General features: G+C 39.8%; 1 protein-coding gene, 1 long non-coding RNA gene and 1 pseudogene across 2 annotated transcripts; all 3 read right to left on the bottom strand.

The window, feature by feature from the left end:
• Window positions 1-29,238: 29,238 nt before the first annotated feature.
• On the bottom strand, window positions 29,239-31,344 carry LOC117761285 (annotated as a pseudogene).
• A 5,026-nt stretch (window positions 31,345-36,370) lies between these two features.
• Window positions 36,371-102,460, bottom strand: LOC117761284. Its single transcript, XM_034585010.1, has 4 exons — window positions 102,420-102,460; window positions 101,077-102,068; window positions 37,387-37,522; window positions 36,371-36,517 (listed from the first exon to the last, which is right to left on the bottom strand). The coding sequence occupies exons 1-4, from the start codon at window positions 102,447-102,449 to the stop codon at window positions 36,371-36,373; spliced, it is 1,305 nt and encodes a 434-aa protein (XP_034440901.1). The 5' UTR covers window positions 102,450-102,460.
• Window positions 102,461-106,331: 3,871 nt separating this feature from the next.
• On the bottom strand, window positions 106,332-121,845 carry LOC117760940. Its single transcript, XR_004613762.1, has 3 exons — window positions 121,835-121,845; window positions 118,266-118,270; window positions 106,332-106,616 (listed from the first exon to the last, which is right to left on the bottom strand). It is a non-coding gene; the product is annotated as an uncharacterized LOC117760940 (long non-coding RNA).
• Window positions 121,846-144,179: the final 22,334 nt, after the last annotated feature.

The raw sequence follows: 144,179 nt of genomic DNA, 5'->3' as shown, positions 1-144,179 counted from the left end.
GTTTAAAAAGGCATAGAGGTAATGATGTCTGATCTACTGAGCGGGCCACATGGCTTTCATAGTACTGCCATACAATCCAGTAGCCAGTCAGATTTACCTTTAGCCTCAGCGTACCCTCAGATTAGGCATGTAACGTTAATGTGATTAAAAGGCTGAAACACCTGATGAAGCTATGGTACACAAATAAAGATGTGTCCTGAACATCCGCTGGTGGTCACTAACATCTGTTATCATCAACTGGTATTTGGCTTCTTAGATAGTGTGGTAGACTTCAACATACAAGGGATATTCTCTGTCCTAGGCTCTTAAATACAACCAGTACCATCATGACACCCTCTTGGAAACCCTTAGTTGGCACAATCAGTACAACCTATATCATCTAAGGCAGTGGTTCTCAAATGGGGGTACTAGTACTAGAAGGTACTCCAGGGGGTACATGAGATTTTTTTAAAATATATTTAAAATTAGCATCCATTCAAAAATCCTTTAAAAATTGTTATTTAATAAATATTTAATAAAATATAAGTGTTTAATAAATCAGACACTGATGGCACAGCGCTGTGTATTACATCTTTTTTTCAACCAAAAATACTTTGCGCTGGTTAGGGGGTACTTGGCTGGAAAAATATTTCACAGGGGCTACATCACTGAAAAAAGGTTGAGAACCACTGATCTAAGGTATATACACTCTACAAAGGGATTGTATCACGTAGTCCTGAAACGGACTCTTGCATCGTGTCTCTCTAGGCTTGTTCCTCCCAGTTGGTTGGTCTCATGTGTCTCACACTTGTGCTAGATTATCCCCTGTGGATGTACTGTACTGTCCTGCTCCTGTCTCCTCCTCAGTGTCCTCTTGCCCTCTCTTTGTGTCTCTGGCTAGCCGTGTCTTCCCTCTTTCTCTCCTCCCTAGCATATGTCATGCTCTCTGTATTTTCTTCTGTGTTGGTGCCTTGCAGCAACGTTCATCTTTGATTAGCTGGAGGCAGCATCTACCAGTGGAACAGAGCTCAACAGGTGCAGGTCATTTTATCTTACTGTGGTCAGTAAACAATGACAGGAAGTTAACATAAACAGCATTAAACACAAGTCCATTTCAACCTAAGAAAAAACTAATTGAACCTAAAACCAACACAACCTTATGAAAACACTGAACTATTTAATACAATATGTAAAAAAAATGAAGCAGGTAAAAAAACATCAGTGCTTCCACTGTGTGACATATAAAGGCTATGGGCTGGACTCCTGAGGGAACTCCCATGATGCGCTCTCTCTCTCTCTCTCTCTCTCTCTCTCTCTCTCTCTCTCTCTCTCTCTCTCTCTCTCTGTCATGTCTCTCTCTGTCATGTCTCCTCTGTATGTAGATTTATTGCTACACTGGAGGAAACAAAGTTAAAACTGAAAGTTTAACAGCCAAAGAAACTGTTGTGACGTGTTCTGTTTGTCCTCTGCTCCGTTTCAGGACCATGGACAGCACAACACAACATGCAAAACATAGTGCAGTTTTTCCTATGTTACCCTTACATACATAAAATAAAGAGAGGGGGCAAAGAATTTAATGCATCTAAAGTTACAATCAGACCCAGAGTAGACAACTACTGGCTACAGCCCTGAATTACTGTGAGGTCTCAAGCTGGCATGCGATTTCAGGAGGAATAGAAATAGAAAAGTATTACAATATATGACATTGCGATGCAGCATAACAGGGAAAGACATTAGACATGTCTTTATTTGTGTATACATACAGTATGCACCGAAAACCTGGTGTGAAAGGCCACCCTAGGCCGTACACTCAAACAGGATTACTGTATCGTCATAAAGGTGAACCACCAGATCTCCCTGGAATCATATTTTATTTGCAGAAGGTTTTTGAAACAAAGGATTAGACCCAACTGTCCCTCTCCAACTGGTCTTCACATATAATGGTGAATGACAACTCAGAATTAATAAACTATTCTGATTCTGCTGAAGGTTTATTTTCATCATTAAATCTTGATAGTTGATCAAACACATGCTATTTCTATAATTACTTTTAAGTTAAGAAAACTTTTAAAGTGGAGATGGAGATGATGGAACTACAGCTAATTTTTAAACTAGGGACAATCCTGCTTTTTAAAATTAGTTGACAAGCCATGCTGCACGCAAATATCAACTCATTCTGAAACACTCAGATGTGTTCCCCATTTTTTCTTTTCTCCTCTGCTCACCTAATTTTACTTCCCCCTCTTTTAAATGATATGTGTCCAACCATTTACCATTTTATTTTTTTTTTCTCAAAACAATCTTTGCAAAGTAAATTAATGGCATGCATTCATACTTTCTTAAGCTACCTTTACCAGTGGGTGCTCATCTGTGAATCTTAATAAACCATGAAATATATGGATAACCAAACCTTAAATACACGGCCGAAATTCAAATATCATCTAATAGGTAACAATTAATTAAAGTGATAAATGAACTAATAATGAGATTACAATTCAATAACTAAAGTCTGGGTCAGCCCTCATGTTGGTTTACTGGTTAAACTCCATGTCCAGTGCTCTTGGAGGCAGACAGCCATACTCTGTGGCATCCTATCATCAACTAGACAGTGAATGAGAGGCCTGTGCAGCAGCTTTGTCAACTGTCACCAGCAGGGGGATTTGGCGGAGCAGAAAGACCTGGGGTTATTGAGTCTTTTTGATAGTGTCAGTGCACAGAGAGCTTGTAATCTGTCTCCACAGCACCACCCTGTCTTACCCAGGCGCTCTTACTCCTCTGCCCGCCAGGCTGGTAGTTGGTCACACCAGCGAGCCAGCCCTCTCTGTCAATTCTGTTCACTTATTCATCAAACCAAGGTATTTACTGCTGCAGTTTTCTGTCTATATTTACAGAGTTGTCTATATTTACACCTGTTGGTTGAATATATTGCAATGAGCCATGTATTGTCGTGTTTTTTTTCTAAGGAAATACTACAATTCTATTACAACGTATATTGTTCTTTCCCTCTAATTGTTCACAGGAATGCATAGATTACATAAATAATCACTGATTATTGAAGTTGCACAGATCCATCTATCTATCTATCATCAAAATAGTCATGAATTATTTAATGACTACAATTAATTTTTCCAAAAAGTGACATATAAAGAGAGAAAAGGAGAGGACCAAGAACAGAACACTGTTAGAACATTTTAACTGAGCGCTAGGCCAGCGAAGCTTACATGGTTCTATCTGAACTCAGACAGAACAAGTTCAAGAAAATTTCTGTTAGATATGTGAACTTAAAGCTGCTCAGACTCAACTCTTTACAGTACTTTTGGAAATAATGGAAGTTTAGAGACTAGTCAACAGTTTCTTGTGTTGCAAGTTAAAGTAAGTTTAATACTTTGGATTCAGCATTTGTGGTTGTCTGAAATATGGTCAGATCTTCATGTGTGTTACAATTTGAATCACAAACAAGTCATTTTATCATCATTCAAACATTTACAGTGTAGGTTGGAAATGTATGTGGACACCTTGGCTAACAACATTAACAGAAGCTAACTGCTGTTATGAGTTAGAAAACCTGGAGTCCAACCAATGACTCAAGATTGGAGGTTTGTGTAAGAGCTGATTGCTTAAAAAATACTCAGTCATTTGATATCAAAAATTGTTGATTGACATGAAGCTGGAAATATTTACATAATATTATGAAAGACTTTAAATAGCTAGTTAAATGGTCCATTAATTTAGAAGTGGGCACACAGCCAGAAGCACAAAACAAAACAACACAAAGGCACAAGCCAGATACTCAATGAGGTTAAAAAGAATTCAACAGAAGCAGCTTAAGGCTTAAAAAGAATAATTGGAGCTGTTAAACATTTACGTTTATGAATCTCTGCCATATGCAAATCATGGTTGCATGGAGACTGGAGTCCAACGTACCATTAAAAATCTGCACCTGAAGTTTGCTAGAGAGAGAAGCTCGACACACAGTGAAATGTTTTTTGCACTGATGAAACTAAGGTTGAATTGTTTGGAGAGAATATGCACCATTATGAATGGAGTATAAAGCGAACCACATACCTAAATAAAAACCTCACCCCAAATGTTGGGTGGAGGGAACTGCTGCCTCTGGAAATGGGCAGAGAGCTGTTCAAAGCAGACATCACGAGCTGAAGCCACCCTGCAGGAGGAACGGTTGAAAATTCCTCCTAAACATCCAATCCACAAAACCAAAAGAGATTTGTGTGTTATAACTCAGATGAAGATCAAATCACACTCTATGACCAATTCAACAGGGTTAGCAGACATCAACTGTAATGCCTTGACATGTCTGAAAACAGATTATCTGAGCTATAACATGATGTTCATGACCATGATCTCATGATGGCCTGTACCACTGAAAGGAAAGCAAGCCTTTAAAGCAAAAACAGCTTTGAGAAGACTCTCGAAGAAGCTTTTGAATCAGTTTTGCTGCAGTGTCAGAAAGAAATGTCCGGTTATGTTAATTGGTACTGATTAAACATGCAGACAGACCATGCTTTTGATTCAGTACACACTCAAACCATTGAGGTCGAAAGCTTCCTTTTTCTAACTTGATTCAGCAACATTTCCTCTCCTGTCTCCTGCAGCCCATTTGCACATATGTTACACGAATAGGCCACTATTGCTTTCTAACTGACAAAGGACCAGTTGTAAGGGAAGCGATGGGGGGTCAAAGAATATGGTCAAGGTTGTTACCGCTCCAGTAAGAGGGTTCATGCACAAACTGAGTAAAGCAGAGCTATCAAGTACCAGAAAGACTTTAAATAGAGGACCAGAGGCCTTATTCAGAAGAACACCGAAATCAGCAGTAATCATCAGGATGACTGAAATACGATAAATCCTCACTCTACAGAGTACTACAAGGAGAAATGCCTGATGTTCTGGACAAATGAATTTATAGTTGATGCAAATGGTTTTATTTCCAAGGCCTCAAAAGAGTTGTAAGCGGTATAAACACCATAACCTTGTTTAGGAGCCCAAGCCACACTTGTACATACTCTTTGCCCATGACAGTTCCTGTGCATGTGGAACTTTGGGCCTGTCACTAAAGAATTAATGTACCAAATTAATGTATGTATTTATTTTCGTGTTGGTGAAGATAGACTCTTCTTAGTTTTGCATTTTGATTGAACTATTTTTATCGACTCCAGGTAATTTCTTATTTCCAATACAAATACAAAATATACAAGAAGGTCCAATATCCTGAAACTTTCCTGTTTTCCCCATTGGACTGTATATTATTTGATGGAGTTCTGTTTATTTAATGTGAAAATAGTCACATAGCATGAAACAATTAGCACGTAGTTAAGGAACCAGGTACATCTGTTTTCCTTCTACATGATACAGACTTGTTATTTTAGTTTGCTCTGCTCTAATTGTGGACTTAAAATTTAAATATTCAAGTACACGACCGGTTTAGAAGTGCACAATGGGTTAGATTTCACATGTAAATGAGAAGCAATAGTTAAGTGTGAAAGCAGTGTTATTAGTTTGTCCCTGCCTTACCCCTGCAAATCTGCTCTCTAATGATGAAACAACATTGTGTTAACTTGTGTGGATAGGACTGGTTAAACATGTGTTACTAATGTTTTTTTCTAAGGTAATCAAAGGAATAAGTATACATTCAATCCTTAGATCTTAGCACTTCTTGTATATAACATGCGCAAGGATGATTTTTCCTCGAAAAGCATTTACCCTCCAACAGTGTAAGATTCTCTTTCATTTATGTAGCATGCTTTTATTTTCTCATATCAATGCCTCATTCATTACACACTATGCGACTTGTCTAAGGAAATTAAACGACAACATAAACAGAAGCCAAATAAAAACTGTGAATCCACATGTGCAACCAGTCTTGCGATATTTAACTTTTGATGTTTGGGGCAATAAAGATCCCATCTTTTCAACATGACATTTTAGAATGCACAAAATCAATCATGTTGCCATGTCTAAGGTTTAGCTTGAAGTTAGCTTTCACTACCCTGTAGTGTGTGTGCGGTGTGCGCGCAAACGTGAACTCAGCTCCGAGGAGGATTACAGAGGACATTTAGGCTAAAAACATGGTGTAAATGACACTGTTTCGAGTCGAGTTTGAATGTTGGGGCTTCTGGACACTTGGATGATACCACACGAGCAGTATGGAGGCATGTTGGGCTTTTTTTTCCTGTTATTTGAAAAATGTAAGACCAGTTACTTCAATTGTTTTGGATTTGGCTGCAACGCTGTTTACCCCTGAAACTTCAAAAGTGTTTTGTGGACTAAAACACTTCACCCATTATCCCATTAATGGAGACCTACATCATTATAAAATAGCATAAGTATAATGACCTGTCCATTAAATCCCTAATCTCTTACTCATTGTGTTTATTGAGATTGTGTTGTGAGGTTTTGAATGGTGAACACCTGGAAACAATACAGGATGATGTATTAGCTTTAATATAATATATCATCATATGGTCATTTACTTTATAAACATATGTGACGAGAGCTGTAGTTAATTCAAAAGTGCAGTAATCTCTATTTCATGAATATACAGTTAGTATGTAATGTTTTCGAAGAAAAAAAAAACAAAGCTTTTACTTCCACATAAATGAATGGTGTCTATTCCCATTGTGATTTGCAGAGCAGAGATGGGGCCAATCACCTCCACCTTATAAATACAGTGCAGAGTCTCTGAGTGCATGGAGAGGGGCCTGTAGGCGGTGGACACACGGGCAGAGTGGGTTACACTTACAAATGACATGTAGGGGCATCTGTATCTGTTGTGAAATACACTTAAGTAAGCCTCCCAAGGCTGTTACTGGGTTGTATAGAATTAAAACGGTTTGCCTGAACACCGCAAGGTAACCAAACGTGTTATGATATGCTTTTCACACCGTTGATTGAGTCTCCACCTCTTAAAGGGCCCATATTGTGTCAAATACATTTTTTGGGCTTTTGCAATTTGTAATTACTTGAAGGGGGTCAGTAGGGAGCCTCAAAGTATGAAAACAGTCACTCCACGGACTTTTTCACTCAGTCCATTCTAAGAAATATGTTATTGAAATGTTGTGTTTCGTACTTCCTCCGCTGTATGAGTCATACGGGATCACACTCATCTCTCAGCCCCACCCAGCCGGTATCAGTCCAGCCTCCGAACCCACCACCCCCGCTCCCCACCACCACCATCACCCCTCCACACCGAACGCGACACCAAGCAGACTTGTTGCTGAGCTAGCAGCTTGTTAGCTACCACAGGCTAACCACAACAAACAACACTGAAGAAACACTGCAGCGTGGAGGGATGTGACAAACAGAACAATGTGACTTTCAGCTGTGTTTACCAGAGATCGTCAATGTGCCAGAATGAGACCGGTGATAGGCCTGGTCGCCTGTCACTCAAAGTGCAGTCAGCCAATCAGAGGAGGGGCTCAAGAGGCAGGCGAAAACAGCCTGTTCTGTCTGCAGCTCCAGAGAGAGGCAGAAGAGAGGACATGGAAATCCACATTGCAGCAGTTTGTTTGACTTTAAACCACTGATATGTCATCTTAGGGGGACCAATACCTCAAATTAAAGCCCAGAAAGGTGTAAAATATTGGGCCTTTAAATTACAAATTTATAGTTTCAGACTATTGGACACATTTAGTGCAGCTCTATTGTCTTTATATTTCCACTTGAAATTGACAATAAACAAATACATTGGTATCACACATCATCGGGGGGCTAGAGAAGTCTACTCAGTCAGCTGGTCCTGAGACTACCTCAGGACCACAACACCAATTTAACCTGAAACCAAATTATCAGCCCACAAAAAAAACAAAAAAACAAGCAAAAACATATATCACATATTGGAAAGAAACAAACAAAACAGAGCACATTAAACCGTTGACTTTGGTTGTAAAAACTTCAAAAACAAGATTCTGTACAGAGCTGGCTGTTGCAGAATAATCTGCTCCATGTGGAACAGGCAAGATGCAGAACTACACTTTCTCACCTCAAAATCACATCATTTAGTACCATTATCATAACAAAATCCATATCATGTGGGCTACAATATGTATAAAAATAAGCTACAGGTTAGGTGCAAGTTTGCTTGAGTAATCCTATACACTTATATGCGCCACACAAATAACATAAAAATGATAGTGAATGGATTTAAATAGCGATTTTCTTATCCTCCCATAGGCGGTGATTGTCTTTTGATCAAAATATCTGTTGGGTTGGACGTCTGCAGACTGTCGAGTGTCCACGCTTCAGCTGACTGACTTCTCTCACACTCATTCCTCTCTTAGAATCATTTGCTCTTTAATTTTTTCACACTTCAGTCTTTTTGAGGTCCTCACCTGTGACATGTGAAATCCTGGGCCTCACTAGGTGTGTGTGACAGCTGCATCACTGATCTGCTGCATCTCGCAGGCGTCTGTTGTTCATACGGAGAGTGTTTCTGCTGCGTGCCTACCGCTGAGCTGCTACAGCTGTTTCTGATATGACTAATGTATTTCCTCTAATAAAAGTATGTACCGAACTAAATGCTTTGCTATGAAGCAGTGCATCTTCCTGTCTTTTTATTAATGATAAAAAATTTCTAAACACACAGAGACGCCTGAATGCTTTTATTTTAAAAGTGACACTTTGGAACCATTTGACTTTGTCTTGTTCCAGCAGCTTCACAGTAGCAACAAGGCTCCTTCACAAAATTCTCCCTGTGAATGAGGTTTCAGCTTAGGGGCTCTTTTCACTCCATAAAACTTGCCTCTGTAACGTTATCTGTGTGTGAATGTGTTTATGTGAAAGCTCCACTCCAACTCCACCAAAGAGCTTCAACTTTATCCAAGAGCATTTGTCCGTGTTACTTTAGTTCAGCTGCATGTTTCCAGCTGTGATGATGTTGAGATTGGACTTTTCATCATTGTGAGTGCGTCCACACAAGCTGTACACAAAGACTTGTCTTTGCCAGTTTCTCGTGGACAGTGACACATTCTGAATCTACTTTTCTTTTCCTGACCGTCACAATGATCCTTGTCAGCGATGGCACATAACAGCTATGTGTGTTTTGTCCACCCTGACCATGACCAGGCATGCTGCCAGAAGGAACCTTACTGAAGGACATGATGATTACTATTTTATGTTATTCTCTTTTATTGTACAACACATGAATTGCTGTCATGAAAATGTATTTGTATTTTTTGAGTTTGCCCATCCACGCTTAATTTATTCTATTTAGTTGAACGGTATTTTATGTGTTTTTCATGGCTTTATGGAGTTGTGAGTCTTCAGTGAAGCCCCCACATTTCTCACCTTACACACACACCCACACACACACCCACAAATGAAATTTAAATGATTGTACAAATCCCAAGTCAGAAAGGAAATCATTTATTCACCAGGCATACTACTCTTATACGTACACTGTATGTGGAAAACTGAACATCCTCTGCAGTAAAGGTCAGAGCTGCACAATTCAGATGAGAGAACGCACATCCACTCCTAATATTCTGTAGTTCACAAGAAATCTGCAGACAACCCTCTGAGTAGTGTGCAGACACTCTTTAGTGTGATGTTGAACTGTAAGTAAGATTAAATTGAGTCTGCTTCTCTAACCTCTGTGCTGCCATTGCCCCCACTTTAGCAAAGTTCAAGCTTCCGAGTACTTGTACTGCTCTTGTTCAACAGACTGGGTATAGAGTATTAATTAAAAAGACTACATCAGCATGTAATTAGGGTTTTTTATGGGTGAAGTCGAGGGTCATAACTTGGATCACCAGAGGGCTCCAAACTTTCTTTTAATGTCCCTGCTGAAGTTTAACGACTTGCCAGCTGTAACCCTGGAGCTCTTTTCTGATCATAAAGCTGTTCTCCACTTTCTTACCTGTGACACACAGTGACACTTATCAAGGCTTGATATGTCAAATTTTATTTATATTGCCCTATATCACACATTAGCCTCAAGAGGCTTAACGTTCTTTACAGCATTACACCCCTTGTCCATAGACCTACCAAATAAAGAAATACTCCTTAACAGGGGAACAAATAGTAGCAACCACAGCGAGAGAATCATTATGAAGAACATGATATAAAAGGATATTGTACAAATTCAAGGTTCATATTTTTCTTCAGCTTAACCAACGTTGGGTCGCGTTGGTATCATCCATCCATCCATCCAACTATATGTTTATACATATAATATGTTCATCAGATCTTGATGAACAAATTATTGAATTTGAAAATCTTTACTGATGTATATTCTATAACAAAATTACGTAACAACGTTCAATGGAAACCAAAATTATCATCCCATCAAGGGCTGGATTAAAAATCATACCGAAAATCAAAGTAAAACATTGAAATCACAGGCTGACCCAACTTGTGTGAATTTCATCATGGCAACTCATAATGTGACTCAGTAGTGTGTATGGCCCCCGCTTGCCTGTATGCACTCCCGACAATGTGTTGGCCTGATGATTCGGTATATGGTGTCCTGGGGGATCTCCTCCCAGACCTGGATCAGTGAGCTCCTGGACAGTCTGCGGCTGTACTTGGCGGCATCAGATATACCAAAACATAGTGTCCCATAGGTGCTCAATTGGATGGATTTAGGTCGTGAGGGCCAGTCAATGGCATCAATGCCTTCGTCATCCAACTGGAACTGCCTAGCAACTCTGGCCACATGAGGCCAGTCATTGTGCTGCACCAGGAGTAACCCAGGGCCCACTGCACCAGCGTAAGGTCTGACAATCGCTCTGAGGATTTAGTCCCCATACCTAACAGCAGGGTACCATTGGCTATGACATGGAGTTCTGTGACCCTCCTAGGATATGCTTCCCCAGACCATCACAGACCCACCGCCAAGCCGGTCATGCTGGATGATGTTACAGGCAGCATAACGTTCACCACATTGTCTGCAGAGTCTTCCCCACATGTCACATGTGCTCAGTGAGAACCTGCTCTCATCTGGGAAGAGAACAGGGCGCCAGTGCAGGACCTGCCAATTCTGGTGTTCTCTGGAGAATGGCAATAGAGCTGCACGGTGCTGGGCTGTGAGCACAGGTCCCACTAGAGGATGTCGGGCCCTCATGCCACAAGCATGGAGTCTGTTTCTGACAGTTTGATCAGAAACATGCACATCTGTAGCCTGCTGGAGGTCATTTTGTATGGCTCTGGCAGTGCTCCTCCTGTTCCTCTTCACACAAAGGAGCAGATACCGGTCCTGCTGCTGGGTTGATGCCCTTCTACGGCCCTGTCCAGCTCTCCTCGTGTAACAGCCGGTCTCCTGGTATCTCCTCCATGCTCTTGAGACTCTGCTAGGAGACACAGCAAACCTTCTTGTGACCGCATGTATGGATGTGCCATCCTGGAGGAGCTGGACTACCTGTGCAACCTGATTGGGCTGCAGGTATCACCTCAGGCTATCAGTAGGGACAAGGACACTAGCAGAACACAAAACTAGATAAGAATCCATCAGGAAGCATAAGGAGAGAGCAATTGTCTGTGGCCACCACATGTAGAACCATTCTCTTTTTGGGGGTTTTCTTGCTCTAGCCTCTCCATTGCACCTGTTGTCACTTTCATTTGCACCAAAGCAGGTGAAACTGATTCATTATCACCTGTGCTTCTTAAATGGACACATAGATATCCCTGACGTTTAACTGACTCAGTTTTATACTGAGAGGATAATTTTTTCGGTAACACGGGTCACCTCTCAGTCAGGCATGCCCAGAAAACCTCCAATGGAAGGAGCTCCATTGGCTCCCAATCAGATGCCTTGAACACCTTAACTGGCTCCTTTTGTGGCAAAGAAGCAGCAGCTCTACGCTGAGATGCCTCCACATGTCCAAACTCCTCACACATCTTCATGCTGAGCCCAGACAACCCTGTAAAACTCTCATTTTAACTTAATTAGCCTGATCACATCACTTCAAAGAGTTGAAGGAGTACATTTTCATGGTTGCTGCTGCCTGCAGCGCTCCATGGGCTAATTCGAGGCTCTTGTTCTGTGGCTGAAAATAGGTGTTGGTAGTCATGTCCTATAAAGTTTCACACCAATTGTCAGACTCATGAGCATATTTACCTCAAAATGATGAGACCACGCTGGTAAGCATGCTGCCAAGGGAAAGACGGACTTGTGTCCTGATCAAAAATAGGCATCAGCTGTGGCTCAGCCTCAGGGAATAAAACATGCTCTGTTTCAGCACTAACATTACAATTTGCAACTAGTTTTTAGAAAATGTAATACATTTTCTAAATTAAATAAAACACTAGTATTTTGAAAGTAATTGTTTGTATTCCTCTATACAATACCTTTTATACCTTACTCCAAATGGTTGCATTCTATTTCTCTTCATAAAACACATAATTCAAAAAAGTGTCCAATCAGAGGGCCACACGTTCTTCAGAGTTAAATTGTATTACTTCCTTAGTCTCACTACTTTGCACACTACTTTGTCTTCTTTAAGGAAGCAGAGCATTGACAGGTTTCCTTACATTTCCACGAGATTTAAAAGTGGAAGTGTGAATTCACCCTAGTTCATCAGTGATATAAAATATATTGTTTTCGAATGACTGTCAGTAATTCACTTTGTATGTAAACTAGCTGTGGCCAATTAATCAGATACTTTTCAAAGTGTAAGAACAGTGCAACTTTTTTTCAGAGTGGAAAACCATAATGAAGTAACTTTATTGATTATTTTTTTTTCTATTTGTCTTTCTTCTCAATTTTGTCGTTTCCTTTCAAGTGGCAGAATAAAGGGGAGTCTTTGATATCAACCCAGAAAAACATGAGCATCTGGGAGATGCTGAGAAACAAAACACCATTTGAATTATTTGGCTTTGAAGCTCCATTCATGAGCACTTTTCACATATCAGCCGGTGTGACTCAAGCTGCATCTCGCAACTTTGTTGTTAGAAGAACAAAGTCTCCATGCTTTTGGTTCTGTATTTATGTCCCTCTCTCTTTGTGTTTGTTTGTGTGTGTCAGCATGTATGCATATATGTGTGTGTGCGTTTGCATCTGCGCACATGTGTTATGCACACTTGTCTACCCATGCCTATGACATGTCTACATGACCCATCAACACATGACAAGGATAGTTTTGACATTAAATCGGCGTCTTAACAAATACATCTGGCAAAATAGAGTCTGCGAGTGGTAAACCGTTGTTACATCTATCCCTGTGATGAGATGATCATAAACTAGTCTATCTGAGGGTACCAAATATATAAAAAGGAAAATGTATTGAGTAAACAAATGGAGCGGGGGAGAAAAGGGGAAGATTGACTTTTCAAAGCTGAAGCAGCAGGTGGTAGGTTTAAGAATACAATGAAAAGAGAACATGACTTCAAAGCTGAGACGTTTTTATTTACAGTAGTGAGCCCAGATATGACACCAGAACCAATTTAAATAAATTCAATTGTATTTTATGCTGAGTTGAAAATGATTACAACCAGTCTGTTAAACCAACAGACTGGTTGTAATAATAATAATAATAATAATAATAATAATAGTGATATTTAAAGATGTAATATTAAAGCAATATAAAAGCAAGATGTAATATTAAAGCAATGATAGAAGCACAAATTAATAAACGTAACAGCTAAGTATTAGGGATGGGACAAAGAGAGAGAAAACATAACATGGAGGGAGAGAGAGAGAGAGAGAGAGAGAGAGAGAGAGAGAGAGAGAGAGAGAGCGCATCATGGGAGTTCCCTCAGGTACTTTTTTCAATTTACTTAAATATCTTTTGTACCTTAAAAAAGTGTAAGGGCCTCTTTTAAAGGCAATCAGACAGTCCATATTCTGTCACTTCTTTGGAGGACTTGTTCAGCCACAACAAACGTTAAGTTGCAGAGCTTAAGTGTCTTATCTTTAAGCCTGGAAATGCCCAATGCTGCATCTGACAGCTGAATAAGCTGCCAAACAAGGATCCACCAGGTAAAGGGCACTTCTACTGTCAGTTTGCTGGCTAGGTAGCTCATTAGCTGCTAAGCTGCAGCATATTTAACAGCTTAAAAACTTACCTGCAAATGCCAACATCTGTCAGCTCCTTATTATTCAAAACCCACTGAAGACAAAACAGCATCTGTCGTCGGTTTGAAAGAGTTACCACAGCACGTTTTGACTATTTTACACTGAGCCTTGGAGGCTAAAGGAGAATTTCTAGTTTTACCATTGACCTCCCATCTTTTTTCAAGTGCTTGACAAACAACAAATATTGCTAACTCACAGCTCTCTTTTCACATGCATACATCACTTGATTGCAAAAGGGACTAGTCGTGATTTCTGTGAGAAAAGCTCTTGCTTATGTAATTTCTCTCAGGCATACGTTGTACTCCCTTCAAGACACTCAGACGTTTTTGGGAGTCATCTTGTTTCTTACCCACTGTCAAATAAAAAGATCAAAATCAATTTCATCTCAACAACGTCAAAAACAGAAAGAAGTGGGAGTTGCTCGCCTGACTTATCTCAGCTGTCCTTGTTATCTCGAGCTTCCCTCCCAAAGTGTCATGGCCGTTTCTATAAGCTATTTTTCACACACAATTTGCAGTGATATTGCTTTGATTACAACACTTCTAGACAGGCAGAGCCTCCCACATCAGTCCTTACAGATTTGTTGATTTTGTTAGTTATTTTTAGTGTCACTCCTAAGATAAAAAAACCATGTCAGTTTTAGTCCGACAAACCATATGCATTTCAGTCCAGTGTCTGCCAATACAGACACAATACATGTCAGTCTTATCTAAAGACATCCTACGTTTAGTTCACAAAAATTTTAGTCAAGAATAAAAAATTACATTTTCAGAAAAATTTCAGCAAATTGCTTTCAAATAAGATTTCTTACAACAGATTTTATGGCTTAGAACATCCAATGGAAATTGGCCTTTAGGTGACAGGTTGTATGACTGAGAATGCGGCTTTGCAGAGAGGGTGTCTTGACTGATGTTATTAATTTAAGCAATACATCCAGACATGAAAGAGGATAAGAAAATTAAGTCTGGAATGATGCAACAACATCAAATCCAATGCAATTCAACTCTTGCAATATGAGTAAACCATTGCTGTGACCTTAACTTTCTGTTTGATATCACAAACCCTGAGTATCCAGAGGCCAGAACCCTGTACAACAGCCCTGCAAAGAATCCTTCCATTATAATATTCAGCTCTGACGCTAAAATATATTTCATTTTGTTGATTTGTCCACCCGGTAGTGTTGTATTACACTGTGGTAAATCCCCCCCAAAAATATATATTTTTGCACACAAATGAAGCGAAGTACCAGACAGCTGCAGTAACTACTGCTCAACAGATTGTAATCAGGCCTAAACATAACAATCTAAAATAATTAAGCTGTGTATGCTTTAGCATATTGATAGAATGTTCAGCACACACAAACTTATTTTAAGCAACATTTTACCAGCTTAGCTGACTCTGGGCAGACATTTCAATGTGACCAAACCCCTACATGGGATCCCACTAGCTACAGTATGTACTGTTTGTGAGAGATGGTAGTACACATATTACACCACTGCTTTTAGTCCCTTAAATTCACTTTATTTAACATTTTACCTTTTTTATGTGGTGTGCCGTGAAGTGTCCTCAGTCTTCTGATTTGTGGTTTTCTTCCCAGGGATTGTGTAGCCGCAGGGCTTCTCTCCCTACAATACTACACTCCCTTTTTCTCTCAGCAGAATTATATTTGAAGTGGGTCCAAGCTCCTTGTCGTTGCTCTTACAGCTGCAGTGTTACAGTGCATGCGTTACTTTGGTTCAGGCTGGCACTGTTGGTCGTGCTTTCATGGTGTCACTGCTGCTGTGCAGCGTCACAGGGAAAATGTTACAGGGGCAAAGGGTGAGAGACGTGCTGTGATGCCATTCAAAGATGGACACTGGGAGTATGTCCCGTCTTTTTTTTCCAGAGTGATTTTATTGACGTTTTCATTTTCAAACTCAATTTTAACAATATTGTATCCTGATTAAGTTACACTTATTATTTTTTGATCCATCTTGCCAGCATCTCATCTTTGTTATAGAAAACACAAAGGTAGTTCAATATATTTCTTCACAATTTACACTATGCTACCTTACAGATTTTTACATTTAACTTCATTCAATACCCATCAGCATGTAACATTCATAAAATCCAACATAAACAGGGCTTTCTTTAAAATCTGTTATGTTTACTGCAGCCCGAACGTGTTCTGCCAGCATGTTTCTCAGCCTCCTCTCCTCCATTGGTGCACACAGCAGCATATTTGTTGTGAATAATGGATCTCATAGCACTGCAATTTGACTTTGGCTTGAGGATTTGTTGTGGTTTTTCATTAGAATCCGTGAAACAAGCAGGGCCTCTTGCAAAATGAAATGAAATGAATGAAAGACAGAGTCTTCACTGCTGAGAATGCAAGGCCACGGTGTTTAATGACAAATGAATCAGACAATTTAATTACTTAATCCATGCACAACTTTCCTCCTTATAAATGCATGTTTCTTTCAAAGGGCATCTACTTAGTTAAGTAATGTTTCAGTGGTTTGACCTTTTACTCTTGTGAACTTTCAAAATCTCTTTGTTAAAAAAATGCTGGCCCCCGTGCTATTGCACACTATGACTTTTACTAGATATCAAGCAAATGCTGCATTCTATACATCTGTTTTGGATTAAACTTGATACCATGTTTGATATTTTTTCAAAAACAAAATTGATCAGTTTCAAAAAGTGATGTGGAAACTAGTTGTAAGGTTTCGTACTAGAACTGGGACCCAATAGCAGAACTCGCAGACAGAGTTCAGTTTTCAAACAGAAGTGGTCTTTATTACCAGGCAGGGTTCGGTACACAGGGAGTCAGAATCATCAGGTAAAGGTATCTGAAACGTGAGGCAGAAACAAGGTCAAACAATCAGGCACACGTGGTGGAACAAACATGCGATGAGACAAGACTTGGTGAGATCGCTGGACCGCTGCGTGCAATACGAGACGCACTGGCACTGGACAAGGGGAAGACACAGACCTTATATACCACCAGACATCAGCTAAACTACACACAGGTGAAACACATGAGGGAGGGGAAGCCATTCTGTGAGACACATGGGGGTAGGACTGAAGCTTCCTAGAAGAAACAGAGACAATCAAAATAAAACAGGAAGTGACATAGAACATGCAACAGGAAATGGTGTGAGTGTAACCATGACACTAGTAGTGGTCATTTTTCTACCCTGCACCCCTAGTGCATATTTTCAAAACAGCTCAAACAACAAAGCAACAAACATGATCTACTCTCACCAAGATGAGAGGACTCGTCCATGAGAGTCAATACAAACCACTTATAATCAAGTACTTGATCAGGATTTCTTCATCCCTCACTGTCTGCAGTCCTGTTTAGCAGCTGTGCACTCTCTGCTGCCACTGATAGCCACAAGATGCTGCAGCAATACTCTAATGATGATAGGCTCCTCTAAATATAAGATATTGGTGACATCTTGTTGACAGCACAAAGTCACAGCTCTATCATGGTTCTCTGAAGCATTGGTTGTTGGCATCCTCACATACCTAACCTAAACCTAATTCTAATTTGAACCTTACAACTAAGTCTCACGCCCGGGTCACACTGCTGCGTGTTGTGCATCGTGGACAATCTTGCTCTTCATTTTGGTGAACATGTAACCAGGTTAGAGTGGCTACATAGCCTGCGGGTTTCTCTCATTTTTATGATCTCAACCTCAAGTGCTTTGAGATAATGATTGTTTTGATTTGGCACTATAAAAATAGAATTAAATTGAATTGAATAGAATAAACGTCTAATTGAGCTTTCCTCATCCCAGTTTCTCAGCTCATACTGGTTGATGATTGAACTGGGACACTTTCATGTGCATCTTAACAAACATTATCTGGAGATGCAACTTATACAACATATGCTACTCGAGTGAATGTATCTGTATAATGTTCTCTCACACCACAGGCCTTGTTTACTGGCAGCTTCTGTATGTCTGAGTTAAGACCAGCAGTCATTATTTGAGAATAGATCATTCCTATTTATCCCTCCGTAACAGAGCCAGATGTTGGTGCTCAGAATGTTCTCACATTCACACAGCTGGTGTCAGTTTAGCCCCGCCCGTCTGCTGCTGCTGCCTGTCCTTTTGGTTTGAGTTTGGACCGTGCAGCTATTAACCAAGGTCAGCAGCTGGTAGAACGCCGGCGTGCTGACAGTTCCTCATGTTCTCCGTGACCCTTGTGTCACCCGCTCACCCTGGATGCCTGTAGATGAGCCGGGTGACACAGCAGTGTGAGGATGCAGTGTCGGTGTCATTAAAAAGGAGGTCAGAGTGCTATAATGACTTCCATACTAAATAGCCTGCTTCCAGTCAGCAGCACCACAGGTCATCAGATACATCATCATCATCATGGGACTAGCTATTTACTCTGGCCAGATAATGTCAGGGCTTCATGGAGCGCTGGGTACCACTTCAGGTCACACCTCCATTTTTACTCTAATTACACTGGAATTAAACAAGAGGAAGATGTTAACCACAGGTGACCTGTACAACTCTCCACTGCTGGAACTCAACATAATATGACAATTTAGTACAGAAAACACATCTTACCCTCTCAGAACAAATTCAAATGTTCAAAGTTGTGTTTTAAGGACCCAACTCGTCCTACACCAAGAAGCTTTTGTCAGAAAACAAATGCACTTCCTTTTATCATTGTAATAATGTTTTCTGTTGAACAGAGACAGAACCCTCTGTCAAAGATGACATTATGAAAAGTCACACATTAATCATGGTGGACACTATGCACTGCAAGTCTCTATATATGGAGAGTAGTGCAGTATTATGTTATAATTTACACCAAAGGATATTCTTAGAAAGGGCTTCAGACATTACATATAATGTATAAACAACAGCGTTAGGATTTAGTGTGAAAATTGTACAGATCATCAAGGCACACATTTGTAATACAAAAATAAACGACAGATCAAATGTAATGGATTAACTAACACTTGCAGATTGAGACTCTTAAACATCAAACCATTATTTGAATTACAGGGGGCACGGGGGGGGGGGGGGTCTCAAATGGTCTCAAAAGTGATAAATAACCATTAACATGTCAAATTCTACAATAAACTATAAAAGAAATGTTGAAAGCTAAAGCAAAGTCTGAAATCAACCAGTGTCAGATTTGATCTACCTGTTACCTGACTGATCAGAACATGTCTGATGTCTTATTTATTTATAATGGCTCACGGGCTTGTTGATTGATCTGTAATTATTTGGCATTATCAGTTCTGAACGACCTGCTGCTGATGTGCACCTGCTAATAGTGAATAGTAGCCTCTCTCTCCTCTTATCAGCTCCCTTCTATAGCAAATGTTCCATGCACTTATATAATGCATTAGTTGTGAAACTAGGAAAAGGCCCAAATTTCTTGTGAGGTTTTAATCTTTCTATTTTCCTCCTTGTGTTATTTGGTTTTCAAGGCAGAAATGGCTTGAAGATGTTCCTCTCCCTCTTCTCTCCTGAGGTGGTCCAGGATTCTGAAACCGGAGGTCTGGCCTGAATAGGGAATAAGCCTCAATGCAATGCAGACCCAGTTTGTCATGTTTGCATTTGGTGCCTGCAGGATTTGAATTAAAACCTGTGACTTCACAGTATAATTCAACTGTTATGTATAAATTCATATAGCAAAGTAACACTATTGTCATCAGGCCAGTATTGGTAATATCAATATCAATGCACTTAATTCATGCTTTATCATCTCCATCACCCCTTTGGCCATCAGTTGACGAGTACCATTGTACAAGCTGGACCTGATTTTATCTCATTTTTACTATAACTATTTTATCTAGGGTGCCATCATCTTTTGCTGCAACTCTCCTCCACCTCCACCTATCTGCTAAGAATGTTGTGTTATTGACTGTACTAACGTCTAATTCCCATGTACATGTATGTGTTTGTTGTACGGAGAATCCTTACAGCTTGGATTCATTGAGAGCTCCCACACAGAGAAGAATCATGTAGAACTGTAGATGTTCAATGATTTAAGAGTGACCATGACTATGACTGACACTAAAAAGATGTTAAAACAAACTGAGCAAACCAAAGGTTTTCCAATGCATTAGAGTTAAGGGTTGTGTTTGCACAAAAATCGGTATCAGATATCTAGGCTAAATAAAATACAGGACGATGAAGAATATGATGAAGCCTTTTGTGCTCCATACAGATTCTACAAGGAGCTCAGTTAGATCAGCTGACTGAGAGATCAGAGTTCATTCCTGAACCTGGAAAATGTAGTTTGACAAATTAATCTTGACACCAAGTCCACTTACTAGACCTTTACATAGCTTTCAACACGGCTACATCTCACAGTTGTCATCAGTGGATTGAGTTTATTCAGCAAACTTTAACGCAACTGAGCAAGCAAAGGATTCAGCAATATCAATCAGCTAATGAAGACAGTGAGATGTAGTTTAAACCTCATGAGGAAGCTTGTAAGATAATCTTATCAGACATGTGTTTTAATAAGGGAACAGCGTACTTCCTTATGTGACACTGGAAATCAAGACAACAGAACTTCTCTTTGCTGTGAACTCTGGCGCTAACCTCCCTCCAGTCATGAACTGAATACAAAAGGAGTCAGACTGAGAACTTCCCTTAAAAGACTTCTCAATCATGCATGCGTCTGCAATATTTAACTAGTGTCTCTTCACCCTGGGACATTTAAAAACACAATGAAGTGAGTCAGCCCATGGCCGTTATTGTGCATTTTAATCTGGAACACTTTATTTTTGGATGAATACTCTGGGAGTCGCCACAGAGGATATTTAAGGAGAATTAGAGCAGCTTAGTACGTGTTTGCTTTCCACCACTGAGCTGGCAGAGGCAGGATCCTGAGTTTTCTGTCCATGTGCTCGTCATCATAGCTGGGCAGGTGGGTTAGTGAACGAACTGGGAAGCACAGGAACATAGCAGGTCATATTAGCCATTTGTTGCTTAACATCGAGGGCAGCACTTTGTCTATGAGGGGCCAATCTGGGTTCAGTATCTTGCCCAAGGACACTTCGGCACGCAGATGGGGAAGACTGGGATCGAATCAATAATGTGGGCAAAAGCACTCACAAAAAGACTTTATTTGCTGCTAGAGCCTTTAATAAATACATTTATCCCAATAACATTTGTATCTTTGTATGTAGTTTGAGGATACACCAATAAGCCTCAATGTTGTGTGTTAATACTCCGATTCAAGATCCAGAATTGTCACTAGGAAAATGTCCAGTGGCAACACAACTGATCAGCTGATCTGACACTAATCATAGAATGCAGTACAATATTTGATATTACATTTATATTTTCAAAACAATATAACAAAACAGGCAATGTGCATGATTGCACCAGGTCATTTCCCCACAGCCTGGTCTGATAGTAGTATAGATCACACGACTTGGTTCAGGTTATTTATAATTATGTATGATTCGCTGATCAGGTAATAAAGAATTACTTTTTTTAATTTTTTTATTAGTTTTGCTTGGCTAACAATGGGTGAGAGTCAGGGTGAACCCTGGCCATGCCTCCTGTAATGGAAATGTACTTAATAACGTCTTAGTTTATGCTCACAGCAGACATTTCAATCTAGGGTACAGTTCAACATAAACTTTATGGTGCACCCACTGTCTAGCATGTGAGCCCATTGTCTATTCATGTCAGAATTGATCCTGAGATCACCTGAATTCAAGTGACCTTTTGCTCTGCTCTGGTTTATCTGTGTTTGTCCTTTGTTCGAAGAACTCAGCTGACTGACACAACACCCTCACCATACATGATACTATTTCCTCTCCAACACATTTAGGATGCAGTCTATAAATCACACCTTTACAGACGATAAGTTCCAGACACAGAACGATACATTCACACACCTCCCTCTGCGTGTTTTGGGGTCAGGAGGTAACCCAAACAGAGACACTTAAATATGAGCACAGACACTTCACTTTTCATCTCACTTGCAACCTCCACCTTGCCTGTGTGATCTGCAGAAAGCTTTTTACAAATACATTTACAAAGACAACTTGTCTCAGAACCTCGCTTGTTGACCAAATCTCCGCCACACTCCAGTCCATCATAGAGACAAACAACCATTCATGCTCACATTCACACTTACGGACAATTGAAAGTCTCCGATGAACCTCTGCTGCAAGCCTCTGGGCTGAGGGGGAAGCAGGAGTAGGCTCACTGGAGAAAACCCACGCAGAAAAAACATACAACCTCCATACTGAAATGCCCTTATTGGCGATCAGATTCAAACTGCTACAATGCTAACCACTGCACCATTATGTCGACCTTCAGTAACCTGATATAAATTCATAAAACAAATTATTCTCTTCATTTGCTGATGGAAGAAATGGTGTATGTGCTGTTGTTTTTAATATAATATTAGATACAGTGAGTGCTGTAAATCCCTGACTGATTGTGCTGTTGCGTCTCAGCAAGAATCTGGTGAAGAAAATAGTCTTGTTGGTGGCTCATGACTACAAACACACAACGACAAAAACAAGCCGTGCTGCTCAAAACACATTTCATTCATTCATCGTGTGTGTGTGCGTATGATCAGTCCTGTGTTGACAGCGCACAGGTGCTCTCTCCACTGTTTTCCTCTTCTTTATCTCCGTCCTGACCTGCTCATATAGCTGGTAGTTGGTGTGCAGGAGACCTTGTGTCCTCCTCATTCTACACTTCACTTCCGAAATGTAAACATAAACACTGTGCGCACCTTTTCTCAACAAATCTGTTTATTTCCCAGCAGACTTCAGCTACACGGCCATCATGGGGGTTGGTTCAGTATAAACGATGTAACAGCTGAGCCACAGCATTTATGTCATAGAAGCTGTACAGCACATGTGTGTATCTGTCTTTAGAGGCCAATTTGTATCTGATTAGTTTACCACTTCCTGACATGCTTTTAGAAAACTTTTTCTCATTGTTATTTTTATTGCCTGTAATTTCCTGGCACCAATGCGTTTGCACTGATGTGGGAGGTGAGATGCAGCTTCAGCTCTGTTTTTGCTGATTAGTTGGTGCTCAATTTGGCACCAAATTGCGTTTGCATTAAACCCTCCTCAGACCACCTCTTATCACAAATGCAGACGCAGAGAATTTCCTTTGCTTTTCTTGGCTGGGGCACAAACACACAGACTCTCCAAAGTCAAAGAAATACCTTTCAACAACGTCATGTGGCCTCTTTCTGTTTGCCACACTTTTTTCCCTTTCACTGCAGATGGACAAATGCATGAAAATACATTGCTGATGACCTTACCAACAATATTATACAAATAAACGGTAAATGTTCTGTATTTATATAAAGCTTTTCTAGTCTTGATGACCACTCACAGCGCTTTACAGTACAGTTTGCCATTAACCCATTCTAGCACACATTCATTCAGTGCATCTATTAGCAGCCACAGCCTGAGGGGCAGAAATAAGGCTGTGACGTGGAGTTCTGCAGAGACGTCAGCTCTTCTATGTGATTACCAAGCATCCTGCATCCTGTCGGATCATTTCTGTGTTGTTCATTAAACATCCGTCGTCATCACATCAACAGCAGAAATGATGCGTGTTTCATCAAGTGTATGATGGGGATGTTCATATCCATACAACAAAATAATCAATCTGTGACCAAAGTAAACATGCTAGTGAAAAATGGGTCAGTCTGTGAAAATGACCACGTAGTAAAATACTGTAGTGGAACCACTGTAATCAACGGCTTTCGACGTGACAGATGGGTATAGGCAGCACGCCCTGCTTTTTCTTTTCATTGGATGATTTAGGATTAGTATTTTGAAAATACATTCATATAGTGTCTAGTATTTTCATTTTGCAGAGTAGCTGCACCATTTGAATCAATTTGTTATGTTGCACAACAATAAACCGCCAAGCTTATATTCCAGCAGCTGCTGCACCAGTATACATCAGCTGCCTGTTAATTCATTGACAGCTTATTTGGGACGATGTACATTAGCATTTTTTGTCTGCTTTTTTTTTTTCTATTGTTTGGAGCTTCATGGAGATAGAGCGTTTTCTCTCTCTCAGAGATTTGGGGAGCACAATTCAGACCTGAAGGCCCCTTGTGTGGTTAGCCCTGCGTATTCAGATCACCGTTTGTTAATAAACACACTTGTTTTAAACCTTCCTCTGGCACTCTGACGTCCTTTTTAATATGTTACCGGCCACAAAGTGAAGCTTTGTATAACAACAAACAACTGAGCTGATATCCCAGCAGCTGCTTCGCCAGCATATAGCAGCTGCCGGTTAATTCTGCCACTGACAGCTTATTTGAGACGATGTGTATTAGCAAGTGGTCTTCTTTTTTTCCATAGTTTGAACTTTTCTCTCTCTGAGGTCTTTCTCCCCCTGGCAGTGCTTTTAAAGGGGATACGAGGAGCTCATGATATGTTTTCATTACTGAAGCTCACCCCAGCTCCACCTGCTGATTCTGCATTCCACCTCCTAATAATGTATTCAGCTGCTCTCCCACGTTGGCTCCAGCTGGGCCTGGTTGTGGCTGGTTTGTGACAGCGTCTGTGGTCACCAGAATGGAACTTAAACATGTCTGGTCATACTCTTTGTGGTTGTCTGAAGAGGTATTGCTGTTTGTGTCTGTGCCATATTTCTGTACAGCAGAGCCCCAAGAACTCTATTTCATGAAGCTGTGTACAAAGTGGAGAGCCAGTGCATTTTACAGGTACACACAGTAAAGCTGTGAACAGCTAAGCTTATTTTTGTGGTTCAGTGAAAGCTGATAGAGCTGGTTTATTCTGAGTGATTTAATGAAACTAAAATATGGGATCTCACAAGATTAGACCAATTACAAAAACGCCTGGTCAAAGTTACAGCAGCAAAACAAAATGTGGTTTGACACATTTACTTAGATCCTATGTATTACATGACTACATCTTTTACACTCCACACCCACAATTTGTAATGTTTTCACTTTTTGTAATTTCCAACACAATTTCCACAATGGAATATATCAATATTTCTACATGAAACCTTCCTAAAAGTCAAAAACAGCAGTCGGCCATCATGATCACATTGTTTGTGTCACTTGAGTGAATTAATGTTTGTTAGCATTCACCCAAACCACCCGTCCAAAGTCAGAAATACTTTACTTTCAATGCAGCTAGTGTAAAAAGATGAAATCCATGTTAAAATGAGGTCCCTACTATATTTTTATTTTCAGTAAAGATTATCCTACCAGGGGGCGGAAATATTTGCATATAAATATCACCTGACCCTGCATTTTCTTTCTTTGCTGACACAGATGAAAATGAGAAGACTGCATCAATCAAAGCTCAGCTCTTGGCAGGGGAGCGATACGGGACAAGATGAGGAGACTGCGAGGAAAAGAAAGAGAGAAGGTTATGGAGAAGAGAGAGGGAGGGCAGATGCTGCCTGATGTGACCAGGATAGATTCAGTATTGTCTCCCTGCTGTTCAACACAAACTGATCGCATTCAAACACTGTACGCCTGATTACCACAGAGACACATGTTCTTTAATAATTACAAAAGGAACCTAACAGCTCAATTAACAAAAACAACAACACAAACCCAGCATAATTATTGTAGGATTATATATTATTATAGTATAGCTTTAATATATTTTATTGAAAATAAGATGCTGTTTTCCATTGTGGCTTTAAAACATCTCAAAATGCACATAATTTCAGGAAAATCACATCTCTTTGGTGCAGTGAGCGTTGACTGTGACTGTTATCATCAGCTGTCTTGTCTGTCAAGAATGTAATCCCATTATTCATGACCTGATCATGATGAGTAGTATAATATGACATTATTATATTACACAGGGTATTTGTCATTTTCCATTTTAATTTTGATTAGATTTTGTCCTCCACATGGTTGTAGAGAGCAGCTGGTGTGATTTCCAAGCTGTAATGCTCATCGTCCACGCATTTCAAGGTTAAATGCGGTTTTCAAAAAAGAAAACTTTTGAAAAAGGGATTGTTTTTGCACTCTTCAATTCCAACACTACCAGGAAAAAATAAGCTAATGAGACATTTGATAAAACTGAGTCTATGTTAAAAATAAAAATAAACAGATTTTTTTGTGCCAGTTGTTTGTTTTTCCTGTGTTTCTTCAATGCAAACGGCCCTGATTAGGCTCCTTCAATTTAAGATTATAAAAAACAACATTTGCTTTTGAAAAATAAAGTGAATATCACTCCTTGGAGTAACACAAGGAATATCTACCTCTGCCAAGAGGTTTCCATTGATTTTTGTCTGACTGTTTTCATTGAAACTTGGAAGGTTGGAGTATGGGCAAGTGAAGAAACCACTAACTTCTGAGATGGAATTGATTGAGGGGAGGAGCCAGGATTCCCCCCCCCCCCCTTTCTTAAATATTGTGAGCAGTTTTTTAAAATATTATTAATATTAATGAAAGGACTGATATCAAGTGTGTGCAATGTGGTGCAGCTTGATGGAATTAAGTGGACTGTTTGTACCTTAGCTGAAGTATGTGCTGTATGCTACTGAATGTCTTTTATAGTTTCACATCATATGATGATGAATGTCATCATATTCACAGGGATATTGTCATGTTTGAGGAACATGAAAAGATTATCATAATTCTGACATAACTGTCGCTGTGTAGAAATAGCATAGGAACCTAAAAGTCCCAATACAAATCATGGTATCAGACTATTCTAATATAGTTTCGATAGAAACAAGACAGTGGCATATGAATATTGTGATGAAGGCAGGTACAAGACAATGGACTAAAAGTACAAGACTGTAGTAAATCTATTGGATTTCATCACAAACATCTGTAAAACAACAATTAGCCACAATGATGTGTTCATCCCAGAAAATAGCACAAACCAAGCACTGTCGTCTGGCACAGGTAACAAACTGCTAACGCATACAGTGGAGACTGTGAAAGAGGATGTAGCAGAATAAATCAGATGTGTCCTGGGACAGATACATTATTCGCAGATGGAGTCAGGCCAGGCAAGGATAATGGTCAAATCCGCTTCTCTCACTTTCTGTGAACGATAATTCTCTTTTTTTGTCTTAGCTTCATTTAGGTTTTGTTCACTGCTCTGGCAGCAAGATTATCTAACCATGTGATGTTTTGTATACTAGGGTTAGGGCTAGGTCACTTAAACTCACTTTTTCACATAGTGGAAATCTAGTTGAAGGTGAGGCGGACATCTACTTTATTCAGTAGCAAAAGTTTGAAGTTAGCCAGCAAAACCCGGGGGTTAATGTCAGTAAAAGTTTAAAATAGACATTTAATATTAATGCTAAGCTGCTGCAAACTCTTCAGAACTGACTACTTTTTAAATTGCTCTGTAATAGAAGCTGCTGCTTCTGAGGTCAAGGCGAAAAAAAGCCACTGAGAAGAATGAGTAGCTGTTCCCTAGTTCTGTGCCATGGATTTCATGTTCACTGTGATCCTGCTACATGTTGACACCCCTCTGTTCTATCAGATGGCCTAACAGCCTTTCTGTTCTTGGCTGACAGGAGTAGAACCTGATGTGTTCACTGCTGTTTTAGACCTCCACCTCAAGTGTCTATATTCCTTTTACACCAAGATGGTTATGTGTTCATCGCTGTCACAGAAACTACTGAACGAATTTCCACGACACTTGGTAGAGGAATGGAAAATGGGTAAAGGAAGAGTCCAAAATTACTTATCACTTTGTTTAACATTCCTTTTTTTTTTTTACATTTTCTGATTTTGGAGGTAATAACGGATGGATCTTGATTGACAAAAGTGAGTGTGTGCAATTTGGTGTGGCTTGATTTCGTTTAGGGGGACTGGCATAGGAATGTGTTCAACTGATTGGTGGTCTGAAGAGTGGTTATATGACCATAACCTTATGTCAGCTCCAACTAGTTGGACCATTCTCTGACCTCTCTCATCGACACAGAACTCATGTGTGAACATCACAGGAGATCAAAAGTTTCAGAAATACTAAAACCAACAATCATGTCTTAGTCACTGAGATCACCATTTTCTTTCTTTCTGATGTTTGAAGTGAGCATGAAGTGAATCTCCTGACCAGTATCTCATACACTGTACCGCTGATACTGCATTGGTTTGGTTAATTGCATGAATAAGCAGTTGTAAATGTGTTCCAGATAAATTGAGTTTATATTCATTATTCAAAAGAGGAATTATTCCTCATGAACCCTCTTGACTCTGGTAACTGTTTATCCTTTCATGAAAGATATTTTCTGTGGATAATTACAGAAATGATTTGTAATGCTTTGGTTACACGCTTAATTTTGCCCTTGTGCCTCAATCAGAACGAAGTAAAAACAAAAAAATTAAAATCTAATTAACTAATTTCCTTGGTCACAATTAATGGTAAATTGACTGCAATTATATAGCATTTTCCCAGTCTTATTTACCACTCAAAGAACTTTATAATATCAATCAATCAATCAATCAAATTTTATTTGTATAGCCCATATTAACAAATCACAATTTGTCTCATAGGGCTTTAACATGGTGTGACATCCTCTGCCCTTAACCCTCAACAAGAGTAAGGAAAAAGTACTAAAAAACCCTTTTAACAGGGTAAAAAGAAGGTAGAAACCTCAGAGAGAGCCACATGTGAGGGATCCCTCTCCCAGGACGGACAGAAGTGCAATAGATGTCAAGTGTAATGGAGAACATCAGAAAGATACGAGTATTTACAGCATTGATTAGAATAAACACTTTGTAGCATAATGGAAGGTCAATGAATTGATGGATTATTGTCAGCAATGGTTCAGTATCTGAGGAGACATATTGTATATCAAGCAGTCTTGTTGTATTCATAGTCTATGGTCAGCAGCCACCACGATCATGATCCCACCATCAAGATCGGATGCCACTATAGTCCACAGTCATTGTCCACTGCCGCCATCAGGATCCATCATCAGCTGCCACCTCGATCGTGGTCCACCACCATTATCAGATGCCAACACGATACAGGATCCGCCATTATTATCACGATCAACCAGCATGATACAGAATCCGCCATTACAATCGCGATCCACCATCATAATCCACGATGTGGCCGCAGCCGCGGTCCTGGATCTGCGGACGTAAGGCAAAGGGACAACGGGGAAGAAGTCAAGTCAGTAACATGTATTGGAGAAGAGGAAGGAGAAGCTTGGAAGAGAAGCTCCATGTGTCATGTGTCCCCCGACCTTCTAGACCTATAGCAGCATAACTAAGAGCGGGTCTAAGACGAACCTGGACCGGCTCTAACTATAAGCTTTATCGTAAAGGAAGGTTTTCAGCCTACTCTTAAACGTACAGATGGTGTCTGCCTCCCGAACTTAAAGTGGGAGATGATTCCACAGGAGAGGAGCTTGATAGCTGAAAGCTCTGGCTCCTACTCTACTTTTAGAGACTTTAGGGATGACAAGTAAGCCTGAATTCTGGGAGCGCAGTGCTCTAGTGGGTTGATATGGTACTATCAGCTCTTTGAGGTATAATGGTGCCGTATTATTAAGGGCCTTGAAGGTGAGGAGGAGAGTTTTAAATTCTATTCTAGATTTAACCGGAAGCCAGTGTAGCGAAGCTAATACTGGAGAAATGTGGTCTCTTTTCCTGGTTCTTGTCAGGACACGTGCTACAGCATTTTGGACAAGCTGCAGAGTCTTTAACGACTTACTGCTGGAGCCTGATAATAAGGAATTACAATAATCAAGTCTGGATGTAACAAAGGCGTGGACTAGTTTTTCTGCATCTTTTTGAGAAAGGACATGTCTGATTTTTGAGATATTACGCAAGTGGAAGAAGGCGGTCCTAGAAATTTGTTTTAAGTGAGAATTAAAGGACAAATCGGGATCGAAGATCACTCCCAAGTTCCTGACTGTTTCATTGGAAGCAAGGGCAATGTCGTCTAGCGCAGCTATATCATTAGATAATGTATCGCTAAGGTGTTTAGGGCCAAGTATTAGAACCTCTGTTTTATCTGAGTTTAATAAGAGAAAATTACGGGTCATCCAGGTTTTTATGTCCTTGAGACATGCTTGGAGTTTAGTTAATTGATTACACTGTTCTGGTTTTATTGACAAGTATAACTGGGTGTCATCCGCATAGCAGTAGAAATTTACAGTGTGTCCTGATAATGTTTCCTAGTGGAAGCATATATAATGAGAATAAAATTGGGCCAAGCACAGAGCCCTGTGGAACACCGTGGTTAACTTTGGTGCGCACAGATGACTCATCATTAATTTGCACGAATTGGAATCGATCTACAAAATATGATTTAAACCAGTTTAGGGCGGTTCCTTTAATGCTAATTAACTGTTCTAGCCTCTGTAATAAAAGTTGATGGTCAATTGTGTTGAATGCTGCACTAAGATCTAACAGAACGAGGACAGACACAAATCCCTGATCTGAAGCTATTAGAAGGTCATTAGTGACTTTTGTCAAGGCTGTCTCTGTACTATGATTAGCTCTAAACCCCGACTGAGAGTCTTCATATACATTACTTTCCTGGAGAAACTCACACAGCTGATTGGCTACAACGTTTTCAAGGATTTTAGACAGGAAGGGGAGGTTGGATATCGGTCTGTAGTTGGCTAAAACCTCCGGGTCTAGGGTGGATTTTTTGAGAAGGGGTTTGATTACAGCTAGTTTAAAGGACTGTGGTACATATCCTGATGATAATGACAGATTGATTGAGTTCAGTAACGTACTATCAATTAGGGGCAGAATTTCTTTAAGTAATTTTGTAGGAATGGGATCTAAGTTACAGTTTTGGTCAGCTGATCAAGGGTGATCAGAGAGAAGCTGTCTAAATAATTGGTAAGATTCTCAGCTGTTTCTGAGATTTCTATTCTTGATGAGGTATTAGTGTCAACTGAGGGCAAAAGATGGTTGATTTTATCTCTAATATTTAGAATTTTATCATTAAAGAAGGTCATACAGATATTGGGTTCGGTGGAGGTGTGACTCTCTGTCAGCCTGGCTACAGTGCTGAAGAGAAACCTGGGGTTGTTTTTATTTTTCTTCTATTAATTTGGAGTAGTAGGCAGCTCTTGCTTTGTGAGGGCCTTCTTATATGCTTTAACACTATTTTTCCAGGCTAGGAGATTTACAACACGGTTGCTGGAGCGCCACTTCCTTTCTAGTTTTCTTGACGCTTGTTTTAATTCATGTGTCTTGGAATTATACCACGGAGCAAATTTACTATGTTTTACACGTTTCTTTTTTAGAGGCACTATTGATTCTAATGTTAATCGTAATGACTTTACAGAGCTATCGACAAGATGGTCAATCTCAGTGGAGCTAGGGTTTTTAAAGAATGTGTTGGTTATATCAACGGATAATACGGGTTTAAATGTAATTGGAATCATTTCCTTCAATTTAGCTACAGCACTATCAGGTAGACATCTAGAAAAGCAGTTTTTTATTAGTGGCATATATTCTGATAATATAAGTTGCATTCACCCATTGACACACACAAATGCTTCTATATTCAATATCTTCCTCAAGGACACTTCAGCATTCAAACTGGATGAGCCAGGGATTGAACCATGGACTTTCTGGTAAATTGACAGCCCTCTCCACCTCCTGAGCCACAGCCTCCCACAATTGTATCAATACGAATAGAATTCATTATTATCCACAGAAAATATTTCACATTTTTAACCCATTTTTTACATTTGTTTTTACAGCATCCTTTGGAAATTATGTCAACTTTGCTCAGTAGATTATTCATAATCTTTATGAAATATTTTAGTGCATTCATGAACTGCAGTGGATGAACAATAAAAGCAGTCGTGATAATGTATGTGATTCAGTATTGTACCCATGGAGCCAAGAATCATGGGTAAAAAAGAATAATACAGGAGTATAGACATAGATATTCTTAATTTAGTTCTTAGTTCTGACTAAGTCCAAGAAGTGTTGGTTTATATGTCCTACATTATGACATCATAATATTGTAGACCCTCCTAGTCTGGTACATTACATTACATTACATGTCATTTAGCTGTAGCTTTTATCCTAAGCAACTTACAATAAGTACATCAACCATGAGGGTACAAACCTAGAACAGCAGGAATCATGTAAGTACAATTAGCAAAACTACAAGTGCTACATGTAAGTGCAACTAAATGTAATATTTTTTTACAGAGTAGATGATGGTTATTAGACATCATCTTCTTAACCAAGGTGTAGTCGGAAGAGATGTGTCTTTAGTCTGCGGCGGAAGATGTGTAGACTTTCTGCTGTCCTGATGTCATTGGGGAGCTCGTTCCATCATTTAGGAGCCAGGACAGCAAACAGTCGTGATTTTGTTGAGTGTTTAGAGTAGTGAGGGATCAGCAAGATGATTGGCAGATCCAGAGCGGAGTGAACGGGCTGGGGTGTAAGGTTTGACCATGTCCTGGATGTAGACCTGACCCGATCCGTTCACAGCACGGTACGCAAGTACTAGTGTTTTGAATCGGATGCGGGCAGCCACTGGTAACCAGTGAAGGGAGCGGAGGAGCGGAGTAGTGTGAGTGAATTTAGGTTAAAGACCAGTCGAGCTGCTGCATTCTGGATGAGCTGCAGAGGTCGGATGGCACTAGCAGGTAGACCTGCCAGGAGGGAGTTACAGTAGTCTAGGCGTGGGATGACCAGAGCCTGGACCAGAACCTGCGACGCCTTGTGAGTGAGAAAGGGGACGTATTCTCCTGATGTTGTGCAGCATGAATCTACAGGAACGTGTTGTTGCAGTAATGTTGGCAGTAAGGGAGAGTTGACGAGTGTCACACCCAGGTTCCTAGCAGTCTGAGTGGGGGCTACCATGGAGTTGCGATGGTGATAGTCAGGTCGTGGGTGGCAGAGCTCTTCCCTTTAAGTAACAGTAGCTTGGTCTGGTCAAGATTGATTTTCAGGTGGTGTGTGGACATCCACTGATTGATGTCAGTCAGACAGGCAGAGATTTGTGCTGCTACTTGTGTTTCAGATTGGGGAAAAAAGAGAATTAGTTGGGTGTCATCTGCATAGTTGTGGTAGGAAAAGCCATGTGAGTGAACATTGAGGGAACATTGAGGACAAGGTTCTGACACAGATCCTCTCCAAGTTACCCTGGTAGAAATCTTCATTTTATAACTCATCTTTTTTTGTTAGACACAACTTTTTCTACCCTGAACACAATTTTACTAGAAATCTAAATTGGCTTTGACGTGGAAGATCAATGTCCCCAAATGACCCCATTGCCTTGTCTCAGAACCTTCTCAGGACGCACTTTGCACCTCCAGCAAGGCTCCGGTAAGAACTGAACACATGTTTCTCTGAAAGTGGAAATATACAATAATCATGACATTGAACAGGGCTTGGCTGTAGGCTTTTTCAGACTAATTTACTAAACTTTGTCAAAGCTGCTGATAATAGAGAAATATTACATTCATGGCAAATATATATATATATGAAATGTTTATAGCAAGTCAAGATTTAGGAACAAAGTTGTCCTCCCTCTGCACTCTGTGTTCCATCGCGTCATCTTGGGATGATTAGTATGTGTCACATCGACAAGGAATCTTCTCTCCTGCAGTAGCTCTAATATCTCAGGATCTCTAAAAGCTCTTGTTTTTTTTCTGCTTTTCTCCAACACCACTTTGTATTTGATTTACTTTGCTGCGCGTGGCAGAATATTAAAGCTTTGTCCGTGGAGTGGAGGTATTTTTAGGCTTACTCAAGTAGCAGCTTTATTTACTGACAGTATAGGCAGTCAGTAATGTTACACTCCTCCCTACAGCAGGATGATGGCTTTACTTCTGTTGTGATGAACACCCCCCACTTTTCCCATCAAACCTCTCCCAGCTACTGCAAACCTCGTCATAACATGGCTCCGGGGCCCCATGTCAGATCAATTCCTGTCCCCAGCCTGGCTATTTCTCTCTCTCTCTCTCTCTCTCTCTTTCTCTCTCTCTCTCTCTTTCTCTCTCTCTCTCTCTCTCTCTCTCTCTCTCTCTGTGTGTGTGTGTGTGTGTGTGTGTGTGTGTGTGTGTGTGTGTGTGTGTGTGTGTCCTGTTACTCTGGGTTTCTGTTCCCCTGTAGCAGTCTGAGGAGAATGTGTAGTCATAAACAATAAAACAGATTTATTTTCCTCCTGCCTTTCACACTCCGGCTCCAGCAGTCGTCTGTTTAAAAATGAGGTATGTGTTGCATTTGTGTCTGTGTGTTTGAACGTGCATGTGTGTGTGGGGGGATGTGTTCGCAGAGCTGGCACTAGGTGGTATTGATTAGTGGTAATGAGGACAATGATGAGGGACAAGGCCCACACACAAACACTGGCACATACACATACACTCAACTGGCAGTTTATTATGTACGCCCAGATAATACGAATGCAGTGTAACAAAGCAGTCCAGTAATAAATTCTTCACATAACCTTCATGAGGGTTATAATGTTACAGTAGAGGTGCTAATTCAACTTTATGGTCATTTTGGAGGTTGCTCTTTGTGTTGCTGTTGAGCGGGACTTATTGTGTATAGACTATTTTTATTTCTATTGTTTTAAAACCTCAAAACTCAATTTTATATAACCCACACAAGGTACACAGCATCCCAATGGAAGGATTGTTTCAGCGAGGTGTACCTAATAAAATGTCAACTGAGTGTATGTGTGTGCAATCATATATTTGTATACCAACACACACACCCACACACTGAGAAATGCCACAGCTGTGCAGAAAGATGAATGGGAGCGTAATTGACTGAGACAATACAAATAATTTGTGGCTGTAGAAGAACATCAAGATTGATGGCTGTTGGGGTATCCTCAGTGGACCACCTCCTTTTTTTTTTGGTGGTTAGGATAGTTTGTTTTGTGAAGCGGGTGGGGGGGTGTTGGAATCAAATACAGAGAGGAAGGAGAGGAGAGAGTGTGCAGACATGACAGGAGATGGAAGAGAAAGCCCCGGTGGGTTGTGTGATGGAAAGGAGCGGAGCTGGCCTACAGAGGGCAGGCTGCTCTAGCTGAATTGCCATCTCCCCTCACTTGTCTCAAGTTGATTAACCCTGTCATACATTATGCATCCCGCGCTGGAAGTGAAAATGACTTTTGGAATGGGGGGAGAGAGAACACGGAGGTGGGCGCTGCCGGTCACACTGGTCTCCTACTGGATCATCCGTCCTGAAGTAATCCTTTTTACCCCTGAAATTGTATTGCATTTCGTTTGACATGTCAGCTTTCAGCATCTCAATGCATGCATTATGTCTCTGGTTGAATGGTATCATATTTCCATTCTTATTTTTTAATATCATTTCTGTGAATAAGGGATTATGATAACATCTGTCATATGGCATTGGGGGTAAGAAGGGTTGTATGGATAAAGCTGAGATCTAAAGGGAATGAGTGCAATTGGTCAAGAACGGAAATAGAACTTTTAGCTGGTAAACTCTACGTTTTTTGTGCAGTACTTCCATGTTGAACGATGTAACCTCTACTGTCGTCTACTGATGGCTGTAGCTACTTTTTACTTTGCAGAAATAAAACATGCTTTGCTTGTAAATGTATAGAAATGTATTGTTCATAGTTTTAATAGGCAGCCTATTAGGCAGCAGTCAGTATGCTGAGTAGGTGCACATGAACTAGTGCTGCTCCTTGGTAAACTCCTTTTCTCCATCTCTGCCACAAATGACTCCCTCTCAACCCTGCAACATCATGACAGCAAATAACACTGGCTTTAATGGGCAAAAAAAGTTAACAATGATTTGAATGCAGCCTGTCTTTGTTATGGGGATAAGATACTCGGTGGCGTCATCATAAAGTCAGTAAAATAATTGTTCATTGTGACCTCATTCACTGTCATATCAAAAACACTGTCACGCATTACTGATGGTATGACTGTTACCCTGGAAACAACCTAAGAAGAAGGGTATTATAATTGGATCATAGTCAGATGAATACGTCAGTATATCCATCAGCCAGTCTCTTCATTTTTCTTTGGAACCCTCCAGTTAGTAGAATGACTTTGTACCCAAAAGAATTTAGCATGTGTAGCAGCACTGCTACTTCCTTTGCAGCCGGTTGTCCTATAAAGATTATTCATATACAGGATTTCCCATTTACCCCCTTAGGTTGGATGGCAAAGTTCAATGCCAGGCCTGGGAGTTCCATAATTGTGCTTAGAATGTGAGGGCCATCTATATCCAATGTCTTAACAGTAATGCCATAAAATCTCTACTGTATAATCTCCAGGTCAATGCTTCTCCCAGTTTTTTCCCCAATGTGACCCAAAGAGGAGTTGAAACCTCCGTGATTTGATCTGCATTAAAGGATGCTAATCAAATTCCTAATTTACATTTGGGTTAAATCTTGAAAAGGTTTACATGCTCTAATGTTTCTAGCACTTTCATTATTGTGTCCATTGCTGCAACACCTCTTTACGGCCTCTGTCTGAAACACTTGGTTTTAGCTCCTATCTCTTTAAGGTCTGCCCTCTGATTGGCCAGCTGGCCCACTCTCTTGGTCAACCACTTCCAGCGCATGTAGCAAATGTCGGCCTCAGCTCTTACTTTGGCTAAGGTAGACTAGATGCATATGAAAATGTTATGTCATTACGATGTCATGTGACAATCCATTCCCCAGAGGTATTGGCCAGACTACTGACTCTGCATTTTAGGAGATTCAGGGGCTTATACCCCACCAGAGGAAAGGGGGAAACTGAAAAAGTATAGTACGTCTCCTTAAACAAAGGACTTCAGCTTTAAGAAAACATGTGAGATGAGTTGATGAGGTTTTCTATAACTTCTAGAACAAAAACGGAAGTTCTGCCTTCTCTTGGGCTACTATTCTACTTCATCTAGTCAAACCTGCTCCTCATGTAAAGTATAGCTCCACTTAGTCCACTGTGAGGTAGACTTGGCAAACTGCTTCCAGTCTTTGTAAAGATTTGTGTGTTTGAAAGTAAGGGGACTTACTCTGCCGTCTTCACCACACATTAATTCACTGGAGTTGCCAGCTGAGAAATGATGAAAGCTCTCTAATCATATTTTACTTGCTGTGTGAAGTATCGAAGCGGCATGTGAACACACCTTGACAGCATAACATGCAGCGCAGTGAGTCAAGTCAAAGCCAGCCTCGTCACTTCCATGAGGCTTTTGAAGAAGTAAGTCTGGTGTAGAATCTGATCCTCACGTTCTCACCCACCGAGCACTAAAGCCCCCATCTATCTCCTATCAGCGCTCTTAATACAGCAGATAAATCTACCTCCTCTCTGTGATCTCCCCTTCCTCTCACCTGCGTCGTCTGTAATCCTGGTCCACATGGAACTCTGTGTGTGTGTGTGTGTGTGTGTGTTTTGGGGGGTCTCCTAAGTGCCACATACACAAGTATGCACTCTCATAGGAGCCTTAGCTAGCATGCTAGGCACTTACGGTCTAGATACCATCTTTAATACCTGCCGGGCGTTGTCATCTGCTCTCACATCTGATAGTTCCCAGCGGGCCAGCAGACGGCTCAGCCCTGAATTATTAATCACTCCTTCCCTCCACAACAGCGCCGTGCTGATCAGCGCTGCTAGTATATAAGCATGGCTGTTAAAATAACATGTGACAACCAACCAGGGGGAGATGTCACATTAACTTGGCACTAACAACAGTGGTGTGAGCCTTCATCAGATTTGAACTCAGTCTCAACGGTGTCAGGTTGCTGAAGTTGCTTCTGAAGGATGGAGCAGGCCCATTAGGTTATTTCTTATTCATTTTAATGTTGTATTTATAGATTTTTGGGGGCTACAGTTTGGGAACTTTCTCATATTATGTTTTGAGCCTACAGTTTTGACTCCCACAGACTTTGTGATTGAATCCTCTCACCTTGTAAAATCAAACCATACCTCCTGTGAATTACTGTTTATGTTTTATCCTAGCAAAATAGGTTTGTTTGAAGAAAATGCTACATATATATGTATTTTTTTCACAATCAGAACAAACATCTATTTTTTTTCTGCATGTGCATTTTTCATTCCAGCTACAAAATGCTGATAATAGTCATTATTATCATGAATTTAATGTGTTTAAGTAATTGATTTCATACAATTCAGTGAAAGTCATCTGGGCATGGCTACTACACAAACTATGGCTGCAGCACAAGCCCATTACCATCATTTTCAGAGTCTAAATATTTAACACTTCAGAGACTAAAACACTGTCACTACCACTTTATTCACGGCAGCTGAGCAGCTTAGCAACAATGTGTAATTCACCAAACATTCATTTGCATACCATTGTCGATGTGGAGCCCAGTTTGTTCATGTTTTTTTTTTTAAGTCCTTCAAATCAAACCCGTCTGAGTCTGCTCCTGTTGTTTGAAAATTGACCAACTGCATCTTTATGGTTGAGATCAGCATCCTCAAGAGTGTTCGGGTTCCACGCGGACTGGAGCGGACCCAGCTGAAATTAAACAAGAGGCAGGGTACAGCTTGGACAGTTGGCCTGTGTGCCTATTTCTCTAATGGCTTGGAAGTAGTGGGACAGTGCCCAAGCTTCTTCTATTGGACAGCCTCCTCTGATGTTTGTTTATAATCAATGCATATGAATATTTACTGCAACCCCATCTCCTCAAAAGGAAGCTTCTATTACTGAACTAAACACAGTTCACACACGCTGAGTCCCATAGGAGGACGTATCCCTAGAAATCAGGTGCTGATTATAACACAATTTCACACAAATGTCTATTAGGATGAATGAGGATGATGCATTTGGATACAAAAGGTCAGGGTCAACTTCACTGTGACATCACAATGTTTCACTACGGCATGCTGATTATATTTCTTTATCTAATGATACAAGTATTATTTATTTCATTTTGTATTGTTTAATAAGGTAATGTAATCATGAATTATTATTAATTGAGTGTTTTCTGTTGATCATGTTGGTTTGGATTAATCTGATTGAATTACAGTTTGCATTCGGGTGGCGAGAGTTTTACAGATGACTGATCGGAGTTGAAGAGTTATGGGGGTTGTCAGGTGAAGAAGAGAGTGGGGTCATTATGTATGTCAGTATGTATTCTATGTTTTAAGTGATATGCTATCTAACACAACAGGAAAGCCATCAGTACCTGGAGCTTTATTATTGAGTTATTTAATGTTAATGGTGTGTCTATCACATCTGCTTGTTTCTTATTTAGTCAAGTCAATTATGTACAACTGAGGAATTGGGTTCTTTAACAGGGGCATACAAATTTGCTTTAAAATAATCAGAACGCACCATCATCTATTTCTAAGGGTGACTGTATGATCTTGCCTACTGATTTCCATGTGTTTTTATTTCATTTAAGTCGTTTTTTGTTTTTGCTAATTGCTATCATGTTCAAAAGGATCCTGTCTTAGTCTTTGTATCAGGAATTGTTTTCCTTTAAAGCACTGCCTGCCATTTGATTTCTGTTCATTCTTTCTAAATTACCTCTGCAAGATTCTTACCTCCACCAAGGAGATTCTTCGTTTATTTGAAAGGAAACACTTCAAAACCAATTCCACCAAACTTAGTAGAGTGATGGGGCCTCAGCCTGGGAAGAACCCAAAATATTTTGGTAAGGATGTGGATTAAGAATTTTTGTTGTCGCTTTGTTAGGATTGTTAGGCCCTGGGGGGAGATTTGCTCTGCTCAGTGTCATTCTAGTTAGTGTTTTTTTGTCATTCGGTTCATTGATTTTATTTGAGTTTCTGTTTCCTTAGTTTCTTTTATGGAGAGTATGATATGTTTCCCCTTGCGCTGCTACTGTTTTGTGCTGTTGTGTCAAATTGGATTTTCCCTATGGGTGATCAATAAAGGCACATTTTATCTTATCTTATGATATAATAGAAGGGTGAGATAGTATGGTAGACCTCTTTTTTAGTTGAGAGATAAACGCATCAACGAAACCACTTATTCCCCACCTTCAATGCCGTTCTTTTCATCTTGTCCCCTCACATTAGAATATAACTCTTCATCCAAGTTGTACTTTACAGCTGAGCCAGAAATTTCAGGGGCCGACAATAGCTGTTCCATCCTCCCACCTAATGGATCCCTGCATCTCTGGGTTGTTCTGGATTTAAAACACAATAGGTGGCAGTTTAGTTTAACTGCTTCTTGTCTCTCAGCGACAGAGCAAATTGATATTCATTCATGAGTTAATTCATTCATGAGTCAGTCGTTAGTCACAAAATAAAATGCCTACCGTTACCAGGTCCTCCAGGAATCTAAAAGGCTCTTCCAGGCTTTTTGGGCTTCATGCCAGTGCCAATCTGTATCCTCAAGCTCTACAGGAACAAAACATCAGATACTTCTCCCTTATCGTATCAAAGAGTTGTGGTCTAATTGGGTGAACATCTGAACGAGGTTGGAATACATTCATCCACCATCTTGGGTTGTTCCAGTGCTGGTTCACCACAAATAATTTGTGGGTGTTAGAAGGTGGAAGGTGGTCAGCGGTAGAAACAGAGAACACAAACAAGAGCAATGTCTATGGCCTCAGAGCCCAGGATGACTTCAGGTACCATGTTTGTAGTGTACAAGAATCACAAGAGCTCAAAATTGCAAAGTCAAATTCAGCATGTGTACATAGTAAAACCTCTGCTGGATCATTTACAGCATTAACCCACAAATTCAACATGTTAAATGATTAGCTTTGCTTTTAAGCAATGCATGACTCTTCTGAGGTCATGAAGGCCACTCCATCATCTATTTGTTTCACACTGAAGGGCTCACTTATGTGGTTTATAAGCATTATAGTATTCAGGTCAGACTGAATGAGTCCAAAGCTTTTCAGGGTTTTGGTGCCATCAACAATTGCAGAGATAAAGGACACAATGCAGAGGGGTAAAGATAGCATTGCCCAGGGTGCAAGATTAAACAAATTAAGAGGAAATAACAATTAGGTTACTTCAGCATATAACTTCTATGTTACTTATTAGATTCTTCAAAGCCACATACTCTACCTGGAGCATTATTGACAATCTCACTGAAAGAGCATTTCAAGCACTAGACAGGTCTGTCCTTAGTGTACAAACTAGACCACAATCAGCAGTGATTTGTGGAGAAAATCTGGATAAAAAAGGGTATGGCTGCATTCGTGACATATTGCAGCAGTTCATTACTAAATGTGAGCAAGACACTGTGGATGGAAATTTCAGTTTCCAGGATCTTGAAGGGGCCACATCCTGTGATGTGATTAAATTCACACTCTTGGTTACTTTACCAAAGCACCCTTTTCCGCGGAAGTTTGTAATGAGGTAGCAACTTTGTGCTGCTGCGGCACAGTGTGTTGCTTATTGGCACCTCAGAGCTGTCTGATTTCTTCTTTTCATCTGTGACCCCAGACAGAGAGGAAGTACATGAAGGGAGAGGAAGAATGTGTGAAGGTTACAAAATGGAGTCAACAGGGGTCTGTCAGATGGCACAAACGTAGCTGAAGCAATCATCATACTTGTGTTCATAAACTTTTGGTTATAATCCTATACAACCTTGAAGTTAAATGTTATCCAGCATCATAACCATTTCAGTGAAATAATGTGGGGGTGGGGGGGTAATATTCGTACTGGAATGACCTTCCATTTGCCTCATGATCCGGCAGAGAGCAATCACCGTCAGCTTGCCCTCTTGACCTATCTGTAAAGTAAGTGAGCAATGTTACAATGTTTTGTTATGAAAATGGAGGACGCTTACATGTATGACACACATGACACAAATGGGAAGGGAGTATATAAATTTTTTTAGAAACATCTACTGAATCTATATGCACCAGAATTTGCCTTACACCTAATGCCTGCCAAAATATGAGCAAAATATGTGTGTGTGTGTGTGTGTGTATCAACATAGCTTTACCTCCTCATTTGTATGTAGGCAAGGTACAGTGAGTGAACAGGATGTGTTTACGAATATGTTAGTGGGTGTTCTCAGGAATGTAGGTGTTCTGTCAGTCACTCAGTGCAGGGATAATGGCCTTGCTACACTGATCTCATTTACACTGAAAACACAAGAATAACCTGCCAGACTTTTATTACTTCTGTAAACGCTGTTCATTTGTGTTTTGGTGGGAACTGACAGACAGACTGTTGGTTTCACTGGGGGAATTATTAAGGCTGACCCCACACACACACGCACACACACACACACACACACACACACACACACACACACACACACACACACACACACACACACACAGTGTGTCGGGTAGAGCTTTCCCTCATGACAGCTTTATCAATATTCCCTTTCATCAGAGTGCTCGGTCAGCAAACGTCACTGAAAGGCCACTGCGACACGGCTAACTGCCTCATTAAAAAGTTTGGTGGGGCAAGGGGGCAGCTGGCGGTGAATAGAAGGGGCCCGGGGTTGATGGAACCCGGAGTCCCCAAGGCTGGATCCTCTGGAGATCAACTCTCATTGGAAACTCTGACCCGAGCCGCTGACCCTGTCTATTTACACCCAGTTCAGAAGAGCAAGAGGAGGAAGACTGCTCTGTCTGTCTTCCTGTGCCTATGCATCACTGTAATCTCCCTACTGTTACTCGCCAAGCTGGCAGGAAGGAGAAGGAGACAGAACAGAGCTGAGTGTTTATAAGTGAGGAAAATGGAATAAACAAGTAGTAATGAGAAGAGAAGTAATGCAACAGACAGGGCTGATCAATTCTCAATGCTACCAATACAAGTCTCGATACTAGTGTTGCTGGGAACCAGTGTAAGTTAGATCACATGTTAAGCACAGTAACAATAGCCTGATTCCTATGCTACATCTATAACTCAAACTTCTGCTTATTAATTTGAAAATGGAAACAAATGAATCAGTCGTTTGTTTAAGCTGTTCATAAGTTTTGTTTCTGTACAAAATCATAACAGCAATTTTTACTGAACCTCAACTCTGTTCATATAAAATCTTTGCCGCGGCAGTCATTATTACAGGTTACTTCTGCATATACTTTTAGTTATGTCCTGGAGGCATGTCACAGATAGGGAGGTGGCCACGGGGGAGTGAGGGAGTAAAACAGAGAGAAAACGTTCAGCGTGATGCAAAACATTGTTGCTGAGCTGTCCACGATAAAGGAAACTGAATTCTAAAACGCCCATTGTGGAGAGAATCACCCTGCTTTTTATTTTGTACCGAAGGGGCAGGCAATGGAAATGCTGTGGGCAACAATCATAAACAAGCTATAATCATAATTTAAATCTGCACTCACATTATTTCCATCTTTACGATGGCAAAGCAACTGTCAGCTCTCAGTCCAGCTGTCTTTAAAAGAGCCATTTAAACACAAAACAGCAAGAAATGAAAAGGTTCAGAAGGGATAAGGTGGACGGTACAGAGGCAATAAAGACAAAAAGTGATGGATGCACTAAAAACAAAAAGGAGGACGCCACAGACTTATAAAGTTGGAGCAAGAGCAACAGAAAAAGATAAAAAGAGAAGGATGAGCGGAGGAGGAAGTTAGCAGACAGCTTGCTTCCCCTCTCTGCTCAGCTCTGCTGGCTGACTGTTTAACAGATGGAGGATGACAGCTAATGCTTAATGAGGTTTCAGGCACACAGGCAGTAACCTGCATCACCAGGAAAAGAAACACATGGGTAACTATTCCTTACTTGGAGAGTCCCCCCTAAAGAGATATGCACATTTGTCAATTACCTCACACCAGCACAGGCCACTGTTTTCCACAGCTCCCACTAGGCTGCTCGCCAGAGATGAATATGCACAAGTTACTAATACAGGCAATTGGAAGTAATGTTTAGGACTCAAATGGTGCATTTGTCATTGTATGGTTCCAAGACTTGTGTGCATTGAAAGTGATAAGAGATATTCTCATTTAATGTGGATCAGGAGGTCGTCAAAATGACAACACGACAGATATTACGAATGGCCAGGCTGTGAAACACTGGCTCACTAGAGTTGTCAAATTTTTCTACATTAATAAACGTTTGCGATCAGAATGCTGTAATCACATTAAAATCCTATACTGCTGGGTCAGTCCTGGTCATAAAGGGAGAGGCTGTTCTTACATTTTACCAAAGTTATCACTCGTGTAACTGTAAATGAAGGGAAGTGAATGTTTCATTATCTTCTATCCTAATCATCTTCATCCTCCTCTATTTAGTGTTTAATCACATGAGTGCCTGCTTTCCAAAAACATTAATTAAGGTACAAGTTTTAAGTAAATTCATTGAGCATTTAATTGAAATTTCCATTTAATGTGTTTAGCTTGTTGGTTCCCTTAGTTTTATTTCAGTACAAATTTAATATTTTTGGGGTGTAGACTAAAATATTATTCATGCAAATAAGCAATGGCGGATTTAGCAATTTGGGGGCAACACAGGAACACAGGCATGGGGCCCTCTGCATCCGTTGTTCTCCACCTTTTGTAATCCTTATTTATCTAAGAAAGTCCTACTTGTATCTTCTTTCCAACCCAACAAAACATATTAATAGTTTAACAAATGCAGTCACAGTAAAATCTTATTTTCATTAAACAATATTATCTCTGTACAATAAGAATGTAGCGTATTGTCCATTCACATGGAAGATCTGTCATCTATTACCTTGGTTTTCAGCAGGATCTCTGATTGATGTTGATGATGGGCCACTATCTTATATCTTGTTTTAATTAAGAGAGAAGATAACAAACAAGACAATAGGAGGTCTATTGTGGAGTTACAGAAATAATAACAAAATATAATGATTGGGTGCATGCGCGCTCACACACAGAACCCTAACCCTAACCCTAACCCTAACCCCTTGCAATTAAATATATAAATGGATCAATTTAGTTTATATTTAAATCCTTTTAATTTAAATAATTACATGTTTTGACATGTGATCATTGCAACCTCCACAGCAAGTGGCTGTTTGTGTTGGGAAGTGGTAAATTGAGGCTAATAAACTTTGTGATTTCCATAGTCGTGGGCCTGATATGTGCAGTAGTCATGTACTTTGGGCTCAATTGTCAAGTCAGATAATAATAATAATAATAATAATAATAATAATAATAATAATAATAACCATAATAATAGTAATAATAATAATAATAATTGATCCCAATGTACAACCAAACAACTGGCATAGATACATTTGACTGTTGCTTCGCTGTGCTTTCAGAACCATAGATAGGGACGTGTGTTGCACATTGGTGTGGTGCTGTCCATGGTGCTGTCCGTGGTGCTGTCCATGGTACTGAAACTGAGCAGAGGACACATCACTTTGTTCAGTTTCTTTGCCTCTTTGCTTTTCCTGGTTGTAGATAGAACTTTCAGCTTTGATTATGTTTGTCCAGTGTAGCAATATACAATCACAAAATAAAAAGAAATGAAAGGGAAATGAGAGAGAGAGAAAGAAAGAGAAATTGGGTGATTATTATTAAGGGCTTGGTTATTTAATGTAAATTGTGTTTTGTTTGTGATGAAAGTTCTATTTAGTTTTAACATATTGTACCAAGAAGTTTACCACTGTGCTCCATCACACCCCCTCTCTCTATGTTCTGGGACCTCATGCTGTACATATCAAGTGCTGCTTTACGGCCTGTGGTCTTTAAATCACTCCACTACTTCTGTTATAGAGAAATAAATGTTGTTGTTTTTGTAAACTATGGCCTGAGGTCACCAATGGTGGCTAGACAATGCCATATAAGGCTAATAAATCATGAGTACGGTAAGTTAGTTGATACAGTAACACATATAACTCAAGTGTTGGACCATATTGCAACAACCATAGGGTCTAGAGAATTCACCCAGATTTGTTGACTGTTCTGCTGCCTCTACACTATGATCTAATATCATTCTGACAGAAAACATCAGCAGGGGAATTTATCCAAACACCTTTGTTGACAAAATTAAAATCATGTTCATTCGTTCAAACACGATGCATGCATTTCAGCCCGAGAGGGGAAACATAACTGAGGTCCAGACTTCAGGGACCTCATAGCTGGCTCCAGGAATGCTGCTGCCATTATTTGCAGTTTGTTAAAGTGTGTCTCAGCACTCGAACTGAACAAAGGTAAGTAATTGAATGAGTGAGCGCCAAACATTTCATGGTGTCATGTTTGTTGATTAATGAAGAAAAAAATAATTTCACTTCACTGTGCAGCTGAAAATTTGGTCTCAAATGTAATGATGCAGTAGTCTCTGTTGAATGTTTCATCAAATTTAACATCACATAAGAACCTATACAAGTGTGTGTGTGTGTGTGTGTGTGTGTGTGTGTGTGTGTGTGTGTGTGTGTGTGTGTTTGTGGGGGGGATTCTAATCTGTTGATGCCACAGAAACGAGATGTAGAAGATGTTGAACAGATTTGCTCTGTCCTTACAAAAAATCTGTGAATGAAAAGCTGATGATGCATCTGTGCTGCAAATTGGTTTGACGATGTGAGAAGAACTGAACTCTGTACCGTGGGGGATAATGAACACATTCAGTGTTCACCAGCAGATTTGACTGCGCTATCAATGTGCTGCTGCAAATGTTCAAAACTAAGTTGACAATAAAACATCAAGGAAGATATGTAGTTCCTATGCTGTGATCTGGTGTGAATTTGTCATTTGCTTTTTGTGTGATATGAAAAAGTGACCTGATAACACAGAACATCAAACACAGATGTCACCTGATAAAATCAGCCCTTTGTTAATCATTACCTGTGAAATTGAGGGTTAAAGGGATAGATTACCGAAAAATGAAAATGCACTCATTATCTACTCACCACTGTGCCGATGGAGGGGTGGGTGAAGTGTTTGAGTCCACAAAACACTCCTGGAGTTTCAGGGGTAAACTTTTTAGCAGCAGAATCCAATACAATTGAAGTAAATGGTGACCGAGACTTCAGACGTAATAAAATAAAACACTCCATAAATGTCCTCTGACAACTTCCTGCGTGGTGCATTCACGGAATCTCGGACACACCATAGTGTGGCTACGGCCGCTAGCTTAGCCACTTCCTGTGGACATTTAGACGAAAAACATGGTGAAAATGACCTCGTTTCGAGTTGAATATGAATCTCAGGGCTTGCTGACACTTGGATGACACCACACGAGGAGTATGGAGGCATTTCTGTTGTTTTATTACGTCTGAAGAAGGACTGTCTTTGACTCTTATTGACTTCAATTGTATTGGATTCTGCTGCAACAAAGTTTACCCCTGAAACTCCAGGAGTGTTTTGTGGACTCAAACACTTCATCCACCCCTCCATCAGCATAGTGGTGAGTATATAATGAGTGAATTTAAATTTTTTCGGTGAACTATCCCTTTAAGTGGAATACGAGAGCTAACACAGATGACAGATCACAGTTCACATTGAGGGGGCTGTTTTGTTGGTGGATGAACTAGAATGCAGATTGAAAGCCAGTCCTTATCACTCAACATCAGTGTTCATCGTCGTCATTATAGGACTATTTGTGATGGTTCTGGAGCAGAATGTTAAACTATCAGCAATGTCCGGGTGCCCACATACTTTGGACTGCATGCTTTATCTTTCAGGATGGCAGAAATTATTCAAATCCCAATGGCTTGTGTGGGAGTAAATGTGGAGACAAGCTGTTCTCGCAATCTTTGATCGATTATTGCTTCTTTGTTTGGAGGAATATTTTTGGAGAGGTGTTTTCATTGATATCATAACTACACACACTGTACACATACCAGATAAGGAGCTCAGTTTGTTTTGCTCTCAAAGGGCCATATCTCCTGGTTAACTCATCACCCTTCTTGTCACACGCACACATTCTCTGTTATTATTATGTTCTTGTATGTTCTATTTGTACAGACAGAATTCAGTTATGAGCACATCTGCAGGTGCCTGTCAGAAATGATTGGTGAGAAATAGGTCTCTGCTGTAGCGGCACTCGGCTGTGACGCTTGCGGAACGGAGCCGTGTTGGGGAGCACATGTCCCATTTCAACATTTCCACAGCATGCTTTTGCAATATCAGCAGCTTGCGTTCCAGTAAAACGGCTGTCTCCCCGTGCAGGCGTCAGTTCGTGACATCCATAATTAGCCGGAGAGTGGCTGAGGTGAGCGCTGGGAAAAACCTAAGGGTTAAGAAGAGTTCAGCTCTGGAGGGGTAACAGACCTTGTTTCTACTCTGGTCGAAAGAACTATCATGAAAATATGCAACACATGCGTCATACAGTATGTGCTTTGTGCTCTTGGCAGGAAATCAGACCTAATGAGCTGAGTAAAAAAAAAACTCAAAGCCTAATGAAGGTGGTGATAAAACTGAAACTTTAATGAGAATGTTACTGGCTATGACTTCGATCTATGTAGCAGTGAAACAGGGCTTATCTCTAAAATGTCTCAACATGAAGAAAATGGCAGTGAGGAAATAGACTACTGCAGTGGAGTAACTTAATGCGGCCATTCAACACTGATTTTTCCTCCACGTCTGTCCTCCATATTTACTTTCCCCCTCAGGGAGCTGAGTGAGGGAGGTGATAATCTTAGAGCCTCATTAAAGCTCAAATTAAAATGATAAGCAGACTAGACGGTTAGGCATGTAGGTGACTTATTAAACTTCTTCAAAGCTTAAGGACTGCAATTCACTTCCTCCTTTGATCAGTAATTGCTGGCAACTTTCCCACAATTAATTGATTACTCTTGGGAAAACAGGTTTTTTTTTAACTTCTCCTGTGTGTGTGTGTGTGTGTGTGTGTGTGTGTGTGTGTGTGTGTGTGTGTGTGTGCTTTCTTTCCTTATTTTATCCAACCTTGCCCAAGGTGATAAAGAAGCACAAACTTAATCACAGAGCCCTCCAACCATCTTCTCCCATTGGACTCGAGACTTGTCTTGACTTGTAACTTTGTTGGAACGTCACAGTCCAGATAGAGTTACACACTGAGGCTGGTAAATACTGTGGGGAGAAGAAAGCAGACTGCTGCTGTTTCCCATGGGGTCCACTTGCAATCTGTTGGAATCCCTTATTTTCTTCCCCCTCCGGGGCCCGAGGCCCTCCTTGTTAAAGCGGGTCCGCTGAGAACTGTCATCCACTTGGCAGGTGAAGAGAAGACAGCAGATGATCTAAGTGGAGCTGAGAGTGGTGAGCAGGCTTCATGTGTGAACTCGTCATGTTGCTGGAGCTGCTGTCTGGATGAACTCTGTCATGTTGTTAAAGCCCTTGTGTTTCCCCCTGATTCCTCCTTTACAGACAACTGTGGTTTTTATCCATTTTCAGCCAATTTACTACAGAGCACATACACTGTACTTCATAGCAGTGGGTAACATGTGATGGATTTCACAAAATGAATCGCTCCCATCTAAGTTATGGTTTACTTTTTGAAAGACAATTTTAAACAATTTTTTTGTTGTGATTTTTTTGTAGCAATATACTTATAAGGCCTGTTTGAATTCAACTGATCATGATTTTATGTACATAAAAAGGAATTCAAAATGATACTGTTCTCCACTCTATGCTGTTTTACATGTCAAAATATTCACAGATCAACACAGTGCAGAAATTCCATCAAGTGGTGCTGGATTTCACTTCATTCTTACTCAACAGGGAACTTGTCTCTTAGAAAGTACTTTTTTATACAACTCATTGGTAACAGCCAATAGCAAATATAGGAAATGTAATTTCTACCCCGTTCATATTTTCTTTGAATGTAGCTCTATTAAACCAGGTGCTTATAGACAGAGGAGTTTTTGTAGTTTTAGTTTAAAGGCAGAAAGGGGATACAATTCTCATTTCTAAGTTATACTAACTGTGTAGTGAGCCTAAAATATACATTTTAGTGTTTTTGTTTTGGTGTAATGAGCTTTATATATTATCAAATATCTACATGACCACGTGTCTTGCTCCCACAACACATCGCCACATGTTGCATATTGCGACAGACGCCCGAAGCGGACAAACCGGCTAGAGGTGGCTTCTTACGTTTGTAAAGTGAAGAAGCAGCATAAATTCAACAGATGAAAAAGAACCATTAAAAAACGTAGAAGAAGAAGTTGGACCAGGAGGTTGTCATGAAATGTCTGTTTGCTAACGGAAATGACGTTGAATGGAGGATAACACAAAAAAACAAGGGAGTGCGCACAGACTTCATCAAAAAAGCAAAAACCCAACGAGGTGAAATGAAACGGGACATGATGACAGAAACGTGTGTTGTCTCCAAGAAGGAAAACTACTGAGATACAAAGAGTTTCAGTCCAATTCTGAAGTCACTAGTTTTCTGTTAAACAGGTAATTAATTGTTGAGACATCCTAGATTCATGTATTTTTGTATGTAACCCTAACCCTAACCCACCACCTCAGGATGTAAAATAATTTATTACAGGAGTAGACCACCGTGTCAAGTATCACTTATTTTCTTACTGTTATGTTGGGTAAACAGTGTTGCAGCTAAATCCTATACAATTGAGGTAAAGGGTGACCACTTCTTCAAATATAAAAAAACAACAGAAAAATATATATATTATATATATATTTTCTTTCCTTTCTGGTGGAATACAAACCCTGTAGGTCATGTTCATACTATCATCACTTTTACAAAATTAGATACAAATGTAAAATATTATATGAGTCATGCAACTGTTTTCAACAGGACTATTCAATGCAGCTGGTGATGAGAAATGATCCAAATGGGAGATCACAATGCATCCTTGAAAATGAAAGGTGAATCATGGTGCTGCTTGGGCACACCAATCTGAGTCAATAAATATGTTTATGTATACAATATATATCCAAAATAAATACAGCAGATCTGTTTAATTTATTTATTATTATTGCACTTTTCCTTACAGTGTAAACTCAATTTAACAAATATTTATGATGGGAAATCCTAAATATATATATTATGAATATATTCATACAAATTCATAATTACAAAGCAAATGTGCAAAAATAGAAATATAAAAAATAAAGGCATCCGCACATTCTGCATCTTGGGCTTTTAATACTCTTATATTTTCTAAAAGTGTAAATAATCTGTGGTGAACAACATTTCGCTCCCATGTTTGTGGAGTTTATATTAGAAGCCTAATACCCTGTGTGGAATAGGCTGTTCTCTTCTCCTATGTTAATGTTCTGGAAAATAATTCCTTCGTCATTAGTGAGTCCTTCCTTAGTGAGTGTCACTTTTTATTCTTTTAGTGCTGTATGTTGTGTGCAGAGCTTTCTGTAATTAGTCTATGGTGCAGAGAGAAGTAAGAAAACTGTGTGTTCATCCTACCTGGTTTATCTGCAGTGAAGATTTTGTAGTTAATGTTTTTTTTTAAGTTAAACTAGCTAAAGAGAAATTGATTCCATGTTGTTATATTTTGTTGCCAATCTTGTTTAAAATGTCTGTGTTAAACCGATATGATAAAAAAAAAAATAGGAAAATCAAGATAATCTGGCAGGACAACAACAGTTGTTAGACAAAACAATGCTCAACTTTGTTCGCAGACAGAAGGCACACTGACTGCAACAGAGGGTCACCTGTTTATTCCAATTTCATTAATATTGAATGTATTTTAGATCCATTTCCAGCACAGTATCACATGTCCACATTTGGTACTGCACATCTCTGGGCCATTAATAATTCACATGTCAAGTGTGAAGCTGATATGATGAACGAATGTATATACATTCCATAGATTTAGACAGACAGACAGAGAGGAAGACAAACAGACAGGAAGACAGACAGATATTTGTGGAATTATTAGGGATATGAATGAAACAATAAATCTGATTCTGTTTCAGGTAGTTGAGATATGCAGAAGTCCAAAACCAGCAAGAGCATTCCCAACAAGCAAGGGCAGGCAGAATTTCAGTGCCTTGCAATATGAAAAACATGAGATTCAAGAGTATAAATCAGGCTCGGCTGGTGATATTGGATGAAAGCGTCAGCTAAATGAAATGTAAATGTAATGTGATACAATTTATATTTTATTTTGTAAAAAAAATGTTTGTGTGTGTGGGGGGGGTCTAAATGACTTTTTTCAAAGAGATGTTTTCGGTCTCTCACCCACGTTGTTGTCCACAGTACCTCTGTGCGGACACTTTGAAACAGCAAACAGGGAAAGCAATAAAATACATTACTTACACCACATCAAGTTCGTCACCTCTGTTTCTCATAACAAGAGCGGGAGGAGCCCCGGTGTAAGCTCGTCCTCGATCACTTGCTGCTGAATCTGTAAATCGGGTCGGTCCAAGCTCCTTTATCCTCTTCTTTTCTCCTTGTTGTTTTTGTAAAGAAAACGCCATAGTTGCCGCAGTTCCCCTGAAGCCAGTCACCTTGTGACGGAAATAACTCAGTGATGGCTGATGTACATGAGAGGGCGTTGAGGGTCGACCGATCACAATACTTATTCTGCATATTCTAATCTGCAACAACCAATTAGCAGCCTCAGGTCACGTGGTTGCCAAACGTTTCAGGACAACCATTTGGCCGGCCCACACAAGGAGGTAAATGTATTTAGACAAAAGTTAACCAAATACAATTTGAGAAGAACTTATATTGAATGCTCACAGGCGCTTACAGTCTACCAGGAGCATTGTACAAGTAAACTATTATTATCTTATTGAGAGATGTTTAACATGTTTAAATAGGCATTTTTTAACCAGGGTGTTTTAGGGGGCGGTGCCCCAGCTCCCTGTTTTAACCAGCAGCCACTGGTATAAATACACTGAGGACTACAAACGAGACACAGCTACAACAAAAAACCGGTGGGAAACACACAAAGGAAATAAGGGACAGTGAGTAAAGATGAATTTGTAAAAAAAAACAGGCTGTCCAAAGAAGAAAGTTTACAAGAGAGGCAGACGTGACTGAAGTGAGAATATATTGTTCATTTAGTCCCAAATGTCGATATTGAATATTGAATCAGTGCGATGTTCACAGATGTGTTATTTGTCTGATCTCACAGTACAATCTACACTTTGTGACTCCAGCTTTATTATTTGTATTTATTATATTAAGTGTATCATTGTTTTGTTCAGACTTTTCAAAATTCTTGGTTAAGTTAAGTTCGCACTGACAACAGACCAAAGTGCTGCTGTTGCTTCGACTATAGGCACACCAGTGGATGTGAACCGCCCATCCGCCCTCCTGACAACTTTGCTGACATTAATACATTAGGTAATTCACCTCTACATTCAAAGTAACAAAAAGCTGAATGTTATCTAGCCAGTGATACAGTGCCACCACAATATATTTGGGAAAACAGTTCAGTATAGGAAAGTGGTGTCTTGTAGATTTGTTGATAGATTTGTAGATAGGTTGGCTGTGGTGATTCACATTCACATTACTTTCTCAGACATATAGGTGTGAAAACATGGACACACCCGTGTGCACGAACACATACACCGCCGTGCCTTGTCTAGCTAAACAGATTGCCTGTGTTGCAGAGCATGTGGGCTGGGTCCACTGAGAGATGCCTCTCTGTGGTGATGGAGTGTTTGCAGTGCCTGGTGGAAAACAAATGGCACTTCTTTGTGTGCACAGACATGGGTGAACAAATTCCACTTATGGAGACAACACATCCCGGCACTGACAAACAGATTCACCCGCACACGTGTTATGTTCAGACCTTGTCTAAATCAAATCTTCACAGTCATCTTATCTTTGAATTAAATCAATAAATTAAACAATTTATCATGCACAATTAAAGTGTCAAAAATCTCATGGTTTCACCTTCTGCACTTATTGCTCCGTTTTACATAAAGTATCAAAAAGCACAGAGGCTCTATCATATCAGGATACCTTTAATATTAATTCAAATTGAATAAACAACGGCCAGCGCCCTCCAGCAGTCAGTGGGGGTGGGGCAGTGGGCCTCCAGTCTGTGGAGTGTTGAACATGTCTCACTCCATGTCCTCAGATAAACTAAAGCAAGGTTCGACAACTAGGTCAAACCTCAGATCAAAATGCCAACGGACCATTTTGATTATTTTAAATTGAATAATGACAGCAACATTCATAGAATCGCTTCCTGTTTGACAATTTGTCTTCAAAGTAAAAGCACAAAGTTCCTCTTGTTGCTTAATGCTTTAGACCGATCAAAATTGTAAGAAGTGTTTGAGGCCAAGCCAACAGGCATCTGTAGAACGAGCACTGCACTTGTCAACATCAAATATCTTTTGGTTTTTAAGATTATTTTTTTTACATGAAGTATGTTAATCTCATTACTTGAGAAAAATACCATTGTTGCTTCCAGCCCCAAATCATTGATTGACTTGTACTGAAAACGTGTCTCATTATTATTCGTTAAGAAATAGGTTTTCCAGTAATGTCCATATTCAGACAGTAAATTACAACATTAATTTGAAATATAGGTTTCGGAAAACTTAATATTTTATTGTTTGTAGTCTTACAAATACCACACAGCCCTACTTCAGATATAAATACTCACCATGCTGTAGTAAAATGTGAGAACTAACCAAAGTGATGTCTCTCAATCACAATGACCTGAATGAAGGTTCAGCACTCACATGACCGACAGATGAACCCACATTCACACAGAGACATACACACATGCCAGCCAAGAGTACACATACAGATACACACACAGACACAACATGAATCAGACCAGTAGCCACTGGTATCTAAGGGGTAAACGCAGACCCTGTCCTTTGTTTCCATGTCAGAAGGCATCACATTAAACCGACAGATGCTTTTCACTCGACATATCCATCAGCGCTCTAACAGAATAGTGACATCCCTACACTATTCAGCCGCTCTGTCTGGTTTGGGCGCCCAAACCGTCTGGAAAATGAAGAAGAGTGAGAGAGAGATGTGTCAAGTATGATCCACAGTGCACTCAGCACTGACACATCTGGCTTCTCTTCACACCACTGGTTGTCTTGATGCTCATTGTCTCACGTCAACCCCCCAGATACAGTGAGAAGCCAGTTTTAAATGTTTTCTCAGCAGATTGGCAAATCCCAGCAACTGTACCTAGACTACATCTTCTGCCTGCATGATGTGTCTGGTGTGTTCACACATCAGCTGGGGTGGGAACTCTGTCTGGCTTGTTGCCTTATGGCTCCCAGGTACTAGGCTGTTTGTTAGAACAGCAGGAGCCCCTGGAGGTTGCCTGTGCTTTGACTGATCACCTTTTCCACTGAATCAAACATGGTCTGTGAGCTTCACTGCAGTAGAGAACCCATATAACACAAGCGTTCTCAGGCCAAAATGTAAACTTTGCACAAAGTATCTCTTGATCAAATGAACAGATTAAAAAGTCACTGAGCACCTCCAAGCTGTGAAGGCTACGTGTCCTTTTGTTTGCAATAACACATAGCACTTTCTTTTAGCACCACCCTTAGTGGAACATTTTACAGTTTTGCAGTTTGCTACAGTTGGTGTAACAATGAGTGGAAAAGCTGGGGTTGTAATACATTTACACCATTGGTCTGATTTGCACTTTTCCCATTGACCATTGTTCTTTTATAATCAAAATTCTTTATCACGCCTGTGCCACACTAGGTGTAAGTGCAACGCTTAACAACTTGTGTCGCTGGCGTGTGTTGTTCACAAAGGGAGTGAGTCTGCTGCGGAGCTGCGATGTGAGGTTTCTGGTACGATTATTATTATTATTTCCTTCAACAAGTAGGCCTATGCACTCAACCACAAACCAGAACACTACAGTATGAAGCCATGCATCTTCCAGTCCTGCTAAACAATGATAACCTGGTTAAAACAAATTAATGTAATCATTTCAAAATAAACGAATGGATTCATTTTTTTTTTTTTTAAATGAATGGATTCAGTCAACATAAATGCCGGAGTGCTTTCACGTTGAAACAGTACAGGAATGGTTTCAAATATTTATGTTTGTTAAATAGATAACATAAATAAACACTGAAACTGTGGTTAAAGATCATCTTTTGTTATGTCTAGTTTCCTGAGAACTGCATGCAGGATGTGGAGGAAATAGGCGAGACCCCGACTCTCTGGAAGAGCAATGCTGCTCACCTAGGAAGTGTAGCTGCGTGAGCGTACACTGCTCCAGTGTGGCCCGGGCATAAGGTCATCACTGGGCTTTTCTGTTGGTTCCTCATGTGACAAGTGATGACTAAAGACCTCTCCATTTTGTTGCGTTTGTCTATATCTTACTTGTTTATTTCAATGGTCTGAGTAAATATATTTCTTTATGGTTTATTTGACCAGACAGATACAGTGTATAGATTTATAAAATCAGCAAAATGTAGAACATCTCTTCCTTTCAATAGTTTTCTTCATCTCCTGTTACACTTAATACGCAAAAAAAACATTATAGACCAAATCCACAAGTGTGCAATGTTTAACTGAAGAGACATCGTCCTTTGTTTGACATTTTAAGTTAAGTATAAAGGTTAAAGGACAATTCATAGAACATGATTCAGGTGTGAAATATTTGAACATTTGAGATTCACCACTCAACTTTGAGTAACATGTAAAAATGCTGAGCAGGGTTGCAGTACATGGACTCATTGGAGACTTAACATTGTATTCTGCTGCAACAATGTAATGTGCTCCCTGTTTCAATATGTGAAAGTGTTCAGCCTCAGACCTCAAAACGGATCATGACTGAGATACTTTCACACTCAAATCAGTCATGTGGTCCTGACTACCAGCGGCTTTTTCATTAAATTTGTTAATGGTGCAGGAATATTGTATGAGCCTTTCTCAATTTTCATTTCAATTCAAGGTATATCATCACATTACTAATGGTTACTTTTTCAAAACAGCCCACTGATAAATACTGATCATCCATTACATTACAACCAGTTACTGGCTTTAATATTGTGGCTGATTGGTGTATTTGTAAATGCCAACAATTAGCTTATTTGTCAAAAATATTGATTGTGTTTGGAATTTGCGAATAAAATTTGAGTACATGAAGTAAAGTCCTTTGTCAATACAAAACCCAAGTGTGCACCATCCAATCAGCGATCCAATCAGATGAGGTGTGGCACAGCATGCAGTATTGTTGCCCTTGGTAAAGGATCAATTATTATCTCTAGTCAGCAAACTCTGGATCATGTTCAGTAAACATGAGACAATGTGCTGCATTGCTGGACTTGATCACCATCACTGCTACACATTCTCTTTGGCTCAGCCCATTCCAGGGAATGTAAATGACAGACTATTATGAGGCATGTATGCTGCACTTTGCCAGCACCACACGGTCAAATTAAAAGGACATACATTTTAATAGGCACTGGCCTCATCTGTGGCAGTTACTACTATCTGATTAATGGCTCAGCGCTCTCATATCAATAGCTCATGAATAATTCTGCACCAGTGCTGAAGTCATGATTAAGTGTATTCATTGAGAAGAAAAAAAGAGAAAACATAGATATGTGAGGGGAACACATTGAGAGGAGATTTGTCTTACCTAAGGACAAACCTGGCAGTTTTAGTCTGACATGTCAGAGTGCAGTTATGAAAGTAATTCTGGAAACTCTTTCTTTTCAGATGTTGGATTCTGTGCAGTGTCAAACCATTCCAAATGTCGACATTAATCCCATCACCTTCTGGTCCAAGTGGAATCAATTCTACACATCCCCCCTCCCTCAACTCAGATTTAAAATTTTGAGTAAATTCTGAATGTACACACTAATCACAAACATTGTTATCATCATCATCATCATCATCTGTCTATAAAGAAATGACACGCAATTCTGAACAAAATTCTCAGAAAACAAAATGAACGATTTTTCAATCTATATTCCAAAACCAAATTACATGTAATTAATAATATGATAATGTAAAAATGGGATAAGCAGGAAATCATCAGATTACAGATACTGGGACCAAAACAGTTCAGCTTGTATTAATTTATTATAAGAATTGTCAACTTAATTCTGCAGATCAATTAACTGATGAAATTATACAGTCTCAGTCGTATGATGCTTTCTCCAATCAAGAATCGGTAAACAAGTCTGCATTCATTTATCTTGTTTCATTAACCTTTGAATACTGAATACTAGAATACTGCATTGTGTCGAGACTAACCTCGTTTACCCCTTTTCAAAACGCATGTTTCCTTCCACATAGACCTACAAAAGGGGTTTGGATGAATAGTTGGGTGTGCAGAGTGTGTTTGCATTTCCTCTCTTTACAGCAGTCGATGGTATTTTCTTTAAACCATTGGCCCTTCATTGTCCTTTTATCTTGACCAAATACTCCTAAATACACCCAACCCTTAACACAGATGGGTGTATGAGTGGTTTCTGATTTTCCTATAGGAACCATTACACAGGCCAATTGGAGGGGACAGATGAACAATCTATTTTCACACCTAAAATGGAAAGTTCAACAGACATTGTGCCATACCACTAATAAAATCATCATCATTCAAAAACTTAAGACTGTGGATATTGATGATGTTGTCATTGTAATTGTAATACAATAGAACATTCTTCATAGACCAGATCATCTAAAGGTTACTACTGCCAGCGCTATGTTTTTACACAGGGTTCGCCTTAAAAATGGCCATAAATCTGTGAGAGAGAGAGAGAGAGAGAGAGAGAGAGAGAGAGAGAGAGAGACTACTGCCCGTCCCGTGAAGTTCTTTGCGTTAACCTTTAATGTAACCACAGGCTTTCTGAGGTTTTTGGTACAGCTATAGTATTTCCTTGTACAAAAGTAGTCCTGTGTACGCAAATGAATACCAGTACCATACAATATGAAGCAGTGCATCTTCAGTTGCTGCAAATATTTCACAATAAAAACCTTTAAAAACAAATTAATCGATTCAGTCAACAAAAAATGCTGGAGTGCTTTTATTTTGACACGGGCAGGTTACAGGAAGTGTTGCAAATATTTACATTTGTGAAATTTAATTGACAGATAGACATTGAAACTGTTTAGAAAGATCATTTTCTGTCTATTTTGCTGTGAACCATGCGCGGAAGAAATCGGCGAGACCTTCAATCTCTAAAAGAGCAGCGTGGCTTCCGCGGTTCTGAACATCTGCTGAAACGCAGCCGGTGTGGCAGCTCTGGTCTGTTAACATTTGTGCAGAAATGAAAATCAAGCCGTTCAACTGCGCAACTGCAGCCATGTGGCCAGGGCGTGATACAGACTCTGTTGTTCTTGATAGTACCTCACCTAATTTCCTCCTTAGCTGCCAGCATAATTACCACAGTCACTAGAGGTCTCCTAAAAATAAAATGTGGGTCATAATTAGCTGCTTGCACAGACGACCTATGGGGTCTGTTTTGTTTTTTTCTAGCTGCCATCTGTTAGCATTGAAAGCTATGCATTTCAGCTTAAACTCTGTTATTAGCAGCTGTAACTAGCCAGACATGCTGTCACAGTTAAGCTTTCATTTGATAGGCAACCTACTGTCTTAGACATCAGGAGAAAAAAAATCGGTGTATATTTTGCTATTTAAGGTTTTCTCTCCCCTTCTCTCCCTTGTCCTTGTCTTGATTTTTTTTTTTTACTGTGTGTCAGCTGCTGTTGCATCAAATCAAGTTAGATGATAGAATATGTGTTGCTATTTAAATGCTAATTTTACTTCCTCTGCTGGAGAAAAGTTTTCTCTCTCTCTGGTGAGGTGGCAGTAAAACAGCCAGCTTATCTCTCGCTGGGCCCTGTTTTATGTTCAGGTAGCGGGAGCTAATGCTGTATGCAGATGATGACTGCTGTGGGAAAAAATACAGCAGACAAAGCAGCTTCAAGATAAGCCCACCCTTCAATTAACTGTCAAAATCAATTCTGCATTGGTTAAAATTGAATATAGAAGAGTCTCTTTTCTTTCAGTCACATGCAGAACACCTACACACATCTTTTGACTTTACCATTCTCACCTTGTGCTCATGTCCACCATACAACTGGATCCCGAATATGGTGGCAGCAGGACCAATAAAAAGCTTTACATATACAATGCTTACATCCACAGAGATCTGAGAGTACAGTAAACATCTTAAGGTGCCTATCAGCAGTGGGTTTTTTGTGTGTTTTTAGCTGTGTTGTCAATATGACCATATGTTTTCCTCCTCAATCAGTCTCCCTTGGTAACTGCTTTGGAATGCAGTGATAGCGTTGAAGTCTTGCACAGATATTGCAGTTAAGGAATTGGATCTCTGAGCAGCTGGAAGGCATCTGCTGCATAAGTGTGGTCTTCTGTGTGTTGCTCGTCCGGATGTTTTTGTCTTACCTCTCATTTGTGACACTTTATCAACTCATTTCAAGAGTTAAACAGTGCCACTAGAACCATGTATGGAGCCTGTTGTTTTCTTAACACTGATTTTTTTTTTGCTGTCATCTGTACACCACTAGGCATCACCTACAGCGAAACCTCGTGTTGTTCTCTCACGCCCCCATTCTTTAATTCTTCCTGCAACTAACTCAATCACTGTGTTAAGAGCAACATCATGGAGGTGTTATTACACACATACATTCAATGCAGAGATACAAATAGAAATAAGAAAATGTGCAAGACTAAATGTGCTATCGGTGTGTCTCAGTGTATGATTCCCCCGATGAACCAATCAGGAGAAATGGTGGACAAGCATATCGTCCCCATCTCTAAAAATAGGGTGTTGTGCAATGCAACTTCTGAACAAACAGAATAAAGAGAGGGCTATACTTGGTAGTGCAACAAAACTCACAAGTAGATTCACAAAATAAGAGTGTGCATCATCTTCCCTATTGGAATTATCATTTCCTTTTTTGTACCATTTTCAACACACACCAACTCACATCATATTGTTTAAGATTTTCTGATCTTTCCTAATACAGCATTAATCCTCCATTCATACTCAAATGGTATTAAATCAATACAAAGACCCATCGAACAAGTCATTGCATTGTAATTTAGACTGATTGTAACAGTTCAGACTGCATTACTACTACTGCTTTACGAGAAAACCCCTAGCATGAAAATGGTAAATGGTGTGCTTTTTTAAATACATGTCTTACCCCAAACCACATAGTCAGGGACTATGAATGTTTGCTGATTTCAATCATTTCATTCTGACATAACAACAGAACTGACGGACTGTTTCACGTCTACTGAAGCTAGGCCAGCAGTTTTTAACTAATTCTACCCTTTGTTTCTGTACTGGATACACAGAGACAAAATTACTGGTGCTGACATCTTATAATACAAGAGGCAAGTGCATTTCCCAAAATGTTTGACAATGCCTCTAACTGAATGTACTAAAACAGGCTCTTCTTAATTGTTGTTGTCCTGAGATGTAGAAACCTCCCAGAGGTTCAATGTTCAATCCTCAAGCCTTGTAGTCAAATCAACCATAGATGCACATTCTCCATGTTTAGATCTTGGAAATGCACTACAAAGGATCCAGAGCCATTCTGACTGTTAACAACTAGGGCTTTTATGATAGATTTCTTTCTTTTCAAATTGGGTAAACAAATCCCTGCCAGAGAGCTGAGGCAGTGTGAGCATTTTTATCTTCTTCCATTAATGCTGTTTATATCGCCCTGTTCCAAGCCTCTGGAGACGTCAGGAAAGTATCTCAGAATTCTGTCTCATCAACATACACTATCTGCATAACTCAATTAGGGCTTCAGCATGACTTTGAATGTGCTTGTGTTTTTCTTCCTCCCTCACTTCAGTCTCCTCTCCTCGCTGTCATTTTTTTTCATCTTAATATCAAGGACTTGCTGAATGACAGTCTCTGCCTCTGCTCTCGAAATAGACTGGGTAAAATAAAAAAATGATCCTTGAAGGACTTATTGCAGTTGTTCGTCTCGGTCATCAGTTTAGGGGACATACTTTAGATACAGAAATGTTAAGACATGCAAAGTAATTTAGCTGTTCCCGCATTTTTAACTCCTTTATACATAGGAATGAGAGAAATCTGCTGTCTACCTGGCCCAACTCCAAATATAGGAACTCTTATGCTTTCAATATCTGCTGGGGACTGTATGCTGTGCAGACATCTAAAGATATCTGAAAACTAGCAGGTGTGGCAATCTTCCATCTGCTGCCTGCTTTTATAACCACTGTGTAAAGACATAAAAATAGTATTACTGTTAGCATGGACCAAGGTTTCCCTATGAGTGCTTTGTGTCACCTTGATACGTTCTCAGTGTCTCATCAACAACATCAATGTGACGGGCCTGATTGAGGTCCCAAACTCAACTGCAGCCTCCAGCAACAGATAATTCCTACAAAATGACAGCGTAGATGGAAACATTTTTATCGCAGTAATATGTCTGAATATTGTTTTGTATACTATAATATCTATATTGACATTACTGGCATATTGACAGCAGATCAGAGAGAATTACAGGCATATTATATGAACAAGCATACAATGTCATTTCCTATGCACGCTCAAATAAAAGGTATCTTCTAATTTAGTCGCATTATTAAGGGTGTTGGTGAAAAGCTCAGAAATATTTGGCAAAGTATGAAGATGTTTTTAATCTTTGACATGATTTATCCTGATTTGCTGAAATAATGCTCTCACTTAAATCCACAGCGGCAGTGATCAGGATATGTCACTGCCTGAGTCAACATGAGTCAATATAGAAATGAGGCAATGTCTCAGATAATTCTGGAAGTCTTCGACACCAAAGAACACGTCTCACTTCTTTAGAGGCAGCGCTGCTCGCTGACCTAACTTGATTCAAGCTTCGTTCAAGCTGAATAGTTCATCACAAGGTTTTCTCTCTGACCTCAAGACTCCTGTGGGCCCTTACACACAGACATTCACATTAAACACTTCTGATCATTTGTTATTGCAAACCAGAGAAGTCTTATTCACTTAACAGGGTCTCTGTTTTCAATTTTACGCTGTATACTGACCCAGCAAGCCGGAATCATGACTGGTCTCTTTCTCATTAACCCTCATAAATGAGTGTGCAGCCAGATATTGATGTTATTGCTCTGATGATGAGTTTGATTTCACAGCAGTCGCTTCAACCTTCACTAAATCACTGGGCTTGAATGATTATGAGCATTTTACACTTGGAACATCTGTCGCAGTGGGCTGGTCTTGAAGCAGGTTTTTAATGATTAGTTATCCGCTGATCAAGGCGTGTTTATGTTTGATCTATCAAAGTGTGAGCCTGTCTAAGACAAGGAAGTTGATTCTGACTGATTCCCTCTGATGAAAGGGGCACTGTGAATACCCCAGACCCATTCCTCTATCTGAAGATAAGGAGCTAAGGATTGCCTTGATCAAATAGAACGAGGCGATTGGTTATTCATGGTTCTAACTGTATGTGTATGTGACTGTTTTTGGGGGCCTCTATGTATCTTTCATGGAGATAAATAAGAATTTTTTAAACACTATATTATGATGACAAAACTTGATATTTGATGGTGGTAGTGTATTCTATTATCACAGAAGTGTCACAAAGTTAAAGCATGATGAATCACCATATAAAATCAATCACTGCAAAGTAGCATCACTAGAAACACTAGAAACTGTGTAGTTCCTCAAAAGAACACTCAGATGACAAGCTCTCTGAGGGAAGTATTTAAAATTGATTAGGGTATAAGGAGGCTACATCGATAAAGAGGCTAAACAAAGAGTTTCATCCAGATTTTGTCATGCTTCTGAAATATATTCTTGACAGATCTGTATAGCTTTCATATGCATTTGTAGCCTAAATACTATTGTGGCTAAGATGTTATACTCAAACTCATACTGCGGACATCACCCAACTTCTAGGTAATAATAATAGAGATAATAATAAACATAATAATGACTACTGAGTTACTAATTTAATAGTATTTATGTAACAAGGTGGTAAATTATTCAATTCATAATGTAGTGATAATAATTTATGAGTCATGAGTACTGCAATAGTGCAGTGACGACTACTGAGTAGGCCTACTTATGTAAAAATATAATAGTAAAGAGTTCTCCAGTAAAAGTGTATCATTTGTGTATTTATATTGCGCTATTCTAGTCTTGATGACCACTCAAAGCTTTACAGTACAGTTTTTGCCATCTACCCATTCACACACAGATTCATGCATCTATGTGCAACACTTTCTCTATCACACATCGTTCATACACTGGCGGCACAGCCATCAGGGATACTTTGGAGTATAATATATTGTATTAATAATGAATGACTACTCATATAATAGTGCAGTGATAACTACTGAGTGCTTATCTAAAACATAATGGTGACTACAGTGTACTCAAGTAATAATATGCAGTGACAGTTGAACCCTTGTGTACTAACGTAGTAATGACTATTGACGACTCAGGTAATAATGTAGTAATGACAACTGAGTACACCTGTAATGACAAAGTAAGTACTACTGAGTAATCATGTCAGACAATACAGCAATGATGACTGATGACTACTCATGTAATAGTGCAGCGATGACTACTTCATACTCATTTAATAACACAGTAAAGACTACTGAGTACCCATGTCATAATGTGGTAATAACTATTTAGTACTCATGGATCAAAATGTCAACATGTTGTCGGGCGTTGTGGTGGGTGTGACTCCATCACAAGAGGATCGCTAGAGTCATGATGTGCACAGTGTGTGCAAAATAAAACAGAGCTGTGAGTAATCACAATTTGCTGCATGTGGTCCAGTTGGAGTCGCAATGTTTGATTTCGGTGTCAAAACACATTAAAGTGAGTGACAGTAAACAAGAATGCCTGGGCACTTTATTCTAATAAGTGATGTGTGAAAGCGCTGGGTGCATTGTAAATGACTGAATGGTGCAGGCGAGCTGATGAGCTAATTGTGATGGAGGGGAGGCCTGATGGTTTTAGATGGGAGGCTCAAGAAAAATAAGTGCTAAGGGACTTTGGATAATAGCCACTGTACGATGGAGCTGCATTTCTTTGGGTCCCATGTGGTCCAGACTCCCGTCACACCCAACCACACAGAAACACTGCACATTATGCATTATCTCTCCTATAGCTACAACTTTTAACTCGCTAACACTTTTATTCATTAAACCAGCAGCGTCACACAGATGGCTGCAAAAATATCTGACAACAATGTGAGCGTAGCGATGGGTGTCAACATTCATTAGTCTGGTTGTCAACACTGTTTGCCACCAACTGTCACAAAAAGGTTAGCGTGTGGGTTACAGTGTGTGTGTGCAGAGCAGGGGGATTGGGAAGTTTCAGCATTTGTTCAGAATTTATTGTTGGAGAGGTCAATTTGAACAATTCATTGTTACATTCAAACATCATTCAGAGGCTGTGGCTCAGGGGGTAGAGCGGGTCGTCCTCTAACCAGAAAACTGGCAGTTTACCAATTCCTTATGCCGAAGTGTCCTTGGGCAAGATACTGACTAGACACAATATCTATCTTATTTAGACACATCATTTGGTATAAACAATGTCAGGGTGATGTCGTTATCAAATGGCATGAATGAAATAAAACATCCTCAACATCAGTACAAATCTGGAAATTAATGTACATATTTATTGTAGTGGAAAAATAACTAAGTGTGGTTGAAACCTAGTTGAAAAGTACGTTTTTGCAGACCTGTCTAAATACATATATAATCTGTCTAAATACCTTTATGACCTGAACTGTTTATGATCTGAACTTTTATGACCTGAAACCTTTATGACCTTTTTATCACTTATTTACTCTCCAAAGAACTGAATTTATGTCTGCTACAGAACCAGTCTGAACTGGCTCAGAGAGACAACCTTAGTTCTCCTATATAAGATCCTTGCATTTGACTGCATCTTCACTCTCAGATCCCTGTGACTCTCTGTGTTGATCCTTTCTGCAGAAAGCCTCTATTAAAATACACAAAGACAAATTTGGTGTTCTAGCCTCTAGTATTTTCAGATTTCCATCACATTATTCATTCAAATTTTTAAAAAATCTAGATTTATCACAAAATCCAACACAGTTAGCCCAAGGGCCCCCTAAAAAGACATTTTGCAAATGTGTTTGGTAGAATGCACCACTAAAGCACAGTTTAAGTGAAATGATAAGGGCCCATGATATATTTTCTTAAACACTAAATGTTACAAGACATTTCTATTAGTTTCAGAATTCCCTGCAGCATGAGCCATTTTTTTTTTGTTGTTTAGTTTTTACAAAACACTTGTTATTTTCTTGTTATTAAAATGTTATTTTCTGTTGTTGCTATGGACACCAGTGATAATAGTCAAAGGTTGTGTTTGTTTTCAAATGCAGAAATAAGACAGAGATTTGAAAAAAATAAAAAAAAGATTTGAAGATATTTGACTCAAACATTCCGAATGGCACTTCAACCTGTTTTAATAAAACTTCAAATAAGATGTCAATTGCGGAACACATGTGAGCTCCATATGAAAGAGCTGAATCAAACAGATTAGAAACAAAAATATATTCGTTAGTTTAATGTGAAATTAAAGGGGACCTGCTAAGTTCATTTTCAGTTCTCTGACACTCCACAAGAGCAGAGTCTAACGATTCACAGGTAAAGTAAATAGTCCTTATTCATCCCACACTGCTTGTTATGCAGCCGCTCAGTTAAGCCGAACACCTGGAAGCCTGCCGAGGAGCTGCGCACCTAGAGATTGTGAGCACCGTCCCTAGCAAACCATAAAACTAAGTAACTAAAACTAATTAACATAACATGATTAAATGGAAATAAAAACTTGTCAAATCCACCCATACAATTTTGTGCCTGAATCTACTTTGGTATGCGAGTGTGTAAAACATATGCATCCACAGCAACAAAGATTAAATCAGGATGTAAATATTACACCTGCTTATTGTGGTTACAACAGTGTTACATAAATATGGATTCTGGTGTTTTAATCACTGTGTGTGTATTTTTTTCTATGCAATTGTAAATAGTTGTATGTGTGAGAAATGTATTTGTTAAAGTGAAAACGTCTGCTGTCACAAAACAAAAGCAAATGTCGCAAGTAAAATGTTATTCTGCTGTCATGAAATATGTATTGTGTGCATATTGTTTGAATGCTGAAGAACATTAAATCACCTTAGAAAATAAGGATCATCATTATATTACTTATTTAATCTCAGATGGATTTTTTGTTTAAGAAAATACCCTAGAAAATGTGCAGAAATCGAATTGGAGATGTTTTATATACTTACCTGCACTGTTAAAGTGATTTTTCAGTTAGATAGTTAGTTATTATACCCACCAGTAATAGAGAACAGCAACGTTTTTTTTTTTTACAAATAAAATCTTGTCTTGTCTTCATTTTGATCGCACCACAGTGTCAGTCCTCCCACGTTACACACTGCTTAAAGTACTGCATCATGATGGTTGCTACAGAAGCATAAGGATGCATACGCTTGGCGTGTGCTTTTATGAAGCAATATCTTGGCCTTTTATGGCTTTAAAGAAATGTGTGCAATTTAAAGAGTTCCCGTGTCGAGGCCGTTAGGGTAACCTTAATTAGCAGCAGAGGCAAAAAGGAGCTGATGTGAAACACAATAAGGCAGAGCAGGCAAATGTATGTGGAGCAGTCAGAGTCAGAGGTCAAAATGAGACTCCTGGGTCCGTCTTCCTTCTTCTCGCTCTCGGTGATTTTTCTTTTTTTTGTTGAAATTCTCTTTTTATTATGATTTTACAGGACCATACAATCATTGAAAATACATATTAATCTATTTCAGCCCCCTGTAATTTTGGTTATAGAATAAAACAATGTCTCACAGATTCTATGGGTAATACAGAGGCATGTGAAGACTTACTGGCCATTTAAACATAATAAAATAAAATGGGAACAAGAACAAAATCAAAATTGTTGGGGTGTAAGTAAATTATACTCAAAAGGGGGTATGTAATAACAGAAAAAGATGCAAAAATCCACTTTATACAAATGATGGTCGTACTGGTTTGACATATATTATCCATCCTTCCATAGTAGGTTTTAATGGTTTTAACCAATTTCCAGTAAAGGCCTTCCTGCTAACAGCACTTAGAAATCCAGTCAATGTGAGGATGGCCACTTTCTCTCAAATGGTCCAATTTTACAGTGATGTTTTGAATGACTAATAAATGTGGAGAACCCAAATTGTTCATATAAAAGTTGTGCATAATTCCTATAAATGAATATACAATTCATATAGAAGCTCTGTATATCTCCAGCTCTATGGCTCTTTGTAGAGTCTTATGCTGTGACAGAACCATGAGGCTAACAAGATATAGATAAGGTATTCTGAGAGTTCTCCCTGTTTGAGTTGTGAACCCCTTCAATAGTTCATCGTGATATTAGGCAACTGGATACTGTTATATAAGTGTACTTTTTAGATAATAGTTAACAGGAGTTTTTATGGAGATCTATTCCAATTTCCCTGAATAAATGTTATTATAACATGGCACCAAGCTGTCCGTCAAGCTCACACCAGAGTCACCTGATGTCCCCATCCACCCCTTTAGTGGTTGATGTGTCCTCTGTCCCAGCCATGCAAGTCAGCCCTAGGCTAGGGTTGAGGTATTTAAATATATTCAAATGAAATTGAAATGTATTGAGATGAGCAGTTCTGCTGCCTGCGAGCCAAATCACATTGATTGCTCTGTGCATTCATGAAGAGATGTAATTTTTTCCCCCTGCACTCTCCGAGGAGATCTACGCAGTCAGACACCTGCCACTGACTTATCTAACAGACTTTCATTATACTTTCTCACACTCTTCCGACAGTTCTGTCTCTGCTGAGATCACACAGACCTCTGAAACACTGATATATGAATGTTAGGATCAACATGGCTGCACATTTTACTGTTTATCATAATCATAATAATGACTTAGATATGGCATGAAGGCAGACAAAGCCAGTGGAAAGATGGGAACTGAGAAAGATCTTCAGTAGACTCCATGAGAGAAGGTGTTTCTGCTTCAGCTGTAAATGTTCAGCTCAAGCATGAACAAGGAAGAATAACTAAAGTAGAAGGTGTGGAGGGAAAGAAAAGGCACTGGAGTTGTGGGGAGAATGAATTACAAACTAGCGTGAATGTTTTCAGCAAAGAAACAACTATGGATGGGGAAACGTATAGAACGTATAGTGTATGATCCTACACTAAAAACAGTTCTTTGAATTGTTCTTGTGTAAATTGGTCCCACATGGTCAGAATGTGGCCAACTGACACAATTTCCCTCTTTTCCTCAATTAATTATTGGCTGTCAAACCAAAACATTTCATTCAAATTGGACTGTGTAAATGAATGTTTGTTCACCATGTACATGTATATGTGGCCATTGTTTCCATATTTAAGTGTGTGCAAATACAATATCAGTAAATGCATCAAAATAATTGGCAGTCATTGTTTTCTTCTTAAGATTTGTTGTATTTATTATTATACACAACACAGAACATAAACAGCAACACAGTAACTAATGTAAATGCCAATAAAAATGAGCCACAATAAAAAACAGCCTATATGAGCCCATCGAAATAAAGAAAGGCTGAAAGTCGCGCCTCAGAAAATCAAGGTGATATTGATATAACTGCCTAAAAACTACATTATATCAAACAATAAAAGAGTCTCCAACTGTCTTCTGCACAAACTGAGGTTAGGTGATTGTAACATGTAACACAAGTTATGTGAGGTATCTGTTTAGTAACTAGGGCACTCAGTAGCCCGCAAACCACTGCCAAGTCCCAACAGTCCCGTTATGACACTACATTCAAATTCAATAGATCCACATTTTTTGTTGGATCTGCACCATATTGCACACATATAAATCAGTCCCCTGAGTGAAAAACTTTCTTTCAGACAATTAGCAATTTTTTGGGGTCGGTGCTTTGATACAAAGTTTATCTCCATCCAGATCCATAAAAATCTTTTAGCCTGTGGCGGAGGCCGGTAGGGTAGCTGAGGTTCAGTGCATACATCAGTCCAAACAGCATAGCAACAGCTAACGCCACATTATCTTTCAAGAACATACGTGCCTTCAAGAACAATTCCGATATGATCGGGATCATCACTTGAAGCATGTCCTCTTAGAATATAAATTCCATAAATTACTGCATCCACGCCCTATGCAAAATAGAAAAATACAATAAGACCCATTAACGAGGCCTAAGACTGTGTGAATAAAAGTGAAAAAAAGCTATCAGTGGTAAAGTTACACAAAGGAAAAGTGGAAAAAGATGTGAACTGTGTGTAAACCAAAGCAGTCAACAGTTATACTGTGATGCTGAAGTATGAATTTTGACCCCATCTTTAGTCCTGAATGTTATTCGACAATGACAATCCAATCATAGAAAACACTGTCTGAGAAGTGTAGTAGATTTGGAAGATGGTCACACAGATACCCTTACCATTGATATCATTTGTTCACTAATATTATTAAGTCTTTTTTTTAAATTTATTTTATCTATGTTTTTTGTGGTGTCTTCTCTAGGGTTGGGCCATATGCAAACATTTTCCAATCTACCAACATTAGCTCAACAACCCCCATATGACGAAATATTTGTTCCAATTGTCTGAAAGCTCTCATGCTTAGGGGCGCACGCCAGTATCCACAAATAAAATTATGGAAGAGCTGTGACCCCTTCTTGGATCTCACTTCACTGTCAACTGCCAACATCACACATACAGGAGACTAGGACAGTCTATGAAGGAGATAAAGCACAGACACATAATATACAATCAGGCATATTAGCAATTTGCCAATGTATCAAAGACATTTCTCTGATCAACAATAATCCAAGATGAAACATTTTACATGAGAGAGACACTTTGCTATGAAATCCTCCACCATTGGTGCATTACGAACAGGTTCATGTCTTTAGTGTGTGAAAGTCTTTAACATCTTTTGTTTAACAACCTCTCCATCGTTCCTCTTCTTTACATCTAAGGGTAGAGCTCTCTGCATGGCTGCAATACTCTCCTTAGACTCTGTTGGTGGGTGTGTTGGGCAAAGAATCCATGCTCTCTTTTCCTTTTTGACTCCAAAGGTTGCACTGCGCCCTCCTGGAAGTTTGTCTTTTAAAGAGGTTGTTGGGGTCCTCTGAGTCAAGGTGTGAATGGCTGTTGATACCTGTAAGTCATAGACCCACCCTGCTATTGTGTGAATCATTAGGGTCACAGGAGTTGGGTGGTTAAGTGTTGAGCTTTATGGGGGGAGAACTTAGCATTGTAGGTGGCTGAAAGTTGGTGTCTTAAACCACCTCCTCTCTTAAGTGATTTTTTTTCAAGGTTGACAAAGATAGTTCATTTTACTCCTCTTTCAAACCACCTGTCTTATCTGGACAAAATATGAACATTACCATCTTTAAAAGAGTGATCTGTTTCGCTGAGTGTTAAGTGAACTGCTGAGTCCTGGCCAGAAGAAAGGGCTCTCCTATTCTGTCCTAATCTTTGTGTATAGGATGTTTTGTTTTCCCCATGTATGGGTCCGAGAAATCCTTGTTGCATTGGACTGCTCAGTTTGTGTGTGTTTCGTCTTTAAGGTGAACAAGCTACTGCCGTTGTGTGTTGCTGGAATGTAAAGGTATACAGTGTTTAAAAAAAAAAAAATTATCCTGAGACTCCTGCAACATACAGAACCACAACGTTGTTCCATTTAAGTTGATCTGGTCTGAACAATCTTAGAATCAGCTTTTATTTCATTTATTATTTATTTTGAATTCAGTGTATATTTAATAAAGTCTACCCCCCAACACACACACACTCACACATTATTGTACTTCTAGCTTAGTGAGGACAGTCATTGGCATAATGCATTTGCCATACCCTTACCCTAACATTAACCATCAGAACTAAATGCCTAACCCTAAAACCAAGTCTGAACTCTCAAACAAGCCTTTCCAAGTATGGACTAGCCAAAATGTCTTCACTTTCCAAAAATGTCTTCATTCCATAAGGTCTATGCTCAAAATGGTCCTCAGAAATATATAGTATATAGTACACACAGACACATTTATTTTTACCATATACCAATTATTTCAATATGCCTTTTCAGTGTCCCTATGTTGGCTGATCCATTCTTGTAATCCACTAGTGGACACGTATCAAGGGGTTCATTGAGTGCCACGTGAGAGAATGTTCTTGTGGGTGATGGGCTGAGTTTGAAGGCTATATAATGCTCGCTCTACCACAGAGCTCTTTGACAATGTAGAATACACTGTTATGTAAAATTGGTCAATTTCAATTTCTATTTCTATTTCTATCATTCCCCTCCTATAGGTTGTCCTTTTGATGGTTTGTGCAATCTCCTCTTTGAGTAAATCTACTGGTAGTGTGGATACAGCTGGAATCTCTAGCTCAGAGTTGCCCAGACAATGAGAGCTTAGATGGTAAGCAATAATTAGCTGATGCTTTGAGACTAATGCGATTGTAGAAGCGCATAGTCCACTTCACAACAACTGGACCAAAGAGCTTAATCATCAGGGGGTAGTGCTCCAAATAATGATGTTTTGGTAGCAGCTTTATGTCAGGGGAAACCTCTTTGTATCTCTGCCTTTGCTCTATCATTTTACTTTCTACAAAGGGCACTAAGTCATCACTATGCACAGGGGCAACAACAAAATATGTCATGTCTTTCAGATCCATGAGAAGAAGCTTGTTTGACAGCGGCCTGATGAAGCTCAGCTTTTCAAACTGAAAATACCAGATGACATAGAATAAGTGAATATCGCTGCTCTTGCCACTTTAAAATCTGCAATAATGTTTCAGCAGGAAAACTCAGACTACTACATACTCATAACTGCATAAATCCTGCTCCACTGGATTTTTCAGATTTTGTAGACGAGACTCATAGTTTTTTCATAACCATAGAATTGACAGGTACATAGAACATAATAGGGATTGAGATCCAGGCAAGTTACCTAATACCCAATATAGGAGCACGCAGCTTGTATGTTTTTCAGGAGGTGTCAAGGGGGTTACAGGTTTCATAGTCATTGGCTTTTCTCCAGCAAGGAAACAATTTTCTTTAAAAAGGGAATCATCTTTGGAGGACTTTGATATGACACTCTAGAATGTCCTCCTGTCTTTGATAGCCCCCATCAACTATGATATCCTGTATACCTAACAGCTGCTGAAGGGACTTCAAAATTGGCACATATTGGAAACTGCAAATATTTTTAGCTTTAAGAATGATGAAAGACTTCTGTCACAATATCGCAAGATAATTGAACAGGTGCAGTAGAAATCGAATGATAGAAATCCCCTGAAAACACATCAACAGCTGTGCTTGGCCCATCGACCAATTGCTCCAACTTACCCAAAGCATCTGCAAATCTTTGCTCTATGACCTTCTGCAAGAAGTATATTGACTGTGTTGAAGGAAATGCAAATCTGACTGCTCTACACACTTGTTTGCTTCCAATTTATTCACAGATGATACCCTAGATAAAACTAATTCTGGTTTAAAATTAACCAATGACTGATGGCAGTGTTTTCATTTTTTGTGTCCCACCTAAAAAACATATGAGCATCTGTCTAATTTATTTTGGGATGTGTACTTGTATAAGAAAAATAATCCCTTTCTGATTCCAAATCACTACAAGCACAAAAGTGCCAACTGGATATTGCACTGTCTATCACTTTTAGTGATAAAAAAGCAGGGACTTAATGGGTGTCAATTAAACCCTTACAGCTGCACATTCTACCATGGAAACTTAGTTATGTGTTTAATTCTCCAATCTGCATTCTCCAACACACAAAATGGTCTGCTGTGCCACCAAAATTCAAATTACATGATAAAAAAAAATCAACTATCACTTCCAAATTAATTGACAGGTCTTTGCATACAAGCACAAACACCAAACATCTAAGGTTAAATAAGCAAGTCTTTCAATTAAAAGAGGTTCAATTGTAATCAACATTAATATGTATACACAGTCATACTTAAGAGTTTGAATTATATGTACTTTTGGAAATGTGCCTCAAAAAGGTACTAAAACAGATGTAGAAGAAACATGACGTGTGTGTGTGTCAGGGTTTGGTGAGCAGGTGGACCCAAATGCAGGAGTGAGGAAGATCAAATCTACAAAACTAAAATTATTCAAAACAAATAAAAATAAAACAAGGGGCAGGCAGAGAAGGAAACAAACAAGCGCAAATCAAACAGTTCAGGGAAAGACAAAGCAGGGTAAGGAACACGAAGCAGGCAGAGACGCAGACAAAGCATAAAACTCAACAAAGACTAATGCTCCATTCACACCGAATGCGGAGTGAATTTTTGTGACGCCCTAAACACATGATCCGCGTAATGGGATCATTTGTGTTCATTCGTGTTAATCCTGTGAATCGCCCTGAACGCAAGAAAAAACCCAACCGGTGAGTATTAGCCGGTTCTTGTCCGGAAGAGAGGAGGACGACTGGCTGGAGCAACCCCAGTTGCTGTGTTGTACATGTGGAAACACAGGGAGAAGCCAGCGGAAGAGAAGAGAGGAGAAGTACTGCCTGAAGGGACAGCAGCGTTGTACGTGGGTCCTCAAGCCCGTCTGGAAGAGCTCACAGCTCTGGTATTTCACTGGCTCCCCTAGGAGCTGTGTCTGGATGACTGTCATTTCCAGCACTACCTGAGGCTGACCAGTGACCAGTTTGATCACCCTCCACGCTCTGGTTGGTGCCAGGACTGAGTCCGGTGAGTTACATTGACAGGGCTGATTGGCTGCCGCAAGAAAATTTTTTGCCCAAATTCGAATATTTGAACGCATCTGTTGGACACGATAGAAGCAAAATTCACATCAATGACGGTGCGTCAAGCGAGCCATTCGCAATGCCCGGGGAGAGACGCGATACTTGCTCCTAATCTCTTATTTGCATTGACTTTGTATGTAATCTTGGACCGGACAAAAGCAGGAAATAAAGCTAGAGACACACAATTTCAAAATAAAACAGGTATACCACCAAACAAAACACAAATCAAACACTCCTTCACAAAGACAGACAGGGGAAAACAGACAGGAGGGGGAGAGCCCACAGAGCACACTGGGAAACTGAGGCTGAAAGCCAGAACCATGAGAGTTACATTCCAGTACAATGCCTGCATTACAGCTCATGCCAAACCATCTCGCAGTCCATCTTCCCCTCAATCGTGAACAAGACCACAAGACACTTAAACTGCTTCACTTGGGGCAGCAACTCACCCCGAACCTGGAGAGACAAAAAGCTGGCTCTGATCCATTTTCCAATGTTGCCTTTTTAAAGGGGACATAGCATGCAAATTCCACTTTGTTAGTGCTTCTACAGGTTAATGTGGGTATCTGGCATGTCTACCAACCCAAAAACTCTGGGAAAAAAACACTCGCGCGTTTTGTTATGGTTCCTCTAAGTCAGAAACGTCATGCTTGCGTGACTCGATTGAGCTTCCTGGGTTTTGTGTCGTAACAAGGTACTGGAAGTCTCCCTACATGGCCTTGGCCGGAGGCAGCGAGGCTGCGAGGCAGCGCAGCGCCGTTCCCAAGCGCGCAGCCTGGCTGTTCACACGGGACGAGCATTTCTCCGCTGGTCAGCCCGCGATTCACTCACATGGCATTTGTCTGGATCGTTGGGACTGGGAGGCTGCAGCAGTTGCTCGGGCGCGACTGCTTGCTCTCCCGTGCGTGAGCTGGAATTTGTGTCAGCGCCACACAGCCAACAGTGTGGAAGACTTCCGCAGTGTTCAGCACTACTGTAACACTGGCACAAACACACAGAGCCCCCCCACTCGTTACGCCGGGTTAACACCGGACACGGAAGCGCCGCTTCTCAAGCGCGCAGCCGCCTGGCTGTTCACACGGGACGAGCATTTCTCCGCTGGTCAGCCCCATAGACTGTATATATAAGGTCAGCCCGCGATTCTGCTTTCTCTGCTTGTTGTTGTACCCGTTGAATGTCGGGGTTCGGGGTAAATGATGGTCTTCATAGCCCCCCCCCCCCCCACCTCTCTTTCTCTCTCTGTCTGTCTGCTTGTGTGCTTGTAGTGGATGGGCAGAGGGGGACATTTAATTATGTTATTGGGAAAATTAAAACTCCAGGACAACAGAAGGGGAATACAAAGTATGGGATGCATATTTGATCATTTATATCATATAAAATATGTAATTTATATCGTTTATATCGTATCATGGGGGGAGAGGGGGAGGGGGGAGCTGGCTCATTAGCATTTAAAGGAACAGGCACTCAAAACAGGTCACTCTGTGAAGGGCTGTTTTATACAGGGTAAAAAGGGTGCTGTTTTAAATGATCCTTGTGGTATTTTGACCAAAGTATGTTACAGACATTTCATTAAGACCCCAAGGAACCATATCAACTTGTGGTAAAATGGGCATGCTATGTCCCCTTTAAGTTTAATGGAGAGTTATGGTGCACATTTTGACCAACCTCGGCTCCACACTAAATATTTCATCATGGATAACATGTCTGACTTTGCAGGTAAGAACCCAGCTTGCAATTTCTCCTCACAAAATAACTGAAAGAAAGTGTGGCACAATAATAATGTCCGACTGTCGCATGTGTGTTTAATTTTTATCGAGAACGAATTGCTGATGAACCTAAAAGCAAAGGATCAGTTGCATGATACACTACTTCATCCAAAAGGACAGTTGGACGAACTTTTCAAGTAATGCAATTATCAACAGTTAAGTTATTTAAAATCTTATAGGCTGCTGTGCCAACTGGTTTAAATCTATCTGACAGTTTTTTTTTCAATTGAATTAAATTTGTTAATTTGTTTAGCGTCAAATCATAACACACATTATGTCAAGGCACTGTAAGATTTAGACCTTCTAAAGAAGTTCCAGACCGGTTGGGGTGAGCACATATAAATAGGGAAGAGATGAGAGGTGGGTGGAAAACAGGGATGAGAAGGGGAGTGTTAATGATTGCAGCACCGGTTTATAATAATACAGTGGAAACCGCTAATACTGATCATGGATATAGTAATCAACAGTTTATATGGATCAAAAAGCAGAATCGTTCCTATAAAAATGCTGCTTAAATAATTTGGTTATAGTGATGAGGTAATCCACTTGCAGTGTTAAGTTTTGGTCTTTTCATACATGTTTGGACAGGAAAAAGTAATTTTTTACAGCTTTTACTGGCTCTGTCAGTAATGTACTGCTCCTCTCTGTGTCTCTATCACTCGCGCTGTGCACTGCCAACCGAATCGAGCCAAACCGAATCGAGCGCCCTGCCATTTCCTCCGGCTCTCCATACATTGGCGAAGTTTGCAAATTCTGTTGTTTAACTTAATTTGAGTTTACACGTGTCGGATGACACTCTTTGTGTGTGTGTCAGTGAGAGAGAGGAAGGGAGCGAGCGGCAGGCTGATGAATGTGCAGCTATGAAGAAAGATTTGACTTATTAAGAAATGTATCAATCATTATGTGTTGATCAGTGTTGATACTGTGGCATCATTTTAAACAACTCAACGTTTAACCTGTGACGAGTCAGAGACTTCAGCTGAGTCTGTGTCGGTGTGAGAGAGAGATAGACAGAGAGAGAGAGAGAGAAGTGAGCAGCGGAGTCAGTGTGTGTGTGTTGGTGAACGTGCATATGCAAGTGTTCAATGTTACCTTTCCTTGAAGTTCTTTTTGTTTCACAGGTGGACTCATCAAAGGTTACTTTTGCAGTAGTAAAGGACACAGTAAGCTAGACTGGGTGATTGTTATTTCCCTGCCAAAGGAAGCAAGGGTCAAGGGGCCAGGTTCACTTGTGCTGTACAGTATAAACAGTACGCTACACAATCGATGTATTCCACTGGGCAAAATAGAATGATTCAGAAAGTAGAACTAGAAATTATCACTGAGAACTGAGAGTGAAAGAGTGCAGCATCATTTTGTCGCTATAATTCAAAAAGCAGAATTATAACAAATTGTTTCGAGGATAATAATACAGTATATCATCCTCCTCTTGGCTTCTTTGTATGTTTGATGCTATTGTAACTCAGGTATGACACTAGTAATTTGGCAGCATTGTGTGGAACCCAACTGAGATCCAATGTTGCCTCATAATGATTAAAAAAAGGGGTTCATCTTTTATATTGGTTAATGAATCTTTGTGCTCTTTTGGGAGCCTTTCATCGACCCTAACATTCAAATAGTCGTAAACACATAGATACCAACAAGTTTAAAGCGGGAACAGTAAATATGCCATTTGCTTGTAAGGAGGTCCATTTTTTCTTTTACACACTTTGGAGATGAAACTTAGTGAAAGGAAGCAGACGATGTGGTATCAGCACTGTAAAACAAACCAAGTCAATGCTGCACAGTCATTTCAATGAGTTAAACTTCAAGTTATGTGTTTGTGGTCTTGTTGTCTGTATGGCTTCATAGAGTTTGCCTGCCTAACCAATCGTAAATAGTTTCCTGCCCAACAGCTTAACTAACTGTTAGCTGTAGAAAGAAAGCTGCCAGGTGCAGACATTACCAAGGATTCATCAGACAATCACTACACTAGACCAGTTATATGAAAAGTACATGACATTACCTCACACAGGCCAAGCCAGTACACTTACTTCATCTGTCCCAATCTGACAAGATGTATCAATTCTTACTATGCAGGGCTGAAAGTTTAATCAAACTACATCTTACCCAGACTTTTGTTTTAAACCTTGTAAACACTTTCTTTCACTGCAGAGGACCAGAGCAAAGGGTTTGAGAGCCACCAGGGACAACTGCTGTGGATGTAGTGTCTTTCACATCATCAAGTCTTTTTATTCATTGACTGGCTGAACTCTATGATCCATAGACATCAAAAGACACCTGGTGTCTCCCCTTTGTGATACTCTGACTTGCCTCAACTGCAAATCAACCTTTTGCCTTTGGTCAGATTTTTAGTCAGTGACTCCCCTGCTCAGCTGGATCGAGGTCAACTGACTGACTTTGGCAGTCAAGACCATCCCACTACTGGGCCATGAAAAGCTCCCTGGCCACCTGGCTGCATTTTCAAGATGATAATCTTCTGCACTGTCCTATTATTGGCAGAGTATATTGAAAAGGAATCTGCTGTGATTTCACTGTTCACTTAGTTGGTAAATGATATTGAACTGCATTAACTTGAGTCAATGCTATAATCTCAGTGATTGTTTAATTTTAAATCAAAGCAGGGACACACACACAATCCAAACATTCACAGGAAGTGAATCAAAAAGACCAAATCTCCCTAACATGGGTTGAACGTGGCTCATAATACCACCCCAGTGTTTCAACCCGTCTGTAACTTTGCAAGGTCAATGCTGACAAAGAGTCAACCATTTGGGACCTCTATGTCATGAAACATATTACAGTTAACAGCCTCTAACCAAGTGTGGTTACCCCATTTCCATTAGCTGCCACCCATGACTGGAAATCTGTGACATTTACCCCTCTCACTTTCAAATCTCTGCTGATCGAGGTCAGCGTCACACATCTTGCATTGTATATTCTATTAATTTGCCAAGCCTTGGTGCAATGGATAAGACTTTGGAGTAAGGTCTGTAAATGTTTTTGTGGGCAAGCTGCTCCAAATGATTTTCCCCCAGTGGGATTAGTTCAGTTGTTAGAATTGCAATAATAAATAAAATTCCCTGCACACAATAGCAACACCACTGCTATGTACAATTGCAACATGGCTTCGGGTTTTTCACGAGAGCCATTTTCCAACTACAATGGAGTGAGTTCGAACTGATGGAGCTACCATCATGGTCCTCCACCACTCTGATGTCCTCTTCATTGGATTCTGAAGGGGAAAAGGTCCCCACTTCAAAAGAGCCCTCAGTGACATCGCTGCCTTTCGAATCTGTGTTTCACTTCATTTGTTTTGGCCTGATGATGTCAGTAACTGACAATGTCAGTCTCACACTGACACGTACATCACTACAGCCTTGTTAGTCTTTGCATCCTTATACAGTGAAAACCAGATATAGTGATCATGGATATCGTGATCAACCATTTATATGGATCGAAAAGTTTGGGAGAGGATCGTGTTTAAATAATTTGGTTGTAGTGATCAAGTAGTCCTCTTACAGTGTTCATTTTGGTTCTTTTCATACATGTTTGGTTTTAACTGGCTCTGTCAGTAATTTACTGCTCCTCTCGTTGTCTCTGTGCACCGCACGCCTTCTACTCTGGCTCTCCATACATTGACTAAGTTTACAAATTGTGTTGTTTTACCCAGAGCGACTTTACATGTGTCTCCTATGACACTGTTTGTGTGTGTGTGTGTGTGTGTGTGTGTGTGTGTGTGTGTGTGTGTGTGTGTGTGTGTGTCGGTGCTATGAAGTAAGATTTTAAGTAAAGTGTTGATCATTATGTGGTGATCAGTGTTGATATTGTGGCGGTCATTTCAAACAAATCAACGTTTAAACTGTAGCGGTTCGGAGACATCAGCTGAGTTGGTGTGTGTGTCTCTGTGTGTGTCTACCAGTCAGCGCAAGAGAGAGAGAGAGAGAGAGAGAGAGAGAGAGAGAGAGAGAGAGAAACATGAGCAGCAGGGTCAGTGTGTGTGTACGTGTGCGCATACGCAAGTGCCCAACATGATAGTGTTCCTAAAACCTTTCCCTCATTCTGCGACCATACTGAAGCAGCACAATTTGGTCCTAGTAACCAATCGCTTATAGTGATCAATTTGGCCAGGGACAAACGTGATCACTATAGGCGGTTTCCACTGTAACAAACAGCAAAAACTAAAAAACACAAAAAAAACTAAAAACATTCCCTCATCCAGCTTATTATTAGCGAGATCTATGCATATAAAACATCTTTCAAAGCATCTTTTTTTTTCATCTCATGCCCTTAGTTCACACATTTTTTGTTGTCATTAAAATGTTCCCTCCAAATTCGTGCGCCAAAGAGAGACAGTGTGTTTGTGTGAGCGAGTGAGTTACTTTAAAAATATATATTTTAACACATTTTTAAGGATTAGTTTGTCCAAGAAGCTAAAACAACCTCTCGCTAAGTCATTTTCGGGTGACTAAAACAACTGACCAAGACACTGCACCTTAGTGAAAATAAATAAAATGTTTGCAACCTCAGAAATGAACTTTTGAGCAAGTTTATTTAACTGAATTTCAAATAAATGAAATGAAATGCTGTACAAGCGTTAGACATTGTACACACCAGGTGCCTTTATGTAGCCTGATAATTGTACTATAATTGACTAGTAACCTATAACCTTCATTGTCAGGATTGGTAAGCACACTTTATAGTGTAAAGAAGTATTTAATTAATAGCACGCATTAAGTCTACAGGGAGATTAGTGTGAAATCATATAATATTGACAGTCTGGCAGGGTGCAATTTGGATGTAAGGAGGCAGATCACGGCTCCGGTGGGCTCTGGTCCAATTTAATCCCTGTTTCAATGTAGAGGGAAGCACACAACATGCAGATTATTTACTTTTATGAGTAAGGGACTCAGTGTTACACACAGCTTCAGTGTCAATCCAACAGCTGCGCACCTCATAGTTGACCAATTCATCGATTGTCTGATATTCCGACAAGGGTGTTCTTTTGTGCCCCAAGGCACCAAACAGACCAGATCCTTTTAATATGAAAAGTAGTGGACCATACTGGTTGACCTATAATTTTTTACTTCTAAATTCAGACAGAACTAAAGTTATTATATTTGCCTTTAAACACCTCTGAGAAACATTGTCTGACCAAATAGTTACCTTGAAGGGTAAGCCTTAGCCCCCAGCTGGATAAAACAATTATCCTTCTTCCACATCTACACTATTATCAAAAATAAAATACTGTTAAGCCCTCATATAGCTTTATACTGTAAATACAGATTAATTACCATTTTGTCATTAAAAAAGCATTTTAGCACTGTCCAAAGATCACCCAGAATCCTGCTGGCCCATTGACCCAAACTGTTTTGGTGGATGGAGTGTTTTCATCAAAGATTTGTGAAATATATTACGCATATTAGCTACGGTTTTATTGGCTTAAAAGATGTTTTTTCATTTTCCTCACTTGTTTTGCAGTGTGTATTTCCTGTTTGTTACTTTTCCACCCACCAAATGATATCAGATCAATTAGGGCATGGACATGTTGATTATGTGGTAAAAAAAAATGTATTTATACTTTTACATTTGACCTAACACCCTCAATTATACTGGTTCTGCTGGCTCAACATTGTAAAATTGTGTATTGCATATAAAATAAAGCACTCAAATGCACTTGTGCAGATGTGACAAGGGCTTGTTTCTCATAATTTTGTTGTGGTTGAGTGTCCTTGTGCTTTTTATGGAAAGTGCACACACTCAGTGTTTTTGCCTGTGCATAATTTCTGTGGGACTAAGGATTTCAGCATGGTAATAATCTTTGTGCTAGCCTCTCAAAGCCAGTCTGCAATTACAGCTGTTTACTTGAAACAAATGTAATTTTCCATTAGGCTGAACGGAGGTAATTGATAGTCATCTCCTCTTTGCCAAAATCAACCTGAACTATTCTTATCTGAAATAAAATTCTACAAATGGGCTGTAAGTGGCATCGAGCCATATTATAATTGCAAACCACTCTTGCTTTCTTTGGCACTTGTGCATAAATCACTAGTTAATGTTCGCTTCACAAATTCATCAAATCCTAAACTTATATTAATGCATACTCTGTAGCTGACATGAACTTCGATGGCATTAAACAGTTTCCAAGATTAAATTGCTTGTGTGTGCAATCGTTGTAGATAACTGCTGTGAAAAGCAATATTAGTTTTATCGATTTCTTTTCTGAGCTTTTCAAACTTGGGTTCAGGTGCAAAAAGCTGCACCAACCACAGAGACAGCCCTGTTTATGGAAGTAGGCAATTACATTTTGTCAGTGTCATGCATTCAAATGTGCACAGTCTGCAATGGCTTACAAGACACTACATGACAATAAGTGCAGTAAAGAAATCACAGGCAATACTTCACCTCCAGATATTGTAGACTGATAAAAAAAGAGTCCAATCCTTCTCCTTAGACATTACACATGTAAAACATAACTTTGGCATTGATTGTGATTTCAACACATCAAACGTAATGCACCTAGTAGTTATGTTTAAAAATCCATCTCACTGTGTAGCTCCACTGCCACAGTTAAACATTGGTGGCCACACATTGATAGACACCCTGTTATCTGCTTGTATGTGTTGCACTAGCTCTCCTAATGGTAGGAGCAGATGCAGTTTCACGTATTGCATTAGTAAAGTCCTCCAACAGAGACAGAGCAGCCGTCCTTTTTCATGACTGTTTGACATGGTTATAGCATGAATAATATCAATATTTCATTAGTTAATTAGTAAACTATCTCTGACAATGAAAATGTTGTATGTATGTATATGATTTAATCTAATGAGGCATCTACCTCTACCTCTGGCCTTAAAGTCTATCTCATATTCAGATTGTATCTGCATATGATTATACCTGATTGCAATTTAAAGCTTGTGTCACCAGTATCTACATTGTGATCCAAATGAGATCTGATTGCTCTGTCCACTCATCACCTACTCCTGTCTGGTCTGGTCTTCACGTCATCCACACGTCTTGAATAATGTCCATATTTGAGGACAGCTTCGTGATTTAACTGTGTAATGGCTGCTAGCCACCTGGCTGCTGTTACTAAGCTGGTTAGGAACAATCATGCATGCAAATTACTTGCTCTTTGGTGCCCCCGGCTTTTTTAACATCGATTTAGGAGACTTGGGTAATTCGTGGAGATCCGATGAGTTTTTTCTTCGTGGGGGTATATATATATATATATATATATATATATGAGTGACAGACGAATGTCCATATTTCTCTCTCAAATAATCATGAGAGTGAACTGCATTGAGCAAAAAAAATTGCTGATGGTCTTCACAAGTGACTGACCTAAGCAAGCCTGACCCCCCCCCCCCCATCTCTCTTTCTCTCTCTCTCTCTCTCTCTCTCTCTCTCTCTCTCTGTCTATCTGCTTCTGCGCTTGTGTGTGTCTGTCTGACACAACTGACAAATGTGTAATTACATAATTTAAAAAACAATTACAGTGGATGGGCAGATGTCATGTGGTGGAAAAAATCAGGGAAATTTCAACTCCAGGAGAACAGCAGGAAAATCCAAAGTATTTGTTCATTTATATCATATACTGTATATGTTTTCTGGCCCATATAATAGAACAGACATTATTCACACACTCGTTCCTGACAGAGAACCTCGTAGTTAACTAGTCCCCAACACTCTAATTCTGAAAAATATAAACCATAATTTACTAGTTAACATCCCTTATTGATCTGTGTACATTAGATATAATTTAGCAGATCGTCAGATGGTATATTACGCAGTTCTTTCCTACTTCGAATAGCTCACTCTTTTTTCACCATACATGTGTTTGCATCCCTGACAATATTTCTGCTCACATTCGAGTTGTATGTGGAGTGATAACACAGTTACATTAACACTTGAGTTAAATGTGGTTACAATGCATCCCTGACCGGATTCCGATTCACAAGGTTTCGATACGTTTCGATTTCTGATTCAATTCAATATGGGTTCAGTGAGGGATATCTCAGTGTACAATACCAATTTTGCTTCGCTATAAAAGGAATTCTCAGAGAACTAAAGCTGGAAACTGTGCAGGAAAACCTCTAACTTGCTGCATTATTAAAAACATTGGATGATATATTGTCCAATAAATTATTGTGATAAATGATATTATTGTCATCATTTTTAAACAATTTTATACCACTGAAATAATGATAATAGTAGAGCACGATCCTGCAAATACACCCTTTCAAAGAGCAATGAATTCTTACGAATTTTCAGTCTGACATTTGAATTAGAATAAAAAATATTATAATATAATATATCGCTCCTGTCACTTTAACACTGAATCCCGGCTGTGTGTTCGTCTTGTGTTGTACTGAGCGCGCACAAAATTTTGACTCACTTTTCATTATTGTTTAAATGCAGCCTCATAAACTCTGGAGTGAATCAAACCAACACTAAGTAAACTTCATGTACTGATCAGGTCCTGATAACTTGGTGTTGATTAGTTAAAGTGAGAGCAGGTCAGCAGGAGAGTGGAGGAGGACACAGGAAACTCCAGCACAGTACAAACCCACCGCTGCTTCTGTCCTGAATGAAGCAGTGGCAGCGGCAGAACGTAGTGGAAACCCTGTACTTTTACTTTTGTTGCCACTGTTGAACAACAAAGTGGACTTACCGACTGGTTCACGTTAACAGGCTCTGCTCCTCTTATCTCGGCGTTACTGACTCTCTGTGTATGTCAAGTGAGCTAGGGCGGGACCTTGGGGCCTGTGTGTATGTGTGTTTAAACTCCACCTCGCTCCCTGTCTGAGGAGTCTGCGAGCACACACACACACACACACACACACACACATTCTCACTCGCTCCTGGTATTTCACGTGATACGATGATTTTTGTTTTTTAACACTGGGCATATTTGCTCTCCAAAAATAGTGCAAAATGAGACTAAATGGTCGCAATCTGGAGCCATGGTGAAGGATAAATAAGCGGTACAGGGTGGCATGATGACACAAGGGAGTACACCAAAACGAAAATAGATGAAAAGAATATAAAACTGCCACAAAAATCAATACATCCAAAAGTATGTTGTGCATTTAATGAGATGTAAATTAGTGGCGCGTTAACTTCACACAAGACTAAAGGTACTAGACTGAAGAACACTATTGAGCGGATGGAGCAATGTGTCTCAGTTCAGTAACTTGATGGAGCCATCATCCATCCCACCCTCAAAAAAAGAGGGATACAGAGGGAGAGACAGAGACCGAGTGTCACAAGTGGAAAGCAGGAGCACCCAAACGCAGGAGCCAGGTGAAGGTGAAACAACAGAAAATGTCCTTTAGTAATTACTCCCTCCAGACGAGGGGTAGGAACTGGAGCCCTCCGGACAGAATCATGACACAGGATCTCAATTACAAGAGCAAGTAGTCATAGAGGTGAACAGGCCTTTGTGTCAGCAGGTTAATATCCTGTCAGGCATTCGCTAGCATGTGATCCACATCCATCGGTGTATGTGTGCATTTGCAGTTCATGCTTTCCCCAGCATACAGGGCCTGAAACAGCTTTATTTACTGGTCATGGCTTTGGTCATTATAAGTTATGCCTTGTACTTAAAAAGTTATTAGTTCAGTTTTAGAAAATGTCTGGTTGAAGGGATTTGCTTTGTGTGCTAATGTATTATTTATCAGGGCTTGTTGATTTCTTACATGAAGATTTGACGTTTCGATGGTATTAAGAAGGGATAAACTTTGCAGCCCCCCAAATAACACTGCCATAGCCTTGTGTGCTTCATCCTGCAGGACGTGCTTCAAGAATACAAAGCATATTGATTTCAAGCTAGTTTGCAAAAAACCAACTACGTGCACATGTCACAATTTTTCCAACCGTCGCTTTTCTTTTAAATTCACTTTAAGAGTAATGTGGGGACAAATATTTTGTAACTGCATGCTTTAATTTAAAATGAACTACTATTTTGACAACTTCTGTTAAAAGGGCACTATTTTGACCCTTAGTTTTGAAACCACTGAATACATTCAGCATAAATAACCGGGTAAACTCAATCAGTTTCATCTCAACTACAGTAATCACTCTGGGAAAAGACCTCAACAAATAGCCATCTTTGATCATTGATAACAGATATAAACCATAGATTCTATAGTGCAAGTCATTCTTTATGCTTTGAACTCAACACCATCTACCCTGACCTCCTCCTACATTTTTGCAGTGATATATTATTGCCATGCTACCTCCGCCTTTGCAATTAATAGAGGACAGAAGAGAGGACAGCTTTTTGTTTTCCACATTTGCTTTATGGTATGAACTTCCTCTTGGCAACAAAATGTGTTTTCTCTGCTCATTTCATCACTGTAAACAAAAACACATAGATTCCTGTTGGCACATGAAGTTTATACAGAGGATTCTTCCAGCAAAACTCGTACATCCTCGGCTCAAATAAGCTCATATGTTTATGCTTGTATTTGAAAGTTTGCTGCAGCAGTTTGCTGAATTCTGTGGTGACTTGCTATTTATGACAAAAAGACTTTGAGCTTGATTTTGTATATCAGCTGCTGCGCCGAGTATAAATAACCGAGCACTGGCTGATCATAGCCCCAGTTTGTGCCTCTCACAGATAGCTGCCACTGGAAGAACAAGATTTATTTTTCTTCAGCAGCCATAAACACAACACATGAGCCCTGACAATAGTCTACTCATGTTCTATGGTACATGTAAGGGGAAGAATTAACATATGTCCTTTGATTCATAATAAATCCAACACTGTATCATTACATTTACGTAACAATTTCGTTTTTATATATTTTAAGTGACTCATTTGGTCATTTTCTGAAATCATAACCTCTGTGACCTCCAATTATGTTACAGTATAATGGCTGTGTATTGTAACTGGACTGGACCAACACATCAGCTGCTCCAATGGGTCAGGGGTCATGTAAAAAATATTGCAAATGAACACCAAATTAAAGTGAGCAACAATCCAAGGGAATCCAAAAGAATATATGAAAAAACATCTGTTTTCCTTCTTCAAAAAGTACACAGTTTAATGTGTGCTCTCTCATGATAGCACAATCGTTCCCTAACCTTAAAATAGGTGTTTTATGAATGAAACCTACCAAATGTTGGACTATAGACATAACTGATTGGATAATTCACCTAAAAACACCTGAAAACTTTACAGTTCTTAGTTTTAAATTAAGAATATAAAAACATTGTATCTTGTGTTTTGGTAAAGTCCATGCTTCCATCAGTTCAAAGACAAGCATACAAACTATTCCATAGTCAGCAGGACTCAAAAACCTACCATTATCCTACAGAAACCTATTTTTCTTATGTGCAAGAAGCCTTTATTTTGAGGTATGAGTTTTCTACCTGTCAATATTATCTTGCTGTTTCAGAAGTTCTCTTAGCACAGGCAAAATAAACACCTGAAAAGAAAAAAATATGCATATGGTTTCAAAACCAGCACAAAATAGGGTAGCGCCAGCATGCTGAGTCGTAATAAAGCTTGTTTGAATACCTACCGTTCCTGTAATATGCAGCTTGATATCATTCCTCAATCATTTTCAACCTGGGGCTGTTTAGAGGAGAAAGGAGGAGGAAAGGTTGTAATTTGTTTGCGCCTCAGGTTTGAATCCTGCAATTGTATGTCTACGTGTGATTGCCACACATTTCCAACTGTATTTTTTTATCAGCGACTATTGAATTCAGAAAGGTTATCATAAAAGGGGCGAGGGAGAAATATGCAGGGACATAATGGGCTATTTGAATGAAAAAAAGATACATTTCTTTTATGAAGCAGACTGGTAGGGTGCTGTGTGTTCCACAGGACTAAATTACATCAGCCAGCAATGTATCTCAGCTGTGAAAGTAACAGCATTAGCAAACAAATCACTACCTAAAAAAAATCCCTGCATTTCCCCCCATTTTGTTTCCATTACCCAGCATTACTTAAGGGAGAGGTAGATGAATAATAGGGAACAGGGACAGTCCAGTGAGATTTAAATGTAAGACTTTCTGACAGTTGCAAAGTTTGGGTAAAAATAGAGAGAAAGTTTGGAGTTTTTGTTGTTCTGCGTACTACCTCTTAACTCCTGTTGGAACACAGTGGAAAAGAGAAAATTGGATCTTGACAACCATCTTCTGCTCTGGGGACAAGCGCTGTATGGTGTTGACACGTGTCTCCACATCCCTAATCACTCCAACTCCTGGACTTGATTATTTATGAGGGACAACCAATTGGTGGATGCATTTCTAAGCCATAATTGTGTTTGCCGTTTTAAACTGGTTGCCTGCTAGATTAAATTTAAAAGTCAAATGGTTTTATGTAGCGTAATGTAGGCACGCTAAATAGTTTTGTGTTTACAGTTTCACAGACAGAGCTTCTGAGGCTGTTTGCCAACACTGAAGACTTCTTGAACTTATAATGAAAAAGTATGTTGCAATTTATGTGATTGGCATATAGTTTGTTGGTTTTCGTCTGCCCTGGGAAGATTAAAGGTGCACAGCGTCTTTTGCGACATGCTCCCTTTGTCTTCTTGACCACACAATAAGCCACGGTGAGTAATGGGCCCCAGGCAAATTAAGCAGCTTGATTAACTCTCCAATATACATCGTGTCTTCACAAATGGTGTCTTTCTTTGCTCTAATGGAGTCCCTAAAGAGCTTATGTGGATGACGTTTGTGGTGAGTGTAGCCTAAAGCATAGAGAGGCGGCTGCCACTGAGAGAAAGCTCGGTGGTGAAGATGCCAGACCTGAGATGCAGCTAATGGCTCGGAAGGCAAGCTCGTTTAGTCGTATCTCCAGCTTCCATGCTTAATGATGATTACACTGTCAGTCCTGGTCTTACTGCAGGCATCAGAGCTACACTCAGCATCCTGAGAGGGAGGCGTTGTACGCATCAGATCGCACTCACTTCATGAGCACTGTAAGAAATCAATTGAATAGCTAAGAGCACAAATGTAAAAAAAAACAAAACCCAAAGGGGGATATTAGTGTTGTCAAGCTACAATAACTTAAGTGGTTCAAAGTAGCCGATGCAACAGTAAGGTTGGGACAACTGTTGATACAAACACAAGTAATTTGGCCTACTTACTACTTATTACTAACTACTCAAAAGAATATTTTCTTACAACAACACAGTGTGATTTTATACAAACCAAATTGTGATGGGAATTCACCAGAAACACATCAGTATATTGAAATAAGAGAAGGTCAAAGAATCACTGGACTGGCAGGTCTTTGCTTTGTTTTGACGGATCAACACGCATTAGAGAAGCTGTAAACTCACAGCAAAGAGGTGAGTTGCAACAGTGTGAGACTCAGGCCCCACTGTGAATGTTCTCCATGTGTGTTAATGGCTCTCCTCCTATGGAGATGATAAACTGCTCATACAGCCTGTCCATAGAGTACTGTGCTGCTTAATCAATGCAGGCTGGGATAGGCTGTTGCCTGTTGCCTGTTGTCAATATTTTCTACTGCTGTACACAGAATAAAAGGAAATTGTTGTTTTGTTCCCGAAAGAAGACGGATTAAAAGTCTTGTTTTGTCTTTATCTTGATTCCATATCACTAAAAATTACAAATTAAGCCAGAAAGGTTGGACTCGAGCCTACATTTCAACAGTCAAATACAATGTCCTATTTCTTTAGAAATTGCAAGAATTCATTATTTCTGGCTCAATAAGATTTATTACATATTTACACAGTTGTAGTTGCATTCAATCAAGTGGCAATAAACAGCCTCACAGTGACCTAGAAAAATCTGAAGCTCCCAAATGTCTTTCCCATGCTTTCCTCATTTATACGGTTATTGACTGAAATCATCTAGCCCTATCCTGGGTGGTTGTTGATGCCCTTGGTCATAACTCTTTCTTCATTATTTGTTGTTTATGAAGGGAAAAGCAACAATACTGAGTAAGCTGGTCTGCAGTGTTGAGTGTATTTCAGTACATCCACAAACAAATCTAGACTCCACAGAGCGGCTGAGCTCATCCTCTAACCAGAAGGTCGGTGGTTTGATCCCAGTCTTCCCCATCTGCATGCCGAAGTGTCCTACGACAAGAGGCTGAACCCTGAATGGCTCCTCATAGAAAAAGAAGGGCTGCCCATTGATGCACTATATGAATGTGTGTGATGGGTAAATGTAAGATTGTAATGTAAAGCATGTTGAGTGGTCATCAAGACTAGAAAAGCTCTGTATAAATACAAACCATTTACCATTTACATCTAGTAGTGTCACAAAAATTATTAAAGTTTCAACTCTCAAAGTTGTACGTCATTTGAATTAGTTCTTATCTTGATGGACGTCCAAGTGCTCATTAGTCCGGTGAGTTTGGCTTTGATTAATTATGTGATGCTATAGAAGCAGGATAAAACATCATGAATGACGGATGAAACTTACTCACGATTAGTCGAGTGCAGTGTTGTGCATGAATGCGTTCAACGAACACGTTCATATTTTCTGTGAACGCTGAACTGAATGGATCAGTTTACAAATGATGAACGTGAGCGCCGTTCACGACGATTTACGACACCGTATTTTAAATCATTATTGTATAGGCCATCACGTGAAATAACTGGAGCGTGCGAAAATGTGTGTGAGTATGTGTGTGTGTGTGTGTGTGTGTGTGTGTGTGTGTGTGTGTGTGTGTGTGTGTGTGTGCTCCCAGACTCCTCAGACTGGGAGCACACACACACACAGGCCCTGGGGACCCGCCCCCTATCACTGACACACACAATGAGAGGAGCAGAGCCGGTTAAGGGAAACCAGCCGGTAAGTTACTTTGTTGAAGAACAGTGGGATCAAACTGTGAAAGCACAGAGTTTCACTACGGTCCATAGCTGCACAATGATCAGAAGGTTGGTTCGTACCATGCTGGAGTTTCCTGTGTCTCCCTCCACACTCCTGCTGACACAATCGATTAATAACTATATACATGATCGTAAGTTTTTCATCTAAACCACAAACATTTTGGTAACTTGGATGCTTTTGCAATAAAGATTAGGGCATGTGAAATACAAATATTTGTTCAGCCAGGGATTTGCGTGGTAAAGATGGGCAGTAAACAAAATTAAAGTTTCATATATATACAAGCAAGGAAAGATAACATTAAAAACTCATTAAACATAGCAAACAGACTAAAGCAAAGAACAGACCCAGAGACATTAGGGAATCAATGGCACAAGTGAATAATGAAAAATAAAAAGAGACAGGTGAAAAGCAATTCACTGTTTTATTAATACTGATTTCAGAAGAAGGAGCTGCTAACGGCCGGGCCACACTGGCTGCGGTTGCGGCTGCTGTCCGTGTGCAGTTCACAGCAGAACAGAGAGGAAATGATCTTTCACCACAGTTTCCATGTTTATCTGTCGAATATATCACAAACATAAATATTTGCAACACTTCCTGTACTGGTATTTATTTGAATACACAGGACTACTTTTATACAAGGAAATACTGTAGTTATACCAGAAACCTCAGAAAGGCAGTATTTATATCAAAAGTTAACAGAACTTCAGGTGATGGGTAGTGGTCTCTTTCTCTCTCTCTCTCTCTCTCTCTCTCTCTCTCTCTCTCTCTCTCTCTCTCTCACAAACACACACTCACTAACACGTTTATGGTCATTTTTAAGGCTAACCCTGCGTAAAAACATATCACTGGCAGTAGCAGCTTCCCTGCAGAACCGCGGCTGAACCGCAGCCATTGTGAACAACTGACAACTGCGACACGCAGAAGAACCGGGCGTTAAGGAGCGTAACAATTCCAAGTTTAGAACGTGCTCTTTCCAAGCATGTGAGGCATTAAGCAAAAGGCAGATTTACCCATCTCTGTTCAGGAAGTTGGCGAGCCTAAGGATAATAGAATAGAATATATAATTATTGTTCATCAAGGCAGACATTTTTTCTTCGGCTCACCAAACACAATAGAACAACATAAAAACAAACAAGCAGTTAATAAAACAAATACATGGACAAGGTCATATGATACATAGAAAACTAATCCTCTGATGATTCATTATTTTAGCTACAGAGACAGGACAACTATCAACCAACTTAATAAGTATTGTGGTAACTTTCCCAATAACCTTTTTCAATGTATGTAAAGGCATGTGTGGACAATTCTGTTCACTTGTCAGGAAGCCAAGGGGCGGGCAGAGGTGACAGGTTGAGATGAAACTGATTTGACTCACTGAATACTGTCTAGATTTTATATTGTTAATGATGGCTGACAAGTTTAGCCTCAACTCATGGATACTATCTTCTCTCACAATGTTCCTGTTTTTCAGATAATGAACAATGAGCTTTGTTTACCTTATTTTATGCAAAATTAGTAGCTCTTACAGAATTTGATACCACTGTGGTGAATTTCTTAAAGAGCACAGTGTAAATATTTGATGCAGTTACCCCCATGCTGTGACAGAGTGAAATCTGGTCGCTAGACAGGTTGTAAACACAACCACTGGGTCCTCATTTGAAAGAAATTAGTAGGTAAAAACTTGTTTCCAAACTGTCAACTTACACCGTGTTTTTAAACTAAAAGACCACTGCCGGAAGTAGCGATGAAAGCGGACGTAGCGCCTCCGAGGAGAATATCAGAAGACATTAAGGTGTAAAACATGGTGTAAATGATTGAATATGAATGTCGGGGCTTACAGACACTTGGATGACACCACAGGAGCAGTATGGAGGCATGTTATGTTTTGTTTCTGTTGTTTTATTACGTCTGAAGAAGGGGTCCCATTTACTTCAATTGTATTGGATTCGGCTGCAACACTGTTCAACCCTGAAACTCTAAAAGTGTTTTGTGGACTCAAACACTTCACCCACCCTGACATCGGCTTAGTGGTGGGTGGATAATGAGTGAATTTTCATTTTACGGTGAACTATCCCTTTAAATTAAACACTGACATTCTCATTGTACTCACAGATACTCCTTATATACTTTGGGGATGTTTATTATGAGAATGATCATCTGATTGTAGCAATGTTAACTTTTCCCAGTCATAGTAATTATGGTCAAAATTTCAAAAATTAGGCCTAATTGGTATTGAAGTGGATTTATCCTTTAAATCTAGAATCAACACTCCAACATAGCCTACCACCCATGATGACATCAAAATGTTGTGTTTTCATCAACCTGAACAAAAATTCTGTTCACAGTATGACACAATATGAAACCAAGGAAAAATGCAAATATTCAGGATTCCCATGGAGGATAATTTGTACTGACCTCCTGACCTTTTCCTCTGGCGTTAGGACCATGGCACAACTACCTGACCAAAGATTCTGATTACAACACAAAACTGACACGCGACTAGATGTTGTTTTTATCCAGCCTCTCCATCTTTTCCTCCCACTGTGTCTAGATACTGTAAATATACTGTATCCACAATCAGCGGGGCCACCACGGCTTTGAATTCCCTCCCTTTGTGAGCTTCCGGATTACAGAGCACAAATAATTGCACTAATTTCATCCTAGAGGAAGCCTATTAAAAAACAGAACAAAGGCTGGTGAAAGGATGCCAATTATCAGATGGAAAACTCCTGCTGAAATAAATGGTCTTAATTTGATGCAATTACGAAGTTCATCAGCAAACACAAAAACTGAAATTTGTTTGACTTAAAGGCTCATCAAAGGCCGCTTCACAGCAGTCTGCAACGCCTCCATCATTTTGTCCATTATCCTCGTCATCAACTTAATTTATCCAGAAGCAAACAGATGTCAGCACACATTGTCACACAGAAACACACAGAGGACAATTTCAACGTCTTATTTTCTGATATATCGGACTCAATTTTCTTCGTATCTGCTTTGTTCTAACTTACATCTCATTTCTGTCCCATTTTTTAATTCACCCTTCTCCTTCCTGCTCTTCCTCACTGTTGCCTCCCCTCATCCTCCTCTCCTTGTCACTTCCCTCTCAGCCTCAACCTGGAAATGTATATTTAAGCTATTCGTGAAACTCAAAGCCGGGAAAACTAGCAGCATAACAAGTATTCTGATGAAGAATTAATGTTGCCGCCAGCCTTAGGGCATCAACAGAAGAGCCTTCACTTAACATCGTTAAAAGCATCAGCGGGATGGGGAGTGAAGTGTGCGGCTGCTTAGGCATACATAGTGCGTCTTTGGTTTTAGGCTCCAGTGAATCTAAGGTGATATCCACAAGTCATTTTTTTTGTATGTCTTCTTCAGTTCTTAACAGCAACAAGTGGCTTCGCGTTACCCAACACTGAGGAGAGTTTCTGTAGGGAGAGCTTCTTGCCCTCTCAGCAGAAGGTAAAAGACAGACACATCAGTCCCATTCCTGTATGGTACAAACAATCAGAAGCAGCAGGCTAGTTGATGCCACAACCTTTCACCCATTTTCTATGAAGCGCAGTACATCACTTGCATGGAGTGTGGCAGGGAAAGGAGGGCGAGTGGTAGGTCGGTGGTGTGCTGTGACCTGGAGGAGGCAGAAATGTGAGGCACGTTAACAATCTGGACTGTAATTAATGTAACTAAATGTGGATGCCATGATGTCAATGGTTAAGACACAGCTCTTGTAGACAACAAAGGAAGTTGTTTTGACAAGATGATGGATCCTCTTCGAAGCAGCTGACTGGATGTCATCGGGGGTCAGGGGTCATAATACTTCATCTGTGAGCTAGAGCTGGTGGTTGATCACCTGATTTCAAAAGGGGAATTTGTTTGTCTGTTATTTGAATTCGGTAATGTTCATCAGCCATCTGTGAAAGCACAGTCTATTAGTCTGCAGGACGTTACAGCGTGAGAGGTAGAACTGCTGACGGCTGCTTGCCTGTCTGATCTGCATTTCTCCTTGGGACGTTTCTGCGCTCGTCTGCAGTGTAGAAATTTTAGCAAAAGGTGTGCTAATGCATTTACTCATTACTGTTTCCCTTGATAGCTCTAGATCAATCATGATCAATCAAAATACTATTTGTAGAAGGCTTTTCATGGTGTGTAAATAAAGCATGCAGTGTGATTTTAAAGTGCTTTCTGAAACATTATGCTGGGGGATTTTTTTCCATATTCTGAGCTAATTTGACACGTTTGTCTCCAATCTGATCAGTGGATTTTGAAATAAACTGATACCACTGTGAAAGTCTTTTGTTGTGTCATTTTCTGCCATTTTCTTAACCAAAATCACAAGAGAAGAATCATAATTTCGAATCCACACACATCACCTACACAGGAGCCAGTATCAGATACCACTATACAGAAGTTTAAGCTCTAATGTGTTAATCAAATCGGCAGTCCATGGAAGTCTGCAACAGAGATAAGCCTGAAATCCTTGGAAATAAAACAAAGAAGGAATGAAAGTTGACGTTAATCAGCTGTGTGACTTGTAATACTGGCCCTGAACACCTCTGAGATGCATTATCTGTTAGTTACACTGGATGGCATCGCCCTTGCTTCCAGCAGAACCTTCATGAAGTTATCTATGATCCAGATTTGTCCTTTGACTCACAATTAAAACAAATTTCAAGGACTGCCATTTTTCACCTACGTGACATTGCAAAAATCAGACAGATCCTGTCTTAAAAAGATGCAGAAAATGTTGTCCACGCCTTAATTACCTCAAGAATTGATAATTAAAAATGCCCCTATTCAGCTTCACCAATAAGTTTATAAAGACTCTGCGGCTTGTCCAAAAAGGTGAAGCGCATGTACTTCTCTTTCCTCCTGTCGCATTTCATCACGTTTATGTCTCATCAGTACATGTTACTGACTTCCCCAGAGTCCTTGTGCTGTATCGTTATAGATCCAGGATCGCTGCTGCAGCCACATCGTGGATCGTGATCATGGATTGTGACTGTGTTGGGGGATCATGGATAGTAGATTATGAATCACGAGTTTGGATCGTGGATTAGGTTTAGAGCTAGATTGCTTAGATATACAATATGCCTAATCACATATACTACTATTACTGGCAATATCGCTAGCATTTCAATAGGCAATACTGCTCCCTTGATCTCTATCAGACTTTTTCTTTTGTATTTTAATCAGCCTTACATATATTGGCACACTATCAAATGTTAGTCATATTTTCAGTGTTGCATATGACAAAATTAGTTCAGCTTTCATTATTACTATAAAGATAACCTTTACAATAACCTTACGGTACACAGCCCGGTGCAGTTGGTTTTAGTCTCCCTATTCCCCTCTCAGCATTGAGCCTTCTACTGATGGTCATGGCTGTTGGTGCCCAGGATCACATGGCACAGACAGCAGACATGGCTGACACGACCAACTGAGCCTGGTGACTCTCTCTGGGAGAGGGCATATCCTGCAAGGCCCATCCATGTGAGGCACATTCAGCCTGAGGCTGCCGTTATAGAGACCTTGTGATGTAATGTTATGTAAGGCAGGGCTGCCCTGTAGGCATAGCCTCCAAGGCAGTCTCTTGAGGTGTCGCCAGCTGTTGGAGCACCTGAGGTTCATTTCCTCACACCACTATTTAAGAATTTGAGAGAAAGATTACGAAAATGAAATAATATGAAAAAAGTCAGATCAAGTTACCGAAATGAACTTTTTACAAAAAAGTGTATTTGGAAGTTATACTTTACATTGTTTAGACAGTGAAGTTGTTTCTTTTTTGGATCTCCGCTGGTTTGCTGAGAGGTATTTGCATTCCTTTGGCTATTATTTCTGTATCAGCTTTCAATGTCATTCCATTGGTAAATAGACTGTATTTACATAGTGCTTCTCTTGTCTTGATGACCACTTAATGCACTTTAGAGTAACGTTTTTGCCATTCACACACAAATTCATACAGTGCATCTATGTGCAGTGCTTTCTCAATGAGAAGGGGTCAATTTTGGTGTTCAGTATCTTACCCAAGGGCACTTTGGCATGCAGAATGGGGAAGACTGGGGTCAAATAGCCAACCTTCGGTTTAAAGGACGAATTTAAATGTGATGGATAATATGTTGTACTTACTGTAACTGTACTCACTTTGTACTTTACCATTGTGCCATTTAGGCACAAGCAAACACAAGCAAAACAGGTGATAAAATAGTTAAAGCATCTATCTTTGTCTTTCAGTCAGATTAATCCTTATTACATCCATATCCCCAACCAAAAGCCCAAGCAGTTCTTTGAACAGCACATAAGGTAGGAGACATGGGTGGAGACATTGCTGGATCTGTTAAGTTCTTTGATGGCATTGGAGAGACCATGTCTTGCCCTGTGTGGAGAGGATGGGGGAGGCCAGCAAAAGAAAATGAATTAGTATGCAGGGGTGGTTAGGAGTGCTGAAGAAGGGGGTGGACTTCATGGTGCAGGCCCACTGAAGTAGCAGGATTGGGCTTCACAGGAAAATCCCTATGCAAAGCCTACAGCCCCTGGGCATCACCAGAAAAGGAAAGTCATCACCAAAGCTTCAGAGACTGTTGATCAGGAGGGACAAGCCTTGGACTACTGTCTCTAGGACACAGGCTGGTAACCACTTGCTTCTAGGCGGGTCGCCTGGAATATTGTGTGTGAAGTTGAAAGACCTGAAACACCTGATGACCCCAGCTTCTATCACTGATGGTTCGAATGTACAAAATAGATGATTGCAAGACTGAGTCAGGCTCTACTGCCGTCCGTACACCAATCCACCTGTTGATCTCATCCTCCATTCACCGTCACTCATGAACAAGACCAAACATCAAGAAGATCATAGGCAAAGACATCATTAATCTGGACAGTTCTCTTGATATGTTATATAATATAAACAGTTCTTTCATAACTATAAACCTCACAACATCAAAATGTTTATTATCACCCAAAGACTTAATGCATTTTTGTCCACCTTTATTCCTCAATACCTCACTAGAACTGCTTCAGCTCAGTCTGCAGATTGCTTTAACCTTTAGAGTTCTTCGATTAGCATTGTGCATTTTATTCAGTGACACTAATGCGAACTTGCTAATTAAGCTTTTTGAGGTCTGAATAATACTGATTGCACTACATGCATAAACCTGCTCATGTATAGTGTGAGGTGTGGTGCTGTGTCATAGCTCACGCTTTCCTCATGTTACGCAGCTTTAAAATGTCCTGAGGGTGTTTCACAATAAAAGCTTCTCAAAAAAGAGGGGAATATGCCCCCTGATATGGTGATTTCATTTACATTAACTTGAACAACACTAACAACAGCAGCAGCAAATTCAAATAACAAAGGGATCAGAAAAGAAAACAGGGAAAACTGAAATCAAGTATGCATGAAAGGTTTTATACATATGCATAGTTCACATAATGATATCCCTGTCTCAAATAAGGTTTTAGTTGAGGTGAATGCAGGCCACAAATACTATTTGAAAACTTCATGTAGAAATTCCTAGCATTTTTTTAAACTTGTCTAACTGCATCCAAGTTAATTCTCACTTGTACAACAATTCTCAGCGTGTGTGTTTTAGTACTTGCAAATCCAGCTGAATTTTGCTTCTGGGAGAGTCTTTGAACCGAATAGAGTCTTGTTCTTGTGAAATCATTATCTGGCTGAAATTCAGTCTACTTTTCTGGGAGACCCTGGGTCCCTTAGGAGAAGTGTTCCACCTCTAATGTGATAGTTGACAATAATCCAGGGGCCATTAGAATTCCTGATCCTCTTCCTGGTCCCTCTACGGGAATACAACACATTCTATTACCTAAGAAGCAGCTACCAAGAACCCTTCACAGCTTTTCTGAGCGTTTTGATCAATGTTGCATTCCCTTGCTGATTTTTTACTTCAAGTAAAAACCAAAGAACCCCCCCCACTCAAGAAAAGTGCTTAGATTAATGTTGGAGACACTTTGGTGAAGCCTTCAGACATGTTCATATGCTAACTTCATGAGCCGAATCTATATTTTTTTGAAACATTGGTTTAATCTATTTTTGTGACTCTGTATCTCATTTGTCGTATATTTAAGCAGCAGTGATGTTGAAGATGATGATGAAGGAATCTCCGCGGACACCGTTCTTGCTTGTATAATAAGGTTTATTACACAGAAGTTACAGGTCAGGACGGGTACCTAGGTATACCCGGAGACGTTCTCGGCCAATGAAGAAGTCTACCTCGCCAGTGCCGGACAAGCCTTCATATAGGGAAGTTGTTTCCGCCCAGGAAATAAGACAAAATGACGTCATACATAGGGGCCTCTAATACAAAACATGCTTCCTACTTAAAGATGGAAACCCCTCTATCCACTTCCTACTTAAAGATGGAAACCCCTCTATCTAACAGGTCAAAGAGAGTTTCTCCGGGTCACAGAGAACTTAACAAGTATCATATCGAATAATAATTAGATTCCTCTGAGAGTCAGGAAACGAGGGGCCCCCTAACCATGAATATGTCATTAACAAGGGGCCCCCTAATTATGAACATGTCATTAACAATCTATGTTAGCTGAATATACCACATATTTCCCCCCTTCGAGACTTCACAAAGTCTCGAAAGAACAAAAGAAGAAAACATACAGGTGTATAATCATGACAAAAATAACAATCCGTCCTGTAACATAATTGTAACAATAAAGCAACTGTATGGAGCGTAAAAGTGAGAGTGAAAAACCCGTCAGGCAGCTATCTTTCCTGAGATATCCATCAAACAAACTAGACGGGAAAATTCTCTCACGGCCCCTCTGCCTAGGCGACCATACATAGTACTCCATACCAATGAAATTAGGAATTTTAGCAAATTGTGTAAGGAAATGATTTAAGCAAATACATATGGAACCCTCAGCAAATCAAAACAAAACAAATGTCCAAAGTCAGGCTGGTCGACCCATCGCACCTTCCAACGGACCTTTTCCTGCCTAACCCCTCTATCCCTAAACACCAAGAAAAAGAAAACATCTGAGGTCCCAGTATATTTACCCAATAACAGAAAACATCATTTTCCTAGCAATTAACACACAGAGAATATAGTTCAATTTTAATATTACTCATGCAATATATAAGAGAAAACATAAGAATGTATAACACTGTAGTTTCTCAGCAGCATTGATTCTCAGTTGTAGTATCGATGACGTGTTGAATCTGGATATCGTATCATAAGTCCTTGTTCAGAATCCTTCAGTCCATTCATATTGTCCATGTTTGAAGTGTCTGAATCCATTCAACACATCGGAGTCCCTGAACAATCAACCACCCTCACAGTGGTCTTCCCCCAATATGTTCTAGAATGAAAGAAAAGAAAACCAGTATCTTTTGCATACAAAACAGATACAAATTAAACATCAAATATAGATTAACACTCTTTAAGTAAATGTGAAAGTATAAGTCATATTGTCCATTTCCCCCCTGTAACACACCACTAATATAAGAAGAAACTACAAAATAACTAAGCAATAACAGAGGTAAATGTTAGGATTATAATAACATCAGATATTCAAAATGGATATACATCCACCCTTATCACGTCGTCCTCATCAAGGTCCGTGTCAGCACCACATAATAATGGCATCTGAGTTTGATCACCGGGCATCACAACTCCAACCCATCTCAATATCATAACCTTCGCAAAGGTCAACAACAGCGTACAAAAACAAAACATCACACTCAACATTAGAACAAGTGCTGCCAAAACCTGAACTAACACTGCTCCTACTGGCCCTAATTTGTCTTGCAACCAAGCATTTGCAGACCATCCAGCATTTTCCGACGGGCCAAATGCATCCCTTATAAGCTTCAATGCATCTATAACACTAGTCATATTATCAGAACTATCAGGAATCAAAGTATAGGAAGCATTCCCAGTTAAGTTCAAAGCCACACATAGGCCACCTTGTTTGGCCAAAATATAGTCAAGAGCCATGTCATGTTTTAGCAACGTCAGTCTGTGGCTTTTCTGAGTATTTGACAAATATTCAAAACCTTTTATGGTTTCGTTTGCAAAACCCTGTAGGGTATAGGTAATATTATCAATGTGATCTGCCAAGAATGTCACCCCATACCATGGAAATAATCCTATAGCCCACTTCTCTGTTAGACTTATTCTCCAATGGTACGATTCCAAATTGTTAAACTGTGCCATCTCCCGTTTCTTCCTACTTCCGGAAACGACATTAGATTGGACCTCATCTGGCCCTTTTCCCTTCTGCATAGTAAAAACCTCATATGGGAGTTTCAACATTGTCATATAACAGCATCCTGTCCACCCATACGGTAGAAATATATATGCCTTATCACCACAAACCCACCAAATATCCTTGAAATTCCCTATAGTCACATTCCCAGGCAAACTTTGGATCTGCACCCTTAAAGTTATATTCTGTCTGTGATGTGGTACATAAAAAGTTACTTCATACGAATCATTACTCATCTTATGTCCACGCTTACCCAAGTCCATCATATATTCGTCACAATCTGATATCCCCATAAACATTCCCGGCCCATCATGAGTATTATTTGAACAAAAACAGCTGTTAGCTCTCACTGATGTCACTTCCATTATATCAGGGACCGCCGTTTTGATATTTTCATGCTGATCAAGTAAATTTACATATGGTAATTCCCCCAACCAAGAACAAGTAGATCTAGGCCTAAACAGATGTACTGACCAAGCCATCACTATATCTTCTGCTGACTGCTGCTGATACAACAGCCACGATAGTGCATAACTTTGGCATATAGCGGTTAGTGGTTCTGGTACAGTCTCTAAAATTGAAGGCCATGAGTTCGGCGATGGAATCTTTACCACACATGGACCATTCCAATTCGTAACCGATCTTACGGAATGCGTTAATTGCTGGAACCATAAGTTCCTACTTGCCCATGGGTCTGCAATTTGTAATACTGAAGGATCAAACCCAAACGCCTTCCATTTAGTTTCTCTCTTTTGTAATGTATGGTATTGATCAGTCATGTGTTCTGGTGTCCGATCAGAGTCAAAGAAATCATTATCTACGTCTGAAATAGTCCTCTGAGCTGTCACAGATGAATCTGCATCATTCTCTTCCATCATCTGTTCTCTAACTTCAACAATCTCATTACTACTGTTCACCCTAGGCTCTATCTTTAACATTAGCTTCTGGGTTACATTAACCACATCCTTAAATGTCAAAGGTGTCATGTCAGATGTCTGCGTCACATTTACAAATGTCGTAGACGTCAAAGATGTCGTCACTGTTGTAGCATTCATCCCCTTCAAAGTCATAGCTAGAGTAGTAGCCTGAGTTGATGTATGAACACTCTTAGTTGTTTCTGGAGCTAAAGTAACAAGCTTCATCTGTGTACTATTCAGCCTTGGAGTGATTACTGTGGTAAATTGTTCCTGAACCCCTTTAGTAACCGTGAAAACTCCAATAGGACTCAAATCTTTTATCATGAGTGTCACTTTACGAGTTATATGACCTTTTATCCAATAATTTTGATATGGAACAAATTTAAACTCCGGTTCTAAATAAGTACACATGTATTCCCCTTGGTCTTCCCATGTAACTTTACGCAGGACAAGTGAACAATCATCTTTAATTTTCAACCACCTCATGTCATTATACAAAACATACTTCCTTTGATCACGAGGCACAATATCAACTTCAGGTCTTGTCAACAACACATCTTCACCACGACTATTTTCCCACTTGGGGGGAATGTTACTACCAACATTCCACCTTCCACATCGACAAGGAAGGTAAGCTGTTCCTCCTAACTTAACTCTGATCACAGTATTCAAAGGAGGTGGCGTTATAGAAATCATCTGAGGCGCCACTGTAGTTAAATGCGATACATTTATACCTTCAATAACTTTTAACACTAAAAGGGTAGATTTCCCTTCCATTTTCCCAGCTTTCGTCTGGGGAGTTGATGTCATCGTCGTCAATTCTCTTGTTTCCCCAACATCTTGAAGGTCTATATTCTTATTCTCACCTATTATCACTAGAGACACTATACGAACTCTAAATCCCAACTCAGACCGCTCACTTCCAAAACGTGGATCATAAAAAGAACACCTATAATCACCTTGATCTTCCTGTTGAGGCCTATATACATAAAGACTACAATCTCCCTCAACCTTCAGTCTCCTTTTATCATTAATTAACGTATACTTCCTTAATGGTGATGTCCCTAACAGAACTAGAACCCTACCATGGCTATCTTTCCACTCAACTCTAAGTTTCCCTTCATCACTATTTTCTCCTGTACACTGACATGGAAGCTGAACTGACTTCCCCAAGGTTACTTCAACCCTGGTTCTAGTAACGGTTTGGTTTAACCCTTTTCCTAACTGGTCTCGGGCTCCTTGGTCTAACTGGATCCCTGAGTTGTCCTGCAGCGGAGTCACAGCCCTTTGATATCTCTGGCGCTTCGCAGGCAACTGAAATAGGTCCTGCTGTGTCTGGGACATGTTGAAAGACAATGTCACTAAATCTTCTTTCCTGTTCATTAACTGCGAAGTCATTTCTAGCATCATCAGAAATGTGCACAGAATCATCAACATTGTCCACAACTAGTTCAGGCATAGGACCCCTCTGAGTTGGAATGTGACCAGGAGGAACCATCACTCCCCTCCGAACATTGTTTTTCAGACAGATAGTGCACCTGCCTATGACATAATCAATCTGTTCAAGCAAACATGGTGCCCAAAAACCATACTCCTTTGTAATTTTTCTCCTAACTTCCCCCCTTGCAACGTGAGCCAACCCATGCGCCTCCTGAATCATTAGACCCAACAAGTCTGGAGGTGCTATTATCAGCCCCTCATGATTTCTCCAAAGTCCAGTAGAATCTCGGGTGGCACCTCGGTCTAGCCACAACTGTTTATCCATTTCAGGAGCAGCTTCCTGAATTAAAATCACATCCTTAAGCGTAATTTTGTCTTCCAAGTTCACTTCATGAGTGACCAGAAGAACTTTGCCCAATTTATCTGCTCCAGTGACTGCTTTTGCAGCTTCATCAGCCGCTCTATTCCCTTATGAAACCTTTGACGCATCAATCTTATGTGCCGTGCATTTAGCTATTGCTATTTCTTTAGGCTTCATCATAGCATGTAACAATTTCATGATTTGGGCGTGATGCTGTATTGGAGAACCATCCGTTTTCTTAAATCCTCGGTTCTTCCACACCGATCCAAACAAGTGGCACACATTATGTGCATATGCAGAGTCGGTATATATTGTCACTCGCTTACCTTCTGCCAACAAACACGCTTCAGTTAGCCCCACAAGCTCAGCAAGCTGTGCAGATGCAGGCTGTGGTATCACTTCAGCCTTCTCAACAACAAATCCAGTTCCTTGGGCTTTTACTACTGCATAGCCAGCACTCAATTTATCGCCCACACGATAACAGGACCCATCAGTCCAATACTCCAGGTCCGCCTCACGCAATGGGAGGGCTTGTAAATCTGATCTAAGCCTAGAGTATTTCTCTGCTTCTTGAGTGTCAACTGTTTTCTTGAGCGCAATGCATTTTTCATGCCCAATAGTTGGGAGACTTCTTTCTGCAGCTCATCCCTCCGTATCTGCAACTCCTCTAACTGGTTCTCCAGTGTTCTTTGTCTTTCTGGACTACTAGTTTTTCCCAAGTCATAGGAGCATCGGTCCATACTTCTTTCGACCTCTCTTAAAGTCCTCCGTACATCCTCTTCTATTTCAGTACTGAATGTCGCAGGACAAAACTTTCTTGAAGATGAAGGAGTCCTGGTCTCCAAATCTTCATCGCTGTCTCCATTCTCACTGTCATTTAGTGGTATCATCTCCTCTCTTTTCCATCCTTTCCTTCTCCACCTTCTCATTTTCCATCCTTTCCTTGTCTACCTTCTCATTTTCCATCTTTTCCTTGTCCAGCTTCTCATTTTCCATCTTTTCCTTGTCCACCTTCTCATTTTCCATCTTTTCCTTCTCTGCCTTGTATGTGGACACAAGTACCTCCATTATTATAATTACATCTGGGTTAAGAGTCCCCTCTACTGGCCATGGTTGGTCAATTTCAGGCCAGAATTTATGCCATTTTTCCGATATTTTTTGCAATGTTTGCGATGCCTTTAACTAAAGGATTATTCTTCTGTACTACATCAACAGGAGTAGTTACTTTTGGACTTTTAGTGCCCTTTTTCCCCATTGTAACGGCTTCCTTATGTTCCCTTATTGTAAATTAAAAAGTAATTGCTAAGATTAAAACTACTTAAAGCTATTTAGATTACTTATCTCCCCCCTTTTTTTTTTTTTTTCAATCAATCAACCAATTAACCAATCAATCAATTAAACAATTAACAAATCAATCAATCAAACAATTAACAAATCAGTCAACTAACCAATTAATCAATCAACAAATCAATCAAGCACTCAATCAGTCAATCAACCAACTAACAAATTAATCAATTCATCAATTCATGTATTACAACCATTAAGACACCACAGCCAATAATAAAAATGAAATTGATTTGCCAACTCCAAAGGAATCAAAAGCTCATTGATGTAATAGCACAACCCAAAGTCCGCTTATAATATTTGACAAAAAGATCACACTCTCACAAGTGACTCACTGTCACCAAATGCGCTCTTGGTCGCAGCAAGACAATCACCTAATTATCACCCAATATTCACCTCAAATCGTCAAACAGTCACAATAGTGAATCTCCAACACAGCACAGATCAGAATAAACCACGCACAAACAATAAAACTCACATCTGCAACTGACAGCAGAGTTTAGACCAAACAATCATATTCTATTAATTAGTTAAATGTATTAACTGGTCAGTCCGTTGCCAAGCCTTTTATTTATTTATTTATTTATTTATTTATTTATTTATTTTTGGATAAACTGTACCGGCCTTGATCAGACTGGAGACAGGAGCTGCACACGCAGATGTCAGCAAGCCTCAATCTGTGTGATGCACCGGCCAGCTGCCTTCTCGTCTTCCTGCCTCAATTCCCACTCACCGTAAATGGATAAGGGAAAGAAACAGGCAATGATTTAGTATCCTATGAACCCATTAGGTCCTTTGAACAGCATCATAAGCGATTCAGTATGATTTGCACACATTTGCACACGTTATCTGCCAGCATTTAGGTCAATAGATGTTTTTCCCCTTTAAATACCAGTAATAATCCCATACCATGCATCATCAATATATAATTTAGTTTATTTCACTCTAATAATATCTTTAAAGTTCTCAATAGTTTATTATTTATTCACGGCTGTATTAATAACTCAACAGTCCTTTCATAAACCAATATATATCTGTATGACTCTCTGCCTGCACACAGCACATGTGTCAGTCCCAGTGAGGAAAAACAGATATGTTATTCTTATTTATACCAGCCCGTAGTGTAGATGTGGACACTCTTGATACCAGCATATTTGTATTCTCTAGTCAATGCAACCAATTTCCTCTCGTTATCACCTTAAAACAAATTCTAACTATCTCTCCTATCAAAATTATCATTATCCAGTATTTAAAGTCCAAAATGTCAAATTAAACTCAATTTGCTCCCAAATTAAACCCCTAACTAAGCATTGTAGAATTTAATGAAAACCAAATGAATCAAAAAGCTTTAGCGATTAAAGAAATTTTAGAACTACAAACATATCCAATCTAGCTGAATCAAACAAACAATAATATTTCCTAATACTGTCTGCACAATCTCGCTGTCCCACAAACAAAGAAACAAATTGTCTTTTTTAGCTTAAACTAAACCCCATTAAAGAATTGGTTTTAAAAACTTTGTGACTCTGCCCCTGCGTCTCACAAGAGGGTGTTAATCACAGAGGTTATTTTTTCTCTTTATACACGAGAGAGAGAGAGAGCGAGCCTGTCACACACACACACACCAGTGCGACACATGGGGAAGGTGGGGGCGAGTGGAGGGAGGGAAAGCTAGACCCACATGATTCATTACGTCCTCTGGAAGAGGCTCATTGTTTTATTTAATACAGAAAGCAGAATATCTTTCCTTATAAGTTATCAAATTTCCCGTTATCAACCACAACCTATATATGTTTATTCAATCATAAAATCTTATTTATTAACCTAAACCACATAGACCAACCCCTGCTGCAGTTTGTCACACACAGCTGGAACACAGTAATGACCACGCTTCACACACACACACAGGATACGGCTGGGAGATGTCTCCCTGTTCATGAACGCACACACATTGCCACACAATGAAAAACACTGCAAATTCAACCCAAAAACACAAACAGCACTCATCTTATATTCCCCAAAACAACTCATTCATACCATACATTCATATAGCATGCTTTTTGCCGCGCACTTTTCTCTCTTATTCTTTTAAATTTATGCTACCTATGAGATGTAAATATTCGATGAGAGGCTGCATCAGACACTGTTCGTCAACAAATGTTCAGAGTGAGAACATACAATCGAATTTTTAATTCTACAATCTCCAGTTTATTAAACTGACCTGTGGTGAGGATTTGCGGCCCATTCTAACAGCTCCTCTTCCTGAGGGCTTCTATATCCAGATTCTGCGGCGTCTTTCCCTGATCATCTCTTTGATCCTATTTCTCTCTCATTACTCTGTCCCTTATCACTGTTTATATTTATTTATTCAAATTTCCTGGATCCAGGATTATCCCAATTTTCTCTTTTTAACTCAATTCCTGACTATGCCAAAGCCAACTGTCACGCAGTGACTAATCTACACATGTCTTACCGTTAAGAAGTTGAGGGCCCAATCTTCATTAATCTTGCACAATGTTATTTAGCTCACCTTATCGTTACAATGAAGCTATTCTACACATACAATACATCTCTTGTATTTATGTTATTTCCTTTCTTCACTTTTTATCTTCTCTTATAATAATCCCCCCTTTATTTGCGTTGTGCACTACGCAAATAAAAGCAAATTTAGCACGGAGCTTCACTTCAAACATCAACACAACATGACATGTCCATAAAAAGAAAAGGTTCTTTACGGTGTGACCAGACAGCAGACACACAACAGCCTCAATGAATGAACCAGCGTCCAGTCAAGTGAGAAATGCTCACCGTGTGTGAAGGTCTTGGAGATGCCGCAGGCCACAGCACGTCCAGAGTTCGTGACGCCAAATTTGTCGTATATTTAAGCAGCAGTGATGTTGAAGATGATGATGAAGGAATCTCCGCGGACACCGTTCTTGCTTGTATAATAAGGTTTATTACACAGAAGTTACAGGTCAGGACGGGTACCTAGGTATACCCGGAGACGTTCTCGGCCAATGAAGAAGTCTACCTCGCCAGTGCCGGACAAGCCTTCATATAGGGAAGTTGTTTCCGCCCAGGAAATAAGACAAAATGACGTCATACATAGGGGCCTCTAATACAAAACATGCTTCCTACTTAAAGATGGAAACCCCTCTATCCACTTCCTACTTAAAGATGGAAACCCCTCTATCTAACAGGTCAAAGAGAGTTTCTCCGGGTCACAGAGAACTTAACAAGTATCATATCGAATAATAATTAGATTCCTCTGAGAGTCAGGAAACGAGGGGCCCCCTAACCATGAATATGTCATTAACAAGGGGCCCCCTAATTATGAACATGTCATTAACAATCTATGTTAGCTGAATATACCACACATGTAAGATCACTTCCATTTATTTTGTAACATTCTGAGGCACTTCAATATATCGTGATGAAAATATATAATCAGGTACTTTGTTCTGTTCTGTAACCCAATGAAAACCATTTATTTATAGTGCGTTTCATGTTGACAACAGAATGTAGTTAAACCTGTATCAGTTAAGTTTGGTCTTATTTATTGACTATTGTTATTTGTGGCTTCCATAATAGTACTATGTCTAGATAAATTGTATGTTTCCAACAACACGTCTTGCACTGATTAACTGTTGTTTGTAATAATGGAGCACTCTGGCAATTTAATACTGCACCTCCATTAGGTCGGAAGAATCCAATTCTATGCAGCAGAGATTACTTGACATAAAGGTTTAATATGGGTAAAGCATCATAACCTCCGGACCCCACAACTCGTAGCATATTTTTTGGAAAGGGTACTATAGGTAAATGACCTCATTTATTTATCTCTAAACAATTTCAGATCGGGTGACCGATCTGAAATGGCTTGGGGCCATTGTTGTCAGTACGTCTTAAAACTGTTATGATCGTTTTCTTGTCTGTAAACACGGGTAAAGAGAACTTAGTCATGACTAAAAGGAATATTGACAGCAGTCTGCTGTGTCTAAGTTATCTGCTTTGATGACCCAACCTTTGACCCTGACATCATACATTAGAGGTTACACTAAATGTCGTGAGATAAGTCATCTAACTACTAATTCCACAAATATCTGTCTGTATGTGGAATCTAGCGTGGGTGTACCAGGTGCTTATCTTCATCATAAGGTTAATTCCAGAAATATCTGTCTCTGTGTGTGTGTGTGTGTGTGTGTGTGTGTGTGTGCGTGTGTGTGTGTGTGTGTGTTTGAGCAATTAGACTCATGACCATGGAATGGATACATGAGTATGACCAAAATTCTCATTTTGATCAGAAAAATGTCAATGGATTTGTTTTCAGCTCAAAATTTATAATAAGCCATGTATGAGAAATTATTAGTATTCTACTGTGGGTTTTAATAAATGTACATATGTTTTTAACATTTTCACCACAACTACCAGAATTGAGTTGTAGACTATTCAGTTTGTAGATGGCAAAGGGCCCCTTGACTTGTCTGATGATAAATACTTGCAAATTGTAAAAACATGTATTTTCATCACTAAATGTATGTTACATTCTGATGGTGCAAAGGTGGGGTAACTACTCCTTATAACCACAATGTCTCAAACCAACTGCATACTGTTTTATGTGAGAGAGGAAAGTATTTTCTCTGCTCTTCTGCTCCACTTTACTAAACATATCCCAAACTTACTGGGATCAGATTGATATTGATTTCATCATCTGTCTCTAAAAAGTCCGAGAGCTGTTTTAACACACATCTGAACACAGTGTTTTTCAATGGGCAGACTCTAGGGGCAGTAGTGTGTCAATACATGTGAAAGTCTCAAACACAAAACCCCCAAAAAATTGTGCAACACAAATAACGCCAATGCAAGGAAAGTACAAAACTTTCTAAAACATGTTAGACCACTTTCTGAACTTACAGTCTTTGAGATGTGTTCCTGTTTAAATCTGTGAGGATTCAGGGCTTGAGTCCTTTGGTAAAAACACAAATGGGGAATTATTGCAGATATTGATTTGGCTGTACAACACCCAATAGCACACAATGTGCATCATTCCCCCTATCGTGAAGTTGACAGCAACTAGCAGCTGAACAGCTAAAGTCATGACAAGACCCTGGTCTCTATTGTCGTGGAATTTCTCCCCCACCTTTGCATATACCTACAGATTTCACCAATGAATTGAACAGCATAGGCCTCCAGGAGCCAGTCGCTGACTGGCAGAATATATAATCGTAGGGGAGGAGTTAAAAATTCATTGGATGCAGAATGAGTAAATGCTCCAAGAGCAAGATGAGACATCAAACGGTTGAATCTGATTTACAGGAAGGGACAGTGACATTGATGGAACATACTATAGCTGTTCTCAGACATGAACTCAGGAGGATGTCTGCAGAATATGGTTTTGGACTTTCTGCTTAGGTTTTTCTTTATGTACAATGCAGAGATTCTCCGTTCAGACGCATTCACAACCACACAGCAATCTCTGGAGCCTTTAGGTGAGGGGTGGTACAGCAGGCAGAGGCAGGAAGTAATGTATTCATTCTGCTGCTGATATAATGTATTTTTTGTTTACAGCCCATCAACACAAGTGTCGGCCCTTGTCACCAAAAGCTCTTTTGTTTTATTCATCGGTGTTTTTTACGGGTATGGCACGCATTTTCAACAAGAGATATTTGCATTCTTTTTTTCTTCTTTTTTTGCGTCTGTAGTCTGTTGAAATGGCATCAACAGCCCCAACCACTTGCTGTGAATCCTGCAGAGAATATCCTGATTTGATTGATTTGACATATATGTGGCAAATAAAAGAAATTAAAGATCAGCAAACTGAAGGACACAGGATTTAAATTGTAAACGTGTATTTTTCAATTCATGGGGCTTGAAAAGGACAATACATGTATGTTATTGGTAGCAGAGAAACTGACTTTCACCACACATGTGGACCCGTATGGTTCAGACACACAAAAAGCTGAAGCTTTTTTTATGCTGCAAGGAAAACACGGACAATTACTCTTAAATTACTTTTTAAAACATAAAACCTTGCCCATTTTGAAGCAAATTCCATGTTGTCCACTTGTCCCTGTGCAGAGTGACATACGGCCAGGAGCAGCTCACCTCACAGCCACAGCAAATGTCTCAAACAGTAATGTGAACGGATTTCTTTGGAAGCGTCTGAGAGCTGACCAGAGTGACTCATTTTTCAAACTGAGGGAGATTTATAGATTGTCACCTCAGCATTTTTATCCTCCATGTTTCTGCTCCCCTCAATCGCTCATTGCGGACCAGACACCAGATGGGGCAAAATACAAACCACCAGGAGCCGTTTTGTCAAGCGTCACAAACTGCCATCTCCGGAACAAATGATGGCTTCAGGTGTGTTATTAAACAGGAAATACACAAGGCAACAAGACTTTTTTTTCTTTTTTTTATTAATGCTGTGGATCAGACGGGGGACAATATTAAAGCCTGAAATCCTGGTGCTTTTTTTCTCAGGAACAAATAGTTGCTGATATGCCTTCAGGCTGCCCTAAGGGGGACATGTCAAACAAGCCCTTGGAATCACTTCACAAAGCCTGATCTTCCCAACACTACACTGCTTTCATTCTCACCTTGCGGTTATCTGTTTGGACCACTCCATTTTTTGTTCCTTTTCTAATGTCTGACACAAGGACTGCCTTACCCTAAAGCTCATTCTTTCTTAGCTTGTTCTAACACATGGTTTGGTTGAAGTCAAAGTAAGATATTCTAAGGACTATGTTGCGCTGCCTTATTGTAAAAATGCTGTTCATGCTCAAAAATGTCCATCCAGCACATGTTGTCAGTGTTGTTATATGCTTTACATTGCATTTACACATTCCTCTCTTTCAGTTGTCAACGATTGGAATGGATAGAGTTAATCATGGCTCATATGTTGCTCATTAGCCGACAGAAATCATTAATCATGTGATATGTCAGTGGGACACAGATTAAGGTTTGAAGGGCTGCTACTGCATTAATCACATGTTTTAAAACCATTTGGGCTAATTAATCCTTGTAAGAAGAATGTAGTACACATATACTGACCAACTCTCAGTTGTATAAATCCCTTTGATTGTGCAAAGAAGTAAGTCACCGGCCTGATATCAGTGCATTAGACAAAGGCTCACTCTGCAGACGTTTACACCATATGTGCCACGCGAGGTTGATGGTTTGTCATGCAGACGCAGGGGAACAGTAGATTCCATTTACCAAAATACAAGAACTAATAAGTCACTGACTGATTGATCATAGGATCACATCAAATCCACAAATTAAATACCTTTAATGCTGACTGAAATAATACATTCAAATAATAATACACACTACATAGAGTACAAGTTTCTGGAGAGTGTATTCTATTATGTGTTCACTGTGCTCAGGCAGGTATAACTGTTCATTTGTCAGTGGATGCTCATTATTTCCTTCAAGTTCTGCCACCGATCTCATTTTTACTGCAGGCGCAGAACAAAGCTGTGCTTTCTCTCCTGTCAGTTTTTCTTATTGTTGAAGTTTTGGGTAAATAAAACATCCAATTCTGTACTTTGTGTCTCCTGTGTCTACCTGCTTGTCCTCACGCAGACTTGTTATGCAACATCCGTTGCTAGCTGGGAGAATGTTCTCAGCTCTTTGATGGACACTGAGACTGAAGCTTGCAGCAAATATGAGGATGCGTGAGGAGCATTGTGGGGTTTTGCTGTTCCCTGAGAAGGCTTATTGCTTTGACAAGTCTCCGTCTCTAAGGTCTCAGGCTTTCTAACTGCTTTAACCCTGTGATCCGGAAAAGCAGCTGTTCCTATGGCTGACAGTAGTCCCTGTACATCTCGCAAAAAGGCTAGAGAGACAAAGGAAAAGCTAGCAATTGGGCAGGGGCTGGTGTGATGTGATGTCCTTATCTAAAAGTTCAGCACCCGTCTTCTTGGAAGCATTTACCACAAATATTGATTCCTGGCCCTTTGCCCCTTCCCGTCCCCCTCCTTGACTCTTTTGTTTAATCATATCAGATTCAGAGGCCTGTTCAACATTGATAGAATTGATTGCCTGAGACAAAGCTGCCAATTTCTATCTAATGCATTTTCTTTTTTAGATCCAATGTTTGTATGTTAGAGCCCTTGAGTTTAAATTGATCCGACAGAATCAATGGACTTTTAGGGGACGAATCTGAAAAGAAAATGGAAAATACTTTGATTAGCTCTGACTTGAGATTGTAGTAGGTTCACAGTGACTGACCTCTTTAATATGAGCACTCATTATTCAGCTTTTTTCCCCTAGCCTTGTTGTTTGCCATGAAAAAGCAATTTATGAATTTGCTTGTCAAATATCAATTTGGTTCTCCATCATAGCTTACTTAATTCCTGGCACGTGACAGAACTGGCTCACAAAGAGTTGTCCCCATCTTGGCAAAAGATTCAGTATGCATAGGTCTGTCAGCTTTGTTGAACGTACCTGAAACTGCATTACAGGCATGGCGTGATGATCACGGTCCTCTCAGAGAAAAATGAAAATGAGTGAATGATGAAGAAACATCAGCACTTACACAGTTTGGACGGATTTCTTTAATTCATAATCATATGAAAACTCACTGATCTTTATGTATTGTTTGGTTAAGGTACAGCTGTAATGAAAATCTGGGGAGCAATTTCACTACTTGGTGAAAAAATGATTTCCATCTATCTTATTGCTGCATATTGTGGCATTATCATTAATATAAAAAAGTGCATAGGTCCGCGGTTAACAAATTCATTGAGTGTGACACTGAAGTCATTATCTGCTTTACCTGTGCTTTACTTTCTAATTTCATCTTAAATCGTTGTTCTCTATTGGCCCTCTTTAGACTTTATGCATTTTTTAGCTCATAAAGCATATGTAAATAAAGTGGCAATACTTTGGACACATGAAAAGAAAACACTCAACCATAAAAGTGTTCTTATGTTAATCTTCAACGTGTAGAAGTGCATTATTAAAGCCCTTGCTCCCATCTTTGGTTTTCAAAAAGCCCTAGCGTGATCCTATTGAGATGGGGATTTGAAGAGAGGCACATTTACTACCCTTGATTTTATCCTCCCTTCTCTGCTCTCTCCATCCAGACAATGTCGGCCAGTGCTGAAATGTCACAGTGTATCTCCCCGGCTTTTTTTCCCTTTGGATTCTGGATTGGCTCAAGGTGGCTTAAGACCGTCTAATCCTACCTGACAGTTAAGTAATTATTGTGGAGGCAGGCTTTGCCCGAGACACTGGGTATTGAATGAGGGCTGTGGTGTCTATTGACAGGAAGACGGGGAATTCTATTTTTAACAGTGCGAGTCGGCTCTGGTAGCGTGAGAAATTGGACACTTTAGGCTTATTCCACCTTTGCCGATTTGAAGTTTGCCGATTTGTTGTGTATCAAGTATCATAATGTGCCACATGTTTGGTTCTGTGGAAAAAACCAAGCACTAAAGGCAGAAACAGTAACTATATGGATGGAGGCAAAAACAGTAACTACATGGATCTGACTGATCAGATTGACCTAACCATGGATCTCTCCTTTGGTGTGTGGGCGGGGGCTTATAATATCGGTTGAGGAGTCCTGATAAGTAAATGGACTTTAAGCAGTCATTGCACCTCCAGGCTGCTCTTTATTATTTTTTTATACATTTCATCCCAGATTGTCACATGCAGTTATTCATCATTAACTGTTTCCAGTCGCTGTCAGAGTTCAGTGTCAGTGCCGTTTAGTCAAGTAATTAATGTGTTTTCCCCCAGTGTTCCGTCACAGCAGCTAAAGCATTTGTATGCTTTTATTTTTGACAACCCAAATTGCTTGGTTATTTTCAGGAAAGAAAACAGTGGTTCATTATGAATCCCCAAAAAACCGTCCTCTGCCTAACAAACTGGTTTTTGTATACACTAAACTTAACAACACATGGGACATGGGATGTATATCTCACTCTGAAGGTCACAAATGTACTTGTAGATAAAGCTTGACCACATGAAAGTACCGGTGTAAGTGTACCCAAGATGCATTAAGGAAGGATGGAGATCCAAATGCCCAAACCACCTACAGAGATGGTCAGGGATGCATTGTGACCACAGAGAGCACATATGGAAATGTTCCAAACCAGCGAGGTAGGAGCAGCGAGGCAACGAGCAGCCATTAACTAGTTAACACAGGAAGCACTCCTCTACTCAGTCCTCATGTTAGTTAACACACCTGCAGATGTAATGAAGATGAGAAAAATCCAAAAATCAGAAATCACAGAAACACATGTTTTTGGGACCTTCACAGGCAAGAGGAGGAGGAAACGTGGGGAACAGAGCGATCAGATTTCAATATGGACAGTGGAGACACATTCATATATCTGGTGTCAATTTAAAGAGGTCAAAATAGGTCTGGATGCAGTCTGAATATTTAAAAACACATTTTAATATATAGAGTCACAGTGTCCTGGGGAGTCCTACTTGTTTGATTTTAAATGCAGCAGGTGGACAAAACCCAGGCAGTGATTATTTTGCCTTGAAAAATGGATTTGGCAAAGTAGATTAGATTATAAACACTTTGTATCAGACACAGTTGGATGTTGATCTTGTGCAGTGTGCAGCTAAAGAGGTGGATGGGTTTGTAATTGTATGTAATACTTCCATGACCATAAACTTTCACTAACCCTACAAGTCAGGGTTCTGTTTCCTAACCCTCCACCACGCTCTAATAACATCAAGGAGGCATTAAATGTGTTCTGCCAAAGGGAAGCAGTCACATCCTGCTGTGATTTAAAGCAGATATGGTTCCTGGAACAGGTCTCAGGTCAGTATTACTGAATTACAGTTTAAGAGGTGAACGCGCTGTGTAGGAGCACTGCCTATAGATGATGAAATGGTTCAGATGCAAACTCGGACAAAATGAAAGGAAGAGAGGACCTTGTATTGGACCACTGCTTCCTGTCAATGTAATATTAATATCAGATCTCCTGTGGAATATTTAAATATGACTCTGTTCCATTTAAATGCAGATAACAGTCTCACATTACACTCACCAGCTGCTCTAGCTGCTTCCAGACCTGCATTCTGGGTCGACTTTGCTCTTTGCACACATTGTGTTTTCATCAAGAATAACAGGTCCTCATGTTGGTTTTATTGGGCGAATATGGAGTAGCTTGTGCATAATTTCAAGCACTGCAGCTCCTCCTAATAAGATTATTTATCCTCTGCTTTTGTCTGGATTTCAGGCAGTGATATTTCAGTCGTAAATTATGAATACACGCCGAGCCACTGAATCATTTGCACTCCAACAGAGGAGCTATGTATTTATAATGGTGCATAACACCACTCCTGCTTGCCCTTGTATTCAGCTAAAGGTTATCCCCATATCATAGATCACTGTATATACTATACACACACACACAGGAGCTAAGCAGCTTTGACTCCTCCCACAGGCGTCTTCTTCTTGTGAGTGCAGAGGTGTCAGTTAACCCTGAAAAACTGCATTGAAGCAATTTGATTTTGGAAACATTGTGTCTCCTGAGGTGAGACATGCTGCCAGTTGCTGGTGGACTTTAGCTTTAGTTGAAAGCTCGTCTTAAGGAGATAAAGCTTAACTTTCCTCATGTTGTATTTTATTATATCCTCTGGGTGTAGTTGGGACATTTCCTGAATTTAACTGAATTGATCCGTCCTACTCGCTGCTGTCAAGCCCCTCATATTCTCATAGTGTGTCTCTTATTTGGCTAATCACTGCCAATCAGAAATAAAGGCTACTCAACCACAGGCAAAGAAATCCTATCTCCTCAAACAATGGCCCTCTGATTTAGAAAACAGAGTCTTGCACATCGGCAACAATGCCTGTCAGATCATAATAGAGCGTATTAAAATGAGATTCAGATTCTATTTTCTTCCTCCTCAGTTCACTCCCACCCCTGTTGTTTTTTATGATGCCAAGGATGATGTATGTTTTAGACTGGGGATGTTCAAGTGAGGAGACGTTTTTGAGCTTGAGGCAGACTCAAGTCTTTGTTCTCTTGAAAGGAACATGATGGGGAGCACTTATGCTTCTCCCATTCTCTCTGTGCTGCCTGTCAGCATTGACTGGTGGCTGCTGGCTGAGTTTAGCGGAGACTAACTTTTTTTCCCCATTGGCAGACAACACACCTGCCTCTTCACTACCCCTCGTCCATGCAGCCCCACAAATTAAGAACAGCTCAAATGCCTTGCAAGTGATTCTCTTCCTTTATCCATCTTTCTGAGTAAAACCGTAATCAGGCCTATTGTCATCTGTGTGGTGGTTGGCTTGCATGCTACCTTGATGGTTGTCAAAGAGAATAAAGAAGAAAAGTTTTGAAACATTTTAATTTTCTTTTCTTATTATTATTCTTAAGGATTTTTTTATTCTGGTCCATATTGCACTGCATACAGTACAGCAGTGGTTTTAGTCAATATCCTATGTATGCTTCAACCACATCCAGGGACAGTGGGAGACAGACTGGGATGAAATTATAACATAAGGACCTCAACTGACCTTGAGCTTAGGACATTTTCCACTCAGAATCTTAGCAGAGTGAAATCAGACACTGAGGGGGACCAAGTGACCAGTAACCCTATTAATACCTGCAGTGCATCAGCATCGAAAGGTGTGTAGAAAGCCTGGGAATGTTCCTGGCAAAGGACCAGTTGCCTCACTGGTCAGTCAGGTCCTGGTCTGCATTGGTTACTCATGGACACACAACTGTGTCAGACATGCTGGTGAATACAAGCATGTTTGCTTTTAGACCAGCATGGCCCTTTGATAACAGTTAGCAGGTCAGTTAACAGTAACATGGTTAATTGACACTGATCATGACACCAGATTTAAAACTGTTGTTTTCTTTCTCTCAATGTTTAGAGGAATTTGATGACGTGCCTGCTCAGTTGTAATTGTCAAACACATATTGTCCATATTTTCTTTGGGATCTTAGACCACTAGGACACAGTTTCAAGGCCAGTTTTAAATAATTTAACGGATACACTGTATGTACAACTTCAACTTAATTTATATGGTCCTCCATATAAAATCTGATACATCTGTATCTTTATGGATAAATGGTCTCAGTCATGGTCACATCAAGGCCGCATTCAGACTGCATCCGGAGAAACTGATAAAGAAGGAAAGACAAGAGCCTGGATTTACATTTCCTCTTAAAAACAATATACTCAATATATTCAATATAAAACTAAACCCTGTCTCCTAGAAATTAAAATGTTTCTATACACCTACACTCCAAATATGCTTTGCATGAAACATAATCTCTGGCTGATTGTGTTCAGTGGTAACATAATTTTGGAATAAACGAAGCAGAGCATTTATCAATGGTGGCAGCGTCTCTATATTCTGTGTTCACTATTATGAACAAACATTCTGTACAAATATAAACATTTGTCACTCTTCAGTCTTCCTGAGCGATCTCATTATCTATTTGATTGATTTTCTGCAGTAGAGATTCCCTGCTATATTCACTGCGAGCAGGGGGGGGGGGGGGGGGGGGGGGGGTTGATGACGTTAAGCAGTAACACACACGTAGACGACACAGACGAAGAAGTCAAGAGAGTTTGTGGTGATAGGAGCCGACGCCAGTATCTGTGTGTTGTCAAGAAAATCACATGATCTCCGCAGCAGATATAATACATCACTTCCTGCCTCTGCCTGCTGCACCCAGCTGCCCCACCTCTCGCCTGAATAATGTGGAGGATTTGTTGCTGTTGTGAACGTGTCTATGATGAGCACCTCTGTAGAAACTCTGTAGCCAATTCTCTGGATTTTACCTGTGGGTCATGTCTGAAAACGGCTTATTTGCAGTTTGTTTGTGTAGAAACATAATTTCTCAGAAACAGGTTGTCTAATTTAGCATTTTGCATTACAGCAGTGTTATTTTACTTGGTGATGAATTAAGGTAGAAATCAGAAAAGACGTCACTCACCTGCTGTCCCACCTTAACTCTGAGCTTCTGTGACTATACTGCATAGTGGAAGAAAATGACGAGAATACGAGAATACGGCCCCATTGCAAGTTAATATGCTAGCCCACATTCTCCCACACAGTGTGTGTGTGTGTGTGTGTGTGTGTGTGTGTGTGTGTGTGTGTGTGTGTGTGTGTGTGTGTGTGTGTGTGTGCCAACTGAATAGGGGACATTAAAGAGCCCAGCACCTGCAGGAAGCCTCACCACTGGAGGGATTAAATACATTTTCTCACTTCTTTGTTATTTGCTCTGAAGACAGGGAACATATGGTCTTGTCTGAGAAGATATGGTGAATTTTCTGACTGATTAAAAAGAGCCACTCCACTGATATAAAATGAACCCACAATGAGGAGGATTTATCAACCACACATTATCACCTTTTTTAAGCCTCTCATGGATTCCACACAATATGAAAATATATGAAAAAACTGTAATCATCACATCATTAATGTAGGAGGTGTTTGAAAATCCAAATTATAAACCACAGCGTTGGACAAATTAAACATTTGATCTGATAATGACAAATCAGCGCATAGCAAGAAGGATTTGAATAAATATACAGACAGGTTAGAATTGGTGTTACGAATTTCGAAATGGAAGTCCACCTGCTCACATAGAAACCATAAATGTCTGTACATCCAGTTGTTGTTGAGATTATGTCAGTGCAGACCAGTCCAATTTCTCTGCCGGTTTTTAACACCATCAACACATTCAGCCACAAATACACAAGTACACACAGACCATGCTCCTTGTCACACACCACAGCTCTTAATTAGACAGTGTTATTTCATGCTGACAGAGTTCTCAGTGGTGTGTGTGTGTGTGTGTGTGTGTGTGTGTGTGTGTGTGTGTTTAAGGGGCATGGGGGGTGGTAGTGATGGTTTGTGTATGTGAGAACAAAGCCTCAAATCTCCGCCAACAATGATGTCTGAGCAATATTGCTGTGGTGGCACTGATGACCCAGTTGATTCCATTAAGCACAACATAAAAACCTTTTTTTTTCTCTGGGTATCTCAGCATGACTGAAAGACTTATATTAAATTCTTAAATATTTTATGAGAAGTAACTCATAGGCTCTGATTAGAAAAAAAGAGTGAGCTGGATCTACTGTGTGGCTTTACTTATAAATGAAAGAAAATACGTTTTTTTTAAATTGTTGCAATATGATGCCATTGAGGCAGTGGATGTTCTCCCTCCACTATTAGGCACATAACGGACCCAAATCATAGATGTGTAGCCCCAACTTTACTGTACCCATCTGCTATTTATTTGGCTGAGGAGTCTGTGCAGATAAATGCCCATGTCAGTAGCCGAGTGTCATTTCCCAGGGCATGATGGGGTGATGGGGGCCATTTCAGGGCAGCTGTAATCAGGCTGAAAGAGCCAGTTGTTGCAGCAGCAGTGATGGATCTCTTTGTTTTGGCCGTGCAGGATTTGGAGCTGCCAAGGGAAAGGGCATTTTGATTCATTTGAGGGCCTGCTGCCTTCATCACAGCCTTTTATACTGTGAGTGTCTGTGAGAGACACATGTGTATGTGGTTTTGTCAGTCTCTTCACTCTTAGTTATTGTAGCAATGAGAACCTTCTCAAAACAAACAAAGGTTTTACAGTGTGTACATTTCACAACTTTCTGTTTAAAAGGGATAGTTTGCAAGATTTGAGGCCAGGGTTGAATGAGATACTTAACAAGAATCAGTTTATTACCTGCAGTGCATTTGGGTTGATGGAGACAGGAGTTCTGGCACAGAAGCTGCCGTGGACAGGGTCAGAAGCAAAAACATATTTGAGCAACTCAAAAAAACGAATGAAAAGCTATGTTTTGGATGTTTTCACAGATTTTTCTTGCAATCAGCCACCCGTCGCCTTTAGCACCACATTTCATCAATCTTATGCATAAGCACAAGATCACCCTCTTCTGTCAGGATTCCAGTGGTTTGTGAAAGAGACATCAGAGAAATGATTTTGTTCATTGTGAAGAAGATAACTCCTTTATGAAGCAGAGTGGATAGAGGAAGAACCTCTGCAGAGGGAGACCGCTGTGGCTGAAAGAGGGAGCACTGTGGAAACTGAGTCCAAGAAAGAGCCCAAACTACCTGCTGGTGCATTTGTATGAACAGTGAGCCCATGATATGTGTCTGAAGCATTAGCATTATGCCTGCAAATGCACCAACTATCTCCATATAAATGAAAGCATAAACAAACTGTTAAGGAATAAGATACATGAGACTGAGAGAATAAATAGAATTAGAGACAAAGTAAATGTTCCCTTTGAAAGCCTTGCATTTTGAGTTCTGTTAACATTTAAGTAGAGTTAACCATCGATGGCAAATCAAATTAATTTGATAGCATTATTAAGCCTCATGATGCCACATACACGTCCTTAACATTTGGAAGACATCATAATGTCGACATCCAGCAGTCATTTGACAGCATACTGTGAAGGGTTTACACCAAATGGCCCAAAACAAAACGTGTGCGTTCAACCAAGCCCTCTAAAGGCTGTAGTGGGTAATTATGATGGAGAGCATTGGAGAAAGTATCTTAGATGTTGACATATATAGCCTCAAGGCTTAGTTGAAAAAAATTGAGATAACAAAATTTTTTTATAAAGATTGTAGAAGTATTTACTTCAAATTGTTTATGAAAATAAAATCTTTGGAAAAACATGCTGTAATTCCCAAGAATATTAAAAATGGTGCTTTTTGGAATGCAAGAAAATACTATAACTATATGAATAGAAAACTACCATGGATATAAAGAATATCCTAAAATAAGATTAATTGTTTTACACGTGTGAAGTTCACTAGAAGCTTCGGCTCACATTGACAGTGAAACTGTGCAGATATTCATAATTTATTGCGAAAGGCTGCATGAAACAATGTCACCTCTCATCCTGCCTTTTAATCTGAGACACATTTGGTGTCAAATTTTGATGCAAATCTATAATTGTTACATTAGATTGAATTACTCTAGCTGCCAGTTTATATTCACAGCACTCATAGAAAAGAGTAATAACAATAAAAAAAAAATGCTCAAGGTTGCTTGTCTATTTTTTATCATGTGCTCCAATTGTGGGCACACCCATTATTTATTTATCTTCCTCCATTTCACAAAGCATAATGAAAAAGGGGGAAGGGGGGACAAGGACTGTTGAGTAAGAGGGGAGGCTAGCATCTGGTTTATGTTCCATATACACAAATCCATAGTATTTTCGAACTACCGAAATTATACGCTGTAAAATTATGCTAATGGTGCTATATAGGCATCCAGTTAATGTACTTAATGTACTATTTTCCAGTAACAACAGAAAATTTGGATGTATTCACTACAGGTAAGAGATGAAAGCACATTGTAGATGACAGATGACAGAAGAGACCACATAAAAAATTATTTCGGTAAGAAATACATTTGTGATTGAAAAACACAGTATACACACCATTAAAGGTTCGGTGTGTAGAATTTAGTGACATCTAGTGGTGGAGTTTCATGTTGTATACCCCTCACATCGCCCTTTCCTTCCAAACATGAAAGAGAACCTGTGGTCGCCTTCAGTCTTCATAAAAACTCAAAAGGTGAGAGGACCCGCTCTTGATGTGAATATAAAATGTTTAAACAAGGAGGGCCCATTCTAGGGTCAAGAAAACAACAATTTATACAAGATGAAACACACTAGTGAAAATATCACTAGGATTATTTTATATTCAATTTCTGCCAAAAGATCCCTTTCACCTAAATCTAAGCTAATCTATCACATCATATACTCTATATATCCATACAAGTATTATATTGTTAACATTAGCAGACATTACACATTATACAGGATTAGTATTAGCATCAACACCACATTCCAACTTGGTGCAATTGTATTCTGAACGTGAATTTTGTATTATGAGGTCTATCTGGTCATTTTCCCATGTGAACAGCCCACAGAGTCAAACTACATTAGAATTAGTGTGTAGTGTGAAATTGGTGTGATACAGATGGGACAGAGAGGAGGAGGGAGGTCAGGCTTGGATTTTTCAGGCTCAGGTAAAGTCAATGTTACAGTGTAAAAAACACAGTGTGGGGTACGGATGTGTGGGTGTGGGGAGGGTACAGGGACAGATGTTTTCTCAAAGAAATGATTGCATTTGCAATGTAAAACCAATCTGCGATGCCTTGTTCTTATTACATGCACCACGACCCCGGGAGTGAATTAGCCGAAAGCAGTCAAATAACTGTTGTGACAGATAATAATGGGATATGAGCAGATGGTTTTCACACTATATGTAAATGCTTCAGCTCTTCAATCTCATCCCTCAAACCCCCCGACTGGAGCAGCCGGCCGGAGACAGAGGAGAGAGCCTGTTCCGAGCTGAAGATGAGATTGGCCCAGGCAGAGACATATGGAACACCCCCCCCCCCCTCTTACTCACACAGTTGTGTGTATGAAATCAACCACCCCTGGCACACTAAAGACACAGGCCATTTGGGACCCCGCACAAAAAAGGTGTGTTAGTGTGTGTTTGTGTGTAGATACACACTGAAAGGTGCTGTGTGTGTTGGCATAGAGTGAAAGGAGAGAGGGATTGGCACCTTATGAAAGATTAGTATGTTTAATAGGATGAGATGATGAATAGGTTTGGGTATAGTCTTCTTTCTGATTGGGTTTGGACCTGCAACCATTGATGGCAAAGCTTGTCTGAAGTCCTGCCTCTTTTGAATTACCTTTACATTAGATAATTCTTCGGTATTGACTTATGTTCAGTTCCAATGGTTTATTACAGTGCAGAAAGCATTGTGATGTACATATAGTTAGTATAAAGTAAGAGTTTGGCAACAAAACTTTATACCTGATCAATAAAAGAACATGTTGGTCAGTGTCCTTTAAAATATCCCATGTGACTTGTACAAGGAAGGACTGGGACTAAAAAATAAAACTCTAATCGGACCCAACAATCGGTGTCCGGAAACGCAAGAGCAGCGGTGTCATGATGCCTTAATCTTAATTTATGATATTATCCAGGATATCATTAAACCACTGATGTTGATTGACTGTCGTTCACAGCGACGGAGAAAGCCAGTGGCCAGAGGCATTATGTGTTCAGGTTGTCCGTCCGTCTGTCCGTCCCATCCCTGTGAACGCGATACCTCAAGAATGCCTTGAGGGAATTTCTTCAAAGGCATTCTTGGTGGTCAAAGGTCAAGGTCATGGTGACCTCACAAAGCAAAATGTTCATCTTGTGAAGGTGAAATCCCTGAAATGCCGTGAACGAATCTGAGTGTGTCTGTGAGTTTCAGGTCCGGCTGGGGATTGGAGTGGAGGCTGATGGAGCTGACTTTAAAAAGCTCACCTGCCGATGCCGGATGCCTTCGCCTTTTTCCTGGCTCCCAACACGGCCGTGCGTACCACGCCGTAACCTGTCAGATCTGTGCTGTTCTGTAATCGCCATATATTGTTAGAGCAGGGGTCGCAAACTCAAATAAGCTTGGGGCGACTAATGGTAGTGTCATCTCAAGGGAGGGCCACTTCAATGTTCAAGGAGTACTAGAAAGTGCAATATTTCTAAAAATGTACATTCTTATTTCCATTAAACAGAAAATTATGCAAAATTAGAACATCTGTCTTAAATAGAAAGTGCCAATCTTTTGTCCTTACTCTTAGTAAGTGATGTAGCAGAAAGTAACTTAAACTAAAACGTTGCACTTACTGAACTAACAAAATGAAATCCCTGAATAGATTTGTATTTTCCTGCACTAGCGCTACCAGTCCGTTTTTTTTCCCTGTCATGGAGTGGAAATGCCCACCAGTTTGTTCCACTGCAAACCAGCACGCTCAATCGCGCCACACAGATGCTGAGATATATCCCTGGCTGTGGTACAGCTGTGCATTAGACACAAACTCAGCAACTCCTCTGTCACCTCGAAAATGGCCAGCTGAGCGCTATCTGTTTGGTCTGTACTTTCGTCAAGCACCACAGAATATGCGGTTAAGTGTCCGGCTTTGTCACATAACTCTTCATAAATGTTACTTGATAACTCGTTAATCCGCTCCGCCACATTATTTGCTGACAGCGAGATATTATTGAACAAGCTCTTCTTTTCTGGACATAGAATATCAGCAACTTGCAACATGCAGTCCTTCAGAAACTGTTTAGTAGAGTAGTGACGCTTGAGATTATATTCCTACAGAACAGAGACTTTTTCCTTGCATGTGAGGCAGGTAGCATTCCCACTAAACTCCACGACAAAATACTGCAATGTCCATCTTTCTTGAAACTGTCAAACAACACATGTAGCTCCGAACCTGCTCTCTCTTCTTCACCTTTGAACTTTGCCATTATTTTACGCAAAACTAAATACATTTTGAATAAAATTGGTTTTATTTAAATTGCATTTGAAGGTTAGAAGGTTGGTGTGGAACAACTAGGAAAAATATTAATAGTTAAAAAACAAATAACGGCCGGGATTGTATTATATTTTGGACATCAGATCACGGGCCAAATAGAGGGGGGGGGGGGGGGGGGGGGGGTGGGTCAGGAGTTTGAGACCCCTGTGTTAGAGTATCTTCTGTTAAAAGCTTGTGAATAATAATCTGAGCAGTCCTGGTAATTGTTGGGGTGAGAAGCCCTTTTGTTTTGGTAAATCTTTTTCTCCTGTTTTCATTAGGGAGGCAGGTAAGATCCCTGTATTTTAGTTAGTTGATATTTTAGATTGTTTTGTTTGTCGTTATGGGTGTGCTCTTCCTGACGCATTTTCTGCATTTTAGAAATAAATCCCTTTTGTTTTGGACTGCTAATCTGCTGTGGCACTGGTCTACCTTGGGGGAGTGGGGAAAAAGGGGAGCAACACTTTTGTTATGCTCAGGTTTCTCCGAGGCCGCGGGTAACGGTGCCAGGTCCAAATACGTCAATGAAGAACCCTTTGATTGGAAAGGCAAGAAGTGCAGGTGAGAGTGGCTGAGTCAGAGATGATCAGTGAAAATGGAAAAGCAGGCAGAGAATGAATAAATGACTGTATAAATGAATGAATCTAACTTTACTGTGAAAAGAATCTCAGTTTTTGATAGTGCTATAGAAGAGAAGTTGGACTTATTTTCTTGATACCCAAGCCATACAGTAGTGAGTAAGTTGTAGAGTGAGGTTAATGTGTTTGTTGAGGGACATTATTCATCCAGCAACAAAGTAAACAAGTTCTGTCTGCATCTCTGCACTCACCAGTCCCGGTCTGCCTCATCATTCATGTGGGCAAGCTCCATCACCACAGGAGCACAAGGGGAAGAAAGATTTCAGCTCATGTGATAGCTGATTTCATTCAAGTGTGGCTGAAGACACACACACATGCAGGAGGGGAAAAAAACAACTGATCATTTGTGCCACTGTTTGTGGCTCTTGAGATGAATGGCTCCCAGACGAGGCCACTGTGGCATGAAATGCTAAGATGTAATCATCTTCTCGCAACAGGATGCTGTTTCATGAGAGGGGAATGAACTCTAATGTCTCTCTAACTTTTTTAGCTTTAATGGATGCTGCCTTGATATTTTTATTTTCAAGCATAATAACACCACCTCGTTCATCTTTGATTTGTGAAGGAAATATTTTAAAGTTTTAACTTCTAGTTTTTACTGGTTCACAATCATGAATTGAAATATTCTGGTGTCAAAGGGATGTTGTCCATTGTAAGCTAAAGGCCAATTTGGATCAACTGTATTTAATCGTTTTTGTCTTGATCGAAAATAACCCCCAAAAACAATCAGGTCATTCATGGCTCTCTTCAAATCAGAATTTCAGATTCAACCCAGGACTTATTAATGGGAGTGGATGGGGGCACCTTCTCTATATTAAGATCAGAGGAGTAGCCCAACACATAAACGTCCATATCAGCCGGTTTGACACTCATGTTTTACCTGTGAGACCAATCTTTAAATTGCCTTCATCTATCATATGAGAACATCACATTAACACAGTGACATTAAGTAAAGGTTTGTGTCTTACTGGGGAGATGCTGTGTGGAAAATAATACTGTATGATTTAGTGGCATCTAAAGAAAGCAATATTGAAATGTATTATTATTTAAAACGGTTTAAACAGAATAGAGTAGTGTTAAAACCTTATATTCTGGAAAATTGTTGAAATAAGTTGCTTGTATTTGAAAAACATCAAAATAAATATATGAATATAAATTCATATTGACTGTTATATATATTTTTTTGCTTGTTTGAAGAAAATACGATTTTTAGAGCTCAGAAAAAGACAAAATGACTTGAGAAGATAGAAACAGCACAACAGAGTGTGGCCCGTTGTTTTCCCCATCGTTCATTTCTACTGTCAAATGATCGGAGCTAAATACAGAGCTGACTCTGACACCCAGACAGGCTGTTGTCTCAGACTGAATGGCCTATTCTGCATAACTGGTGATATATATGCTAATATCAAAATAGCACCTAGCTCACTCTGTGGCCCTGTCGGAGAAAATTGTTTCACAGGTTAGGTGAGAAAAGGAAAAAAAGCAGAAAAGAGTAATCTTTACCTGGATATGATTTTCTTGGGCTGGGGAGGTGGTGAGAAGTGATGATGGGAGATTAGTTGTGACAGCTCCCAGGTTACAGACACTACATTAAAGGAGAACTCTCGGCAGGAGGGGGGCAACTGCTCTCTGCAGTTCTCCACTCCTGCTACAAATAATAATATCACACAAATCAACATCACTGGAGGATTGGTGGTGAAAAAAAAACTGTTTTGGATGATGACGCAAATGCTCAATTTTGCCTGCTGAAGAATAACAATGGAGCGTTTCAGATTTTATTTCTGTGTTTATTGACGGATGACTGATGAGAATTAGAGCCATGCAAATTACAGTCGTCACCTCCTGCTAACAAATAACAAAGAGTAATCTCAATAAATCTAATCACACCTAATGTGACAGGCAGAGAGGAAAACAAGTGTAAAAATGTTTTATTCTCGGCAGATGAAGAAGTAATTGTGCAAGAGCCAATTTCAAAAGAGAGCTAGAACATAAAGATGAATGTGAAGATCAGGTCGAGTGCTTTTTCTACCTTTTCAAAGATAATTCAAACTGTTTGATATTGTAATAATGTTTTCAGGTGTGTTGATTTTGCATTAAATTTAGTAAAATTACATGTATATTTAGAAATAGAAACCCACCTTATGTCCAAGTGTGAAAATGCGATGATCTCAGCCTTACCTTTGCTTTCAAATCAGTTTCTTCAAGCTTGCTGTCCTCATTTAAACCCAAGGGAAAGTTTCTAATGTCGATTTCTTCCTCTTCTGTCGGCTGGCAAACAGCAAAAAGTGCATTACACCACCATTATTACCTCTGTGATTCTTTTCTTAGATTACATTCACTGGCAACATTTTACTCGAAGGCTGGGAAGCATGACGCCCCTTGTAATGAACACAAGTGGAAAGATGATGCTTTTGGTTCTATATTGAAAAAGTCTGTGCCTCTCTTCTTCTGCTTCATACACTTTTTCAATATTTGAAATAATCATCTTTCCATGTTAAAGTTGTCTGATTTTAGGGTTGTTTGGGGGCTGGGAATTTGTTGTGGGAATTTCTGGGGAAACAGAGAAATCAACAACAGCAGTCTTTCTCATTTATTCATCAGCTGCAGGTGGACGCTCTCCGGCCGAGAAGAAGTTCCTCATTGGGAGCGTAAAGCTACTCAGTGCAGCTCTGCTTGTTAACTTATTCACAACTACTTGGAAAGCTGCAATGCATAAATACTAAAGGAAGCACTTTTGTCCAACTGAGATCTGTTTCCTTCACCAGTTGTTTCTTTAATTATTACGCTGCTCCATCACTGGCTGAGTGATAATCACAGTGTGTTCTCATACCAATACCCAATACTCAATGCTGTCAGTGCAGCATTGACACTTTTGATTTGGACACCGGAGATGCTTCTACCCACCTAATGAGCATGACTACAACCACAAGACATTATTTATAACATATTCACTCAATATCAACTCAATGAAATCCATCTGTAGATGATCAAAGGCACATTGGGTGGTGGATGTGCACTCATAGGCTTTTATTGATCCATATCAATGTTATGCGTGGCAAAAATAAGACATTTATTGACGTACACTTGTACATGAGAGCACATGTATAATACCCTTAGGTTTGCCTGCATCTGCCCATTTGTTGCATGGTCTTGACTGTGCGTCAACTTAGCATAAACATAAAATATGGGGAAACTAGGTTTGTCAACAGGTCCATACCAGCTTATGTCCATACTTAACATAAGCTTGGGATTTCTTCCACAAAGCCCTTTCTTCCTTTGTGGCTCAGCTCTGTAACTCATGCAGATCAGCTGTTGCTGACAACTAAATCTTGAGGAACAAACAGAAGTTGTGGTGTAACAAGAGGTGATCCGGCTGCTCTTTTAGCCGATGCATCTGCTTTGGCATTTTTCTGTGAAACAGGATCAATATAGTATAAGCATCACATTTACAAATAGTCAATTTGTTAAAAGAATAGCCTCTAGCAAATCAGCCACTAGCTTATGATGTGCAATTGGCTTTCCTGTTAATGTAAGAAAAAAAGCCACACCAAAAGCATATCTACTATCTATGTAGATCTTAATTATCTTTCCTGCTGCATTTTTACATGCCTCAGCTGCTTGTGCATAAGAGCTAAGAGATATTGGCTCTGCAAATATGGTGTTAACTGTTGCATTACAACAGCAAAACCTCCTAAAACCTTGCCTGTGGCTGGGCCACATCAGGCTGATCCGTCAACAAAGAGTTCCAACTCAGCTTTGGGGAGTGGTGTATCCTGAAGGTGTAATCTATGAGAACAAACTTCAGTTATAACTGCAACACAATCATGTGTTTTTTCCCTCCTCTGCTGTGGGAAACTGCATGTGATACCAAAAGAGTTCAATCTAGATATCCGTCCAAATCGTGTGATGCAAGCACAGACTTTTCTGCTACTGCTACTGCTCTAAGACACCTAGGTAGTCCAGCTACCCTGGCATCCAATTTAGAAGAGAAATGAGCTAATGGTCTCAACTAACTTCCATGTTCCTGAAGCACAAATGTCATATACCATTTCTCTCCATCAGCAGTTTGTATAAATGGTTTGGTCATGTGCATATCCTAAAGTCAGTGTCGATTGCAAAGCCATTTTTAAGTCTGCAAAGACTTTCTCAGCTCTCGTCAGTCCAAGTCACTTTTTGATGCACAGTCTGTCAAGGGGTGAGGTATGCAGGTGGACCCAAAAATGCAGGAGCCAAGTTAGAAAACAAAAGGTGTCCTTTAATGAAAAACAAGGTCCAAAAAAACGAAAAAAAACACTGGAAACTAGAAGATTACTCAAACAAGGCTAAACAAAAAAAAACATAGAAAACACTAGGAAACAAGAAGACACTTGAAACATTGAGAAGATAGAGAGCAAAAAACCATGAAAAACAATCAGCGTGGGAAAGGCAAACGATGACAAACTGACAATACAAAGGGAAGCGCAGAGACTTAAATACACAGGGAGGGCAGGGTTGATTGAACACAGGTGAAACACATGAGGAGCACAGGGGCTTGGCCCGGAGGCCGGGCAGAGGCAGAGCACAGGGGCTCTGGAGGAGGCGGTTCAGCGGCTGCAGCTCAGACACGGGGTGCTATGGAGGAGGCGGGTGCAGCTCAGACACGGGGTGCTATGGAGGAGGCGGGTGCAGCTCAGACACGGGGTGCTATGGAGGAGGCGGGTGCAGCTCAGACACGGGGTGCTATGGAGGAGGCGGGTGCAGCTCAGACACGGGGTGCTATGGAGGAGGCGGGTGCAGCTCAGACACGGGGTGCTATGGAGGAGGCGGCTGCAGCTCAGACACGGGGTGCTATGGAGGAGGCGGCTGCAGCTCAGACACGGGGGCCTCTGGAGAAGGTAGCAGCTGCTGCAGCTCAGACATGGGGGGAACAGGAAGGGGCGTCGGCCGGACCACCGTGCATGGAGCAGGAACAGGAGAGGCGTCTGCCGGGATACCATGTATTATAATAGATAGTTTTACCTTTAAAGGAAAACACAAACTGAAACTGCAATCCTGTATGTGCTGTAACATTGAAGAATGCATTATGCAGAGTCTTGTGCAACTACAAGTAGGACTACGCAAAGTCATTTGATCCTGTGTTAATATAAAAATATTGATATATTAGTAGCACATGTACAAAAACAAATAAAACACATTGTCAGTGAAGAAGCTGTAAGGTACCTAAAATAAAAAAAAAATACAATATGGCTTGTTTGACATACAAGGAAAAGAGACAGTATCTTACTTGCTGGCTTCTCTGCATTGGCTTTCGGCTAGGTACAGGATCGATTTGAACGTTCTTTCAACAGTTTTTAAAGTATGACATGGCCTGGCATCCCACTACATCATAGAGCTCCTCTGGACCCTTTCCATTCCCAGATCTCTTAGATCCTCAGAGCTCCAACTGCTCCTGGCTGTCCCTCGTCCGGGGCTAAGGGGTGGTGTATGGGGTGTTCGCCTCTTCCCTGTAGCCTCCCCAAAGATTTGGAACAGACTACCTCGCTCTATTAAGTGATCACCCTATGTTGAGACTTTTAAAGCTATAGACTGAAGTCCCACATGTTTTCTCCGGGTTTTTAACTGCCCTACCCAAGTCTCATTTACTTATTTATATGCCTACTTGTTTTCAGCCTGTTTAGTATTTTTGTATGCCAAAGGGTTTGAATTGTGGACCATCTAAGCTCACTGGGTGGCTCTTAGTGTTCTATGACTTTATTTTTATCTTCTCTCCTTCTATTGTTTGTTATTTTTGGCTCTTAATACTTTGATGTTGTTTTTAATTTTCTCCTATTCTATTTTTATTTTTTTTATTGTACAGCACTTTGGTCAACCCCAGTTGTTTTTAAATGTGCTTTTTAATAAACTTTGATTTGATTTGAATATACATTTGAGGTGACAGTGTTGAGTTGTGACTCAACAAGGCTCATTCATGCTGAGTGCTGAGGTAAACAGTAAGTTCTGGGTCTCTTTCATGGTTTCTGTTTATCATTAGGATTGTATGGAGTGAGACTCATAAGGTGTTGTCACATGAACAACTAATAAGCTGGCAATTATACATCAGCTTCACGACAGTCTGAATCATTCACTCTGACGAATATATCAGAGGTCAGACCCCCAGCTTAGTGTGTAATACATGGAGAGTCAGATTTTGAACTAGTTAAGCCAAAAAAAAAAATCACTGTTGATTGCTGAGGTTTTACCACTTGAAGCCTGTAAATGGAGACACTGTCATTGACTGTCTTTAGTAAATAGTGAGGCTTTCCTGAATCCTGTTACAAATGCAGGCATGTTTAACATTTGTTTATGGATAGATATAATTTACAGTTATAGCTATAAGACTGCCAATTCAAAGTGTGCCTGTTGGCAGCTTGATGGGAGTAATGGCTTCTGTTCACATTCTCACGAAACAACATTGATGACATCTTAGTTTACGCAACAAAATTATTTATGGTGCTCATCTGTGTAAAATGTGTTCTTCACGTCACGTAACACGTAGAACATCGAATTTTGAAATAATTTCAAGAGAGATCAAGAGCACATCCAAAAAACTTCAAAACGTCAAAATATACTCCTAATATACTATTTGCCAAGTATGACGTGGATGTGTTTATGGATACAACATGAAGTTGAGATATAGCATAACTTTTGTTAAGGTATGTAATCTATCAAATTGTGTATATACACCAACATACTGTATATCCCTTCACAAAATAAATGTCAAACAAAGGAGGCAGAGAAACAGACAAGGTTTTTTTTTTTAATTGGAGGGAAGAGGTGATGTGCAGTAGCTCATCTGAAATTAAAATATTTCAATGAATTATTTATGTAAATATTTCTGAATTCCCAGCTCTTTTCTAATTACCTCGTTTTGCTCCCACCAGGATAGCCCTGAAGCCGGACAAACTGTGAAGGTGAGAACTTAATAATTAACTGCTTTTAAATATGTCATGAGGCCTCTGCAACAGTTATACACTATTAAATAATCATTGTATTTCTTTTGCAGTGTTAAACTTTTGGAAGGGATAAATTATTTATGGCTCTGTTCTAAAAGGTTTCAATCCGTAGGTTTGGTTGGGGGCTGTGTGGAAAGATTCAAGTGGCTGACTGGGGACCCTCTGGGGTCCATATAGGTTAAAGTGAGAGAGGCAGAATCATTACAATTCATGGCAGCTCACAGCTTCATACACAATTCACTAGTCCGCTATATATGCTTTGTTCACAGTGGATTACATTACCTGGCAGTAGCTTTGCAGACATTTTTGTTCATAATCACTTACAGTAGCACTGTTTTACTGAGAGAACATTAGGCCATTAGAACATTAGGCCTCATTCACCAATATCTTCTTGAGATTTTTCAAAAATTTGCTCTGAAGAAGGTTCCTAAGAAAACCATCAGCTGAACACCTGGGGATACCTGACCCGATCCTGGTGGTACCCATTGGGACCGGACATGCCGGGCTGGGTTAGGACAAAATGTTTTCAATAATATTCGGGTTTGGGTCGGTCACGTGGACTGGGCAGATTTTTTACACAGCACATGTTTGAAATGTGGTAAAACAAACACTAACCATCTGTCTCAGGGACAGACTAACACAAACTTAGTGCAGCTGCATTGTGCTTGGGTCTAGTTCGCACACAACAAAATCGAATGTAGAGTTCGGGTTCACACTGCACCCACAGACCTGTCTGTAGTGCACACTGTTACCATTGCATTTCCTGAGCCATCTTTCATGTCAGCATTAGATAATAGTATTATCTTATTATACAACTGGAGAATTAAAAAAAAACAACTGATTATTTTACAAAAGCATCTCAGTAGTCAAGTGTGCGAATGAGCACTCTTCAGTGTGCATATATTCTGCACTTACCTATGAACAAATCCCAGATAAGAAAACATTGGTAAATATCAGAATCCTAGAAAAACTGTTAAAGGTTTAGTGGTGAAGTTGCATGTGGCAGCTGAATACCCCTCACCTCACCCTCCCCTTCCAAACATGAAAGAGAACCTGTGGTAACACCTGTGGTAACACAAAAGCTGTTTAGTTTGTCCAGTCTGGGCTACTGTAAAAAACATGGCGGCCTCCGTAGAGAGGACCCCCCGATGTAAATATAAAGTATTTAAATTTAAAGATCCTGTTCTAGGGTAAAGAAAAAAACAGTTCGTACAATTTAGATGAAACACACTAGTGAAAACATCACTAGGATTATTTTGTATTCTATTTCTGCCAATAGATCCCTTTCACCTAAATCTTACACACCTTTAAGTGAGTTAAGAATAAAATTCTTCTAAAGAAGAGTTGTCGAATGAGGTCCATGGCGGGGTATGTTAATACCTATTTTCTCATTTAGGAACACTCTGATTAAAGACCACCTTATTCATAACTCTCTACAGATGTCAAAATAATATTTTTATTTTTTTAATAATTATTTTTTTCCTAATGATAAAATGTGTTTTCATATTTAAATATTGATTTGTTGGCCCTGTGATGTACTGGCGACCTCTCTAGGGTCATGTATCTCACCCAATGTCGGCTGGGATGACTCTAGTTGACATTGTATTGTTTGTATTGTATTATTTATATTGATAATTATGTTAAGAAATAGGAAATACTGACACTAATCTCATATCTGTATGCACATATGAAGCTGAAGTCAGCCGGGGATTAGTTTAGTTCAGCAAAAAGACTGACAGCAGGGTGGTTACAACTAGACCAGCTGTTTTCCAATATTTCTTTGTTGTGTGCCCTGCACAGGTTTTGCCTGCTCAGAGTTTATTTTACTACGGCCCAGGTCTGATATGAACATGTTTGCCCAGGACGGGTCCAGATACTGATTCTTGCCTTTTTACACTGCAAATAAAGCTAATTCTCCTTATGTATAGCAACAGTCCTTGCACTGGATCTCTATAGGTAATAATGTCCACTCCCCTCTCTTAAAAGGGTTTTTTAGTAGTTTTTCCTTACTCTTGTTGAGGGTTAAGGACAGAGGATGTCACACCTTGTTAAGCCCTATGAGACAAATTGTGATTTGTGAATATGGGCTATACAAATACAATTTGATTGATTGAGAAGGTGTTTCATTCACTTCATTCCACCTTTATATTTTCTTCAGGGGAACATTTGGGGTAACCCTCTTTTCAGTGGACTTATTGCAGGAAAACATTAGTCAGTTACAACCTAATAATGAAATAATAAAACATGAAGATAGAGAAAAGAAATTTGTGAGGTTTGTGATCATGGTTTTAAAATATCCTTAACATAAAGAAGAAGTTATTTTGACAGCATTGAAGAGATATATGCATTTCAATCAAAGGACTAGCATAAATCAGTCATTTTGCCGAGTTTCAATCCATCATCATTACAATACAAAAAGGTAACTTTCGACAGATGGCCTCATAAATACACAAACTAATGTTTGTTTCACGAGAAGATGCCAAGTAGATATGTGTAATGTACAGTAGTTCAATCAACTAATTAGCTCTAGTAGACAGCATGAATTTTATTTGATTTAAATTAAGTACCTGATAAAGTTCAATAAGAGCTTCCTGGAGATCAGGATCTCAATATTAATGTTGGACAGTCAGCAGCTATTCAACGAAGAAACGGCTTTGTTAATATAAATGATGAAGACAACCAGACATTTTCTGACTGGCAAAACTCTTAACTTTACACATTGTAGCCTTGCAGATCATTTTAAAAACAAGACATTACAATTTGACCAATAGTATATTATCTAAGAAAATAGACTGTAGTGTCAGTAGAACCCATATCAACAGAGTTAGGCCTCAACTGTTTCACACCAACTGTAACATTCTTCTGGTACACCACTACATTGTGTTTCAGGTGGAGGAACCAAGGACCCTGTCCAGAAATAGAGATGGGGTTCCATGTATCTGCAGAGGAATAATAAAAAAATATTAAAATAACAGATAACATTAACAGATAATAAGAGTATGACAACATGTAATGCAAATTAAAATATGAATATCATTAACATTCAGATTACACCACTATTGATAATCTATATTTTACAGCCACAGACTTCTTAAAAATCAATTATATGACTCCTTACATTGAGACAACAGAGACACACCAAAGACAGAGCAGAGACCCAAGATTTTAGATGTGTAATATTGAACTGATATACAGCAAAGAAGTGCTAATATTATCACTCGAAATATATACAGTATATTTCACAGCGATCTCACACATCAATTGATTAGTTTTTGAACTCTGAGCGTTTTCTCTTTGGTTTCTTTTCAAGCAAAGAAAAAGCCAAGCTGATCAAAATGCACCACTAAAAAACCATGAGAGATGTTCACTTTGTCTATTGTTCAGATTTGTTGGGGGCAGGAGCAAGAAAGTAAGTACAGGAATACACGCCTGTGTTCTGGAATAGTGTGTATCATTGTAATATTGAAGAACTTCAGCTACTACTACTCTGCCACATCCCAGAATGCAAAGCACAGCTGGGTAGAGAAGCTGTTTAACTCAAACCTCCAGAGCACACCCGGTAGTTGGGTTGGATCGAGGTGAGATCAGGTTCCCACACACAAACTGTTTGTTTCAGACCAGAACGAGACCTCCTTTTAAAAAGGGCCTTGGTGAGTTTCTCTTGATCATCACTCATCATCACTTATACTGTTTGTATTTATATTGTGCACATTGGGGATTGCTGCTAAATTTCCTTGTACACTGTGCAATGACTATAAAAGGATTCTATTCTATTCCAAAGGTGACTACTGTGCTCACACCATTAGAAAGAATCGCATCAAGAGCAAATGAACTACACTCTGATTTTAACAAATAATTCTTTCAGCCACTCCCCGTGTTCTAACTCATCCTTCAGTTAGCACCAAAGGCAGAAGTCCTTATTTCGAGCAGTATTATTTTAAATCCACCTCCATCTCTTTACTGTGTGCCCTAAGAGAACAATGTCATTTTAAAGGATCTTTATTTTTCCATTTCCACCACAACCCCCATTTTAAATCTACAGATTGCTTGAGATGAAACAGTTTTCATTCGCTGAAACAAACAAGGTCAAAGAGTAATACATTTTTGCTGGAGTTCTCTTATATTCATACCAGCGGGTAGGTTATACTTTAGCAATATCACAATATCAGCAGCTCTGAAATATTCTTGCATTCCCTTTTGTTGAGGGCCTTTATTGCAAGTAAGCACGCCAGGGCTGCAGTGAATCAAAGGCAGTAATAGAAGAGACGTTATTTCCCACTGATCCTTAACTCACTGAAATAATCTACATATTTTATCAAGTAATTTTAGCACAAAGCAACTCTTGATGTGGAGACCTGTCTGGTCTTTTTATGAAAACAGATTATCTTAGCGCATATAGCACACCTGCTACTGTAGTAGCCCACTCCCATCTATCATCTGGGTTATTGCAATCAGTTGCTTGCACGCCAGCAATAAAAATGGTCCTTTGATTGAATAAGAGCGAGGCAGGCTATAAGAGAGAGGCAAATGCAGTCTTATAAACTCACTGCCTGGAGTTGCACAGACACAAGACAAATCTCTGTGTTTTGAATGATGGAATTGGATTTTATTTTTGACTTATGGAAAATGCAGGGTGATTATAGTGATTTATCATGTGGAGGTCTATGTGTATACCCTGCTTCTTTAGCCTACTACTCAAGCCTGGCAAGTTCCTGGATATATGAGTTTTTATAAATAAATATGATTACCTGTAATATGCAGAAAGTAGACAATACTGCATTAATCCACATGGACATATTTTCTTAGCATTGAATATGGAAGGTAGAGGAACTGAAACACAGAAAGGATATGAGGGGTTTTGATCTGGAAATGTCTTTTTGTGTTCTTCATTGGAAAATGGATTAATCCTACAGCTTTAGTGACTGTTTAATTGATTGATGAAAGTGTTGTTACTGTCAGTACAGTTAGCTGCATGTGAACGTTTGACTTCGTCGGAACCTCATGATAAAGAAAGAAATGCACGGTCATGAAAGAACATACATATTGTGTCTTTCAGGTTCAGGTTTCAATTTGGGACGCACCACTCACCAGTGGGAATTGATATAATGTGATACCAACTAATCGGCAAATAATTAAATGATGGGATTCACTGAGCCTGTAACCTCTTCTTCAAGATTTTAGGAAATACATATATTTGCTTTCTATTAGAGTGTGAGATGTGAAAATAGAAATCACACTCCTGTCTGTGAGGGGAGCTGAAGTCAGGACATGATTAAGTTCAAAGGTGAGCAGGCTCCATTTGTGAAAGAAAAAAGAAACATGCCCACTGTCACATCTCACATTGACACTATGGACAATACTTAACTTCATTTCCTGTTTCATTGTGTCAGTACTTTCCTTCATGCATGTCTGTTAGTTCTACTTCCTGTTATTGTTCAGTTTCCCAGAGTCTATCAGTCGGTCAGGATGAGATTGACAGTTTTGATATTGTGCTTCTATACAGACCGAAACCAAAACTGTGATAATGAGGTAACGGGCAACCTTTGTTGTTTCTTAAATAAACCGTAACCAATGTTAAGCTCTACAGAGAAATATTCACTGTCCACTTTACAATTTGAAATATATGTTAACTACTGAGTCCATTCCCCTGGCAATTCATATTGGATCTATAGTGCATAGCTTCCATGTGTAGTGCCACTGTTAGTAGACTGGGTGGTGGATGGGTATGTAGGGCACACTAGTCGTGTGCCTGTGGGAATGGCTAAACTCCCTTGACCAGCATCAGATGAATTTCGATGAATCCCTTTACACATTCATGTCGCCCTCAGGAGGAATTGTAATAATTTGGCTCTTTACCCGGGCAACATCATGGCATAGCTGATGGCCCAGATCCTATCAGTTGCCTTAACCAGACCATGTAACAGTTTCTTCCTTATCTAACTCATTGCCATAGGTGCCATATGCAGCTATACAAAATACCATTAAATATATGTTGCATTGTGGCAGCACTCATATGTATAGAATCCTGCAGACACAGGCCAGGAGCCTGAGGTAATGTAATTTATAACGCACATTTAAAAACAACTGCAACTACAGCGTTGTAGAATAAAACACATTAAGGAATATACATTAATAAAACAAAGTAAAATAAAAGGCTAAATAACATTGACTATGGGATAGTGGTTAGTCTGAGTGATCTGGGGGTAGGAAGGACTAAAGGGACAATACTTGACCGGGAGTCAGTGTATAAATGCAAAAACAGGTGAGTGTCCCCTTCTGGTGCCACTAAGGAGTCAAGTGGCAGAATTCTGCACCTGCAAACAAAACATCCAACATGATGGAAACAATGTGATCTCAGTGATTTTGACTGTGACATGATTGATGCTCCCGTATGGGCTGGTTTGAGTATTTCTGGAACTCCTGATCTCCTGGGATTTCCACTCATAACAGCTTCTTGAGTTTTTATGGAACCCCAAAACAAAATTAATACATTTTTAGGAAACAAAAACAAAAATAAAGGAAATAAAAGACGCTGTGTGGTCAACAACTTTTTTTAATGTGGTAAGTAGAGAAACCCATCAGAATGAACTTGTCCCACCTGGTGGAAGGTCTACAATAACAGGGACCACATCAGGTTTTACCCCTGTCAGCCAACAACAGAAATCTAAGGCTGCAGTGACCTAGACTCACCAACACTGCACTGATGAAGACTGAAAAACAAAGCCTGGTCAGACGAATCTAGATTTCTGCATTTACAGATATAATCACTTACAACAGCCCTTTATACTGAGGGTTACACAATAATCTGTGTTCGGGGCTCAGTGGGCATTGTGTTAGTGACCATGGAGCACACAGCTGCAACATAATTTGATCCTGAATTACATTGTTCATATTACATTTGACTTTGAGTTCATTAAACCATGACCACAATCTCTCTTTAAGCTTAACCAAGTAGTTTTAGTTTTCTCAACATCATCAAACCTTTAAAATAGAGGGGACAATGCAGAAATTGTTCATTTTATGTTTAATGCATTAGTTGTTGTCAAAATGTTGTTTTAGTCTATCTGCCTGTGTAACTAAGCATTAAATTCCCTCAAAAATTCAGCTCGCATGTAATTTCTATTGTATCTGAATTATGAAGTGAGCCTGAAGTCATCCTCTTCCTGCTGTGGAGATGAACCTATTCAGCTGCTCATTGTGATTAATTTCCCAACAGAATTGAAAAAAAAAACTAAACAACAACAGTGAAGCCTGAACCCGTCGAAACAAGAGGGAGGAGGCTCTCATGTGATTTCCCAAATAAATTGACTTTGCTTTCAGGTGACATAGGCCTGTGAAAGCAAGGCATTGTGGGAAAGAAAAATCTCTTATAGCTAATTAGGGTGCTCTGCTTGAATCTCGCTGACCTTTTTCTTTTCCCCATTCCATTAATGGGATCCACAGCTGCTCATGCCAAGGCGTATTTGTCTGCCTGTCAAGCTAAATTCCATCGAAGTCCCTTAAATTGATATGGCAGAGTTTTTCTTTTTCTGCAGTAACAGATTAATCTAGAGTCATTTGGTTATATAGTTTGGGGAAAAACTGCCTGAGTACTACAGATTTATGCAGTTTTATTGTGCATCTTAAGCAAATCCTATGTAGACTCCCTAAGATACCCGTATCTATCAGTGCAGCTGATGGAGGGGAAAGATGCAGCTTGAATGTGCATAATCTTCAATCAGTGCATGATTGACTAGTTACTGACAGGACATACGGCCTGGGGAGGTGTTCACCCTGAGCCTGACTGAAGGATGCCCCAAAGGGACTAACAGTGAACCATGACCTCGCCATCTGCAGAGTGTGTAATCAGGCGACGCCAATAAAAGAGCGTCACCGACTCAGTGTCAAGGACACAAAGCAAGTGAGGGTAGCTGTAAAATAATACTGCTCAAGTGCAGAGCAAAAATATACCTAAACAATATGATGCTGGTACCTACCATTGGATATGACCCATAGGATCAGGCGTACCAAACCTTCATTACCATGGTAACATGGCAATAATAACTTTACCCCGAAGTGAATTATCGGTAACAGAAATAATAGTAACAATAAAACTGATAACTACTGGTAATAAAACAAGGTGCTTTAAATCTTAAAAATGACAAATTGAAGGCAAACCATATAGGAAACAATTAAAAAGCAAAGAGTAAGAGGAGCATAAACTCTCTGTAACTCAAAAGAGATCCAATGGGTGAAATCTGACATCTTGCTACAAAGATTGTGTTATAAGCTGAGATCTTAATTTGTTAAGTCTATGCATTAGCTGTGAATGACAAATAAGTGTCAAAAGTAAAGATGAAGTAATGCTAGACGGAGGTAATGCTGGCGGGAGCAGCAGGAGCAGGTTGTAGCATAAACTCATTTAAGATCTGCAGGGGGAGATCTGATGTCTTGCTGAGCTTAAATGTGTTTCCGTTCTAATATGTCGGCAGATTTGGTGAGACAGTTGTTCTAAAATGGATTTATAGCATTTTGAAGTGAAACCCTTCAACATTTGTGAAATATCACTTAAAATGAATATCTGTTAGTTTTTTTGGGGGGGGGGAAGCCAAAAGCTAGTTTTTTTTTATCAGCTGAAAACATGCTGTTATTTACAGCAGCTGTTCTGCTGGAGCTGGCAGGGGGAGGCAGAGCTCTGTCTCACCACAGGTGTGCCTCACAGATATACAGCAAACACTCTGCACTGCTAGTGTCTTGGAAAACCCACTCAGGGGTTTTAATGCCTTGCTTCGGGGCAAACAAGCACCGAAGGAAGAAAATGCATCTTCCCCAATCTTCCCCTCTGAGGCAGAGAAGACTCAGTTTTTAGGCTGTCACACCATCCTGCTGATGATTCTGCTGATTGTCTTTGTATTTCAGTCTGGTTACATTTCTAAACATTTCTTAAGTTAACTGAGATCCAATGGGTGAAATCTGACAACTGAGTATAAATACTAATAATAACATTACATCACATACATAGTTTATAGACTTGTGCTTCTATCAAAACATTCATCGCATTTTGAAAAAAACTCTTATATTGCAAAAGAAATTATTACGGGCCTGATCTACTAAAGGTTTGTACGTGTAAAAAACGTGTGCACACTTGATTTCACCTGCAAAAAAACATGCAAACTGATCTTCTAACAGTGCACGCTGAGGATTGCGTGCAGAATAACACGCGCTCTACATTTATTACATTTGCCTTAATGAATATGCATTATCGGGTGTTTCTACCCGAGCGCGCAAATTATCGGAAGGAGTAAATGCAAATACTTTAATTTAGCACATGCAATGTGATTTACAAAGCCTGAAAATAATTGCGGTGGTTGTGACTGCGTCTATATTTAGTACGTTTGAAAGGTAGGTGCCTATCGGCACAGCGTTATGCACAGATAGCTGCAGTTATTGTGGTGAGGAGGAGACGGCATGGAAGAAGACGGAGAGTACAGTTTTTTTCTGCTCATGTTAACATGTTTGGATTGACAGAAGCAAAGATTGTCACACCAGATACAACGCTGACCAGCTGCCTGTGTGCGCTCCATGTGCGCTACAATGGCCGAGTGTCGCTCCTGAGCGCTCGTGCCACAGAAAGTGAAATGCGCCTGCTGCTCAATATTGTTCAGAGGCATCTCTTCCACCGCCCCCCCCCACCTGTTTTATTTGCAGAGGTTTTATCATGAGCTCTTTTTTCTTTTGTTCTTCTTCTTATGTCCTGCCATCTTCTCTTATTTCATCTGTTTTTGTTTTACACACTGCATTAACTTGCTTGCAGATACTCTCCCATATCACGTTTCTTTGAGTTGTATTAATATTTCTTTGCTGTAGCTCAACAACATGTTTGTTTGCCTCTTCCACTAACACCTCCAATTCCATGGCATTACATTTCACTTTGCACTTGCAGTCAGTTTGCTCTCCGTAGTGCTCCATGGCGGAAACCAGTAATGCACGCAAAACACTCATTTAAATACTACTGCCTCTACCATGTTTGCACCTGTAATCATTTACGCAATTATTTTTTGCAAATCACCCGCAAAACGCCCACAAACCAAACGTGCAATCTGTTTTAATGCACACCTAATTTAGCATTATTTATTTGGGATCTGGATAAGGCCCTGTGTGTGTGTGTGTGTGTGTGTGTGTGTGTGTATGTGTGTGATATGTTTTTTTTGTTCCATAACTCCGGTAAAGCTGGCTAATCCAGTTTCACGTCCAGAAGTTGCAAACCGATCCGTTCACTAACAATATTTAGGTTGAGTTTTGCTTCAGCATTTCACATTAAAGGGATAGTTCACAGACAAATTAAAATTCAATGCATATGTACTCACCACTATGACAATGGAGGGGAAGATTTCACTGTAAGATTTTTGAGAAAATTAAAGGCAAAGTTGTCTACTTTTTCATAACCTGCTCATATTAAATATTATTCAAAAGAAAATCCTTGAGAGGTGACACAGATATTTCTAGTCACTCTCCTTCATGGTGACCCCCACTGTCTGAATGTCAAGTTTCAGAAGATTTTACTGTAGAAATTCTGAGAAAACTAAAGGCAAATTTGGCTACTTTTTCATGTTGGCACTCATAACCTGCTCATATTAAATATTATTGAAAAAGAAAATCATAGTATTGTATTGTAAATTGATTGGGATAGCTTAACACATTCCAACTTACTAAAACACCTTTACACAAAGCAATTGGCTCATTTGTCTGGGCTCCATTTATGTCAACAGTTTCAAGATTTTAGAAGTATAAAGCTGGTTTATTGTTCTATAAGATACAATATATTTCAACATATTGTATGGCAACTGTCTGGAACCAGCTACCAAAACACACACACACACACACACACACAAACACACACACACGTACACACTGCTGTGTAAGGCCTCTCTAATATTCCATACCACCCTCCTAGTTTATAGTCAGCAGACTTACACAAACATTA

Source organism: Hippoglossus hippoglossus, chromosome 5 (assembly GCF_009819705.1).
Source record: "Hippoglossus hippoglossus isolate fHipHip1 chromosome 5, fHipHip1.pri, whole genome shotgun sequence".
In the NCBI taxonomy this organism is placed as follows: domain Eukaryota; kingdom Metazoa; phylum Chordata; class Actinopteri; order Pleuronectiformes; family Pleuronectidae; genus Hippoglossus; species Hippoglossus hippoglossus.
Note: the sequence above shows the minus strand (reverse complement) of the source record. Positions and strands in the feature narration are given on the sequence as shown.

Excerpts from the sequence above, each read along its gene's own strand:
- LOC117761284 (XM_034585010.1), bottom strand. The coding sequence starts at position 102,449 with ATGATAAAAGATTTGAGTCCTATTGGAGTT. Across the intron at positions 102,069-102,419 it reads ATTTGAGTCCTATTGGAGTT|GCAGATTCATCTGTGACAGC; the intron begins TTCACGGTTACT and ends GAAGAGAATGAT. Across the intron at positions 37,523-101,076 it reads GCTATAGGATTATTTCCATG|CCATGCTTATATACTAGCAG; the intron begins GTATGGGGTGAC and ends TTATTTTAACAG.